The sequence below is a fragment of the Erithacus rubecula genome (genome assembly GCF_903797595.1).
Source record: "Erithacus rubecula genome assembly, chromosome: 11".
NCBI lineage: Eukaryota > Metazoa > Chordata > Aves > Passeriformes > Muscicapidae > Erithacus > Erithacus rubecula.
Window position 1 is genome coordinate 618,717 of NC_136663.1, and position 141,402 is coordinate 760,118.

The window sequence follows — 141,402 nt, forward strand, 5'->3', positions numbered from 1 at the left end:
TTCCTGTGTCTGTGCTTTGATGTCTTTGTGTGTCCATCTCTCTCAGGGGTGACAGGGTTATCCACACAGGGCTTTGCATTCAGGACACAGCCTAAATTCCAGTGTTGGAATTTGCAGAGTCCTCAGAGGTTTCCCCCCTGTCCCTGCAGTGCCTGGTGCCTCTGAGAGCTCTCAGCCCCAGCTGAGCTGTGGGATCCACTGGATGCTTTCCTGCAGGATAAAACTCCCTTCTCCTCTGTAAAAACAGAGTGTTCACATCTCATCTGCCCTCAAATGGAAAGGAAGGATTTCTGTCCCTCTCCCAAATCCACCTTTGCTGATGTGTTTGGGTCAAGGAGCTGCTCACAGACCCAGAGCCTAAATTCCTTCTACACCTTGACCTCTCTCATCACTCTCAGGAGACCATCAGAAATGATGTGACAGTAAATGGCTTCAGCCATCAAAAATGATGTGACAGTAAATGGCTTCAGCCAACAAACTCTCATGCAAAATGTGTTTCAATGCATTTTGCTGCAATGCTTTTCTCCCCAGCTGTACACTTAGCTGGAAGTGTTTTATTTAATCTTATTTCCCTCTATTTACTTGATCCAGAAGTGCAAAAGCAAAGCACTTTATGGAGGAAATAGATTTTGTTTGTTTGTTTTTTCAATGAGTAGGGGTTTTTGCCTCTTCAGTCCTGTTTACTCTGAGTTAGTGGATTAATCTTTGCCTGTAAGTGCCTGAGCTGTCCCTTTCAGATTCCTGGGTTTGGAGTCAGACAATTCCTCCCTTCCTTTGTGTTTGGGGGGTGGCTGCTCACAAACTTCTGAGCATTTCAGTGTTTGCACATTGAGCAGGGCCAGCACCAGAGCTGTGCAGCCACTGCTGACTCTGACAGATGTGCCTGGCTTTGCTGTGCTGAATTTTGAATTTAGATGTTAGGAGAGGCACTGGAACAGATCCCTGACTCATGGAGGTAATTTTCTCCTGTTTCCTCCCAAACCTTTGTTTGCTGACTCCTTGAGGGTGGGCTTCTGCTTTGATGTTTTATTGTCTCTCAAATCACTGGTTTTACTTTTAGCACCAGGAATTTTTGGAGTGCTTTGGAGGGAGGGGGGGAAGGGAGAAAAAAAAGTAGATGTAGTAATTATTAACGTATTTGGTTGGATTATGAAGTCTCAAAGCTCATTAAAAATGAGAAACCATGGCAACCTCCACAATCCCTCCTACACATATTATATCTACCTAACAATGTGCAAAGTACATTTAGTGAAGAGAAATAAAGCACAAAGAGAGGGGAAGAAAAAGCATTCACTCTGTATATTGCTATTTTTAATTCTCAGCTCCTGCATACCAGCACACTTGTGTGGCAGCACTTCCAACTCTTCCACGTGAAAAATAAGTAACTGATTATTGGATCTCTGCTCAGTATCGTTCTTTATTCTCCTGGGATTTATTATGGTGCATTTTTAGTAAAGGACTGATTTTATGGGAGGTTGGCAGCTGAAGAAAGAAAATGTTTCTCTGGTCTTGAGACATTGGGAGTTTGGGGCAGTCCTGCCTCTCCTTGGCTCACAAGTATAAATCTAACATCAGTATTGTCATCTATCCAAAGAAAGGTGAAATTGCAGCTCTCTTAAGATCAATTAAAGGATTTTAGGGAATACTGGGTCTTGCATCTTATTATGCATATTTTCTGTTTTAAAATACAGAACATTTGTAGCTGAAAGTTAATTAAAGCTGTTACAGTGGTTTGTGTGGACCTGAAGATAATTGGTAGATAACACAAAAGCCAAGAGGTTGTGACCTCCATCAGGCTTTCATGATAAAGATTTTTCCTTTTCTGTGTCTGCATTGATGCAGGATGTTTTGGTAAAAACTCAGAATAATGACCCTGACATCACATTTGAGCTGCCCTGGCCTCCTCAGGAAGTTCTTCCTGTATTTCAGCTCTTCAAAAGTCACACTTTCCATAAGGCTCATTCATCCCAAGCTCACCCACCTCTCCTACACAAAGTGCCTGAATTCAGATTTTCCTGTTGAGTAACACATTAGGATGAAATCTCTGTAGACAGGCTTACATTTGTGTATGGGAGAATTCATTTATATGCACAGCAAGGGCAAAACCTTTATTTAAGGTGGTTAGCTGCCTGCTGGAATTTCCTGGAGGGAAAGGAAAGAGCTGCTGGAGAGCTCTCCAAGGAGAGAGTATCAGACTCTGAGTGGGAGTGCTGAGTGTGCTCACAGTACATGCAGTACCCAGCTGAAATAGCATGTTTGGCACCCCAGAGACTGCCTGGGGACACTGATGCTTTCTGGGCTTTCTTTGCAGTGAAAAATAATATTATTTGTTTCAGCAGAAGGCTATTTTTATATTGAGGTGGTGCAGCAACCTGGGGCTAAAGGAACCTGTGGGTTTGCATAGCCACAGGGTCTGAGGGGAGGCAAAAATGGGTTAGAGAGATTCTGAGGAATTGTTTTCCCAAATGCTATGCATAGGCAGTTCAGAATCCCGAGCCCAAGGTTAATTAATTTTATTTATCTAATGTGCTGTATGCATGCTGTGCTCATGGCAGCAGTGTATGGAATTTAGGGGAACACTGAGAGGCAGTTTAGCACCAGGGAGCTGAGCACTAATGACCTGCTCCCCCCTGTGCAGGCCATTACAGCACCTGGGATCTGCTGGCATAAAACCCACAAAGGGATAGAAACTGAAGAGATTTTCACCTCTGTGTGAATTCATAAAATCTGATCATTATTGCCTCCTTAATGGTTTATTTTTAGCAAAAGTCACTATTGCTTTAGCAAAAGTCACTATGGTTTCTCAGGAAAGGATGAATTCTGCTGGTTTTCCTGCCAGCTTTTAGGAATGGCACGTTCTGTTCCTTTGCTGAGGGAATAATACCAAAATTATAAGTGTTGGTTGTAACTGGAACAATGAGGAATAAGAGATGGCATATTTGGGATAATAATATTAGAGAATAAGAATGCTGCTGTTCCAGTGCATTGTCACCAGTATTTGGAGTGGTCTGGAGACAGACCCTCCCCAGGGGGAAGGATGGAGCTGCTGATGGTTGATGCAGAAGCTGGGCACTGGTAGTTACACCCTCTGCAGTGTGGTTTTTACTGACTGGCCCAACTCTTTGATTGTGTGAGCCATTATAATTCTCATTATCATTGAACTACATGACCCATCTCGATTTTTACATTAGAAAAATTCTTCATCTGCGTGGTGTGTGCAGTGAGAAGCAGCCCAGGCTGACTGTCCCTCATTTGGAGGCATTTTCCAGTCCTCAGCTTTCAGCAGCTGAGCTCCAGTGCTGGGCAGGAGCTGCTTGCTTCCCTTTTCCCTTTTCTCTGCTTTCTCAGCTGCAATTTTTCTGTGGCCTTAAATATACTCTGTATTCTGAACTGAGATTTAAGCTGAAGCAATTACTTCACTGGTAGTTTGCATGGTGAATGAGTGATGTATATATTGGAATGGTAAGATTTCTTGTCTTATTTTCAATCCTTATTACTCCTGCATTTCTCCTGGTTTTATAATCATAATTCTTACTTCCTACAGCAACACTGAGCTCCTTGGTGGAAGAGTCAATTCATGCTGAGTCCTGGATGGATTCCCTGGCTGGTGAAGCCAGGTAGGCTCCAAAGATTTAATTCACCATCACAATTGAGCCTCAGAATTTCTGAGGGGCCTTGGAGAGCATTTGGCTCAAATCATACACTTAAAATGAGACAGTTTGAGTTTCTCAGCCTGCAAGTGGCTTCTGTTCAGTTCTCATGGGGATTCAACCAGATCAGGTTGATCTCTCTGCAGCACACACTGCTGGGTTACACAGTGGTTAGCAGGACAGAAACAGGTTAAATAATTATATAATTGTGTGGGGGTAATTACAGGAGTTCAGGTTTTATTAGTAACCTGTGTTCAGGATTTTCCTATGTGCATAATTGCAGCAGAACACTCCAGGTCTTTGCTCTCTGTTGACTGCACTGAGTCTGGCAGCCCCCTCTCACCTTTCAGCAAAAAAAAACAGAATATGGAAAGATTTAGCATGTTTGAGCCACTTAACTCCTTTAACTCAGGAAAGATGCTGCAGCTCAGTGATGCACTGTAGCTGTTGGAACAGCTAGTTAAGGTGTGGTTGTCAAAATTAGTGAACACATTCATTTTTGATGTGCAACTTGCTGCTTTCAGCTATTCTAGTTTAAATGGTCAGGTTTGGAGGACAGGGGATATGAAGGGATTTCTGGTTTGCAGTGGCCTACAAACTGGGGAATAATTTAATTGATGTGTAGTTGTGAATGGATTCCTGGTGTCCACACTTCTCCCTACTCTTGGTGTAAATGTTCCCTGGGGTGGGAACTGCCCAGCTGCTGCAGGGACAGCACAGGGTGACATTTCCACCCCAGGCACACTCTGACTTTGAAGGGGAGCCAGAATGCAGATCTGCAGAATGCAGGATGGGCTCTGCTCGAAGCATGGCTTTTTTTATTTCCTCCAGATCATGGAACTCTCTGACACAGAATTATTATTGTGGCACATAATTATGATTGGATGTCTTCATCATATAATTGCATGATATATAATGAGCAGCAAAAGCTTATTTCCTCTGCTCTTTCAATACTGAACTTCTGAGATTAATTAAGCTGATACTGAAAATGCTTTTAATTATATATGCTGCATAAACAGCACTATTAAGATCAGATGAGAATATTATTGCCTGAACAGTTTCAAATTTTTTTCAAATACTCACTGTGTGTTTTATATTACTGTTTAAAGAAATGTGGGGATTTTTGAGGGGATAAAAACCCCAGATAGTGGGTGGGATACTGAACAAATACCTGAATATTTGCTGAAGCAATCAGCTACTTTGCTCTAATTGCAGTGTATCAAATCAGGAGACTGCAAAATTTAGAGCATTTTATTTAAGTAAATAAATGCTACCACATGTCTAATCCCTAATCTTTGTAGGTAGAAAATTCATGAAGTGTGTTTAGTGACCCCAAATCAGACTGACAGTGATGCCAGAAACAACACAATCAGTAGGACATAATTAACAGTGGCATAATTAATCCCCTGTGCCAGGTCCCTTGTCAGCAGTGCCCTCCCCAAGGGCTGGGCTGGCCCTGACAGTCCCAGCAGCAGCAGCAGCCTGGGCTGGATGTGCTTTACCCAGAGCCAGGTGAGTGCCCTGCACCTGCTGGGAACCCCAGGGGAGCAGCAGGGCTGGGGGATGCTGACTGAGTTTGTCAGAGAAACTTCAGTGCACTGACACCTCTGCTGAAACCACTCAGGTGCAAAAGAAATCTGAATTTCATAACCCCAGATTAAGGGATGACTACCAGAATGGAGCAGAGATCATGCCAGCTTTGGTTTCAAGGGATATATTGTTAGTATATTTGAGACTATTCCATATGCAGCAGTGATGTAAATGAGGCCAAAAAATACAGATTTGTGTATTCCACATATTTTTTGGTGTTCATGGACTAAGCATTAGTATCTGTCTAGTCACATCTCTGATGCCCTTTGCAGGGAGGATTTTTAGCATGCCAGCAGAGCACAGGCAGAACAAACTTGGACTTTTTGGAAGATCATTTGTTCTCCTGTGTTTCTGAAGATTTCAAAGGCTGACTAGGAATTACATCTCTGTAGGCTATGCTGCTTTGTGCTGTCTTTATCCATCTGTAGAGCTCCCCATCTCTTCTACAATGGGCATTTTGGTGTCTGTCAAGTGCTCAGGAAAATGGACTCATTTATGTTTTCCTGCCCCTCTCACTAGTCATTTGCAACCATTTGTGTATTTGCAGCAAAGAAAACTCAAATTCACTAATTGATGCACAAATATGCTCATTTACATGCAATTTGGTGGTTTTTTTTGTTTTTTTTTTTTTTTAAGAAATGCATCTATTTGCATAAATAAAACCCCTTTCCCAAATATTAGTGTGAACAAAAACCGTTTTCATGGATGCCAAAAAATGGCTGAATAGAAAAGCCAATTCTGAATTTGCATAATAGTTACTAATTGTTTTCCTTGCTATTACCCTGTCTGTGCTTAATAGGCAATATTGGCTTCTGTTTCCTTTCTGTTTGATGCAAGAATATTGCAGGAGGTCTTAATTTAACTTTTCTGGTTCCAGGGTTTGATTCCACCCAGGAGCAGAGCAGTGGCACTGCCAGGACCCAGCGTGTGTCCCCCTGCCAGGACGTCCCCCTGTGGGGGACAGCTAGGAGATTATTTATTCTCACAAAACATGGTGAGGTTTGGGGAAAATCTCTGTTTTTCTTTAGGGCAAGGAAGATGTATCTTTGTTGCAGCCAACATCTTTGGTTAAATGTTTGGTTCTTTCCAAACAGTATTGCTAAAGCCTTGAGAGAGATTAGGGGAAACACACGCAGTTTAAATTGGCAGTAAATAAATAAACAAATCTCTGCTTTGCTCCAGTATGTTTTGTCAATTTCCTTCATTTAGAGATACAGAGAAAGATCTCACATGTTTTTACTGCTCTTGGTATTTATTGCAGTGTTCCTGTGTTAAAATGTGGAAGTCAATATGGCTCAAGACCATTAAGTCAGACTGAGCTATCAGCTTTCTGCAGGAAACACAATTTGCTTTGCTGGGCAGGGATTTATTCAGTAGAGAACTATTGATTCTCCTTATAAAGAAGGAGAAGAAGAGCAAACCAGATATGTTTTATGCTAGAGCAGAAAGGATGATTGCTTTATTTCACGGGTGTTTTGCTGCACCTTAATAACTTCTCTGTTAAAAAACTAATTGCTGGATGTCAGTGGATTCCAGTGTGGCTGGAGCAGCACAGGGAGCAGGGAAGGTGGAACAAGCTGCACCTGCAGCATGGCCATGGCAAAGGGGCTGCCTGCACTGGGAAACACTGGGATTAGTAAACATGCACAGTGGAAGGATTCACAGAAGCTGCAGATTTAGGACTTGGAGAAGTTCTGTAAAGCACAGCAGAGAGAAGAATCAAATGGCCTGTGTGGAGGATTTATTGGGACTGAGATCCCTTTTAAACTCAGATTTCTGTGTCAGCATACAGGGATATAGCCTGGTTTGTGCCACAACAGTTATTAATAGAAGAATTGTATTTCCTTAGAAAAAGGAGAAGCAAGAGGGTAATTTCAGCCAAGTTGGTTTTCCAAATCAAATTGCAAAGATTTGCAATTAATTTTGAGGGGAATGCATTGGATTATTATTTTGAAGACTAAATTATGGAGGGGATCTGCTAAGTTTGTATCATATTTATTCCAGCACAAATACAGAGAGGAGAAAACAGTGTATCTGCATCTGTACACACTCTTGTCACTTAATAGTCTGAAATTCATATTTAAGGCTGAAGCACTGTACTCAACAGACCCTCATCCTTTGAGGTCCAGCAGAGTTTTGCAAGCTGGCATTCCCTGACACTGTTTATTTTCAGAGTGCCAGTGTGGGTTCAGGGAGCTGAGTGTCTCAGCAAAGGTTTGTCCATCCCCTGCAGCAGCCCAGCTTTGTCTGTGCTATCAGGATATTGAGATCCCACTGGGGACACCTCCAGTCTCATCTCCAGCACCGTTCAGCAATCCAGCCAGCTCTGGGGGTGAGAAACATTTCTTCCTTTATTTGCAACTTTCTTTTCTTCTCTTGCCCACACTTCCTGCTTTTCACAGCAGTAGCTGTGAAAGAATTTCAGGAAGTGAATCCATTATCAGTCCTTACAGATGTTCCTTTGACTCCTTGCCCCTTTCTGAAGCCAATCTGTTTCCTCTGAAGATGCAGTGCCCCTCTGCAGGCCCCAGTGGAAGTTCAGCATCCCCTGAGCAGGGCTGTCAGCAGCCCCAGCAACACCCTGGTGAATTCTGCCTGCATCCCCTCCTTGGTGAAACAATGACTCCTGCTACAAACGGGTCAAAGTCCTTGTTAAAGGTTAAAGTACAACACACCATGGTAATACAAACACTCCTATAGGCTGTATGTAAATGCTACAGAATTTATATTTTGTACTAGATTGGTTAGCGGAAATTTAAATATACATAGTAGAAAGAAATTTAAAGTGAACGGAAAATCGCTCTCTTTTCTCTTCCCTCTCTTACCTCTGTTACTTCTCTTTCTCTTCCTCTCTTGCTCTCACTCCCTTCTCTTTCCTCCCTCTCTCTCTGGTAACCCCTCACCCTCCTGTCTCTCCTCCTCACCCTTACCCTCTGCTTCTCATTTCTTTCTTCCTCCCTCCCTTCATTATATTATCTTTTCTATCCCAGTATCCCATTCCCAATTCCTGTCCTACTTTGGGCTGCAGCAGGCAGCCCTCGATAGGATTTCTCAATACCCACGCCCTCTCTGTGCCTAATAAATTGTTACTGAAACCATCAGCTCACACTGTAACCATCAGCTCAGACTGCAACCATCAGCTCATACTGCAACCATCAGCTCACACTGTAACCATCAGCTCACACTGAAACCATCAGCTCACACTGTAACCATCAGCTCATACTGCAACCATCAGCTCACACTGAAACCATCAGCTCACACTGTAACCATCAGCTCATACTGCAACCATCAGCTCACACTGAAACCATCAGCTCATACTGTAACCATCAGCTCATACTGCAACCATCAGCTCACACTGTAACCATCAGCTCAGACTATAACCATCAGCTCACACTGCAACCATCAGCTCACACTGTAACCACCAGCTCATACTGTAACCATCAGCTCATACTGCAACCATCAGCTCACACTGAAACCATCAGCTCACACTGCAACCATCAGCTCAGACTGTAACCACCAGCTCATACTGTAACCACCAGCTCATACTGTAACCATCAGCTCACACTGAAACCATCAGCTCAGACTGTAACCATCAGCTCATACTGTAACCATCAGCTCAGACTGTAACCACCAGCTCACACTGTAACCACCAGCTCATACTGTAACCATCAGCTCACACTGCAGTCATCAGCTCAGACTGTAACCATCAGCTCATACTGTAACCATCAGCTCAGACTGTAACCACCAGCTCACACTGTAACCACCAGCTCATACTGTAACCATCAGCTCACACTGTAACCATCAGCTCACACTGCAACCATCAGCTCATACTGTAACCATCAGCTCACACTGCAACCATCAGCTCACACTGAAACCATCAGCTCAGACTGTAACCATCAGCTCACACTGTAACCACCAGCTCACACTGTAACCACCAGCTCATACTGTAACCATCAGCTCACACTGTAACCATCAGCTCACACTGCAGCCATCAGCTCAGACTGTAACCATCAGCTCACACTGCAACCATCAGCTCAGACTGTAACCATCAGCTCAGACTGTAACCATCAGCTCACACTGCAACCATCAGCTCAGACTGTAACCATCAGCTCAGACTGCAACCATCAGCTCACACTGCAACCATCAGCTCATACTGTAACCATCAGCTCATACTGGGCTCTGGAGTTTGTCCCTAAGAACCGTCCGAGAACACGAGGAGATCCCGCAGCTGTGTTCCTGTCAGCTCAGGAAAAGTGTGACCGCGGTTTCCTTCCTCAGAAACGTAACTCTGTCAGAAAGGAAACACAATTCCTGTGTCAAGGGAAGCAGAGACCATTGGGGCAGTGAGCTGGGAGTGCTGAGTGTGCCAGGGCTGTGCCAGGCTGTGCCAGGGCTGTGCCAGGGCTGTGCTAGACTGTGCTAGACTGTGCCAGGGCTGTGCCCCTCTGTGCCCCTCTGTGCCCCTCTGTGTCACCACCACCGTGTCACCAGCACACCCAGCACTGCCCTCTGGGGATGCTCCTCCCTCCCAGCAGAATTCAGGGTGTTTGGCAGAAGAAAATGGATTAGTGCCACCATTTCCACCGTGCAGAGGAAGAAGTAAAGCAAGGAGGAGTTCAATTTGTAGGAGAGAAATGGCACAGTGCAATGTAGGATTCAGGTCTCCTGAGACTGGTTTTTCTGCTGCTCTGTTACATCCTATTTTCATTTATGATGACCCTTTTTTAGAGATAGATGGTGAGTTGGGGCAATGGAGATGAGGTTTAATTTGTTTACTGCTAGTGATGTTTATCCCTTTTGGGTTGGTTGCATTGTCCAAGGTGCTAAAAATCTTTTGTGTAATCTTCTTTTCCTAGAAGATGTTTCTAAACTGTTTAAAAACACCAGAGATGATCAAGTCAGTTGGGACATTTAATTTCTGTGTAGTCACTCAGCAAGGATCAGTGTTTCATTTCATGCAGGTGAGTGAAAGCTCCTTTAATCCTTCCCTGTGCCAGGCTTGGCAGGGCTCAGATCCACATGAACCTTTTGCCCTCGTGTCTCAGCTTGTTTGGTTTGGGGGTGTGCAGGGGGAGCTCTTGGAGCAAACACCTCCTGGACCCAGATTCTCCAGAGAACAGAAGGAATTGCTTTACTTGAATCTCCTCATTCAGCGTGAAAAAACCATTATGATCTAAAAAAATCAAAATCTAAAAATGCAGTCTTGAGTCAAGATTGGTCTTCCTGTGTTTAAGTTATGGTGATTTCAATTATGAGATATTATTATTATTATTATTATTATTATTATTATTATTATTATTATTATTATTACAAGTATTGAGGAATTTTCTTCTCCAAAAAGCATCTCTTAATTCAGCATTCAGCAATCACCAGCTCTCTCTAAATCTGTGGTATCTTGCCTACATTTTTAACCAATACAATGTAAACCTATGATATAAAGAGGCAGGAATGCAGGATCAGTAAAGAACTAAATTCAGATTAAAGTCTCTTGGTATTTTTCACTTTTGTCTGTATGCCATTGGTATAAATTATCATTATCATAATTAAACAAAAAGGCACTGTGTGAATTTTGTATTCCCTTGGTGGTGCCACAGAAACAATATGCATGAAATAAATGTGATGGTTGCTATAAAATCAACTTCCACAGTAGCTTTTAAAGTTTGCTGTAAAAGTCTTTGGCAGTTGTGATGTTCATAGCGAATTCATCTTCTGCTTTTAAGTTCATTGTATATTTTGAAGCTATAAAATTAATATTTACAGCTATATTATTGTATTGCTGTGTTACTTGTTACTGTATTAATGGACAGTTCATCATAAATAGAAATAACATTATCTTCTCCTACAGCTTACTTAGTCAATGTTATTTATTTCTATAATATTATTTCAGAAATCCTCACCTTAACAGCATTTGGAAATTTGTAAATATTCTGCTGCTTTTGGGCATGACCTGAAATGTTCAGTAACTTCAGAATTGCAGACCAGTTTCCCTTTGCTGTTAGAATTTGTGAGCTACACATACTTTTCAATAAAATTGTTATACCAGGTGCCATGTGCAGAGCAGAGAATCTTAACACATTGTATGAAATGTGGTATTTTAGACAATATTTCACTCCAATGAGATATTTCTTTTAAACCCCTGATAACTTTGGTTTTGTCTCTTATTTTCTCTCAAAAACTGTAAGTCTGTTTTGACAAGAATTTTAAACAGAGCTCTAACAGCCTGGTAACTCTGCTCAGAATCTGACAGGGCACAACTGGCACTGGGATAACCCTTCCCTAGCTGGAATTACAACCAGCCTCCAAAACTAATGTTGTCCAGGAGACACTTAATGTGCCTCGTGTTCACTCACTTGGGCAATGAGATCAGTTCAGGATTCCCTCAGACAGGGTGTGGGAATGATTTGTCACTTGCAGCAAAGGACATTTCCATTTATTAGTTTTTGCTTTGTGACAGGCACTTGGGCTTTGTAGGTTTTGGACACATTGTGTTTCCTCTGGTGGAATTTTTCCCAATGTGTTTGTGTTCCACGAGTTTTGCAGAATTGTCCAGACTCTAGAGCTACATCAAAGAACTTTTCTGGGTGGCAAAAAAAGAGTCTGTTACCCCAGGAGGGGAGGAGATGGGAAACCATCACAGCTTGAGACATTTTAAAGGCTGTAGAGGAAATGTGGGAGCTCAGTGTAAAACACCTCGTGTGGCACAAGAGAAACAGGGACAGCCTTGGGGAAACTCTCCTTAACCCCAGGGGGGGAAAGTGGATCTGCAATTCTCCCTGACAAGGGTCAGATCCCAAATTTGTCTTTGTGCTTTCATTCTTTATGTCAGCAAACAGTCTGGACTGAGAGCAGGGCTTGGCTGGATGTTTGCAGCTCCTTCTGCCCTTCCATCTGCTCAGAGGTCATTTAAAGTGATGTCACTTTACAGCAGTGGTTTCTGGGCTGTGGTAACTTCATTATTAGCAGTGTTGAGCAGAATATCAAAGCAAAATTGGAGGAAAAAAAGAATTTGAAGGCAGGGCCTGACTGTGTGTTATTTTTAGCACTTTTTGGAGTGACTGTTCTTAACTGCCAGGAGCTGACAAGCAGGAGAAACACAGTGTGAATCAAGATGTTCACTTGTCATCTGTTCACATGTTTCATTTGTGAATTTGACATGCAAATGGTTCCTGTGCACTGGTGTTGATGTGGCTGAGTGATGTACCAGCCCTGCTAGTGCTCACAGAAGCTCTTTGGGGGCTGGGGTCTCACAGAAAGGGGGTTCTGGCCATGGCCTGGGGGCCCTGAGGGGCTGGCATGCAGCATCCTCATTTACCAAGGCAGGACATCCTAATGGGTGCTAGTTCTCTGTTGTGAGCATGCTTGTTTACAATTTTTATAATAAAAATAGAGGAAGAAATCCCAAGAAGAGTTTTCAAAAACAGGCATTATTTTTATCTATGCTGAAAGGGGGAAAATAGTCAAAAACCTCCCAAAGAGAACGAATACTTCTCACTCTCCAGAAGGCTCCAAGATGTTCAGCAGGAGACAAAACGTTCACTTGAGTGAGATTTTTATTTCCAGGTACCCCCACAATGGGGTGTGGTGCCCACCTAGCCTGGGCACAGACAGCTCCAGTGTCCCATGGCAGGGTGACCCTCACAGGAGAGAGGGGACTTGTCACAGAGCAGAGGGACAGGCACTAAAAATCAACAACTGCACCAGGAAAGGAAACTGAGTACACTTGTCAAATAGTAGAGATAGAAAAGGAGGAGAGTAACTAGGAGAAAGAATGCATGGAGATGGATTATTGCAAGAGAATGAAGGAAGCCACAAGCGAAAAGTGAGGTGAAGTCAGAGATAAAGGGGGGTGAATTTAGTGAGGAAAACAACCTGAGTCTGGAAATCAGAATGCCAAGCTGTTGTGTTGAGGTTTAATAGTTCTGTGATGTGCTTTGCTACAAGCTGCAGCAATTCCATACAGTCAAAAAGACAATAGAAATGTTTCCACTTGCCAGTTCTTCCCAAGGCTTTCTGGTTTTTAACACTTTCTTGTCAATGGTATTTTTCCATACAGCCACAAGATTTCCCAGGATAATGTGTGTGAGGGCTGAACAATGGGAACAAGTGGGGTCTAACAGGATTTACTCTCCCACCTACATGCACACTGCTCCTGGTGCAATTCTGTGTGTGATTTTTTTTGGCTGTGCCTGGGTTTGGGGCCTGGCTGGTGCTGCAGGGGGGGCCCAGCACAAACCCCTGGGGCTCCTGCTGCCTCTGCTGGGCACAGAAAGCACCACTGAGCAGATTCCTGTGCTTGGTTTTGGCTTTTTATCTGAGAAACAGCTCCCACATTTGTGTGGAGTAGTGGGGAAAATTCCATTGCCTCACTCTGATAGGGATGTTATTCCAAAAGCCTCAGCAGCTGATCTGGCCAAGGAAAACGTGCAGTATTCCATAGCACAGCTGGGCTCCAATCCTACCAGACTTTTTAAAGCACTTTTAACATTTTCTTCTGTGGTTCAAGTCAGCTTTAGAATTCTGACAACAGCTGTTGCTTAATGTAGAAGTGGCAAATAGATTTTAAAATCCGAGACATTTTCCTTCCCAAATCACTTCCATTCTTCCTACAGTACCTAAAATGATCATAAGGGTTGCTGCTGGCTCACAGAGCTAATGAATTGGATTTTTAACTGTATTTGCTACAGCTTATGACCCCTAATTTAGAAGATATATGAAATGTGGAAAATGGGTATAGAAACAATTCTCCACTATTTGCATTCCCTTGTCTGATGATATGTAAGGGGCTGATTTTAAAAAAATCTTTTTTAAGTTTAATATATGAAGGCATGGGCATATACTGCTTTTTTATTGTTGTTATAAACAGACAGTAAAAAAAATTCCACTTCCCTTTGGAAGTATTATGTTAGTAAAAGTAACTGTTGCAAAGTGAGCAAAGTATTTCTTTAAAAATATCAGATGGTCTTGATTTTGTGAAGGACTAAACCTTCAGTGCTGTATTGGCCTTGCACTGCTTTATTATTTTTGTATCCCAGTAATTCCAGAAGCTCCAGATGGAATCAAGACCCCTGTATGCTGTTCCCTGCATAAGCCTGAGAATGCAGATCATCAGGATGATACCTTAATAAAATATTGTAATTAAAATTGTACTTAAGGTGATCAGTAAACTCAGGCTATGGCAGTCCTGATCAGCGTTCATCTCCCTGGAGCTGTTGTTCTAATTAGTGCACATGGGCCACTTCTCTTTGTATTTAGTTCCACGGAACAGAGCAGGGGCTTTCCAGGGGAGCTGCGTGCTCAGGATCCCTCACTGGGAAAACCCAGTGTGGGTCTGTGGCTTCTTGTGGGGTGGCAGCTCTGCAGACATGTGGCTTTGGGGCTGGGCTCTGCAGCAGGCACCAGGTTGGTGCTGCAGGGAGAATCCATCTGAGTGCAGAGAGAATCCATCTGAGTGCAGGGCAGAATCCATCAGAGTGCAGGGCAGAATCCATCTGAGTACAGAGAGAATCCATCTGAGTACAGAGACAATCCATCTGAGTGCAGAGAGAATCCATCTGAGTACAGGGCAGAATCCATCTGAGTGCAGGGCAGAATCCATCAGAGTGCAGGGCAGAATCCATCTGAGTACAGAGAGAATCCATCTGAGTACAGGGCAGAATCCATCTGAGTGCAGGGCAGAATCCATCTGAGTGCAGAGAGAATCCATCTGAGTGCAGAGAGAATCCATCTGAGTGCAGGGCAGAATCCATCTGAGTGCAGAGAGAATCCATCTGAGTACAGGCAGAATCCATCTGAGTACAGAGACAATCCATCTGAGTGCAGGGCAGAATCCATCTGAGTACAGAGACAATCCATCTGAGTGCAGGGCAGAATCCATCTGAGTACAGAGACAATCCATCTGAGTGCAGAGAGAATCCATCTGAGTACAGAGAGAATCCATCTGAGTACAGAGCAGAATCCATCTGAGTGCAGAGAGAATCCATCTGAGTGCAGAGAGAATCCATCTGAGTGCAGAGAGAATCTATCAGAGTGCAGAGAGAATCCATCTGAGTGCAGGGCAGAATCCATCTGAGTGCAGAGAGAATCCATCTGAGTGCAGAGAGAATCCATCTGAGTGCAGGGAGAATCCATCTGAGTGCAGGGCAGAATCCATCAGAGTGCAGGGCAGAATCCATCTGAGTACAGAGAGAATCCATCTGAGTACAGAGACAATCCATCTGAGTGCAGAGAGAATCCATCTGAGTACAGGGCAGAATCCATCAGAGTGCAGGGCAGAATCCATCTGAGTGCAGAGAGAATCCATCTGAGTACAGGGCAGAATCCATCTGAGTGCAGGGCAGAATCCATCTGAGTGCAGAGAGAATCCATCTGAGTACAGGCAGAATCCATCTGAGTACAGAGAGAATCCATCTGAGTGCAGAGAGAATCCATCTGAGTGCAGGGCAGAATCCATCTGAGTACAGGCAGAATCCATCTGAGTACAGAGACAATCCATCTGAGTGCAGAGAGAATCCATCTGAGTGCAGAGAGAATCCACCTGAGTGCAGAGAGAATCCATCTGAGTGCAGGGCAGAATCCATCTGAGTGCAGAGAGAATCCATCTGAGTACAGGCAGAATCCATCTGAGTACAGAGACAATCCATCTGAGTGCAGAGAGAATCCATCTGAGTGCAGAGAGAATCCATCTGAGTGCAGGGCAGAATCCATCTGAGTGCAGAGAGAATCCATCTGAGTGCAGAGAGAATCCATCTGAGTACAGAGAGAATCCATCTGAGTGCAGAGAGAATCCATCTGAGTGCAGAGAGAATCCATCTGAGTGCAGAGAGAATCCATCTGAGTGCAGGGCAGAATCCATCTGAGTGCAGGGAGAATCCATCTGAGTGCAGGGCAGAATCCATCTGAGTGCAGAGAGAATCCATCTGAGTGCAGGGCAGAATCCATCTGAGTGCAGAGAGAATCCATCTGAGTGCAGGGCAGAATCCATCTGAGTGCAGGGCAGAATCCATCTGAGTGCAGGGAGAATCCATCTGAGTGCAGGGAGAATCCATCTGAGTGCAGAGAGAATCCATCTGAGTACAGACAGAATCCATCTGAGTGCAGGGAGAATCCATCAGAGTGCAGGGCAGAATCCATCTGAGTACAGAGAGAATCCATCTGAGTGCAGGGCAGAATCCATTTGAGTGCAGGGCAGAATCCATCTGAGTGCAGGGCAGAATCCTTTCATCCTCAATGAAGTGTTGCTGTGGGGTTCTGTAGCCTGTACCCTCAGGTGGGAATGAGGATTTCATTTCAACCCCAGACATGAATTATATATTTATCACTAGCTAAGTGGCTAAATAGCCAACAAAACTCTTCTTTTTTTTTTTTTTTTAATACTTTATTTCCTTTTTATCAAAGTGTATGACTACTGCTGCTCCCTCATGTGAAAAGCAGAGATCTGACTGTGCTGTCTGGGGATGGGAGGATTAATGACTCATGCTAATTGTATGCTTGGAATATGCTCTTTGGAAGTCTGTAAATATCTACGATCAACTGGAATGATCTGAAGTTAATTCTGAAGTTAATGCCCTGGCTGGGCATTTCAATTCTCTGCAGAACTGAAAGTACCAAAGTTTTTGTGGGACCTGTCTGAAGACACAGTTCCCTCCTCTTCTTGTCCCAGACACAGAGCACCAGGAGATGATCAGCACACTGCCCAAACTTCAAACTTGTCTTTGTGGCTCCCCAGCCCTGCCCTGCCCTCTGCCCTGGCTTTGCTCTGCACTGCAGCCCTGGTGCTGCCAGCATTCCATGGAGTAAGGCATACAAAGCTGACAACCTGGCATTTTTTCCTGCTACTCTGTAATTTAAAGCTAAATATGGATCTGGGTCTGCCTTGGCTTGTTTTGGAATTGCCTCTTAGTTATTTTGGCACTGCTTCCCACCAGTGTAGTAGGCTGCCATGTGTATAGACTGTTATCTGTCATGGATGTGACTCACTGTTCACTTCAAACAGGACCTAGATTACAATCAGTCCCTGAAACATGACCTGAGTTTCTGCATGGCCCTGCTGGCAGAGCCTCCCTCTCAGCCAGCACTCCCCAGTCCCTTGCAATTAACACAACGTGGCACTCCCAGGTATTATCACTTCACTTGGCTCTTAGAATTCCTAATTAACCCAACACTCTTTGTTTCCCAAATTATTCCAGAGCTTGTCTGCTTCAGTAAGAGCCTTTTAGGTACAATGAGTAAGAAAATGTGACCAAAATGTTATGAGTCAAGCCAAACCTCAGGACCAGGAGTGAGTGGAATTCAGGTCCTGCTCAGAGAATCAATTCCTCCTTTTCCAGAGACAGAGTCCAACACCCCCCTGCTTCTGCTGGCTTTGCTAGCACAGTGTATGTGTTAGTAACTTGTTGCTTAGATGTTTGTTGAGTTTGAGTCAGATGTCAGCTCTAAATGTGTGGATAGGGCTGGAACACCAGTGGAAGGATTCACCCTCTGCACATGCCTTGGGTAAGCTGAGCATTTTGAAGATGCATCACTGGTTATACAGAATGGAAACTTTTCACCAAGTTAGTGATTTCTGGGGGTTTGGATGGATCATTTTCTCTTATTTCTCAGCTCAGATGAAGGTGGCCAGATTCCAGGAGATGATAACATTTTCAGTGAAAAGTTACTGACAGTTTAATAGAGAGAACAAATTTGTAGTTGCAACACTCACAATAGCAAAAATGGGAGTGTTTTTTATTCTGATAATAGAAGCAGCATTGTCAAAAATATCGACGTGGGAAAGCTCTTGTGAGTGCTATCAATAGGGAATTTTCTGAGGAAAAATTACAGGCTTTGGCTGGTGCCTAGAGGGGATAAATCCCCTTTTCATTGGACACCATAGCTCAATGCAGCTTCAGTATTTGCAGTTCAACACCTACAAGAAACTCGGGATTTTTCTTAGGGACAAAATGGTCCCAGTCCAGCATTCACAGAGCAGTGCTCACAGCTGTCATACTGAGTTTCCAAGTGCATTTAATTTTGGTTTTTGCTTGGAATGTGGAGAGGACTGGCCTTGGTAAGTCCTGTAGCTGCTCATGGAATTAACCTGGACAGCCCCTGCTATTCCCAGAGCTCACTGCTGGTGGATTGAACAGAAAACTAACACTGGGCACAGGGAAGGGCCCGTTTGTGGTTGCACTTTGCTACATCCCAGCTCACACTGCAGACAGAGTCACAGCAGGTGACTTTGCAATGGGTGCAGGCCAGCAGATGCATGTCTCATTGTAATTTCAGCTTTTCCAGCTTTCTGTGTTTCAGAGCATATCAACCCTGCTCTTTGGACACGTGCAGCACTTCAGTGTTTCCCAGGCAGCTTTCCTGAGGCTCAGCATCCCTCAGTTCCACGAGATGCTCCAGCATTTCCACAGTGCATTTCCTTCCTGTCGCAACATCCCCGAGCTGTTTCTTCAGAGACAGATTGTTTGAGTTTCTGCAAGTCAAAGAATGTTCAGTGCTGCAGAAGAATCACTGAAGCTGCCATCACAGGGTACTGCTGGCTGCACACACCACATTCTGTTCATTTCTTTCACCTCCCAAAACCTATTTGGAAAGCGCCCTTGGAGTGCTTTAAAAATGTTAACACGTTGTCAGTCACAATGCTGTCAGAGCTGTTCATTTGTCCTTTCTTGCTTACTTGGAACTTGGAAATGATTAAAGAATGGAGCTGTTCCAGAAGCTGGTAAATACTGACAGCTTTTTCACTGCTCCCAGCACCCAGCAGGTTTGGCCAAACTCAACAGCAGTGAGCAAATACACAGGTAGTTGATGTGCCCAACTTTCTCCCTGGTTTTACATCTGATTCCCTGCTAGAACAGATGCTTGGAGTGCAGCTCTGTGTGCCAGGTACAGAAGTTCTGAGGAGAAAATGAGTGCTCCCTCTGAGCCCTCAGCTGCTCCCAGAGGTGCCACATCTGCCCTGGGCTGCCTGCAGAGCTCTGGCTCTTTCCTTGTTCCTCCTCCAGGTGCTGTGAAATCACCACCCATAACAACTGATGAAATACACTGTAGAAATAACCTCTTTCTTTAAACAATCCTTTTGCTATTGGCAGTCACATGTTTCCTGGGAGAATCCAAGCAATGTTTTTGTCACAGTCAAAAAGTGACGAGGAAGAAGCTCTGGAAGAGTGAATAGAATGGATCTCTGTCACACTAAGAGCATTCCCCCACTCTCATGATCTCAGTCTGGACTTTGATGCTGTCCAAGAACAAAGGTGGCCTTCAGCAGGGCACAGGCAGGGCAGAGCTGTGGTGCATCAGCCACGCTCCCCGTGGCTCTGGCAGGGAGGGCAGGGCTGGGGAAGGAGCTGGGCACATGGTGAGGACAGGGAGAGCTTTATCTGCTGTCTGTGTCCCTGGCAGCCACGGGACAAGGAGCAGCTCAGCTGCCCTGCCGAGGGTGATTCCAGAGCTCCCTCCTGTGCGCAGCAGTGCCCATTGCTGCCCACTTCCAAAAGGCCAGGTTTAACAGGAAAAAGGCTTTTGTCCTCTAAACACCTACTGTGTATGAATGTGATGATAGAATATTGGATAATGCATGTTCTGACACTAGGCCTTCTCTGTGATTCTGTGAGATCTCAGCAGTTGGAGATAAAGTTGGTGGTGGTGGTGCTGGAGCTCACTGTTATGAATAGAAAAACATCAAGTTCATAACTGAATAAAACAAAGCTAAAAGCAAAGTTTATGCAACACTGACCAGAATGAAAAATGAAATCCCAGTGTCTGTCAATTTGCAGTGTTTACAAACTGTTAATCATCTCCAACAGGCAGAAATTAGTTTTATTTTAAAATCTTTTGTGTGTTTTTATTTAAAATATAAATATGGATGCAATATGTAATATTCAACTTACCCTAAAACATCTGGAGGTCACAAAAGGAAAAAAAAAAAACAACTCATCCTTTGTAAAGATGAGCCCAGTTTTGCAAATTGGCCATTGGAAGGAGTGGCTGGGCTTCCTGGGCCACCCTCAGCAGGTGACCCAATTTAACTGCTCAAATCTCCTGTGCCTTCACAGCATCAGCCCTGAGCAACAGAACCAGCAGATCATTCACACACAGGGTAATTTGGACACCTTTGGGAAGGTCTGGACATTTTCATAATGTGCAGATAAAATATTTTTGCTTGGCAAAGAACTTGGGGCAGCCCCAGAAACCCAGATCTGCTCAGTGCTGAGTAACCCAGCTGTAATTAATGGCAGAGAATCCCCAGGGTGTGAATTCCCTGCATCACCAAGGGATTCCAGCCCAGCCCTTGGGGATGGAATGGCTGAGTCAGAGTCACCTTCCAGCCAGAGTGCTGCCTAGCAGCAGGTCTGGATACAGATAACAGTTCTCCATTTTTTGTTTTGTCTCTGTAAAACTTTTAACAGGAGCATCCCCATTCTCAGCCTCTCTTCAGTATTGAACTGCTCAGTGTTAAATAAAATCGGTGAATATGAGTATTCTATACATACAAAGTAAGACATTCAGGATTTTAAAATCAGGAAGTAGCTGGGAGTTTATAAGATGCCTGAGAATTCAGCTCAATGCTGAATATGAATAGTAATACTCACAGAAAGTGAATGAGTACAACTGGCAGCATATCAGGTGAAGGTGAAAATGATAATCCACAGAGCTGTGTGTTACTTTTGCAGCCCAAGCTCTGCCTCGGCAGGGCTCTGTTCCCCTGCTGTCCCTGCTGCTTTGGCTGTGAGCACAAGCAATATTTACCCAAATGTCACACCTAATTGCACGTGCTAATGCTCTGTGCATGAGAGATGAGCAGCACAAAGAGCTTCCTGTCACCTCTTCCGACAGCACACAACAGCTCAGGGTGCAACCTGCATTTCACGGGGTGGAACTGAGATTAAAGGACAATTTTTCATGTAGATAAATACACTTATCCAGCTTTATTCTGCTGGCAGCAGCGTTTTCAGACTGGGGCATACCTGATTGTACTGGAGGGTGGTTTTGAACAATATTCACTCCAGAAAAAAGCTTTTAGAAATCAAAATGCTGGAGAGTGTTCTTCGTGGGAAGGTAGGAACCTGGAGCTGTGTTTGTAATGCTGTGCTCATCCTTATGCTTGGACTCAGTTGTTTAAAGCAACAGGGTCAAGTGCTGGGTCTGATAAGCTCAAAAGGCATATTGAGCCAAAAATACAACAATTCAAACCCAAGAATGTCACTGTGGTCTATTTTTGAAACTGTCTGATCACCAATTGCTCATGAAAGTGAGAGGAATGTCTTTACCAACAAGCTGGTAGAAAAGGCTAGCAGTGAGAGATAAAAGAAACAATGGGATGGATTCACTGATTGATGGATGGAAAAAGAGATTTGCCTTTACAAACAAACTGTAGGTTTGCTGATAAACGAAATTGGGTATTGGAAGATGAAAGAAGCAATGGGGAAAAACTATAAATTTTGTAAGAATTAAAAATCAAAGGGAGGGTTGTACATTAGAGGGGAATCTCAGGTATCAGGTGTTTGGGCAGTCTGTGCCTCTCAAGTACCTCAGCCCATGGGGAAAGAAAGAGGGAAAAGCAGCCAGGAAATTAGAATAAAAATAAGACCGCAGCCTCCAAAAATTCGAGAGATCCCAGGAGAATGCCCCATGGCCTCTCCCTTTATTGGAATAAAGCAAATAAATTATTCCTTTATTGGAATAAAGCAAAAAGGACTCCTCTGTCTCCTTTTTGGACATAAACTTCTGGTGTTTGTGGATCAATTTTCCTGACAAGAGCATGACATTTTCTCTCCAGCCTTGTTGGAATGAAAGCAGGTCTGGAAGGGCTGGGAGCCCCCAGGGTGTTTGGGGGGCTGGGAACACCCAGGGTGTTTGGGTGAGGGGCTGGGAGCCCTCAGGGTGTTTGGGTGAGGGGCTGGGAGCCCCCAGGGTGTTTGTCTGGAAGGGCTGGGAGCCCCCAGGGTGTTTGGGTGAGGGGCTGGGAGCCCCCAGGGTGTTTGTCTGGAAGGTCTGGGAGCCCCCAGGGTGTTTGTCTGGAAGGGCTGGGAGCCCCCAGGGTGTTTGGGTGAGGGGCTGGGAGCCCCCAGGGTGTTTGTCTGGAAGGTCTGGGAGCCCCCAGGGTGTTTGTCTGGAGGGGCTGGGAGCCCCCAGGGTGTTTATTTGGAGGGCTGGAGCCCCCAGGGTGTTTGTCTGACAGGTCTGGGAGCCCCCAGGGTGTTTGTATGGGGGGCTGGGAGCCCCCAGGGTGTTTATTTGGAGGGCTGGAGCCCCCAGGGTGTTTGTCTGACAGGTCTGGGAGCCCCCAGGGTGTTTGTCTGGAAGGGCTGGGAGCCCCCAGGGTGTTTGTCTGGGGGACTGGGAGCCCCCAGGGTGTTTGTCTGGAAGGTCTGGGAGCCCCCAGGGTGTTTGTCTGGGGGACTGGGAGCCCCCAGGGTGTTTGTCTGGAAGGGCTGGGAGCCCCCAGGATGTTTGTCTGACAGGTCTGGGAGCCCCCAGGGTGTTTGTTTGGGGGGCTGGGAGCCCCCAGGGTGTTTGTCTGGAAGGGCTGGGAGCCCCCAGGATGTTTATCTGGGGGACTGGGAGCCCCCAGGGTGTTTTCCCGCAGGTCTGGGAGCCCCCAGGTGTTTTCCAGCCAGGATAACCAGCCGAGCCCTGTGCCGGGCGCTGTCCCGGGGTCCCCCCGCTCTCTCCCTGGGACTGACCCCTCCTCTCCTCCGCAGCCCCTCTGCGGGTCCATCCCTCGGAACTCCGGCAGACCCTGCTGGATCCTCCCTGAGCATCCCCCTCCGGCTGTGCCCGACGGGGCAGCGCCGATCCGGGAGGAGGATCCGCCTCAAGAATCCCTCTGGAGGAAATGCTGGATCCAAAATTAGAGCGAGGAGCGGCAGCTGCGGCTCCATCCCGGGCAGGACGGGGGGAGAGACGGCGAGTCTGGGGTGGGGAGTGCCTGAAACGAAAGGCAAAGATAAAAATCAGCTTCTTCCAAAAGCAGTGTGGGTTTGATTGCCCCGAGAGGGGAGCTGGCTGCAAAGGGAGCAGGATGGAGCCAGCAGCTGAAACCCCGGGCACCATGACAGCGTGCTTTGGAAAGTTCTGGATCAAGTCTTTTGTTTCTTTATTATTCTGTGGTGGAGCCTATGCCTCTGCTGGAAACCCAGTTTTACTTCATCAACCGCGCTTGTTTATTTATAGATTTATTTTTTTAAATCAAAATTATAGACTAGCTTTGCCAGTGCTTATTACACCAAAATAAAGTCAGGACAAAGCACTTTGAAGCTGGAAACATTTTCAGACCTTTCATTAGTATATCGAGGGTTTAATTCTTAGAAAGAAAAAACATTGGAAGCATAAAGGTAAAGTTTTCTGAATTGTTTTGTTTTGTTTTGTTTTTAATATAAATAAAGGCATTTTTGAGATTCTTAATTTCCCTTTTCCCTTGTCCTGCTTCCCCCAGGGGTCCCCAGGGCTTTGGCCAGGCCTGGCTTGCCAAAGGAATGGAACTGCCCCAGCTCAGAGCTGCTTCTTCACTGGCTTCAGGTTTGGGAGATTGTTTTTAAGGGGCTCTGATATTTCAAAAACACCCTGATATGGTTCCTACTTGTTTTGGTGGTAGATTGGCTGACAGCTTCCTGCTTGTGGTGTTCTCATCAAAAATACAGAATTTTCACTGAGTCAGATGAATGTGTAATCTCTTGGTGACACTGATCTCCTTATATTACCACTGAAACACTGCCAGTCCATTTTATAGACAGTGCCTGGAGATGCCTTCAGATTTTCCTTTAAATTATGTTGCAAACTCAAGAGCTGCACACCCAGAACAGAACGATCCCATCCTGCATCCAGAGAGGAATGGCTGCGAGGCAGGGAGCAGGTACAGCCTGCAGCAGAGCATCTCTGCCCCCATTCCTGCTCATCCCCAGCTCTGGAAATTCCCTCAAGCACAGGACTCACCACAGAGCTCATGTATTTACTTTGTCCTCTCCAAGGGCTGCAAAGTGTTTGGTGATGGTGGCATCCAAAGGAAATGCACAAAAGCTGATACAAATTTCTGATCACTGATAACCATTACTGGTGTCATTCCCCCAATTCCTGGTTTTAATATGGGACTGCCAGGAGGCAGCCCAGCTGTTCATCCCCCACCTCGGTGACACAGCCAGATATCTCAGGGTATCTCTTCAAAATAATTTTATTAGCCTAAGTATCTCCCAATAATTAGTTGTAAAAGCTATTACAGCAATTCTATATGCACGGCTGCAGCCTCAGTGTGGAAAACATATGGACATCCCAAACTCTAATGAGCAGGCACTGGCTTTAGAGGAGAAAGAAAAGCTGCTTTCCTTTATTCTGCAATCATGAAGTGAATGTTAATCAGAATAGTTCCCATTTCAGCTAGTATCCATTGGGATTCAGGGGAACACAGAATAGCAGCATGTCAGTCTGGTCCTGGCTGGGAATCCTGTCCAGGGCACCCCTGCAGCTGCTCCTCTGGGAAGGAAATAGGAAAATAGGAAATATTAGTTGTCAGATTTCCTCTCAGAAGGAAGGAAGGAAGGAAGGAAGGAAGGAAGGAAGGAAGGAAGGAAGGAAGGAAGGAAGGAAGGAAGGAAGGAAGGAAGGAAGGAAGGAAGGAAGGAAGGAAGGAAGGAAGGAAGGAAGGAAGGAAGGAAGGAAGGAAGGAAGGAAGGAAGGAAGGAAGGAAGGAAGGAAGGAAGGAAGGAAGGAAGGAAGGAAGGAAGGAAGGAAGGAAGGAAGGAAGGAAGGAAGGAAGGAAGGAAGGAAGGAAGGAAGGAAGGAAGGAAGGAAGGAAGGAAGGAAGGAAGGAAGGAAGGAAGGAAGGAAGGAAGGAAGGAAGGAAGGAAGGAAGGAAGGAAGGAAGGAAGGAAGGAAGGAAAGAAGGAAATGCCTCTGAGAGCCCCCAGCCTCAGTTGAGGTCCCACCTCATATTCTTTTTCTGTTGTTCTTTCTTCTATTTTGAGCCATCAGGCTGGCCAAGCTTCCTTCTCTGGGAGGCACAGGAACCAGGGTTTCCTCTGTGCATTTGCTGCCTGGTTTTTAATTCCAGAAAAACTGAGTTTGCTGGGGAAATCCAGGGTTAGATTTCTCATTCACTGACACTTGATGCATTTGTCTGTACATTTAAATTCTGTCAGGAGCTGCCCAACCACTGATTTAATTGGGGATTCCAGCCATGGAACAGCAGAATCCAGGGCATGGGAGGAGGGAAAGAGAATTTACAGGCACTGCCTGGTTGCCTTTGGAGAGAATATCTTGCAAACCTGTCAAATGTGGCCATTCCTTCAACATCTGCAGATGCAAGTAAATGTCTGAAGACAAGTTTAGGTTCTGAATGGAACAGCTGCACTGTTATTAGAAGATTCATAAAACCTACAAAAGACCTCATGAATTTCTAAAGCCTCTGAAATGAAGAGTGTGCAGAATAACATCTGCTCATCTTTCCTGAGGTCTATTGTTGCATCTGCCCTGACAAAGAATCCCAGAGAATGCACATTGTTTATGTTTTCTAAACACTTCAGGAGACATCATTTCCAACAGCTCATTTGAATCTCCAGGAATATCCTTTGACACGAATTCCCTCTGCAATCAAATAGGAATTAAGAGGAAAATCTGTTCTTGTTTAACTCTTTGAAAATGAAATCTGCTAAAAATCAAACAAGTGCAGTTGCCAGAGGCACTGATGGGAATGGCCAGGCACCAAACCATTGCTCCCTCTCTCTGAATTTGCTTTGGTCACAAAGCTTTTGCTCCCACTAGTGACTGGGGGGAGGGAGATACAGGGAATTTTCAAAGCCTGTGAAAACCTTCCAGGGCTTCAACAGCATTGAAATAATTGAATGCTGGTAACAGCACCTCTTTTTCCCCCCTCTTCAAAATATTTCAAACAATAACAGATAAAAGAGTGGTAAAGCAGGAAGTAAAATTAGTCCTCTGTTATTGATTTGGCTTCTGAACAAGCTTTGGTTCTTCATCCTTCTGGGTGTTTCCAGGTCAGAGGGTTATTTGGTCAGAGGGAAGGTTTTCTGTGGAGCAGCTTGGAAAAGCTGGTGCAGAATATGACCTGCAGAATCACTGAGTTATTTGGGGATTGTGCAGGGAAAACAGAAACACCACTGCTGCTAGAACAGCAACTGCCTGTCTTCACTCCATCCCCAAGCTCAGTGAACAAACAAGGATTCATTTAGTGCTGGACAAATGTGATCCTGAGATTTAACATGTGTAAAAGAGGCAATGTGAGGAAAACTTGGAACATTTGAATTTTTCTGACTGGATAATTCTGTTTTCCTTCTCTATGACCCTGTGAGTGCCTTGGGTAATCTCAACAAGGTACAGGGAGTTCCTTCTTGATTGGCATTTTCTAATTGTTTTGTGACCTTTTCTCCCCTCTCTCTCTCTCTTCTTCACACTCAAGTCAGTGCTTATTAAAAGAAATTCAAAAATTTTATGTAATTAATATTGATTACTGTAGTTAGTGGTGCTGAAAATGCAGTTTATTGGCTGTGCTGCCTCTCAGATCCTCCTGCAGAAGTTGAAATTGTAGATCAGAGTTGTGAGATGCTTTTAGAATCTTCACCTCCAGTCTGCTCCAGACAGGTCCAGCTGACAGGTCCAGTCTCTTGGATTGGACTGGAGCAGGATAACATTTCAAATATGAAAAAATAGAGTGATAATTTTAATCCAGATTGATAATATTATTTTAATGTTATTTTTAATGTACATAAATATTATTTCAATATCATCTCTAAATTAGGCAACAGGCCTCTCTTTGTTACTGTGAATAATTGGTAATTGAAAAATCTTTCCCATCTGTTTATAATAAAAAGCATCTGCTCAACATCTGCCAGAGAAGAAAATCTGTGGTGGGAGAGAATCTGTGGCTTGGAAAAAATGGTCTCTGTTCTTTCTCTGTGGTCTCTGTTCCCAGGGCAGAAACCATTGGGTGCACCTGCATTATCTGCCTGTTCTGATTTTAAATTCACTCCAGAGATGGATTCCTGGGAGGAGGAAGGGCTGCCAGCTCTGCCTCAGCCTCATCTCCACATGCCCCTCTCCAGCCATTGGATTTAATTTATTATTATTGCATCATTAATGAGAATCACACATTCATCTGAGAATCACACCACATTTTATTTTTTTATCCAGGAAAGTCAAGTTGCATTTTATTTAGGCTGTTCATACTATGGAATCTTCAATTCCATCTTACATTGGCTCACATACATGAAGAACTTGAGGGATTAAATAAATCCTTATATATTCTACGGAACATTATTCCTGTGAAGGAGCAGAATTGGGAAGTTTGTGTGTTAATCACCTGCAATCCATGATGGCCATAAGGACTGAAAAGGACCCAGACAGATCTGCTCTTGGAAGTGTGTAACTCATCATGCTCACATGGAATTTCACTTTCATCTAGAAAGATCTCTTCAAAATTAATGCAAGCAAAACTTTCATTTTAGCAGGTCAGAAACAGCCAAACCCTTGAGATGTGGACAGTTTCTCAGTCCCCATCACGTGGAACTGCTCTGAGTGTGGGTGCAGAGCCCACAGGACCAGGAGCAGCACAAAGGGAGCCCCCAGCCTCCTCAGCATCCCTGCTGCCTTTGTTCTGCCTCAGCTGCAGCCAGTCTGACCTGGCATCTGCCATCAGGCATGAATTGCCCCTGGGGACAGCAACCTGATCAATTATTCTGTAGTTGTCTTTGATAAATTCTCCTTTGGCATTGGTACTGAGTGACAGCCAAAGGAGAGTCTCTGCTGTGTGCAGCTCAGGCCGTGGGTCTGTCATGGCCAGTGTCTCTCATCTCTTGGATTTGGAGGAGTTTGATGGGTGTGGGACCAGGGCTGTGGCACAAAGCTCTCTGCAGCCATCCCCCCTCAGTACAGGGAGAGCCATGTGCTGGTTTGTGCCCTCAAAGCTTGTTAAATCCTGACTGCATTTAGGTTTTTCTCCACCCCTCTCCTCCAGTCACAACTGCTTTTGTTACAAATCAAAGCAGTGAGGAGACACCTTGAGAGGACACACGTGTCTGAACCTCTGCCACCCAGTCACCTCCTCAAAGGTGGAAAATGCCTTCAGCTCTGAGGATCAGGAGCCCCTCAGCTGCTGTGCCTTTAGTCAGTGTCAGAGTCAAACTCACAAGGGCTGTGTCAGTAAAAGCTTTGGGAGCTCAGAGCTCATCAGAAGCTGCCCTGGGGCATCTCAGACAGGGTCTGGCAGGTGACTCAAACCCAGGCCAAGTTCACAGTGGGGACACTCAGAGCCAGCTCCAGGTTATCCTGGGCAAGCAGTGGAACAGTGATGTATGGGATGGAAGAATGTCCTGTGAATGGTGTTTATTGAGGCAAATTCAGATCTTCATTTCATTGCAGATATCGAACAGCTCAAGTAGCACTGGCAAGGAATTATCAAACAATTACAGGATTAATTTGCCCTTTCAAAATTTGATTACATGTTTTGTGTCATCTTATCCTGTCACTCAGGGAAATCATAATTATGTTCCCCTGCAGCATAAATGTTAGTGAAATGTGCTGTCCAAGTCAATCAGTGTTACGAAGAAATTAATCTAACCCAGTTCCTGCTGCTAATGAACTTTTCCATTAGCTGCAAGCTCTTGTCTGTGGTCTGTGCTGGCCAGGCAGAGCAGCTTCACAGCAGTTTTTCTGCCTCTCTCTCATGTCATTGTGTGAAGAGGGCTTGGAGTGCAGTTTTTGTGGAGAGCTGTGTGCCCTGGCAGTGGATCAGGACATGGGATTTTGGGGTGATGGATCTGCAGGTGTGTTTGGGCTGAGTTACCTTGTGAACAGCCCAGAATGAGACAGGCTGAGCCTGGCACGGTGACAGCAGTGCAGGAGCAGCAGCACTTCAGTGGCAGCAAACACCCCCAAGCAGTCCTGGATGAGAGGGAGATGATAACTGCTGGTGGGGCAGGACTCCAGAGCCAGCTCTACCTCCAGCCCCTCACAGTAGGGAGGGCAGCAGGGGAGTGTTGAGCCAAGCCTAGAAGATAATCCTGGCTGTGGCAGCACAGCATGTCTGCACGCAGGAGGAGCTGGCCTCTGAGAGCTGGAGGGGATAAATCCCCCAGGGATGCACTGTGGGCTCCAAACTGCCACCAGCCCAGCACTGCTGGCCAGCACACAGCTGGGTTAGAGCCTGGGAACTGGGCAGGAATGGGGACAGAGGTGTCATCATAGAAATAAAATACATGTCATTATATACAGCTTTATCTAACCCTAACATTAATGGAGTTCTTTCCAAGAGTTTCAGTGGGCCCAAACCGTTCAGTTTTCAGAGGAAGAAAGTGCTTGAGATTTTGAAAGACTCTCTCTGTTGTTGGTTTTCTCCCTGAGCTGTGTTTCCCCTCAACCAGCATCTCTGATAGTTTCTGTCTCTGCTAAAGCAAAGAGATCCTTTTGCCTTTTGTTTGTTCCTATGCAGAAGTTGGTAGAAGGACCAGGCAGAAGCTGTTCAAGAGCTTCCTGCCCTGGAAATGAGGCAGGAAAACTCTCATTGAAACGGCTCATGCAAGTGTCACCAGTTCTTCCTCGGGAGGGATGGCAATTGCTGCAGTGCCACTTTGTGGTGGGACTGAGAAACATCCAGGGAAGATTGACCTTCCCAGGAGCTGTGGAACCCAGGAGTGACACTGAGTGGGTTTGACTCGGCTCTGCAGAGAGAAGGGTCATGGCCTGACCAAGGCTGAGTGACCCCAGAGCTCTGGCCAAAGCGAGCAGGTGAGAGCACTGACCTGGCCAGGTGCTGCCCTCCAACCTCCCCAACCTCTCCAACCTCTCCAACCCCTCCAACCTCCCCAGCCTCCAAAGCAGAGCATGAACACAGCTGCTCAACTTCTGGGCTGTGTATCCTTGTCTGAATCCTCCTTGCAGTGTTTCCTACACACCTGCTGAGGCTTCTTTCTGCCTTGCACATCTTCAAAACCCGACTAGTCCTTTGCCAATGTCCAGAGATCATCAGAGGAACAGACAAAGGGATCACAGTTTTCTTTTTCTAATCTCCACAGGGATATGACCAACCCCTTAATTCTTTCAAAATTCAGCAAGAAGGGAGGAGGCCATAGGTACAAGAAATGCCACTGAGCTCAGAAGCTTTACAAGGATAATTAGTACTGGAAATTGCAGCTACAAATGACCCTGGTTTAATGAGCTCCTGGCTGGGCCGTGCCCCTGCACTTTGCCCAGGGCAGGGGTGAGCTCAGCCTGTTCCGTGGGCAGAGAGCAGCAGCTGTGTTAGCTGAGAGTGACAAAAAGAGCCACAGGCATGTTCTTGAGCAATAACGACATTAATGAGGGCCTGAGGTGTGAAGTGTGGGCAGTTGCAGCCCTGCTGAGCCCTTTGCCATTCCCGGAGGGTCCCTGCCCGGCCCTGATGCCCCAGCCGGGGCAGGGACAGAGAGACAGCGAGACAGAGAGACAGAGAGACAGAGAGACAGACAGACAGACAGAGAGACAGAGAGACAGAGAGACAGAGAGACAGCGAGACAGAGAGACAACGAGACAGAGAGACAGCGAGACAGCGAGACAGAGAGACAGACAGAGAGACAGACAGAGAGACAGCGAGACAGAGAGACAGACAGACAGAGACAGACAGAGAGACAGAGAGACAGAGAGACAGACAGAGAGACAGACAGAGAGACAGCGAGACAGAGAGACAGACAGACAGAGACAGACAGAGAGACAGAGAGACAGAGAGACAGAGAGACAGCGAGACAGAGAGACAGAGAGACAGAGAGACAGACAGACAGCGAGACAGAGAGACAGACAGACAGAGAGACAGACAGACAGAGAGACAGACAGACAGACAGAGAGACAGCGAGACAGAGAGACAGAGAGACAGAGAGACAGAGAGACAGCGAGACAGAGAGACAGAGAGACAGAGAGACAGCGAGAGCCGCCCCCGGCAGCGCCCCAGCCCCGCTCCGGGATGCCGGGGGATGTCGTGCCTGCAGCTGCTGTACCTGCAGATGTTGTACCTGCAGATGCTGTACCTGCAGCTGCTGTACCTGCAGATGCTGTACCTGCAGATGCTGTACCTGCAGATGCTGTACCTGCAGAAGCTGTACCTGCAGATGCTGTGTCTGCAGAAGCTGTACCTGCAGATGCTGTACCTGCTGATGCTGTACCTGCTGATGATGTGCCTGTAGCTCCCAGCCCCAATCGCCACGGGAAATCCAGGCTGCGGCTACTGCTGCAGAAATTCCAGAAATTCCTGCTTCGGGTGGCTGTGATGCAAATCAGGGTGTGAACCCGGGAGAACCAGTGCTAATGCTGATCTTCTTCCCAGAAGGACGGCTTGCTTTGCTTTAACGAAAGTATGCTTTACCCTAAATTTATCAGAAAAGAACAGATAATTAGGTTCCGGGACCGGCACAGCTCCAAGCATTGAAGTTCTGGGTGATTTCTGCATTACTGGTGGGAGGGACTGGGCGATCCTGCACCAGGCACAGTCAGACATTACCTGGGGATTAACTGCAATTCTGGGTTTGAACCACCTGCATTGCTCCAATCCCCCAGTCCAGACCCCTGAACTCCCTAAAGGACTGAATGCATGTTCCCTACCTGGAATAAAAACCTCTCTGCTTTCCAAAGGTACAGCTGTTTGAGCCTTTCCCAAATTCTGCTAAAATGTCTCTGACAGTTGCTCCACAGCCAGGGACTTGTCACAGCACTTGTAGATCTCCAGGTGTGTCTTCATTTTCAAGATCAACACATACGCTGCAGTTTAACCAAGAAAAACAGATTTTTTTTTTTTTTTTTTATTTCTCATCTGTCATCTCTTTATCACTCACTCTTGGTGAGTGACCAGAGAATTCATAAGAGGCAGCTGCAGCTCTCAGCTCCAGGGAGGAGATTATTTATAGTGTGTGCCAAAGCTCCACCCTGGCTGCACACGCCAGGCAGTTGTTCCAGGCGTGTGCCACTTTTCTGAAGGAGTCTGCAATCCAAACTCCTCTTGGATTTCCAGCACAGCACTGCACTCATAAATATTTCTGGGTTAGAAATCAGATGAACAGCTCTGTCTAGTGGCACTTGCAATAACTGCATGGGGAGGTTGTTATTTCTAACAGAATTCAGTCCATGTGTTGAATCAAGTGAGTCTAAAAATAGCTGATTTTCTTGCTTTTCCACATGGCAAATGCTCTGAGTACTTCTGCAGACATGGGATAAACATGTGAGGCCACACTCTGCCACGAGCTTTCTGTTCTTTTAAGAGCTTTACTGCCTTTATGCAGTTTTCATTGAAAGCAATAAAAATCCCAGAGGCTTTGCCTTTCCTCCAGCTGTGACTGGGATTTGGAGGGCCCTGCCCTTCCCTGGCCCTGAGGTGCTGGGTGCTGATGTCCCAAAAAGATGTATGGCATGGTCACTTTGGGGTTTGGGCAGGTTCCATGGCACTGCTCTGTGGAGCTCTTAACAAAACTATCAACTGGGGAAATGATTCTGGGCCCTGCCAGAATTGGGGCTGGGGGATCCCTCACCTGACCAGTTTTAAGCCTGGACAGGTCCTGGTTCAGGACTTGAACATGAAGGTGAAAAATCCCCAGTTACAAGCAGGACATCAATGTACCTCTGTGTATTTTAGATGTGTTCAGATGCTGAGTTACCTTTGGGCTGGTTATTTTGGACAGTGAATATAAGATGGATGATATTGATTATTTCTTACACTCCTTGCTGCAGTCTGAAGTGTTCTAAAACACTGTAAAAATTCAAGATCACTTCAGATTTTCTAAAAAAAGAAAAAAAAAAGTAAAATAAATAAAATGTGGGGGGTTTTATTTTTTTTTTTCGGAGGTATCAAAACTAGTTATAAAAATGTTCTTTAAAAATCTCCTTTATTCTTCTGATTTTGGTACAGCAAATTCCTTATGGGATGTATGGGATGGAGCAGCAGCACACAGAGCAGCAGTTCTGGTGGCAGTTCTGTAGCTGCTCTGGGGCTCCTGTCTCTGGGGATGAGGGATGTGCAGCTCTGGCTGTGCTCAGGTGCTCCAGGGCTGGGGTTCCACCTGGACCAAGGCACAGCAAGTGTTTGAGTGTTTGCAGATGCCCTGGTACCCCCAGGTTTGGGATGGCTGAGTGTGCTGAGGTTCAGGTGAACGTGCCATGGAAACCCAGGTGCTGCCCTGTGTGCTCCTCATCCTCACAGCTCCCAGGGGCTGAGGCCTCACCTCTGGCAGCACCCACTGCTCTGGCTCCTCTTCCCTTCACAGGGAGCTGGGAGCTCAGCAGCTTTGGGAGCCAGAGCTGCCCACACTCCCACCCACACCCAGCTGTGCTCAGGGTGATCCCAGTGCTTGAGATGGAGATGGTGGAACCACCTCTGCATCAGAAGGACATGGGGTGAAAGGAGAAGGCAGAGCTCTGGGAGTAGAACTGCCTGTTTGTGTTGGATGTGTGTGTGCAGTGCCGCTGGGTCTGGCTGCAGCCACCTGTGCTACTGTGCCACCAGAACCAATAATAAACAGATTGCACTAATTATTTCAGGATAGGATTCAGCATGTGTCCTTGTCTGGTGACTCCAGGTTAGGGGGCACCAGAGGCCAGAGCCCAAAGAGGGAATGCTGGAACCGGCTCAGGATTTTGGGTGAGCCACAGCACAGAGCACCCACGTGCTACCTGTGTGCCCAGCTAGGAGCTGGAGAGCAGATGCTGCAGACATTGCAAAGTGACACATTCGTGTATATTTAAATCTCTCTCGAGACAAGGACTCTACCTTTTCTTAGCAGGCGAGGTTCCTGAACCGTGGCAGCAGATAGAGACAGAAATAAAGTGAATGGCTGAGATTCACGTCCAGAACAACTCTCACATGGAGCCTAAACTTGCAGGATTTTCTGAAATCTCCAATGAAGCCAACAGGATTTCCACAGGAAGGCGTTCCTGCTCGATCTGCTCCTCCCTCCCTCCCGGGCAGCATCTCTGTCCTGCCTCCCTTTGCCCAGCCGAGCCCGGACAGCGGGGCAGGGGGCAGAGCTGCCCCTCCCCTGCCGGGGGTCCCGGCTCGTTCCATTCCCTGCTCCTGTTTCACCCCATCCTGCAGCTCCTTCCCCCGTTCCCCATCACCCGGGCTGCCTTCCTCTGCCAGCCCAGACTGCATCTGGTCACCCAGGGCTTTCAGTTATTTCTGTCCAACATCTTGATCCAAGTCCTGGATCGTGTCTCCTTTCCCTCCTTCTCCCTTGAGCTGAGTTTCTTTCTCACATCTCCTCGCTGGGTTCTGACTCATTTCACTCTTTGTGAGCTCTCATTTGGCATCTCCCGTGCTGTCTGCCTGCCAATTCCTTGCAATCCCCACTGTCTCTCCACTATGTTGCTTGGATGGCTGCCAATTCTCAGCCTTTACACTTCAGTATTTCTAGGATCTGCTCTCCTGAGAATTTTTTTTCCTTTTTTTTTTTTTTTTTTTTATTTCCTCTCCCTCTTTAATATTTCTAACCATTTCTCCTTTGGCCCTGTGCTGAACTCTCTCAAGGCACAAGGAAAATAAGAAGGTTCTTTAGTGACCTGACTTGGAACAGATTGAATTCTGAAGGGTGGTGTAGAGATTTGTTTCAGTATGTTCCTGGAGGCTTTATTCAAAGTGCAGGGACCCTCAGCTGCCTCTTTAGAGGGATAGTCTGTAGATAAACCAAAATTCACAGTTTTAATATGCTCCAGTGATCTATATATGCTAAACACTTTCATTTTTGACAGCCTTGAGAAAGGCAAGAGTTGACAGACAGCGTTATCCTGATAATTTTATTCAGTGTTCTTCCTATTTGCTGTGAAGGGCATTTCCCACAAACAATCAAGTACAACTGAATGAGGGAAACGTGCTGATTTACAGGGGAGAATAAATTCTGGGATGTTTTTCCACGCCGGCCCTTTGATCAGTGCTGCAAATTGGGAGCAGGAATGTCAGTTCCAATGTGCACATCCAGCCTCTCCTCTGTTCTCACAGCTCCGAGCCTCCCTCCACTCTCACACCTGCTCTGAAATTGCTGCTGTGGGTCCAGTCCCATCAAAGCTGCTTGGTGCTTTTTGGAGGATCAGAGGATGAGTGCTGTGTTACTGTGTGAGTGTCCTGACAGGAGTCAGGTCTGTGCTGGCCCCAGCAGCTCCCCAGGACACAGGGACAGTGCAGGCACATCCACAGCCAGCCCTCAGACAGAGTTTATTTATCTTTGCCTGAGGGTTCCTATAAACTCCAAGTCCAGTAATAAACTGTGCAGCTTTCCCTGTCACAGCCTCTTGAATACTCTCCTTATGATTTAGTGTTTCTACAAATAACTGTTTTCTATTTACTCTCCTGAGCTGCATTGACAGCAGTGGGACTCTTGTTGCAGTCTGTTGTGTTTCTTATCAATGCCACATGTGTTCATCACAGCTGAATACCAGAGGAATTATTCCTGGAGTCTGAAATGCAAATCTCAGGGTGCTGCTCTCCAGTGGTCCATGCAAACTGCCCCTTGAGCTGTTTTACAGACAGCCTGCTGAGTAAGAGCTGTCACTGACTGTCACTTGTGCTGAAAGCCTTGGAGAATGAGGGGCCAGGAGGGTCCCAGAGCAGAGCAGGGTTTGCTGGAGGCAGGATCTGGGGCAGGGGGTCCTGCAGGGGTTGCCTGTGGATGGATTTCCAGGAGGGAACACACCCCAGCTGCCCTGGATGGTGGCTGAAAAGGGGACACCAGGAAAACCCTGTCCCTCCCTGGCTGGGCAGCAGGTATCAGCCTGGGGAGGGGAGCAGGGATGGGGGGTGGAAGGCTGGAGAGAAAAAAACTGGGGGCATCCAAACAGAGCCCTTATTTACTAAAGTGATTAAGTCATCTGTTCATTTTCACTGGCTGGGGCTTGGCCTGGGAATACAGAAGTTGGAACTGCCTGTTCTTCACTTGTTTTTCCATGTCTTGGACATTCTCTCTGCAGTCATGTTTTGTTCCATCTCATCCACTTCCCTGTAAGACACAGTGTCTGTTTAGCAGTGACTTATGAAATAAATGAATCTCCAAGGCAGGACACTACTGCTCTCTCTCTTACCCTTAATAGGTAATGAAATGTATGAAATAATTTCTAAGTTGTTTAAAAATCATAGTAATTATCCCTACTTTATATGTGATTATTTTTTAAAAGGACTCTTTATCGTTTACTCTTTATTAAGTGAACAGCCTTTAACAGTGTTTATCACAAAGGCACATTTAAATCTATTCTGTTCCATTTTGGTTTCTCAGAACAGTCTTTTCACTTCTCCATAGCAAACGGGAATGGACAAAATGTGAAATATGTGTGAGTGAAATGATGGTGCATGGCCTGGTGGAGAAATGGATCTTTTAAAAATAGTATCTTGCAATCTTTCTCCTAATGGATTTGGAATGAGCCTGTTCTGAACTCCTTCATGTGGGGCTGCTGTAGCTGCCAGCTCAGCTGCCTCTGTTTAGCTTTGTGAAGAGCTTTCCCTGCTGTATTTTTTAAATACAGAACTAAAACCATGCTGAGCTTTTCTTTTGCCCTGACAGGAGCTTTTATGTGTGAGCAGTGGCTGCTTTCCATTTGCTGTCCTTGCTGCAGCCTGTGCAAAGCTCAGTGTGTTTTGGGAACAGCCAGCCCAGCACCACCTCTGGTTACTGGAGCTTCTGAAGGGACAAACTAATTTGGGGTTCATTATTTGCCTTTGCATAAATGAGGGAAACATCTGTCTGCTTTGGGAGGGAGCAGGACAATGGAGAGTCCCCAGGGCAAAGGAACCCCCAGCTCTGTCAATTCCTTAATCAAATAAGCAGAATAAAAGCAGAGTTTCCATATTGATCCCAAATAATGCATCAGCTCCTGTTTCTGAGCTGAATGCCAGGCTGCAGCCCTGTGTGAGTGTGGCCACATTTCCCTTGCACACTGACAGGGTGAGGATGGGGAATTTCCCCCATCCCTGGCTCTGCTGACAGCCCCAGGTGGGACAGTGGGGACATTGTCCTGTCCTTGGCTGCACTGCCTGTCCTGAGCAGGGTGAGAGCTGCCCCAGGGTCTGGCAGCACAGCAGAGATTCCCTGGCAGGGACTGAGCCAAGGCTCACCTGCAGGTGGGAGTTAATGCTTTTAATGGATTAAGGCCAGACTTGTACTGAGCTCTCCACCAGGGAAGGAAAGAGCCACAATTGTGCTTTAGGAAACAAGAATGAGCAGATTTGGGACAGTCCAGGCTGATCTGGGGAAACAGGCACGACCTGTGCAGGAGCCAAGGGGCTGCCAGCTGCTCCTCCAATTTATTCAAAACTGTGCCATCAATTGAAGCATGGTGGGAAGAAATTATTTAAATGAGGTTTATAAAGGGAAGGTCCTGCAGGACTGAGGTGTATGAGACTGAAAAAAAAGGATTTCTTTATCATTCCATTCTCCCTTTCCATATCAGTTTCCTGTGAGAATAGAACTCCACATAAAAACTGCAGATATTTAACTGAAGACTTATTTCCTTGCTGTGTTTGACCTGTGTATGTGGTGACCTAAAAGACAGGAGAACTGAGAAACACTGATTTTTATTAGTTTTCCTTTTCTCCACAAACCTGTTTGGTTGAGAATAGAAGCAGTGTAAATAATGCCAAATCTATTGGTACCTAATTCCCTCCAGGTACAATAATGCAAGGGATTTATGAAACCAGGTGCTGTTAAAACACACTTTTCTTTCTGAAAACATAACCATGGGTTAAATCAGTTTGGTAGTTAAGAACTGGAATTTGACTGTGAAAAGGACAAAGAAATGTTTCTAACTATATTATATTATATTAAATTAATATTATGCATTTGCTCAGAGCAGGACTCTGTGAGAAACAAATTTTTGGACTGAAATTTTAGAGCTTTGCTGTAATACATCATACTTTTAGTAAACCTCCTGTGTTTCAAAGACCAGCTTTCCAAACTTTGTGTCCCAGAGCTTGTTCTTTATGTGCTTTTTACCCCTATTGGAAGCATCTCAGTTTTTGCAGCTTTAGTTTTGGATGGATAGTTACAGTGAGGGAGTTTAGTCCAAGAATATCAGTGTGGTTTTTATCATTGTGATTGGGCTGCTCTGTTAATGGTTTACTTAAAACAAAGACATCTTTGCTGTGGTGTTTGCTGCCCAGTCATAACTATCTGGAATATTTCAAATATTCCTAGCTTTTCACTCACAAGGATAAGAGCATCTGCAGCTGGCTGTCCTTTTGAATGTATCTTGCTTCTGCCTTAAGCATTTCCCTTGGAATTCTCAGGAGCTTTGGGAATGGTTTTTTGAACTCTCAATCCCTGGCTGGCTGTAGCTGAACACCCAGCAGGCTGTTGTATCCTGTGCTCCAGGCAAAACCTGTTAAAATGATTGAGAAGCCTCCCTCAAACAGCTGGATTCTGCCCTAGAACATCTGGATTCTGCCCTTGGACAGGCTGGATTCTGCCTCTAGAACATCTGGATTCTGCCCTTAGAACAGCTGGATTCTGCCCTAGGACAGGCTGGATTCTGCCCTTGGAACAGCTGGATTCTGCCCTAGGAACAGCTGGATTCTGCCCTAGGACAGCTGGATTCTGCCCTAGGAACAGCTGGATTCTGCCCTGGGGGCAGCTTTGCTGTGCTGGCCCTGCAGCACTGGGGGCTCTGGGCTCTGGTTAAAATGCACACAGGGACTGTCACTGCTGTCACTGCTGTCACTGTCACTGTCACTGCTGTCACTGTCACTGTCACTACTGTCACTGCTGTCACTGCCCAGTGTTCCTGCCTTGCTGACAGATGGATCCTGAGCATTTCCAGCTGCTGGGCTGTTTGGGGCTGAGGGTTTCCAGCAATGCAGAAATTGCTGCTCCAGACTGGTTTTCCTCCTGCCCTGAGGTGCTGCAGGGAATGTCAGTGTGGATAGAAATCAAGTTAAACATCAGCAGCACAGAGGATCAGGGTACAGGCTGAACAGCTGTGTGCCTGTTTCACTAAGGCATGTGCATGGCTTTATGGTCTGAAAACACCCCATTCTGTTAGTGTTTAGTGTTTTGTTCATCAGATTGTTAGCTCCTCTAAGAAAATTTCTTTTTATCCCCTATAAAGAAAGCTGTTTCACTGTTTCTAGAGGGTGGCAGTTTGCACTTTGACACAAGGTCAGTGCTGAAGCTGCTGAAGGACTCCCCTCACATCCCAGCAGGACAAGGAACTTCATTTCTATTGTGTACTGATTTAAACTTGTATTTGGCATTAGCTTAAAAACGAATCCTAATCAGCAAACTTCTTTAGGAGCATTTGCAAAGGAGCTGGGACATTAAGAATCCTTCATGGAGAGGTGTGGGCTGTGCCAGGCTTGGCTGCACTGCCAGACCAAATTCCTTTCTGGGAACTTTATTGTGCAGTTGTTGCCACGTCACAGGAGTCCACAAGGTACACACAGAGCTCAGGGAAACCCACAGCAATACAGATGGAAAAAAATGATAAAAATGAATGTTCTCTCCCCTCAGTACACCACAGTTCACCTCATGAAAGCATTTCTATTTGATTTTTAACATCTCTGAGCATAAAAACATGGTCTGTTCAAAGAGCCTGTGTAACTTACATTGAGATGACTTAATCCTGTACTTTGGTTATTTTGCTACTTGACAAATTGATTAATTGTGATACAGAGCAAGCAGGTATTGAGCAAGCTGGTTGGTAACTCTTCTATCTTAGAAGGAAAAACATGTTCTCTATTTCCTTCTGGTGCCTGGCTTTTATCACTGATCATAAAGTGCATCCCAGCATTTCCAGGGAATGTTCTGCACGGTGCACTGACCCACATGGGAAGGGCTGGGCTGGGCAGTGCCAGCTGAATTCAGCTCCCTGGGGCAGAGCACAAGACAAATAAGATTTGTCTGAATTCTTGAGAGAGAAAGAACATGCACAAACAAGAGCAGGAAGCACCGAGTCTCACAGCAAACTGCTCCTTGCAGTTCTTTTGGGGTTTCCAAGCAATGAAACAAAAGGCTTCTCTTGCTTTCAGGCTGCATTTGAAAACAGTGTCAGTCACTTTATTTCCCTTTCATCTCCTGAGAAACTGAGTAAAACTGTAAATGAAACAAAAGCACTTTGACACCACAGATGAATCCAGAGGTATTTAACAGCACAGAACTTGCTAGGAAGAAGCCAGGCAACACTTTCTGAGAAAGAAATGCTCTTGCTGCATGCCTGGTATCTTAATCCACTCCTACCTTTTGTCTTCTATACCTCAGAGGAGCATAATTCAACATTAAAAACACTTCTTACAAAATACACAACAGCAGCCTGGAAAAACAAGCTGCAAAGCACAGTGAGAGCATGTACAGCTAAGAGCTATGTCACTTCTTTTTCTCTGAATTTTTCAGAGAGAAATCAGAGTGCAAAGATTGAATTAAAGCCTTTAGATGGATTGAAGTACATTAAGCCACTCACACATAAAGTAGATGTTTAAGTAGAAGTAAGTTAGTAGGTTTTAAAGTGGGTTCTAATGCATTTGGTAAGTAAAAAGTCTAAATTCCATTGTAGTAGTTTGAGTTCCAGTGAAAGTTGAAAACATACTGATATCTTCAGCAAGAGGCTCCAAGCCCACAGTTGTAGACAGGACTTAGTCATAATAGAGCTCTAGTAAAAATATTGCTTACATTTTTAAAATAAAACAAAATGAATTGTATGTGCAGTTCTATATGTAACCGAGTGTGCTAAGAAACTAGAATTCCACTAGGTTAAAAAGCAGTAGTTCAAGTTTGCATCTTAGCTTGTTAAACAAATCCTATATAAAAGTTTGTGTTCAATAAGTTGTTGCTTTTAGCCACAGGCTTTTAGCCATTCTGGCTTCTAGCCATTCCCTTATTGCCATTGCTTTGTTATTGCTTTGCCATGGCTTTTTGCTATAAGACTTGTAATAAAATGTGCTTTGTAATAAATAACATTTTCAACTATTAGCTACTTTGGTAGAGCTGTTGCCTGCAGCACTGGAAGCCAGAGAGCCTCTCACAGGCAGTGCTGGCCGTGGCTCAGGCAGCTCCTCTGTGTTCCCCAGGTACTTTAAGGTCCCTGCACTGCCCTGCAGCCTGTCCCACCCTCTGAGAGTGCAGAGCCTCCTGCCTGCTCCAGCTCTTCCCAACTAGGTAAAGTATGTGCAAGGACCCTGCCCAGCCCAGCTGACCTGCTGGAACAAATCCTTTTGCATGGCTCTCCTGCCAAGGTCTGTCAGAGCAGCTTGAAAAGCATTTAAACTCTTTATTAACATTTACAAACCAGTTTATTCTCCATGGCAGTGATGCTGGGCAAGGCTTCTGCTTATTTTGGGCTCGACCCTGCCCCTCTGGAAAAAAGCCTTTGCAAGGTCTTGGTCACCTTCAGTTTGATTTAAGGAATGAAATCAGTCCATGGCTAAGTTTGAAACCCCCTGAAAAGCAGTGAGGTTGTTTTGTCTGTGGGGACTTATTTCACTGATAAAATGGGTGTTCTTAGCCAGATTTGCTGCCATGCTGCTGCACCAGGGGCCTTGGCAGAGCAGCACTTGCTCTGTCCATTCCTTTTTTCCCTTCCTTTTGAAATCAGAGCTCCTTTCTTTTGGGAATCTGGTTTTGGCTAAGTGTCTCTACCCCCTCATCTCTCTCTTTTCAGCCTTGTTAAAAGTGCTGTGTGAATTCTCAGCTCTCACTGTCCCTGACCTGCTGCTATCCCAGCTGAAGGGCTTTTCTCTCCTGCAATATCCTCATTTACACACCCCCTCTCCTTTTGTCCTCCTCAGGACTGCACTTACCAGCTCTAGAATTTCAACTCTGTTCTGTGTGGTAGGTCAGGAAATAAATCACAGAAAGGTGAAGGATGAAAAAAGGATTTAGATGATATCACAGAAATTATTTCCAAATGAGAAGAACACTGAAGTGAGTGCTAGAAAATCAGAGCTTGGATCTGATTGGAAAGGAGACAACTCAAGAAACTGAGCTTAGAGAAACCATAGAGTTGAATTTTGGCACGTCCAACAGCAGAATAAATCCCACTAATTAAAATGTATTTGAGCTAATTAGTAGGATCAGAGTTGAATTAGGAACACTTTTAATAGCTTGGAAAGGAAAGATAATAAGAGAAGTGCCAATTTTTTAGAATGCCTCTCACTAAGCAGATGAGGGAATTTGGTGAAGCTCGTGGTTCTTTGGGTGCAGTCAGGGCAATGCAGCCCAAAGCTGGGCTGGGGAAGGGAGTGATGAGGGTGCCCTGCCCTGGCAGCCCAGGCTGTGCACAAATCCATCCTGCAGGGTTCCACTGCAGCCCAGCCTGCCTGGGGGGCTCAGATGGGAAACTGGAGCTGCAGGGGCAGAGCAAACTGCAGGGGGAGAACACACTGCAGAGCTGAGAGCTGAGAGCTGAGAGCTGAGAGCTGAGAGCTGAGAGCACACACTGCAGGGCAGAGCACACACTGCAGGGCTGAGAGCACACACTGCAGAGCAGAGCACACACTGCAGGGCAGAGCACACACTGCAGGGACAGAGCACACACTGCAGGGCAGAGCACACACTGCAGGGCTGAGAGCACACACTGCAGGGCAGAGCACACACTGCAGGGCAGAGCACACACTGCAGAGCAGAGCACACACTGCAGGGGCTGAGCACACACTGCAGGGACAGAGCACACACTGCAGGGCAGAGCACACACTGCAGGGCTGAGAGCACACACTGCAGGGCTGAGAGCACACACTGCAGGGACAGAGCACACACTGCAGGGCTGAGAGCACACACTGCAGGGCTGAGAGCACACACTGCAGGGCTGAGCACACACTGCAGGGGCAGAGCACACACTGCAGGGCAGAGCACACACTGCAGGGGCAGAGCACACACTGCAGGGCAGAGCACACACTGCAGGGCTGAGAGCACACACTGCAGAGCAGAGCACACACTGCAGAGCAGTGCACACACTGCAGAGCAGAGCACACACTGCAGGGCAGAGCACACACTGCAGAGCAGAGCACACACTGCAGGGCAGAGCACACACTGCAGGGACAGAGCACACACTGCAGGGGCAGAGCACACACTGCAGGGGCAGAGCACACACTGCAGGGCAGAGCACACACTGCAGGGCTGAGAGCACACACTGCAGGGCTGAGCACACACTGCAGAGCAGAGCACACACTGCAGGGCAGAGCACACACTGCAGGGGCAGAGCACACACTGCAGGGCAGAGCACACACTGCAGGGGCAGAGCACACACTGCAGGGGCAGAGCACACACTGCAGGGCTGAGAGCACACACTGCAGGGCAGAGCACACACTGCAGGGCAGAGCACACACTGCAGGGGCAGAGCACACACTGCAGGGCAGAGCACACACTGCAGGGCAGAGCACACACTGCAGAGCAGAGCACACACTGCAGGGCTGAGAGCACACACTGCAGAGCTGAGAGCACACACTGCAGGGCTGAGAGCACACACTGCAGGGGCAGAGCACACACTGCAGGGCAGAGCACACACTGCAGGGCAGAGCACACACTGCAGGGCTGAGAGCACACACTGCAGGGCAGAGCACACACTGCAGAGCAGAGCACACACTGCAGGGCAGAGCACACACTGCAGGGCTGAGAGCACACACTGCAGGGCAGAGCACACACTGCAGAGCAGAGCACACACTGCAGGGCAGAGCACACACTGCAGGGCTGAGAGCACACACTGCAGAGCAGAGCACACACTGCAGAGCAGAGCACACACTGCAGGGGCTGAGCACACACTGCAGGGACAGAGCACACACTGCAGAGCAGAGCACACACTGCAGGGCAGAGCACACACTGCAGGGCTGAGAGCACACACTGCAGGTGCAGAGCACACACTGCAGGGCAGTGCACACACTGCAGAGCAGAGCACACACTGCAGGGCTGAGAGCACACACTGCAGAGCAGAGCACACACTGCAGAGCAGAGCACACACTGCAGAGCAGTGCACACACTGCAGGGCAGAGCACACACTGCAGGGCAGAGCACACACTGCAGGGGCAGAGCACACACTGCAGAGCAGAGCACACACTGCAGGGCAGAGCACACACTGCAGGGCTGAGAGCACACACTGCAGGGCAGAGCACACACTGCAGGGCTGAGAGCACACACTGCAGGGCAGAGCACACACTGCAGGGCTGAGAGCACACACTGCAGGGGCAGAGCACACACTGCAGGGCTGAGAGCACACACTGCAGGGCAGAGCACACACTGCAGGGCAGAGCACACACTGCAGGGCTGAGAGCACACACTGCAGGGCAGAGCACACACTGCAGAGCAGAGCACACACTGCAGGGCAGAGCACACACTGCAGGGGCAGAGCACACACTGCAGGGCTGAGAGCACACACTGCAGGGCAGAGCACACACTGCAGAGCAGAGCACACACTGCAGGGGCAGAGCACACACTGCAGGGCAGAGCACACACTGCAGAGCAGAGCACACACTGCAGGGCTGAGAGCACACACTGCAGGGCTGAGAGCACACACTGCAGGGGCAGAGCACACACTGCAAGGCTGCAGGAGGAGAACACACTGCAGGGCTGCAGCTCCTTGGGGAAACACACACCACCTTCCCTGCCTCACCCTCCTGGCTCCCTCCCTTCCTGCTTCTGTTGCCATGGCATTCACAAAATTCCAGCATTTCAGTGCAGCAGAGGGGAAATCTGGCACATAACTGCAGGTTAATCAGCTCTTTGGAACTAAATCAGGTTCAGCATTTGTAAAATCAGCCCAATTACAGAATCACAAGACCAGTTAGGTTGGAAAAGTCTTCTAAGATCATGGAGTGCAACCTTGAACCAAGCTCTGCCTTGTCACCTAGAATTGAGGTGACTTTTTTTTTGAGGTGACTTTTTTTATAATTTCTATAGGGGCAGAATGTTCACTCCTTAAAAAAACCAAACCAAACCAAACCAAACCAAAAAAACAAAAAAACACACACCAAAAAACCCAGCAGCAACCAAACTTAGGGAATGAGCAGTAGCTCTTTGGAGCCCTGCCCCTGTCCCCTGTCCCTGCCCCTGTCCCTGTCCCCTGTCCCCTGTGCCCTGCCCCTGTCCCCTGTCCCTGCCCCTGCCCCTGTCCCCTGTCCCTGTGCCCTGTCCCTGTCCCCTGTCCCCTGTCCCCTGTCCCTGTCCCTGTCCCTGCCCCTGTCTCTGTCCCCTGTCCCTGTCCCCTGTCCCTGCCCCTGTCCCTGTCCCCTGTCCCCTGTCCCCTGCCCCTGCCCCTGTCCCCTGTCCCTGTCCCTGTCCCTGCTCAGGCATCCCTGTGCCCAGCTGCCAAGGGCAGAGCAAAGCAGAGGCAGCAGTGCACCCTGAGCTGCACACACTGTCCCTGCAGCCTCCAGCTGGCTCCAGTTTCTAATGGCAACCACAAAAACTCCCCAGCCATGGCAAGCAGTGCCTCCATCCTTTTGGGAGATGTTTGAAATCCTGCAAACTCTTTAAATAGCAACATCTTATGAACTGCAGTCATCAGATTAAAGAGCTTTTATCTATGTTTTCTAGGCCTTTCACTTAACTGTTCTCCTGTGGAAAGAATGGTCTTTGAGTTACTGAGAGGAAATTCACTTGCAGAATTTTAAAATGGAATGGTAAAACTGGAAAAAAGAATGTATATAACTAAAGTGGAGGTGAAGGGACACACTTCCCAGTTTCACAATTCTCCTTTAATTTTCAGATTCATTTCCGATTCACTGAACAAAAATTAGGAATAGCTGTAACTTTTGGAAGGTTTATAGCCTTTGACAGAAATTAGCTACTTTAATATTAGACTGACCTAATCCTACTGGGCCTGGTTATCTACCTTGAAGCCTGTGGGGGTTTTACTAAAGTATTGGGAGATATAAACTGTGTTGGAAAATTAAAAACAAAACCAAAGAAGGACATATAATTCAAGCAAGGCAGGAAATGTTTTTCACAACAAAATATGAAATACACACACAAAATACAGTTAAAATATTGAAATCTCAACAGAAGTGTTGGAAAACTCCCAATCAACTCTATAAATGATGGAGCTGCCTCCTTGTCTCACAGAGGAGACAATCTCTGCACCCACCTCTGAGGCAGTAAAGGAACAGACATGATCAGGGAATAGTGCTGGTAGATCAGCTGGGAAACAAGTAATATCAGACTAAATAACAGCAAATACAAAGTTGATTTTACAATCATAGAGAAGAATTTGTATCCTCCACAACAAGAGTGACAGAGGCAGCAGTACCTCAGGGCTCAGTTGTGTTTCTTGGGTACATTATTTCTCACTCTTTTTCTTTTCATCCCTGTTCAGCAGTGAAACAGCATCTTGTTTGAACGTGGATGCTCCCTGGACACTACCAGGTCCTTTATTCCTGCAGTACAATGAGTTGTGGTTTTCCCCTAAAAGCTTTTAGTTAACCCTGCAAAGCTTTCTATTATTGCTGGGTATTTTAGCAACAGCAAAAAGCAATTTGGATGAATTTTGGGAATAATTAAATGTCTTCTGCCATCTTGGATTGATTTACAGTTAAAATCTGGCTGGGCAGTGTGAGAGTGAAGTGTCTCCCAGCCTTTGCAGAGAAGGGAGGGGCAGGAGGTGGGGGGCTGGACCCTCCCTTGGGCTGTGCCTGCTGGAGTAACCCTGCCCTCCTTGGGAAATCCTGCTGCTCACATGGCACAGAGGCTCCTGTCCCTTGGTTCCTGTCCCTGGAAAAGCAGAGCAGCAGTGGCACAGGGTGTCACCAGCACCTGCTCTGCCACACTGACACCTCCTCTTCTCTTTGCTGTGGTGACCCCTGTCACTCCTGTGCTTGGGAAGGGTTTCTGTGGGACAGAGGGAGCCTTGTCCCCCTGCATGCTGATCCTGGGACAGAGACTTGCTCTGAGCAGAGCCAGGGAAACAGAGGAGCTGCAGAAGAATGCTATTTACACTGCTGCTCCCCAGCTGGCACTTAACACATGGGACATGCAGTCAGATGCTTTGGGCACTTCTGGGGGCACTGCAGCCCTGCCCTCCCGGGGACACAGAGGGGACAGATGTGCTGGCAGTGCCCTGGAGAGGCTGGGGCAGCAGGATTGGCCCCAGCCAGCAGCCAGGGTGACCTGCAGAGCTCTGGAGCTGCAGGGCAGGACCATCCCACAGGACTCAGCAGGGAGCTCTGTGTCTGCCACATGAAGCACTTGGCTCATACAGAAGGCCAGGTCTCACTGCTGGCTCTGCTCTTTGCTAGAGAGGCAACGTGTGCTTTTGATGTGGATGGAGGGAGATGAATAATAATGAATAACCCTCCATTTTCCTTGGCAGATGTTCAGGCAATAACCATGTTCCCCACCGACCACACCTGGGCACACCCTTGAACCCCCACCTGCCTCATGCTGGGTGTGATAAACGAGGCCTTGTGATATCACTGAGGCTCTGGCTGCAGGCAGGTACCCAAATGCTCCTGGCTGGGTGCCAATTCTGACACCAGCTTTTAGATCTTGTGGCTGGGCAATGGGAGGTTCACTCAAAACCCTCCCTCAGAAATGCTCAGGGTCCCTCTCTGGGTTGACTGGAGTGCTGTGAGGATGGGTGGAAAGTTTCCCTGCAGGTCCCAAGGGTGCAGCATCCCAGGCTCTGTGCTGGGCAGGGATGAGGCCCCAGGGAAGGACACCCTGCCCTGCTTGGGCTCTGAGCTCAGCTTTGGGCACTGAGCTCAGCTTGGGCCACTGCCCACAACAGCCTCAGCCACTTCACTGTGACCTGCCTAAGGAAGGCTTAATAACCACCTTTACATTTCTTTCTTCTCCTAAATTACAGAGTTGACTTTACTTTTCATATGATGGCAATTTTATTGTAAGGTTTTATTTCTCTTTTACTGTGCATGAAATGGAACACTGAGGTGGCTGTTCAGGAATCAAAACGATTCCTGTAATTGCAGCACAGTGAATAAGTATGTGCAAGAGAATAATCTTGTAAAAGCTGATTACCTCGGTCATTAATAATTAGGATTTATGAGTTAAGTAATATGCTGCAACTACATCTAATTCCTTGGCAATTTCATGTGGAAAGTTGAGAGATAATTTTAGAAATAATCCATTGGGAAATCCCAAGTGACAACTAAACCAGCATCTTAGGCTCTGCCTGTGGCTTCTCCCTCCAGCTCTGGCTGTTTGAAGCTGGAGTGGCAATTTGCAGCCTTGTCTCATTTGTGGACACACACATTTGTTCATTTTAATTTCTTTGTGCGTTGCTTAATTTGATTCTTAGCAAGGTTTTTTGTTTTACTGGGTTCTCCTGGGAGAAGAATTAATAATACATCTGAAGTTTAACTGCATGTACACAGGGTTGTCTGGTCCTTACATTTTCCTCTATATTTTTTTGTTTGTTAAACAGATTTTAACTGTAGAAGAGCAGATAGCAAAATATGGGTGTGTTGTAATTATTACTGAATGTAACAGAGCAGAAAAACTTCTTTATTTCAGGACCCTGTGCTGAAACTCTCCCCTCCTGGGAGTGCAGGGACCCTTGGCTGGGCTGCTGGAGTGGGCAGAGCTCGTGTCCTGGCACAGAAACGAGCAGAGATTTTGTTTAGCTTTTTAGAATCTCGTTTGATGTATGTTTAAGCTATATGTTGTCCCAAAGCCACAGCCAAGTTTCACCATTTTTACAGACACAGGTCTTTCAGGGTGATGTAGTTTGTCAGAACTCCCAGCAGACACATTGTCTACGTCCCATTTTTTCACACGAAGCCTTCCCCATCTTTCTGCCCGCTCGCTGGCAGGCAGGAGGGCAGCCCCGCCAGGTGCCTCTGATGAACGGGCACCTGCAGGGGCACAGCCCGGCGGTGGCACCGTGTGCCAAGGGAACACTCAAAGCCTTTCCTGCAGGACACCTGCACTCCCTGCCCTGCTGGAACCGCGGGGCCGGGAAGCGCTGCCCGTCCTGGTGGGGCTCTGCTCATCCATCCATCCATCCATCCATCCATCCATCCATCCATCCATCCATCCATCCATCCATCCATCCATCCATCCATCCATCCATCCATCCATCCATCCATCCATCCATCCATCCATCCATCCATCCATCCACTGCCTGCCGGGCCCGCGGCCCCGCTGCCGGAACGGGGCAGGCAAGGAGTGGGGCAGGAGTGGGGTAGGACACGGAGCGGGGCAGGAGCGAGGAACGGGGCAGGACATGGAGCGGGGCAGGGCACGGAACGGAGCGGGGCAGGGCAGGAGCAGGGCAGGCAAAGAGCGGGGCAGGACACGGAGCGGGGCAAGAGCGGGGCAAGGAGCAGGGCAGGAGCGGGGCAGGGCACGGAGCGGGGCAGGAGCGAGGCAGGGCAGGGCACGGAGCGGGGCACGGGGCAGGAGCGGGGCAGGGCACGGAGCGGGGCACGGAGCGGGGCACGGGGCAGGAGCGGGGCAGGGCACGGAGCGGGGCAGGAGCGGGGCAGGAGCGGGGCAGGACACGGAGCGGGGCAGGGCACGGAACGGGCACGGAGCGGGGCACGGGGCAGGAGCGGGGCAGGGCACGGAGCGGGGCACGGGGCAGGGCAGGAGCGGGGCAGGGCACGGAGCGGGGCACGGGGCAGGGCAGGAGCGGGGCACGGGGCAGGAGCGGGGCAGGGCACGGAGCGGGGCACGGGGCAGGGCAGGAACAGTCCCAGCCCAGCATAGGGGCTGTGCCGGCTGCGGAAGCGCCGCTCCGCCCGCCCCCAGCCGAGCGCAGGTGGGGCCGGAGCGGCACCGGGAGCGGGCGGTGCAGCTTTGCCCGGCCCTCCCCCGCCCGGCCCGGCCCGGCCCGGCCCGGCCCCGCTGGCCCCGCGCCCGGCGGGGCTGTGGCGGCGGACGAGCCGCGCTCCGCGCCCGCCTCCCTGGCGAGCGGCGCCGGGCGGGCCGCGATGGACGGGCAGCCCCCGCTGGGCCCCGCCGCACCGCGCTGGAGGCGGCGAGCGACCCCCTGGCCGCAGCCCCTCGCCTGGAGCAAGCCGCGGCCGCAGTCCTACCAGAGCCCCAGCGGAGTGCTCGTCACCGACTTCCCCGTGGAGGACAGGTGCGCCGTGCCCGTGACCCGGACCACCGGCAGCCCCGCCGCTATGGCATCGGTGACCGGCGGCACCGGCAGCCCCTCCGCTATGGCATCGGTGACCGGCGGCACCGGCAGCCCCGCCGCTATGGCATCGGTGACCGGCGGCACCGGCAGCCCCGCCGCTATGGCATCGGTGTCCAACGGCACCGTGCGGCCGCCGCGCTCCCCCGCGCCGTCCCCGCAGCTCGCCCCGGCTCCGGACGGCCCCGTCGGCTCCACCGCCAACGGCACCGTGTCCCCGGCGGGCAGCGGGCAGAGCCGCCGGCCGCGGCCGCCCGGCAGCGTGGGGCCGGCCCCGCAGCAGGAGCGGATCGTGTTCGGGGCCGGCTCCCCGCCCGCGCCGCGCCCCCGCGCCGCCGAGCCCCCCGAGGAGCCGGGCGGACCCGCGGGCTCGCAGCAGCCGATCCCCCGCAGCCCGGCCGAGAGCCGGCCCCAGGGCCCCCAGCGCGGCCCCAGGGCCCGCAGCCTGGTGGAGACCCCCCGGCCGGCGCCGGGCAGCGACCCCGAGGAGGAGCCCGAGGCCGGGGCGGGCGCGCTGCGGCGCGGGCTGCGCTCCACGTCCTACCGCCGGGCCGTGGTCAGCGGCGTGGAGCTGGACGGCTCCGCCAACTGCAAGAAGAAAAACAGAATGTCCCAGCCCATCCTGAAGGCGGTGGTTGAAGATAAAGAGAAGTTCTCGAGCCTGGGGAGGATAAAGGTGAGGTGTGCCGATGGGTGAAGGTGTTGGCTCCGTGGGAGCTGGCCTGCTGATTCTGCGTTTTCCATAAATGCTGGGAGTTTTCAGTTTGCTTTTTAGCTCACGCGAAACTTTTCATAGTTGCTGTGAGTTTTAAAAGTGTTGTTTTCCAAGTGAGGTGTTGGAGATGACAGGCTCTGTTAAAATCCAGCAGGTTCAGAGCCTTTCCTGACAGATTCTCCAGCTTTCACAGCCCAACCACGGGCTTAAAACCTGTGACCCAGAAAGGAGTAAACAGGAAAAAAAGGAACATTGCCTTAATAAAGTCTGCATGCTTCAATAGAGACAGTAAAATGAACTTCCTCCCTCGCTTCTTTATCTGAGATAAAGTATTTTTAAAATTCATGGAGTGATTTTTAAATTGTTAGAAATCACTTCAGGTATCTGAATTTTAATGCCTGAAAGTAAAAGGAGCATGCCTTTTTTAAAATCCTGGTTGTAATCCCTTAGGTGCCATAGTAGACTACATTGAATGTTGATGTCTTGAATTATCAAGACATACTGATAGTGTTCTTCTACTTAGCACAGTGTAATATTGTATTTCCTTATTTTAGATATAACTTGTTACTGTATGAAATGTTACTGTGTAATAAACCGCGCCAGGCCAAGAGCTGTAACTTTTAAAATAAGTATCAGCTTTCTGTCAGTTTTCATCCAGTTTGAAGTCGTGGATGCTCCTTTGAAAACACTGCAAGCGGTGAAATGGAAATGGGTGAGATTGTGAAGAGCTGCAGGGTGGGGTGGGGTGGGTTGGTAGTAGACCTTAGTTCTGTTTAAGAGAGGAGGACACGACACTGTCCTGTCCTTAGAGAGCTCTCTGTAAGCAGTGTTTTATTAAGCAGACTCTGGGACTCACGCAGCAGAGCAGCTGTTTTATTTCAGAGGGTTGTTGTGCTGTCGGGAGGCTCCTCGCAGAGTGTCAGAGGGGGTTTGTTTGCAGAGTGGAAGGGCAGCCTCAGTCTGCACTCTGCAGAAAGCCCTGGCACAGAGGGCTGGCTTCTGATTCACTGAGCCCCTCTCCAGCCAGCACAGCATGCCTTTCAAACAGGGCAAAATACATCTAAACAAGGCATGAGAGAAATGAAACTGGAGTAGCTTTTCACTTTCTCTGGTGACACAGTTGTTTTTACTGAACTCTTGTCCAACATTTGAAGTTGCAGATTAGGCCCTGTTGGTTTGGTGCCCAGGTCTTGAATAAAACACACCTTGTTACTGTGATTATTTTACATTCTCCTCCTCTCTTATCTCTGCAGAAGATGCTGAAAGGACAAGGGACATTCGATGGGGAAGGTGAGCCCTGTTCTGTCCAGCCTTGCTAATAACTCCCAGGGGAATTGAACTTCAGCATCATTTTGCACATTTCCTTTGTATGGAGTCACAGACTCAGTACCTTGTTTTTCAGTAACGTGGTTGGGATGTGGGACTGTAATTTTGGCACTGGACATACCTTAGGGATATTTTAAAGACTGTGAAGTAAGTGGCTGACTAAAAAGGTGTTGAGGGCTTTTTTTTCCACTTAAACTCCTGTCCCTCCCAAAAAGTGAGGCTATGTTTGCCTGAGCCCTGACAGTTCTGTGCAGTTCCACAGAGGTTCCTCCATGTGGGACTGCCCAGATGCAGGCATTTGATTGTTTGGGGCCATCCCTGCATCTCACACCTGGGTCCTTGCTCTGCCTGGGGTTCCATAGCTGTTACTGCCTCCTCACCACCTGAGGCTGCTGGGCTGAACCCTTGGGCTCTGCAAATATTTTCTTTTCTTGCTACCTAGGCTTCAAATTTAAGTGTCAGAAAAACACTGTCTGTGGAGCTGTATTTTTGTGCTGCTCATTAATTCTGGGTTTTGCCAAGTTCACTGCTTTTCCCAATATTTCAACAAGAAAATATCTGTGATGAGTCTACAGAAGTTCTAATAACTGCTACTCTCTTGGCTCTTCTCTGCTTAATTCCTCTTTGAGGTCATCTCAGCTGCTGTGTCACCTTCCTCTTGTTTCTGTTTTCAAAGCTTCCCACTGTGTTCTCTTTCTGTCATCCCCTTTCCTACTCTTTGTTTTTATCTCTTCTCAGACTGTCTCCTGATGTTTTTTAGATTCTCTCCCAGTGGCTCCCTTCTCTCTTGGATTGACCTCAGCTAATGATTTTCTCTGTAATGCCTCTCACAATTAAGTTGCTGTAAGAGTTTCCTCTGTTTGTGTAAACCCTACAGCCCCTTCCCAAAGAGTTGTTCCAAACACCACAGCTGGCCTGGCCCTGGGGCTGTGGCTCTGAGCAGGTGGGACAGACCCACCCAGCCAGGTGTGGGCTGCAGGAGTTGGATCCTCCCTGCAGCAGCCAAACTTCCACTTTAGGTCCAATTTGTCTTGTAGGGGAGGATTGGATGTTCTCCAAAGCCTGGCCCAGCAGAAAGCACCTTTCAGAGCCTGCCTGCTTAATGCTTCACTTGTCTGTGGGTTTTTGTGGTGTTGAGTTTCTGCCCTTGCTCCCTGCTGCTGCCAGGGCTGTGTGGCCAGGGAGGGTGGGAGCAGCAGGACTGCTCCTTCCCACTGATAGTGGAATTAATGGTGGCACAGCTCAAATATGATGAGTTAATTTGGTCTGAAGGTTCATAGGTCTCGTGATTATTCAGACAGGCTTCTGACTTTGTATCAGGAATAGTTCTGGCCTCAGCTCTCTGAGGCTGGGAAGCAGGGAAATGTGAGGACAGCACTTAGAGCTGATGGAAGAAGGGTTGGTGTGGGCTCTGTGCTTTTCCTGGAGATGGAAACAGTGGGACCTGCAGATCAGTGACTGCTCCACTGACACACAACCCCACTTTCTAATTGCTGCTTAATTACAGAGCTGAGTACAGCAAACCAAGGAAGAAAAAATTGTTTGCTATTTTTTTTTCTTGACAAAGGCCACATCTGTTCTTTAATTCGGTCTGGGAGGATCTTTGGGTACAGTGATCCATTGTCACTGTACTGCACCATTGTCCAGCCCAAATCAGTTGCTATCTTTGTCTCGTGGAGTGTGAGCAGCACAGTGACACTTTGGCTTCTTTCATTGTTTAAATGTTACTTTAAATTTTTACAAGAGCAACTAAACTAACTCTCTAGCAATGACTGACATACTGTTGTCCTTTGACAGAAAATGCTGTATTATATCAGAACTATAAGGAAAAAGCTCTGGACATAGATTCAGATGAGGAGTCTGAGCCCCAAGAGCAGAAGTTGGATGACAAGGTTGTTTTTCACTATAAGCCCCTGAGGTCGACGTGGAGCCAGCTCTCTGTGGTGAGTTGTGACCCTTGTGTGGCCACAGACAGGAGCTCAGGCTGGGCTGAAGCAAAGTCTTCTCTTACTCACTGCTGGAGTTTTTGGCTGAAATCTGTCACCATCTTTTTCATCTCCTAAGAACAAGGTGGAAGTCCCAATCAGTTCCTGGTCTTTGTTTCACATAAAAAACAATGAAACCAAAGTTCATTTTAGAGTCCTGTGTTTGGCAAAGACACAACTTTACCGATTCATTATAAAAAAAGGGTTGTGTGAGTTCACTAAAAGGGTGAATTATACTAAAGAAAGGTTTCAGTTAGTTACAAGCTGAATTGTTCTAGATCACTGCAGGCCAGCTCTTAAGCTCCTGGAGTGCAGATGTTTAATGGAAGCATTTTGGGGAGTGCAGATGTTTAATGGAAGCATTTTGGGGAGTGCAGAGCTGCATCATTGAACAGAGTAAATTCAGCTGTTCTCATCAGGGCTCACTGCCCTCCCTGCTAAGAACCTGACACATTACCAATAGCAGCTGATGCTGCCACAGCTCCTCCTCAAATGTGATTTTGGGATTGAAGGAACCATAAAATCCTGTGTTTGTGTGGTTATTCTTTGTTCATTTCTGTGGCTTCTGGAGGGATATCCCTAGAATGAAGGGTTTGGGGTTGTATTTTGTGAGCATACCTTGTAGAAGCTGATCTCTGGCACTAAGAGATGATGCCATGACAAGATCACCTGGAGTATTTGACCATCAGCTCTGTATATCCCAATAAATGATGGATTAAGCCTCAGGGGGATCCCCAAATGCTGATTAGATGGCCTGATTAGCAGAGCTGCCTTACATAGGCTGATGACCTTTTGCAGTTTGAAGTACTGAAAGATGAATCTCTCTGATTCACTAATTATAAAGAAGACAAGACAATGTGGTTTTGAAAATACGTGCTTTAATTTTCTTTTTCCAGCAATCAAATACTTAAAATAAGGTTCATTTGCTTCATGTTGCAAAAAAAGTGTTTATAATGAAGTCAAATTGTTTTTTCTGCCTTCTGGGCAAAGTAGCAGTTAAAAGTTCAACAGCTGAAATATTTTGGAAGGAATGCCATTTAGTAATAATAATGATAATTTCAGAACACTAATTTGCTTTGAGACAAAAATAACATGAGGACCATCTCAGGAGCAGAACTGTTCTGTGCTTCACTTACAGAAACCAACTTGTTCTTTACTCCTCACACAGAAACTTGTGCACTGTCTGTATTTGATTTACAAGATTGGCAGTGGGGAGTAAAATAGAAAAGAGATGCATGGAGAAAACAAAATCTGGGAATCTGAGACTCACAGTGACTGTGTTTATAAGTCTGGAAAAATTACATGTGTCAATGTGTATTAAAAAGTTAAAAAGTGAGTCTGGAGTTGTCGCAGGAAGTCAGCTGGAAAATGTCAGCCCTGGGTTTCAGCACATGCTGGGGAAGGAGGAGGAGAATGTCCCTGGTGTTTATTACAGTGCTGGGAGAGCAGAGGGATCCCCTGTCCCTGCAGCTTTCCCTGCCTCTGGCTGAGGGCAGTGCCCTCAGGTATGGAGTTGTCAAATTCCTTTTGTTAACAGCAGTGGGTGTTTCTGTCTTCCTGGAGTGTATTCACACGAGTTATCTTGGTTGTGACTGGTTCCTCATTCATGTAAAGATCAGCTGCTGTGAGTGGCTTTTGCTTTTTTTAAAAGTACCCATTGGTTTGGTTTTTTAGGTGAAGAAGAATGGACTGTCAGAAGCCATCAGCCAGGAGGAGAGGAAAAGACAGGAGGTACTCAGTGCTTTGGGGTGGCTGCTCAGGGCTCTGCCTGGTGATGAGAGCTCACTCTTGGCCTCCTCCCCTCTGCCAGGGAGAAGAAATGAGCCCAGTGTGTGCTGAGGTGCCTGTGGCTGTGCCAGGGGCTGCTCCCTGCACTGCTGCCCTGGCAGCAGCCCCAGGGAAGGGGTGACATTGCCCTGCAGCTCACACCTGGCTTTTTATAGCAGTGAGGGGCAAAGAGCAGCTTCTGCAGAGCTGTGCCCACCCTGTCAGCCCTGCTGGGCACTCTGTCCCTGCTGGGACCCAGCTGGTCCCTGTGCCCTGCCTGGGCCAGGGGCTCCCTGCTGCCAGCAGCAGTCCTGGGGTGCTTCTCTGTTCTCTCTGTCTTTCCCCTTTGCTCCTTGACTCCTCTTGACCCCCTTTCCTTTCCTCTTGATCCCCTTCCCTTTCCCCTTTGCTCCTGTGTCCTGTTGATCCCTTTCCTTTTCCTGTTGATCCCTTTCCCTTTTCCTCTTGCTCCTGTGTCCTGTTGATCCCTTTCCCTTTTCCCCTTGCTCCCTGTGTCCTGTTGATCCCTTTCCCTTTGCTCCCTGTGTCCTGTTGATCCCTTTCCCTTTCCTGTTGATCCCTTTCCCCTTGCTCCTGTGTCCTGTTGATCCCTTTCCCCTTGCTCCTGTCTGTTCATGTGCTGTCCCCTTTCCTCACTGCAGGTTTTTGGCTCAGGGGATCAGGTGTTGCAGACCTGGCCTGGCAGGTGTCCCTGCAGCTCCTGCCAGGTGTGTCCCTCCCCAGGGACACAAGGCTCTGCCCTTGTCCTGCCCATTCTCTCAGGGCACAGCTCAGCCTCCTCCTCTGGGAAGCTTTTCAGACAAGGCAGATATTCCCCTCATATCCTTTAGGAACCTTTAATCTGTGTTTCCTGGAGCCATACTTGCATCCTTTCAAAAAGAACAAGTTCTTTGGATGCCTTTTAAATGTAAAGTCTTTAATGTTACCAAAAATGTTTTCATGCCTGAGGACTTTTTATTTGAATTTTAGAGACCAATTCTTTCAGTGGGAGTCTAAATAAATATTTTTAAGCTGTAGTTATATTACCAATTCATGCTTTTGCTGTATTTCTTTTAAACTACCTTTTATAATTTATTTTTTTCTGTTAATTAGATTGCTTTATAGAGCCTATTAGATTATTTTATAGTTATATACCTTGTCACTGCAGAAAAATATACCTTGTCACTGCAGAAAAATATATTTGTCTTCTGCCTTGATTAATGTTTGTGTCCTGTCTTCATACACATCCCATCTTTCAGAATCTGTTACTGAGATGGATCTCTGCTTTATCTTGGCTAAAGAAAATGTATCACAGACTGATTTGAGCTAAAATTATTTTCAGTAGGCCATTCCTTGCAAGCCCCAAAAATGCCTGTGTGTTGTACCTGTATGTACCTGCTTACATGCAGAACTCTGCTTTGCACCCCTGCTCAACATTTCCTTTTTGTTTTTGAGGAAAAAAGCCCAGTCACTAATAAATCTCTTCTTCTCCCCCTTCTCTTTTCAGGCAATATTTGAGGTGATATCTTCTGAGCACTCCTATTTGCTGAGCCTGGAGATTCTGATCCGGATGTTTAAAAATTCCCGGGAGCTGAGCCTGACAATGACCAAAACAGAGAGCCACCACCTCTTCTCCAACATCACAGATGTCTATGAAGCCAGCAAGAAGTAAGAGTGGCAATTCTGTATGTGACAGAGCTGTGCATCCTCCAGCACCAGCAGGGTCCTGGGGGAGCCGAGTTACCCATGGCAGGGGACCAAAAGTGCTGCTGGTTTGGGGATGGGAGGTGCAAGTGGCAGAGACATGGACAGAGTGAGCTGTGACATGGGGCTGTCCCTCTGTGTGACACCAGGGCTGTCACTGTCCCTGTGACACATGGCTGTGCCCTGGGACTGTCACTGTCACTCTGTGTGACACCAGGGCTGTCACTGTCCCTGTGACACATGGCTGTGCCCTGGGACTGTCACTGTCACTCTGTGTGACACCAGGGACTGTTACTGTGTGACACCAGGGCTGTCACTGTCCCTGTGTGACACATGGCTGTGCCCTGGGACTGTCACTGTCCCTGTGTGACACCAGGCCTGTCACTGTCCCTGTGTGACACATGGCTGTGCTCTGGGGCTGTCACTGTCCCTGTGTGACACATGGCTGTGCCCTGTCACTGTCACTCTGTGTGACACATGGCTGTGCCATGGGGCTGTCACTGTCCCTGTGTGACACATGGCTGTGCCCTGTCACTGTCACTCTGTGTGACACATGGCTGTGCCATGGGGCTGTCACTGTCCCTGTGTGACACATGGCTGTGCCCTGTCACTGTCCCTGTGTGACACATGGCTGTGCCCTGTCACTGTCACTCTGTGTGACACATGGCTGTGCCATGGGGCTGTCACTGTCCCTGTGTGACACATGGCTGTGCCCTGTCACTGTCCCTGTGTGACACATGGCTGTGCCATGGGGCTGTCACTGTCCCTGTGTGACACTAGGGACTGTCACTCTGTGTGACACATGGCTGTGCCCTGGGGTTCAGCTGCTCTGCTGCTGCTTTGGGGCACATTCCTTCAGTCTGGAGGCTGGGCAGGGGCAGCAGACACTGAGCAGTGCCTGAAGAGGAGCAAATGGCAGATCCTACATGATACAGATGCAGAAGTGTCTTGTTCATGGCTGGTAATTACTGCCAGTGTTATTTAATCTGGGACATGAATATGGATGTGCTCTCTGAGTGCTTCACACTCTTTCAGAAAGTTGCTGAATGCTGCTTTGCTTCCCTGCAGTTAGTTCTGTGCTCAGAGCAGCAGGTGGATTCTGTGTTCCACTTCACTGAAGCATCAGCATGTCTGTGCTGCTTTTCTTCTCCCAGCTCTCCATTCTGAAGTGAGCACAGGGCTGAAGGGAGCTCGTGGCCCAGTGGAGGTGCAGAGGGGTCTGTCTGCAGCTCTGTACAGCTTTGGGGTCTCTTTACCTGTGGAACACAAACACTGCTCTCCTTTCAGAAGGGGCTGCATGTTGAGCAAGGATGCTGAATGGATTTTTATTTTGTTCCCCCTTCTTTTGTCCCCATTGTAGAAATCCAAAAGTTGTGAATTCTTTGGCAGTAAACCCTCCTTTACCTTGGTGAAATGTTCATTTCCATGTTCCAGCCACAGTAAAGTCATTCCTTGACTTTTTTCTCTGAGACACCACAAAGTCTGTGGAATTTGACATCTGCTGTGCAGCAGTTTGACTTTTGTCATCTGAGGTTTGTGCAGCAGCAGGATCCTGTTTTTTGGAGGCTGATGTGCAAACCCAGTTTAGGGGCTGCAGAGCAGGAGAACATCTGGGTTTGGTTTGGACCTTTCTTGTCCCTTCAGTTGTGTGCCCCAGAGCCAGCCCAGTGTGACACCACTGGTGGCAGCTTAGCAAAGGCTTTGCTGAAGGAAAAGTTCCTTTTACAGTGATCCTTACATGAATATGAGGTGTAAAAGCAAAGGACAGTGGGGGTGGGGAGAGCAGTTCTCTTAGGGGAACTCTTACATCCCTTTTGATTAATAGTCTTTGAAGGAAGTGGGAGGGAAAGGGAAAAAAAGAATGGAAAAATACCAAATTAGCCTAGAATTGCAATCTTATTCTTTCTTGTCTGTGTTTAAGAACTTGGTTTTTTGTGACTTGGAGTAAAATCAGAAGTCATAACTCCTTTATGAAGTTAAACAAAAACATAATTTATTTCTCAAGTTTTGCAATACTGTTAAACTAAAACAAAACTTTGTGCTGGCTTTGAGCCACTTCATTTGTGTAAATAATGGAAGTGATTTTAAACCAGATACCAGCTTGGTAACTCCAGACTGCTGCTTTTCATTTTTAAGGTGTTCCAGAGTAGCAAAATCCCCCCTTTTGCTATAGAATGGAGCATCTGTCCCATTCTGCTGTGTTTTAAGCAGCCTTTGCCTAGTACAAAACCTGAGTATGGGTGTAGGTACCAGTGGTTTTGGTTGCTTGGACAAAAGTTTGGTGACCTGATAAAAATACTTTATAAAAACCTTTTGTCAAAACTGCTCAAAGCCTCTGTCTAGGAACTTTGACTTGGAACATGTTGAATGGAAACTCAGCACAGCAGCAGGACAGGGCCATTCCTGGGGAACAGAGCTGCCTTTGTTGGCAGCAGAATGCAGGAGCAGACACTGGCCCTGCTTTGGGGGCTCCCTGAGTGTCTCTGGCAGGGCACTGGGGTCAGTGCTGTCTGCAGCACATCTGGCTGTGTTTCTGGAGCCTGGCAGGCTGCAGAGAGCTGCAGATCCCTGGCCCTTGGAGCTGAGCAGGGCAGAAGGGCTGAACCCAAACTCTGGGGCTGGGCTGGGGGATGGATGGGGGTTAGGATTAGGGTTAGGGTTGGGGGATGGATGGGGGTTAGGATTAGGGTTAGGGATGGGGGTTAGGATTAGGGTTAGGGATGGGGGTTAGGATTAGGGTTAGGGGATGGATGGGGGTTAGGGTTAGGGTTAGGGGATGGATGGGGGTTAGGATTAGGGTTAGGGGATGGATGGGGGTTAGGATTAGGGTTAGGGTTGGGGGATGGATGCCAGGGAGCAGCTCAGCCAGGAGTGAGTCAGGATCAGGGTCAGGATCAGGGTCAGACAGGCAGGTGAGGGCACAGCTCTCTGGGAAAGGGGAATCCAGACCCTACAATGTCTGCAGGGTCTCATCTCCAGTGCCAGGAGACAGGGGAGCTTCAGCATTTGTGCCTTCTCTGCCACTAGGCCAGCAAAGGGAAAATGCTTTGTGATACCAGAGCAGCAGTAGCAGAAAATGATCCTAACAGACCCATTTGGACAGATTCTGTCTGGTTTTCACCTCTGAGCCCCAGACCATGAAAGTGCAGCTGTGCTGGTTCATGCCTCACCATTTGGCTGTCCAGGGTCTCTGGTGCATTTTTGGCTGGATGGACATTTGTTGTGTTGCTGGTCCCAGGTGCTGTGGGGCCTCCCTGCTGCCTGGGCAGTCTCTGGACCAGGATATCCTGGCAGGGCTGCCCTGGCCTCCCCAAGCCCTGGGTTTGTGCCAGAGCTCTATAAATAGCTGGGGAGGCAGTGGCTGGCCGTGGCCTGGGGCATGGGCTGGCCCAGAGCTGGGTGCAGAGGGAGCAGAGCTGCAGGCTCAGCTGCTCCTTGTGGGCTCTGGAGCTGCTCCCTGGTGTTGCCAGTGAAAGGTGTTTTTTGGGCTGTGAGTCTGCAGGGTTAGGTGTTACTCTGTGTAGCTGTGTGTTGGTTTCCATTATTGAGGCCATGGGAACTCACCAAACAAACTGATTGCAGTTCTGCACTTGAATCACCTTCTCTCAGACATCAGGGAAGTTCAGCTCAGGATTTTGGGTTCTGTGCCCATGTTCAGTGCTCCCAGGCTGTGTTTGGTTCCCGTGGAGGATGGAGTGCCCTGCCCCATCAGCACATGGCTCTTGTCCTTGGCTCAGCAGCCACACAGGCCTGTGTCCCATCCAGCACTAATGTTGTGCTGCCTTTAATTGCAAGAGGAAATGTGTTCATGTGTGTTTGAAGTAGTTCCATTTCATTTCCAAGCCCGTTTCTGGAAATTCTGGTCTGACCAGCTCGGTGGTGCTGTTTGGTTGTGGCAGTGGGAGTGGGAAGTGGCTGTGCCAGGGCTGCTGCTGGGCTGGCAGGGCACAGCAGTGCCAGGGGACAGTGTCCTGCCAGGGAGGGGTGGCCTCACCTGGCACTCACCAGCAGCCCTAACTGTGCCTGCTGAATGTTGGGAGAGGAAATGCTGTTTGCACGTGGAGGTGAGCAGTCCCTCTGAACCTTGCAGGTTCTTTGGGGAGCTGGAGGAGAGGCACCAGAACAACATTCTCATCGATGACATCAGTGACATCGTGGCACAGCACGCGGGCTCCTCCTTTGACCCCTACGTCAAGTACTGCAGCAACGAGGTGTACCAGCAACGCACCCTGCAGAGGCTGCTGTGAGTGTGAGAGGGGCTGCTGGGGTGTGCCAGGGGCTGCTGGGGTGTGCCAGGGGCTGCTGTGAGTGTGCCAGGGGCTGCTGGGGTGTGCCAGGGGCTGCTGAGTGTGCCAGGGGCTGCTGGGGTGTGCCAGGGGCTGCTGTGAGTGTGCCAGGGGCTGCTGTGAGTGTGCCAGGGGCTGCTGGGGTGTGCCAGGGGCTGCTGGGGTGTGCCAGGGGCTGCTGGGGTGTGCCAGGGGCTGCTTGGGGTGTGCCAGGGGCTGCTGTGAGTGTGCCAGGGGCTGCTGGGGTGTGCCAGGGGCTGCTGAGTGTGCCAGGGGCTGCTTGGGGTGTGCCAGGGGCTGCTGAGTGTGCCAGAGTGTGGGAATGGGAGTGCAGGTACTGCAGCAACGAGGTGTACCAGCAACGCACCCTGCAGAGGCTGCTGTGAGTGCCAGGGTAGGACAGACCCTGCTATGAGTGTGAGTGTGACAGACCCTGCTGTGAGTGTGACAGACCCTGCTGTGAGTGTGAGTGTGACAGACCCTGCTGTGAGTGTGGGCACAGCAGCCCCTGAGGTTTAATGCCAGTGCTGGGGCTGGTGAGTCTGAGGCAATAAAGCTGAAGGCTGGGGTGGTCTGACTCCTGCAAATCCCAGCTCCTCTTTTATAAAAGAATGGTCCATTTAAAATGGAGCAAGTTGCACCAGTGTTTGGTCAGACACAGCACTGAACTCTCTCCCCAGAGCCACCAATCCCACGTTTAAGGAGGTGCTGTCCCGGATCGAGTCCCACCAGGACTGCAGGAACCTGCCCATGATCTCCTTCCTCATCCTCCCCATGCAGAGAGTCACTCGTCTCCCCTTGCTGATGGATGTGAGAGCACCTTCCTCTCTCCTTACTGTTGTTCTTGCAGTGTTAGCATCCTCCATACTCAGTTCTGGTTCTCTCCATGCCTTCTCCCTCTCACCAGCCCTGGGCTCTGGATTAGATTTGTTTGCTGCCTGGGACTGGGCCCTCCTGCTGCCCCACTCACAAGTTAAATACATGAATGTTCTAGTAGGAAAATTGTGCAGTAAAGGGTCAAAATGGTTCTGAAACTCAGGAGGAAGCAGCACAGGAATTACATGTAGTGCAGGGGTTGAAATGAGCCCTTGCTGGAAAGCAGGACCTGCTGCCTGTGGGTTGGGTGAGGGCTCTTGGAGGCTGAGCTCCATTCCCTGGGGCTCTGTCAGTGGCACTGAGCTGTCCCTCCCTGAGCACTGAGGGAAGTGCCAGGGACTGTTTGCAGGCACAGTTCACAGCAGGAGCTGGGGCTGCCCAGTTCAGTGCAGGACTAAGGGAGGAGCTGGGCCAGCAGAGCAGGGCACGTTGTCACCAGGTGCCAGCACTGGCAGGAGCCAGAAACAGAACTGATCATTTTGTTATGTGTATTTTTAAATTGAGCACTGGTGAATTTGATCACCTGGACAGTTCATTCACAGGCATTGAATCGTCTCTTCTCTGCTCAGCATTTCTAGGTAAAAAATGAAATAATAATCCAGTATTCTGCACTGTCTCACTGGGATACCTTCCCCTTATTGGATTTTTCTTTCCTATAGCTCCTTCCCCTCTTTGGCTGAAATAATCTAAACAGTCAAACCAAACATTTTATTTCCCTCTCTTTCAGTTTTGTTTTTTGTTTGGAGATGGTTGTATAAACTTTGTCTTGAGAGGTGCAAAGTCTCACTTAGTTCCCAAACCTCTCCAGGCAGGCATTCCTCACTGTGCCCAAGTGTCTGGTGTTCCCTCTTTATCTCAGTCCACAGCCCTGATGCAGCTCCTGGTTTTCAGTTAAGATGTGAAATCCCTGGGGTTGCAGTTTCTGCTGCTTGGTCCTCTGCAGTAACTGATGTTTTCTTTCAGACTATTTGCCAGAAAACCCCCAAGGATTCAGCAAAATACGAGAACTGCAAGCAGGCTCTGAAAGAAGTCAGCAAGGTACATTCTCAGGTTATTCTGTGTGCTTCCAGGGAAAAATGAATGTTTTCCATGCATAAATTAAAAAATGCAGGCAGGAAAAGCACTGAAGCATAAAGCTCTACAGTGTATTTAAGGAGGGGCACTGGGGGCTGGGTTTGTGCAGAATTGCTGATCCCTGCTTGGGAAAAGATCCCAAAGTGGGATGGATGATGCTGTGGTGGCTCTGGGTTGGTGTGGGAAGCTGACCCAGCTGGGGGGGAGGGTGTGTTTGGAGCTGATCATCAGCCAGGAGAGAGCTCTGACCCTGCTCAGCCCCAGCTCGGGCTGCAGCTCCATCCCCCGGGGCAGCTCAAACCCCAGGGGGGTCTCTGGGTGTGGGGGTCTCTGTGCCTGCTGGGCTGTGCCCAGAGGTGCCTCCAGGGCAGGGCAGGGCTGGGGCTCTGCCTGCTCAGCCTCTCTGTGTTTGCAGCTCGTGCGTCTGTGCAACGAGGGCGCCCGCAGGATGGAGAGGACAGAGATGATGTACACCATCAACTCCCAGCTGGACTTCAAAATCAAGGTGGGACCAGGGCTGCATTCCCGACCACGGGGACAGGCACCTCTGGCAGTGATTCCTGCAAAGAAGTGATCTGTTCTGACATGAGAAACTAAAACTTTTGGTCAAGTGTTTTAATTTTAATTTTAATAGAAGGTGATGCTACGGCACAAGGGAGTTTGAATAAATACTGAGTGAAGGGTATTTGCTGTGAAGGTAAAGCTGCTCTGGAGATTTTTGGCATTAGGAGAGAGGCCAAAGGTTGCTGCTCAGTGCTGAGATTCTCTTATGGCAAAGGTGTGCCTGGGAAACACCTCCAGGCCAGGGAGGGTCCCAGGGGGTGTTTGTCCTTCCCCTTCAGGGTGGGATATCACAGGTTTCTATCAAAAACTCCCTGTACCATCATCTTCTGTAGGAAACAACAGCAGACCCTGTCATAGGTAGGGGAGGATTATTGGACTTTCTTCAAGTGCATTTATTGTTCCTATTCAATGGTTGCTACAATCCCTTTTCCATATTTGATGTCTGATACATTATACAGTGAGGGTTCTTTTGGGAGAGGATTGTTTCATTATCAGGCATGTAGTGAGTGGAGGCTGGTTCATGGTTTTAAAAGCACAGCTCTTGAAGAGCTCTGGGTCAGGCTTGGGGCAAATGTTGCCTCCAAAAAGACATTTTCAACTTGCCTAAACTGTTTTTATTCTCAAACTTTGTCTGAAAAATTGACAGTAATAACATTTGCTTATAGCAACAGCAGCAACAAATACAACACTTGTGGGCAAGTGACACCAGAGCATTTCCTGATGGGTGGGAACAGACTCAGGACTTCAGTGAGTCCAGCCCAGGGTCAGGGCTGAGCTGCTCTTGGTGCCTCTCAGAGCCCAGGAGTCCCTCGGGGTCTGGAGTCCCTCAGCTTCCCCTGGGACAGTGCTGGCTGTCCCTCCCTCCCTGTCCATCCCTGTCCATCCCTGTCCCTCCTTCCCTGTCCATCCCTGTCCCTCCCTGTCCCTGTGTGTCCCTGTCCCTCCCTCCCTGTCCATCCCTGTCCCTCCCTGTCCCTGTGTGTCCCTGTCCCTCCTTCCCTGTCCGTCCCTGTGTCCCTGTCCCTGTGTCCCTGTCCCTGTGTCCCTGTCCCTGTGTCCCTGTCCATCCCTCCCTGTCCATCCCTTCCTGTCCCTGTGTGTCCGTGTCCATCCTTCCCTGTCCCTCCCTGTCCATCCCTGTCCCTGTCCATCCCTCCCTGTCCCTGTGTGTCCTGTCCATCCCTCCCTGTCCCCATCCCTGCCCATCCCTCCCCATCTCTGTCCATCCCTCCCTGTCCCTCCTGGCTCTGTCCCTCCTGGGTGTCCCCACCCTGGTCCCTGGCAGCAGCAGCAGCTTTTGGGGCTTTTGCCTTTTGGTGTTTTTGTGTGAGGTTTCCCTCTGTGTGTCCAAGCCCCTCAGGCCCCAGGGTGGGGAAGCCCTGCTCTGGTTAAATGCATTTTTCTCTTCTGAGAGCCTCTTTTCTGCTGCAGGGACATGCTGCATGTGATGTGCTCCTTTGGCAATTATGGAAAAATGAAAACCAAGCTGCCTCTGGAAGAGAGTCAATTAGGAAAATGGGATAAACTCATTTGGAGTACAGATTAGAGGAACTTTTTGTTCATCCTCAAATAGAAACTTTTAAAAGTATTTTTTGCTTGTAAACCAATCATCATGGGACTGTAATTCTGTTTTATAGCCATTGTAAATTAGTTAAAGTATTTCTGTTTTTGCCCAGCCTCACAGAGTTTTGGAGATTTGTTTATTATTTTGTTAGATGTAACTGTGGAGAACTTCATGGGAGCCCAAGGGAAGTGACTCAAATCTCTTGTTGCTTGTGTACACAGCTCAACTGTAAAATTCAATTTTTAATTAAGTTTCAGCAGTTTTTGTTCTTAAATTCTGCATCTTTTGCACGAGAGGAGTTTGGGGGTTTGTTTTGGGGAGTCAGTGTTTGTTCTTGCAGGTCTCAGTCCCAGGCTGGGTTTGGGTTTGGGTTTGGGTTTGGCTCAGCAGGTACAGGCTGCAGCTGGCTCAGCCAGGGGATTAAGGGATACAAAAATCCAACTGAGGCAGAGTGGGGAAGGCAGCTGACAAACTGCACCGAGGGAGGTTGTTTAAAAGCACGTGGAGTGCTTAAATGAGGGGGAACAGGCACTTGTGTTCATTGGAGTGGCCTGGCTGTGTGTCTGGGGGCAGCCTCAGGGTCTGAGTGTCAGGACAGCCCCACCTGTCCCTCCATCCTCCTGCCCAGAGGAGCAGAAGGTCCTGAGGGCTGTGTCCCTGCAGCTGGACAATGGCAGTGACAAGGCAGGGCTCACCTCAGGGCTCTGGGGCAGGAGAGCAGCTGGGGATCCCAAATCAGCCATTTGGGAAAAGCCTGAGCCTGCAGGAGCCCCAGTGGGAGCAGCCAGGGGGCTGGGAGGAGAGCAGGGCAGAGGTGTGCAAGGAAGCTAGCTAGTTACTTATTTAGTTAGCTAGTCAGTTATTTAGCTAGTTAGCTAGTCAGTTATTTAGTTAGCTAGCTAGTTCATTAGTTATTTAGCTAGTTAGCTAGTCAGTTATTTAGTTAGCTAGCTAGTTCATTAGTTATTTAGTTAGGTAGGTAGTTAGTTAGCTGTACCCACACTGCCCAGGGCAGGAAGGTTTGCCCAGCCCTGCCCACCTTTCCCAGTGACACCAGCCCAGGGAGTGTCACCTCTGCTGCCAGGTGGGGACACTCCCCTGTCCCAGGTGCTGTGGGAGCTGCTGTCACCCTGCAGACACACTGCTGGCTCTGAGCCCCAGCAGGTCCCAGAGGGTTCCATCCCCATGAGATCAGCCAGGTCTGGTCGTTCCTGTTTCCATCAGCACAGGTGACAGTGCCCCAGTGATTCCCAGGTGTTTGCCTGTGTTGTAGCAGTGTTGGAGTCCCTTGAACTTTGGTAACCTCTTTGTGTTTGTCATCTCTGAGCTTTGTGTTTATTCAAGCATTTTTCCCAAATGGATCACACTTTGTTGCCGTTTTTAAAAGCTCTCTGGTTTGGAAGGGTTACAGTGTGAGTTTCTTGCCTTGCAGCCGTTTCCATTGGTTTCCTCCTCACGGTGGTTGGTGAAAAGAGGTGAATTAACAGCTTATGTAGAGGACTCTGGACTGTTTTCCAAAAGAACCTCTAAGCAGCAGGTGTACTTGTTCCTCTTCAACGATGTTCTCATCATCACCAAGAAGAAGAGGTAAGAGCATAAAACTGCTTTTGTGTTCAGTCCCTGAATCACAGTGACTTTCAGTATGATCCTGGCTGTGGAATGAGCTGAGGAGTTACTTGAGCCTCTACCATGGGTTACAAATGACAAATTAAACAGGATTTACTTTTGAGAGGAGCAGTCAGTGCCAGCAGTTTAGGGGTGCTGGGTCCTGGGGAGATCAGCCCAGCTGTGGCTGGTGCTGGGGCAGGGTCAGCCCTGTGCTGCTCACACAGACCTGTGGGCTGCCTCAGGGCCTGGGGGGATCAGAGCAGCTTTAACTCCTGACTGCTTTACTGGGTTTGGGTTCCCTTCCCTGATCCAGCAGGTTTGTGGGATGGAAGTGAGGAGTAGGAAGGATTTGTAGAGATTTATCTCTTGATTACTTAGGAATAAATGCTGTTATGATTAGCTGTACACTTGTACAGACTAGTTCAATTAATTAATAAGAAATGCATTTATTATTCATTGCACAAATGCATAGACACATTTCATTTTCAGGCAGAAAATTCCCAGGTAGTGATGGCAGCACTCCCAGCTGGGATTGCCAGTTCTTCCCTTGGCTAAGGAGTTTTTCAGACTAAAATACTCAACTGATTTCTTTAAAAAAAAAAACAAACCCCACAAAATCCCCAAAAGCTTACCCAAAAAAACCAAAACCCACCTCTCCCAAAAATCCAAGCCCCAACCAATGCTTTGGCTGGTTCAGAGCGCCTGGGCAGGATTGGCTCCAGTGGAAGCTGTTCTGTGTCCTTGGTTTGGGGGTGCACAAGGCTGTTCTCGCAGCAGGAGCACCCAGAGCCGTGCCCGTGTTATCTCTGAGCGGGTTTGTGGCACACAAAGCAGCGCCGCTCACCCCGCGGAGCTGGCAGGGCTGGCAGGGCAGCCGAGCTCAGCTGCTGTTTGCTGTGTGCCCTGCAGCGAGGAGAGCTACACGGTGAGCGGGTACTCGCTGCGGGAGCGGCTGCAGGTGCTGCCCGGCGCCGGGGAGCAGCCGGGACCCGCCCCGGGGATGCTGCCCCCCGCCCGCGCCGCCCCCCGACCCTTCAGGCTGCTGCTGCTCTGCAACCACGCCGGGGACAGGGAGGAGATGCTGCTGGCGGCCGAGACGCAGTGAGTACAGACACTGCAGGGAGTGCAGACACTGCACTGTGAGTACAGACACTGCAGGGAGTGCAGACACTGCAGGGAGTGCAGACACTGCAGGGAGTGCAGACACTGCAGGGAGTGCAGACACTGCACTGTGAGTACAGACACTGCAGGGAGTGCAGACACTGCACTGTGAGTACAGACACTGCAGGGAGTGCAGACACTGCACTGTGAGTGCAGACACTGCACTGTGAGAACAGATACTGCAGGGAGTGCAGACACTGCACTGTGAGTACAGACACTACAGGGAGTGCAGACACTGCAGGGAGTGCAGACACTGCACTGTGAGTACAGACACTGCAGGGAGTGCAGACACTGCAGGGAGTGCAGACACTGCACTGTGAGTGCAGACACTGCAGGGAGTGCAGACACTGCAGGGAGTGCAGACACTGCAGGGAGTGCAGACACTGCGGGGAGTGCAGACACTGCACTGTGAGTACAGACACTGCAGGGAGTGCAGACACTGCACTGTGAGTACAGACACTGCAGGGAGTGCAGACACTGCACTGTGAGTACAGACACTGCAGGGAGTGCAGACACTGCAGGGAGTGCAGACACTGCAGGGAGTGCAGACACTGCAGGGAGTGCAGACACTGCACTGTGAGTACAGACACTGCAGGGAGTGCAGAAACTGCACTGTGAGTACAGACACTGCACTGTGAGTGCAGACACTGCACTGTGAGTGCAGACACTACAGGGAGTGCAGAAACTGCACTGTGAGTACAGACACTGCAGGGAGTGCAGACACTGCAGGGAGTGCAGACACTGCACTGTGAGTACAGACACTGCAGGGAGTGCAGACACTGCAGGGAGTGCAGACACTGCGGGGAGTGCAGACACTGCACTGTGAGTACAGACACTGCAGGGAGTGCAGACACTGCACTGTGAGTACAGACACTGCAGGGAGTGCAGACACTGCACTGTGAGTGCAGACACTGCAGGGAGTGCAGACACTGCAGGGAGTGCAGACACTGCGGGGAGTGCAGACACTGCACTGTGAGTACAGACACTGCAGGGAGTGCAGACACTGCACTGTGAGTACAGACACTGCAGGGAGTGCAGACACTGCACTGTGAGTACAGACACTGCAGGGAGTGCAGACACTGCAGGGAGTGCAGACACTGCAGGGAGTGCAGACACTGCACTGTGAGTACAGACACTGCAGGGAGTGCAGAAACTGCACTGTGAGTACAGACACTGCACTGTGAGTGCAGACACTGCAGGGAGTGCAGACACTGCACTGTGAGTACAGACACTGCAGGGAGTGCAGACACTGCACTGTGAGTACAGACACTGCAGGGAGTGCAGACACTGCAGGGAGTGCAGACACTGCAGGGAGAACAGTTATACTGCAGGGAGTACAGACACTGCAGGGAGTGCAGACACTGCACTGTGAGTACAGACACTGCAGGGAGTGCAGACACTGCAGGGAGTGCAGACACTGCGGGGAGTGCAGACACTGCAGGGAGAACAGTTATACTGCAGGGAGTACAGACACTGCACTGTGAGTACAGACACTGCAGGGAGTGCAGAAACTGCACTGTGAGTACAGACACTGCACTGTGAGTGCAGACACTGCACTGTGAGTACAGACACTGCAGGGAGTGCAGACACTGCAGGGAGTGCAGACACTGCACTGTGAGTACAGACACTGCAGGGAGTGCAGACACTGCACTGTGAGTACAGACACTACAGGGAGTGCAGACACTGCACTGTGAGTACAGACACTGCAGGGAGTGCAGACACTGCGGGGAGTGCAGTTATACTGCAGGGAGAACAGTTATACTGCAGGGAGTACAGACACTGCAGGGAGTGCAGACACTGCACTGTGAGTACAGACACTGCAGGGAGTGCAGATACTGCAGGGAGTGCAGTTATACTGCAGGGAGAACAGTTATACTGCAGGGAGTGCAGACACTGCACTGTGAGTACAGACACTGCAGGGAGTGCAGACACTGCACTGTGAGTACAGACACTGCAGGGAGTGCAGACACTGCAGGGAGTGCAGACACTGCACTGTGAGTGCAGACACTGCAGGGAGTGCAGACACTGCAGGGAGTGCAGACACTGCAGGGAGTGCAGTTATACTGCAGGGAGTACAGTTATACTGCACTGTGAGTACAGTTATACTGCAGTGAGTACAGTTATACTGCAGGGAGTACAGTTATACTGCACTGGGAGTACAGTTATACTGCAGTGAGTACAGTTATACTGCACTGTGAGTACAGTTATACTGCAGGGAGTACAGTTATACTGCAGGGAGTACAGTTATACTGCACTGGGAGTACAGTTATACTGCAGTGAGTACAGTTATACTGCACTGTGAGTACAGTTATACTGCAGGGAGTACAGTTATACTGCACTGGGAGTACAGTTATACTGCACTGTGAGTACAGTTATACTGCACTGTGAGTACAGTTATACTGCAGAGAGTACAGTTATACTGCACTGTGAGTACAGTTGTACTGCAGGGAGTACAGTTATACTGCAGGGAGTACAGTTATACTGCAGGGAGTACAGATACTGCTCTGTGAGTACAGTCACTACAGTGAGTACAGTCACTACAGTGAGTACAGTTACTCAGTGCAGTTACTTAGTGAGAACAGTTATTACTCAGTGAGTACAGTGAGTACAGTTACTTAGTGAGAAATTACTTAAGGGATTTCTTCACCTGTCTCTCGGGGCTGCTCCCCCCACCCTGTCCAAAGCAGTAAATGTTTAATTATTTACTAATTTTTATTATTTATTGTGGGTCATTAATTTTCCTGCTGGGTAAGGCCGATTGCCCTGCCTGCAGAGATGAGTGCACGTGCCGGGGCAGGTTCCTGGGGGCAGCTGTGCTGGGGAGGGCAGTGCTGGCAGTGGCTGTCACTGTGGGGATGTGGCTCAGGAGTGGCAGCTGGGATGGTGGCCCTGGCTCTGCAGGACGCTGCAGCAGTGGCACAGAGCAGGCTCCATGCAGAGGATCCTGCTCTCCTGGCACCCTCAGCAGTGCCCAGGCCCGCAGAGCTGCTCTGGGATGAGCCTGTGCCATCAGCTTGCACTGGAGCTCCCAGCACTGACAGAGCTGGTTTGTTCTGGGGGAGGCTGGGGGCAGGACAGAGGCAGGAGAGGCAGTGCTCCAGACATGTCCCTGCTGGAAAAATCCATACTTTTAGGTTGGCTTTCAAAGTTTAGAATAACTATGAAAGGAACTGAAGATCATCAGTGCTGTCTATTAAAGATGTCCTTATGAAGGCAGGAGATGATTCAGACTTGTTTGGAAATGCAATTTTATGGGGGAAAAATGCAGGACATTTTTAGTTGTCTGGGCTTTGTATGAAAAGACATTTTGTTCTGCAGACTTATTATTGATTTGTTCTATGCTGTTTGCAGTATAAATAGCAGCCCAGCTGATTGTCACTCAGAGGAAGAGTCTGAAAAGAATTCCTGTATTTTAAGTTACCTATTTTTATAATCTTGTCCTTTGAGAGGGTGGGAAGGGAATTTCCTGGCCAAACAGTTCAGCGAGTTGAGCATGCCTTCGGAATAGTTTTGTGCAGGTAAAACTGAGATGTTTTGTCTGCCACAAAGATTTCCAGCACAGTTTTGCCCCTTCCTGTAGCATGTGGGTGCCAAGGACAAAAGTAGCAGTGTTAGGTGAGAACTTTGTGTTGGGGAATACACAGGTGATGGTACACAGGAGTCAGTGCAGGTGCAAGGACAGAGATGCTGGCACTGGGAGGGGGAAGGCAGCTGAGGCTGAGTGAGGACTCTGGGTTTGCCTTGCAGGAGTGACAGAGCCCGCTGGATCACGGCGCTGCGCCAGGACAGCGACGGGCAGCACACGGACAGGACCAGTGAGTGACAGCTGGGCACGGGGACTGCTGGGCACATTTTTAATTAAATGAGCTCTCTCCTTCCCCAGCCCTGTGCCTGCTTTAATGGGCTCTGTCCTTCCCCAGCCCTGGCTCAGGTGGAGACCATCAGGACGTACACAGCCAAGCAGGCTGACGAGCTCTCGCTCCAAGTCGCCGATGTCGTTCTGGTTTATCAGAAAGTGAATGATGGTGAGTTTTGCTGTCAGTAACTATTTGTCACCTCTGCAGGGGGATCCAGCTACAAGAACTTGTTTCCTGTTAGCACAGGGCTGCAGTGAGTAAAGGTTCAGCTTCCAAGGAAAACACGAATGTTTGGGTTCAGGTTTCTAAAGGAAGCACAGATACAACCAGCTGTGGAATGTGGCTGTGGGCCAGCTTTGGTCCACAAGTAGGAAATTGAATTTGTCTAAAACCACAGAGCTCAGCCATTCTAGTGAGTGCCAGGGTTGTCCAAGAGAAACATCCCCAGTCTGTTGTGACATGGTCTGGCCTTTCCTGCTACAGCTCTGGCACAGGGTGGGTGCTGAGGTTTTCCACAGGATCAAGGATCCCAAGATCAGTGATTCTTGCCCAGACCTGCCCTCAACTGCACTGATAGCACCAAGTGCTGGCTCAGGGATCCAGGACACTGTCAGTACTTGAGAGACTAAATTCTAACTTGCTGTTGCTCAATTACCTGTGAAATCAGAGGTCCTGTCATTTGTGCTGCATTGCTCTCTTCATCAGCATTACTTAAACTATACTTGAATAACAAAAAAGATAGATAGTGAAATTGTGCAACACTTTGCACATCCTATTTTTCCCTACTCTGGCTGCATTTAAAACACCTGCCAAAGCTCTCCTGAGCAGGTACTGGATTCCCAGTGGGGCAGGTGCAGGCTGTGTGGGTGGGCAGGGGCTGGGCTGGGCTGGGCTGGGCTGGGTTGGGTTGGGCTGGCCTGGACTGGGCTGGGCTGGGGCTGGGGCTGGGTTGGGCTGGGCTGGGCTGGACTAAGCTGGGCAGGGGCTGAGTTGGGCTGGGAGGTGTCACCGCTGTCCCTCCCAGGCTGGTGCGAGGGGGAGCGGCTGCGGGACGGCCAGAGGGGCTGGTTCCCCTGGGAGTGCACCAGGGAAATCACCTGCAGAGCCACCCTGGACAGGAACATGGAGCGCAGGGGCCGCCTGCTGGGGCTGGAAACCAACGTCTAGGAGCATGGCTGCCTCAGCCTGGGGCTGCTGGGCTGGGACAGGGGACAGCAGAGCCACAGCCAGCAGCACTGGGGACAGCAGAGCCACAGCCAGCAGCAGCACCCTGGAGACTCGTGCTCCCTTCTCCTCTGGCTCCACAGCTCCCAGCAGTGTCTTGGGCACCTTTTGCAGCTCCTTTCAGGCTCCTGCTCCACCTGGCTGTGGGTGTGTGGAGCTGCTCTCAGCAGAGCTCTGTGTGCTGGGTGCTGACAGCAGTGCTGGGCTCTGTGTGTGCTCTGGGCCAGCCCTGACCTGCTCTCACAGCTCTGCACTCTGCAGAGGCTGCAGGCACAGCCAGGCTGGCTCCACGTCCTGCTGAGGGTTTCTGAGAGCCAGGCAAGTCCCCCCTGCAGCAGGGCTGCTGCTGCTGCAGCTCAGCACAGTTTTAGTGCAGTGCCTGCTGCAGGTGGGGCAGCTGTGCCTCTTCCCTCAGGTGTCTCTGAGCTCCTGCACCTCTCCTGTGCTTCAGCGTGTGCTGAGCACATGAACTGCCCTCCAGGGTGAGCAGAGTTCAGGGCAGCTGGGATAAAAACCTTTCCTTTCAAGGCCCAGCTGCTGCCTCAGCAGGTGCAAATCACTCACCAGAAACAACAGACACCTTGGCTTGGCTCCTCTGCCTTCTGCTGCTTCTTATCCTGCAAGGTGCTGATGTCAGTGCTGAGGGAATTGTGTGTTTGGAAAGAGGTGAAGCTCTAATAATTTAAACTTCATTAGGAAGGCAGTGATTTTGTACAAAAATACTTACCTGGATAGTGTGACAGTGGTTTTACAGCCTTGCAAATTAATTTATACATGGACTGGTAAAATAGTAATGAGTGAAACTGTAAATTGAACAAAGAGTTATTTAACATAGTAAAAATACTGCTGTATTAACAAGTTTTGTTGTACACATGCAGATGTTTAACATGTAACTGAATGTATAAATCCAGGCATTAATTTTATTCAGATTTTTTTAATACACTGTATATATTTTTCATACCTAGTTTTTCCAAAAATGCTGTAATGTTTTGTAAAAACATTTTTCACTTTTCCTATTGTTGGACACAGTTCTTCAGGAATTAAAAGACTTCTATGATTTTATAGGACAACAATCAATAAAATGCTTTTAAATCCTTACTAAAAAAAGTTTTGATTTTTTTTTTAATGCCATAAAGCTGCCAGTTGATGTCATTTTTGTCAGAGAAATTCCATTTCTTCAGTAAACAGTGGCTGGTTTAGGTTTTGCTGTTGTGTGAAGATAAACAGCACCATCCTCATTTCACAGCCTGAGGGTTTAAACCACATCCAGCCCTGTCTGGCCACTAACTGCAACTTGAAAGTTCCACCTGTGCTGCTCTGCACATAAATCCTCCATTAAGATCATTTTTGCAAAGAAAAATAACCCCATCAAAACACCAAAGAAGGGAGAAAAGTTGTATTTCCAGACTTTTTTCTCAAGGATAAACCTCAAAATCCGTAATAAACTTCTTTATTCAAATAATCTTCCATGGCTGGAGATCATTTAAAACAGAACAACATTCAAAACATTGAGAACAGTTGAAATAAGACTTGCAAAAGAATACTATAACCCATACATGAACTTTTTTATAAAAAACAAACAAAAAAAACCTTGAATGCAATGAAACCTTAACATACAACCCAACGTGACTTTTATCTAACCATGCTTTCTGCAATCTGCACTTTCAGTCAGTAGTGATGATGGATGGGGACAGAAAACAAAGGAAGATTAATTGAATGGGATGAAATGGAGAATTTCTGAAGATTGTTTCCTCCCACTGTACAAATTCAACGAGTGTTTTCAAGTTTAGTTTAATTAAGCTGTAATTATCTCCTGTGGAAGTGTTGGTGAGCAGACTGCTGCACAGCTGGAGTAACACAGCAAGTCTAATTACTCACCACACCTCATTAAAAAAACAAAAACCAGTTTAGGTATTACTAAGCAGTACTGTAGCAGGTTTTTAAAATATCTGTTACCTGATGGGTAAAAAACCCAAAGAAAAACAGCTCCAGCAGGACAAGAACCTTCCAGCAGCCAACAGGTGCTTTTGTGTCCCTCCCAGAGCACAGAGCAGATGCAAACACACCCTGCCAGGGCCTGAGCAGCCCCAGCTCACCCCATGGGCTGTTCTCAGGGGGCACAGAGCTGGAAAAGGCTCTGCCAGGCTGTTCTCTGGGGGCACAGAGCTGGAAGAGGCTCTGCCAGGCTGCTCCTGAGGCACAGAGCTCTGGCAGCTGTGGCTCTGCCTCTGCTCTCAGCTGCAGCAGCTCAGGCAGTGCTCTGGCAGGGGTCTGGCTCTCTCAGCGCTGCCCCTGGAAGCGCGGGGCGAAGCTGCAGCGGCTGTGGCTCTGAGCTCTGGCAAGGCTGTGGCTCTGGCAGGGCTCAGGGCTGTGGCAGGGCTGTGGCAGGGCTCAGGGCTCTGAGCTGTGGCTCTGGCAGGGCTGTGGCTCTGGCAGGGGTCTGGCTCTGGCTCTGGCAGGGCTCTCAGCTGCAGCGCTGCCCCTGGAAGCGCGGGGCGAAGCTGCAGCGGCTGTGGCTCTGAGCTCTGGCAGGGCTCTGGCAGGGCTGTGGCAGGGCTCAGGGCTGTGGCTCTGAGCTCTGGCAGGGCTCTGGCAGGGCTGTGGCAGGGCTCAGGGCTGTGGCTCTGCTCTGTCTCTGCTCTCTCAGCTGCAGCGCTGCCCCTGGAAGCGCGGGGCGAAGCTGCAGCGGCTGTGGCTCTGAGCTCTGGCAGGGCTCTGGCAGGGCTCTGGGCTCTGAGCTGTGGCTCTGGCAGGGCTGTGGCAGGGCTGTGGCAGGGCTCAGGGCTCTGAGCTGTGGCTCTGGCAGGGCTGTGGCAGGGCTCAGGGCTGTGGCAGGGCTGTGGCAGGGCTCAGGGCTCTGGCAGGGCTGTGGCAGGGCTCAGGGCTCTGAGCTGTGGCTCTGGCAGGGCTCAGGGCTCTGGCAGGGCTCTGGCAGGGGTCTGGCTCTGGCTCTGGCAGGGCTCTCAGCTGCAGCGCTGCCCCTGGAAGCGCGGGGCGAAGCTGCAGCGGCTGTGGCTCTGAGCTCTGGCAGGGCTCTGGCAGGGCTCAGGGCTCTGAGCTGTGGCTCTGGCAGGGCTCAGGGCTCTGGCAGGGCTCTGGCAGGGCTCTGGCTCTGGCTCTGGCAGGGCTCAGGGCTCTCAGCTGCAGCGCTGCCCCTGGAAGCGCGGGGCGAAGCTGCAGCGGCTGTGGCTATGAGCTCTGGCAGGGCTGTGGCAGGGCTCAGGGCTGTGGCAGGGCTCTGGCAGGGCTCAGGGCTCTGAGCTGTGGCTCTGGCAGGGCTCAGGGCTCTGAGCTGTGGCTCTGGCAGGGCTCAGGGCTCTGAGCTGTGGCTCTGGCAGGGCTCAGGGCTCTGGCAGGGCTGTGGCTCTGGCAGGGGTCTGGCTCTGGCTCTGGCAGGGCTCTCAGCTGCAGCGCTGCCCCTGGAAGCGCGGGGCGAAGCTGCAGCGGCTGTGGCTCTGAGCTCTGGCAGGGCTCTGGCAGGGCTCAAGGCTCTGAGCTGTGGCTCTGGCAGGGCTCAGGGCTCTGAGCTGTGGCTCTGGCAGGGCTGTGGCAGAGCTCAGGGCTCTGAGCTGTGGCTCTGGCAGGGCTGTGGCAGAGCTCAGGGCTCTGAGCTGTGGCTCTGGCAGGGCTGTAGCTCTGGCAGGGCTCAGGGCTCTGAGCTGTGGCTCTGGCAGGGCTGTGGCAGGGCTCAGGGCTCTCAGCTGCAGCGCTGCCCCTGGAAGCGCGGGGCGAAGCTGCAGCGGCTGTGGCTCTGAGCTCTGGCAGGGCTCTGGCAGGGCTCAAGGCTCTGAGCTGTGGCTCTGGCAGGGCTCAGGGCTCTGAGCTGTGGCTCTGGCAGGGCTGTGGCAGAGCTCAGGGCTCTGAGCTGTGGCTCTGGCAGGGCTGTGGCAGAGCTCAGGGCTCTGAGCTGTGGCTCTGGCAGGGCTGTAGCTCTGGCAGGGCTCAGGGCTCTGAGCTGTGGCTCTGGCAGGGCTGTGGCAGGGCTCAGGGCTCTCAGCTGCAGCGCTGCCCCTGGAAGCGCGGGGCGAAGCTGCAGTGGCTGTGGCTCTGAGCTGTGGCAGGGCTGTGGCAGGGCTCAGGGCTCTGAGCTGTGGCTCTGGCAGGGCTCAGGGCTCTGGCAGGGCTCTGGCAGGGCTGTGGCAGGGCTCAGGGCTCTCAGCTGCAGCGCTGCCCCTGGAAGCGCGGGGCGAAGCTGCGCGCGGCCGCGCTCTCCTGCGTGGTGATGAGGTCGATGATGGCGCTCAGCAGCGCCGTGTCCCTGCTGCGCACCGCGCGCCAATCCACCGGCTGCGGCCGCTCGATCTTCTCCTGCAGCAGCTCGTCCAGCTCCTGCCTCAGTTTCTGGCAGGGGCGCAGTGAACAAAGGCAAAAGGAGGGGGGGGTTAGAGCTGAGCAGCATCAAGAGGCTCCAGGGCCCTGTGCCCTCCTGAGCCCCACTCCTGCTCTTCTCCCACCAGCTCATTTCCCCATTGCTGCTTTCAGGATCTAAAGCAATTTTTTGGATCTCCCTCCAAACCCAGTCCCTTTGATCAGACTCACATCTCTGGCTGGGAGGCCTCTAACAGCCCACCCAGCACTTAGCTGGCAATTCCAGGATTAAACTGGTTTAAAATAGAAATAAAATTTAGAAAGAGTCAGGTATGATTTCTGGGATCTAATATTAAACAGTTCTATAAAACCCACAAACTAAGAAGCCCCACTCATGTTTCTATACCCATGGGGATATTTCCAAGTCATCCCACAGCTTCTGTGCAAAATTACAACTCTTCTGTTTACTGGGAGTGCATTTCAAGCATTATCTCCCTGAGTGATGAATCAATAGGCACACAGGAATATCAAATCCACAAACCCCTAAGCAAACCCGGTGTTAACTGAGCCTCCCAGGTACATTATTTTGAAATAGTCACCTTGACCAAGTTTGCTATTTTTTCTGGAGACTGGAACACAATCCACTCATCCACAGCGATGGTGTCCTGGTCCTTATCCTTCTGAATGGATATATCCCCTCCAAAGAACAAGAGGCAGTATGGAGACACCTCTGTACAATCATACAGGTAAATCTGCACAACAACAGAATTGCCTGATCACCCTCCAAGTATCTCAAGAGCCATCAGTAATCCTTAACACTCCTACAGAATTCCAGAAGAGCTTTACTCAGTTAATCACAAATTCTCAAGATGCATGAAGCAACTCAGTTCAAAAAAAGTTGCATGAAATCAGATTGAACAAGGGCAAAAATGGTCCCAAGTCTTTCAGACTTTCACACAGTGGTCGAATCAAACCAGATGCTCCATAACAATGAGAGGAAAAAATGTCAGCATATTGAGAAGTGGTAAGACTGAATTGAAATAGGAAAAAAAAAAAAAAAAACCCTAAATAAAATAATTTACACCCATTACTGTGAGACCTTAAAAACCCCCAAAAACCCCAAGAACTAAACCCCAGAAGTTCATTATTTGTGGTGCCATACCCCAATGTCACAAAGGACATCATCTGATGGTGTGTCCAAGGAAGGCCCCAGAACAAAGGCTGTTCACACCCCCTCTGAGCCCTGGTCCAGCCCCATTCAAAAAGGGATAATAAAACAAATAAACCCCACAGGCCCAGCCCCCACTCACACTGCTGGTCCTCATCTTCAAGTGGTACACGAGCCAGTTGTAATGGAACTCTGTTTCCTCCACATTCACTGATTTGGGATGGATATTAACTGACCCATCTGTCTTGGTGCAAACCTTCACCCTTCAAAGAAAAAACAACAAAAAAGAGAGTCTGATGATACAGGGAGTGATAAACCAACAGAGCAGGATCCCTGGTGTGAGCAATTCACTGCTCAAACAAGCAGAAGTGCTGCTGTAGAACCCTCCAGAGCAGTGCTACTGAGATGTGACATTATCCATGGCATGCTAAGGGCACACAAATAACATCAGCAACCCCTCCCTTCTCAGAGCCAATACCACACAACCATCAAACTTCAAAGTCATTCATGCCCTCAAGCCACTGCTTCACCTTGCCAAATTATGCCATGCAGAAAACAACTTGAATACAAACCAACATTAAACCAAACCCTCACATTTTCCTCTTTTTGCTGAAGCTGGGCCGGATCTTTGCCACTTTGGGATAGAGGCCAGCACAGATGACTGCTTTGAGCAGCTTCTCATTCCCTGCAGGAGACAGCAAAAGAAGTGAGGCAGTTCTGCAAGCTGAGATTTCAGCTGGGATAAACCCTCCCTCTCCCTCCACAGTTACCTGAGTTGGTGTTAGATTTGGGATCCTTGGGGTTTCTGCTGTTCACAAACCCAGCTGCAAGGAGATGCTCAGCAAACTGCCCTTTCATGTTATGCAGCATCTAGGAAACATGAAAATGGCTCCAGAATGATGCTGAGCCAAGGGCTCCTCCTCCTCCCCCCACACAGGACCCTGTCAGAAGCTGGCAGGATGCTCTCACCTGCATGGTATTAGAGGAGAGGAAATATTCCCAGCAATAGTCCTTCTCATTCCTGAAGCCACAGCTGCGAGCCTCCTCCCAGCCCTAGCAATGCAAACCACAGGGGCTGTAAGTGACACACTCCAAACTGAGGGGCAGCAAACACTCACCTGCTCCCTGCCAGGGAGAGAGCAAACCCTCTCATCTCTGTGTCTGTGCACACACACAGTGCAAACACAGCTTCACACTGCTGAATCACAACCTTCCTTTTTCCCTGCGGGCAGTGATGCCTGGCTGTGTCTGCCAGGTGTAATTAACACTTCTGGGCACTAATTGCCTTTTCCAGGCCATTCATTTCCTGCTCTCCTCACCCCAACACAATACAGCACAATGTCCAATACTTCTGAAGTTGGCTTCAGCCTCTTTTAGAGGCCAGAAGGACAAGAACAACTTCAGCAAGGTAATTATAATAGTATTGTCCTTTGTCTTTTTCAGAAATCAGGTTACTGAGCCTGGAGACAAGATTATGCAACACTAGAATGGTGAAAATCAGTTTGGATTTGTGTTTCTGTAGAAGCCAAACAAGAAAGCCCACAGAGCATAAACTGAACAGCTTTTTCTTAGCATCATCTATATTATCCAAATTAAAATTCTAGAAGAAAGAAACCACATGAAAGCATGCTTACAGTGAAAGCATTCACCACAGTCAGATGGTCACTTTTTGAGTTCTTTGACAGCTCCTTTCTTCTTGCATCTGCGATTTTCTCTTTGCCCTAAAATTAGAACCCATGTAATATCCAGACTGATAGGACAGTTCTCTTTTCCAAATTCAGGTACATCTGTACAGCAGTGCTTTGTAAATTATAGTTATTTCCAATATTCCAAAGGAAAAATGATAATTCATAGCATGCAAAGACAATCTCACTAGTAAAAATGTAATTACCAGAACATTAATAAACTATAACACCTCACTAAGTCCCAGCATCCTCCTGAGATTCTCCAACTCCCACATGGAATTGCTGCCTGTGAGACTTTACCAGAGGGATGACAAAAGGGTCCTTGAAGCTGAGGCTGGCTGCAATGGTCAGCACAGGGTCCAGGCAGCAGAACAAGGCTCCAAACAGGATCATCTTCCCAATGTGAGGCTCCACAGGCAGCCGTGCCAGGTGCACCCCCAGGGGAGTCAGCTCCTCCTGCCTGTCCAGAGCATTCTGCAGGGCAGAGCAGAGAGGAGAGGGCAAACACAGTGTGAAATGGGTCAGCTTCCCTGGACAGCCACTGCTACATGGGTATCACCCACAACATCCAAACCAGATCTTTTATTCATGGCTACAAGCCCTTGGGACAAAGATCACCAGAGCAGGAGTCAGCAGAACAAACGTGCCCTGAATCTCCTTCCCAGCACCCAAGGGAACAGGGACACACAAGGTGCCTCTTTTATCTCCAACTCCTCATGACCCACCTGAACAGGAGGCTGGGAGGCAGCAGGGGGCACAGAGGAGGGAGTTAAACCAACACCTGCAGGGAACTTAAGTGCAGGAGGCATTTGAAAAATCCCTGAGAAGCACCTGCAGAGCCCATGAGCACCTGGATTGTGTGAAGTGCCCTGGGCAGGGAGGCTCCTGCACAGAGGGGAAGGGCTGCAAGCCCCAGCTGTGCACTCAGACCTGCCTGGGAGCACACACAGCAGCACAGCTCTGCACACATCCCTCCTGCACACAAAGCAGCTCTTTACCAGCTCCATGAGGTGATTTATGGCCAATGTCACAGCATCACGAGATGGGGGGTCCATCAGCTTGCTCAGAAAATAGGCAATGCCACCAAGCTTCAGGATCTGAAAGAAAAATCACAGCAAAAGCCTCCAGCAACTGAAGGAAGACAGTTGCCTAAAACTGGTTAGCAATAGTGTGAGTAATTCACTGCTCAAGTTAGAATTGCTTCAGTTAAGAACTAAGGACAAAAAAATGCATTAGTGATGAAATCTGTAGCAGAAGGATCTATTCCTCAGTCTGTTCCCATGCACTTGGCATTCCTTCTGCTTGCATAAGGAATTCAATTCCAACTGCCAAAAAGGGAAATTCACACCAGTTCTAAAAGTACTTTGTAGTAAAATACTTTTATGCAAGCATGTAAATTGACTCACTGGCACTCTCACAGAAGATTCTCTGACTGAATAATATGTGCTATTTGGGGAACAGCACAGCCCAAATTTTTGTTAATGGACTTCACCTTTTATTGATACCAGACAATCTGTTTCCCTGGTTTGATGCACCCAGACACAAGTGTGCATTTACAAAAGCTGCTGCAATTATTGGCTAAATACTCTGCATTTCTGGTGTATCAGAATTTTGGTTTAACAACCTTAGGCTCATAGTTGCATTAAGTTATTCTCACAACTATTTATCCCAGTGGAGAAGTAGATGATAAATGCATTTGAAGATTGCTCCATTCACCTTGATTTGTAGGCAGAGCTCTTCCAAGGGTGTCCTCAGGATCTCTGGGAGCTGATAATCATCCAGAAGGCTGGCACGGAGCCCGTTGTACAGATGGTAACAGTGGCCTGGCTGAACTCTGCAATCATTTAAAAAAACAATTCTCTTGGCTTTGGTCCTTCCTTGTGGGGTTTTTTTCCCTATGAAATTGTGACATTATGGTTCTGTTTGTTTACAAAGAGTTCCCAAAACTCCTCAAGGAGTTAGAACTGAAGTATGTTCAATTGTAAAAGCCACTTCTGAAACACAGACCCATCAGCAGGAAAAAGGGATAGAGAACACAGAAATTAATTTTTACACCATTTCCACTTTACTGTATCAGCCTCATAAATCAGGTGTGAGGGTAGTGACAAAAAAACAAAAATAAAATGCAGGACATCCTTCTGAAGGAAGGAAGAGTTAAACACAGCACAAGTCAATTCAGCCTCTGAGGAAGACAAGGAAATCATTCCCTGCCCAGGAACAGGAGCCAGCAGTGCCAGCAAACAACAAAGAACCTTCAGCACTGCTGCAAACTCAAGGTGCCCAAAGTTCCTGAGCAGCCCATTGCTCCCACCTTCCTGCTCGACCCTTCCTCTGCTTGGCATTGGCTTTGCTGACCCACTCTGCTGCCATGGTGCTGATGTTGTTCTGGGTGTCAAAGTGAGTCTCCTTTATCTTGCCCCCATCTATCACAAACACCACGTCGTCGATCGTGATGCTGTCGAAAAAAAAGAGGGAAAAAAGCAACTTTTCATCTTTGCAAGTGGGACCTATCATGTGGTTTGGCCTCTCTTTATTGCCTCCCAAAACACTGTCAATAATTACAAAAATCTGGAATTTCATTAAGAACTGTGTCACTGAATAGTTTAAGGAAGAGCTGATAAGGTCTGGCAGAAGTCCCCACTTGGGTTCTGCAGAGAGGACAGGCAGCTCAGATTATCCTGTACAAATTATCCCAGCAATTGTTCAGTATTCCTGTAGTTTAATTGTAGTTTAATTTAATTCAAAACAATGCAGTTGGTTGAATTGTTTAAAACAATTATAGGAAAACTCTGTTTAGTCTATAAATATTTCCAAAGACAAAGTGTTACACAAGAATGGCACAAACACAGAAATGTCTTTTCAGGAACATCAAGCAGGTTTATACTTCAAATGATGAATTCCATTCCTTCTGTTGAACACACAGCTTTCCTGGCTCTGGGCAGGCACTCACCTGGTCTCTGCAATGTTGGTTGCAATCACAATTTTCCTCACTCCTGGTGGGGTCTTCTTGAACACCTGTAATTATCCAGGGCCCATTTATGTCTTTGCCAAAACCAAACACGTGCTTCATTCTTTTTTGGTTTTTTGGTAGTTGTGAAATATTGCAATAAAAGAGAAGCATACCTGAGTCTGGTTAACAGTAGGCATCAGTGAATGCAAAGGTATGATAATAAACCTATCTGAAAGTTAAAAATCAGTAAAAGATATGGTGTAAGCACAGAAACTTCCAATTGTACAGGAAAATCTATAAAATCAATGCATCTATGCAGAACAGAGAAAACAGGCTGCAAGTCAGGCTACTGCCTCTTGCCATTTGTACCACAACAGCAAATTCTAAAGTAAAAAGGTATAAAAGCCTTTTTTATGATGCTATAAAGGGTGCAAGAAAATATATGAAGTTATGTATAGTAACTTAGACATCCTTTTTAAATTCTGAAGTTTAATAATTGGTCATATTTAATACACAAACTGACACTCAATCTTCCAATAAACTGTAATTCTGCATCTATGGAATGTCCACAACCACACTGCAAGGCACCACCTGAAGAGTCAAGAGCCCAGCTAAGACAGGTGAGATGGAAATATGGGAAATGCAAAGGGACAAGCTGAAGTGTGCCAGACAGACACAGAGAACTTGAGAGTCTGTAAGAAAGCTTCTCAAATCAACAGGATTAAAGGAACTATCAGCAAAGCAGGGGAAGCTGCTCAAGGATGAATCAGAGGAAGTGCACACAGAATGGAGTTCAGATTTGGATGGGAGCTGTGCCAGATACAGCAAAGGACAAGAGGAAGAAGATGCAGGTCAGGTTTTTTAGATTTCCATTCCCACACTGAGAAAAATGAGTTGATGTTAGCAGAGGAAAGATACCATAGACACACAAAAACTGGAGAGGAGATGAAGGAGAAAATGAATCCAACAATCACAGCAACCCCATGCAAAAGGAGTCTGCCCCCAGTGCCACTGCCAGAACTCCCACAGAGAGTTTGGGTTTTACCTGACTTAAACATGACTTGAGACATCAAGATCTCATGCAAAGTGCTGATGTTATCCCAGCCTGGCAGAAACACCAGAATGGCACCATCCTACAGGGAAAAGAGGCAGCAAAGGGAAGGGAGGTCAGAACACATCACACACTGCACAGAGCCAGCTCCTGCACTGACACATGAGGGGCATGTGAGACCCCAGGGACCCAGTCTGCAACAGGCCATCAAGGGGCTTTTCTATAAAAGAGCTACCTGCAAGTGTTTATCTGAATGTAAGAGTAATTCAATGTTGCTCATTACTTAGAAGAGCAAACAGAAGTTTCTCTTCTTCCTGTGTGACCAGCCAAAGCCAGTGCCAGCTCTGGCACTGCCCCAGCTCAGTGCCACTGTACCTCCTCTTCCAGCACAATGTGTCTGATCAGTGCTGCCACAAGGTCCAGGTCCACCTTGTCATCATCCATCATTTCCAGAGCATCAATGGTACTTGCTGAGTACCTGCAGCAGGGAAAGCACAGACACTGCTGCCTTGGACATGCACAGCCAGGGCTGTGAGTGAGCCACCCAGCCAGGAACCCACCTCCCAGCAGCCCAGCTCTTGGTGCAATTCCTGCACCTCCAAAGTACTCTCCACATTTAATTCACTGGGATTGTTGCCAGTTCAGAGCAGCTGAAGAGTGACCATGTCATGACTGAACAGTCTTAGAAGCACTTCCATGAGCTCTCTCCTTCTCACCCACGAGCCAGGGACTGACAATCTGTATTTAGGTAATGAACTGAAATTTAACTTGAACAGCTCAGGGGAAAGGGAGCTAATCCTGCTGTCTCTAAAGCACTTCACTGGTTCCCAGCCAATTGTACAGGCACTTCCATCATCATTCCCCACTACCACACTTTATTAAAGCCCAGCAACACAATACAGCATTGATTTATGGTTCCCACTCCCGAGCTGCCTGAAAACTGAAAGCAGAAGAGAAACCTGAGCCCAACCTGCCCTGCAGCTGCCTTAGGTAGGCTGGCCACTGCTCCCTGTAGATCTCCTCCTTCTCCTCCTTCTCTGGCCTGCTGACATGGCCCTGCATGAAGCCCTTCCTCCAGTGCAGCCGCCGGTCTGTCCTCTCGGGGCTGTACCTTCACACAGGGGAGCAAACTCAGTGCCATGGCAAACTCAGGCAACTCACAGCAGCTGCACTTCTCCAAACCATGGGCAATATGCTGTGCTTTAGTCAGACCAGGTGTAAGAACCCTCAGTTTGTCTCTGACAGAAACCTTACAAAGGCAGGGACCAACCCCAGTAAGCATGAGAACGTGCAGGGAAAAAAAGTGAACAGCAAGAAAGACTAGTTTGATTTAGAGATGAAAATTCACTACAGCAACAGAGAAACTGTTCTCCCTCTCAAGCCAATATTCCCAGGTAGCTGTGTGCCATCTGTAATTACTGTACAAGGTGAGCTTTAGAAAGTTTTCTGTTGAAAAATACAGGCAATTCTTCTTTATGCCAAGTTTGAGCAGACATATACATTAAGCTAAATATCCCCCCAAACACTCTCTGAAATGATGTTCAGAAAAAACACTTGCCTCAACTTCTCAATGACATCTTCAAGGAGATATTCCACCACTGGGAAAGTGAACCCAGGGATGTGAATCATTGGGCAATGGTCTGTGGAGAGAGGCACAGCTCTGTTTTAAAACTACTGATGAAATATTTCACTGAAAGAACAGTAGCAATAAACATTCCTCACTATTTCTGCAATATAGCTGCCATGTCTACAGGACATTTCCAACTGTCAGGGAATATGTCAAATTCAGCCCCAAATAAGGCTGCTGAATAGAAAAAGCACAGGCAGTATTCTGCACACCAGGATGTTCCACTGGCTCCAGCTGCTGGAAAAAACTGGGAGACTGAACAACTCAAAGTTCAATCTGCTTGCCCACCCACAGCAAGAATGCTAAAACATAGTAAATATTTACTAGGAAAGCACTCTGGATTCTGTTTCCATAACATGTCTGAAAAGCAAAACCAGAAGCAATATTGGGTCATAAAGAGATAAAACTGAGACAAACTGCATTTACAGCAGCTGGCAGGTATTTGTAACACTGAAGGAATTTCTTCTTTTGATACAAAGCAATTCTATAATTTGAGAACTGCACTACTATACTGTAGAAGCCTAAATTACTTAAGAGGAACATTTCTAGGAAGCATTTCACCTACCAAAGTACTCAGAAAACTTCTCTGCATTTAAGGTAGCACTCATCAGTATGACTTTCAGATCCAGTCGAACATTCAGAAGGTCTTTAACAATGCTCATTAAAACATCTGATTGAAGATTTCTTTCATGGATTTCATCAAGAACTATATGACTGATGCTGGACAAGTGCCTAAAATAGACAGGAAAGAAGTTAAACTTTTGTTTGTAGAAAAAATAAAAAGCAGAGCCTTGACTGCTTGGAACAGCTCAGAACTGATTTCACAATTGCATTCAGGGTGTGGTTAAACAGGAGCTCTTACTTATCTGACTGGAGCCACTGCAGGACAATTCCCGTGGTACAATACAGAATTGAACCTTGTTTCCTTGGCAACCGACTGGAAGAGACACAGCAACAACTCCTCAGTTCTCTTCTGCATTTAACAAAACACTCTAAAACCTCAACACCCCGCTGCAGGTGCCACTGCTGCACCCCCTGTGTGATGGGGAATGGAGCAGCACCTCCTGCACTCCCCAGGCTCCCACTCATGCACAGCACTGGGAGCAAAGAGGAACAGCACAGGGATTCTAGGAACTCCAAATAAAGTGCTGGGAGGGCTGAGCTCTCCTCTCTCACCAGCAGCTCTGCTTCAACAATAGGGTTCCATTATGTGCTGGTACCACTTCAGGTTTTTAAATTATAGCCCACTACAAATGTAAAAGCTTTGGCATTGCCAGCTCCTGTCACTGCACTAGTACATGGGCCCAGGAAATTAGTCCATAAATATGTGTAGCAAATAAACAGCTTTCCACAGAAATATGGTTTGGAGCATTCTCCCCTTCAGCATTTTCAATTTTCCTTGAAATTCATTGATTAGGGACACAGTTTTATTTCTGCCCAAGGCAGAACCTTTTACAAGAGCTGAAAACAGGACTTATAACACAAAGGCTAACTTAGGCTAACCACTGTCACATGGGGCATAAAACACAGTAACTGCACTCAAACCTTCTCCTAAAATTCAAAAACCTGATTCCTTCCTTGCAGGAATTCCTTCAGGGTAAAATAGCAGCAGGAAAGCAGTCATTTCATTTTTTAACCACTTCCCCCATGGTGTCCCTTGGACAGCAGCAGGCCTGGGCAGCAGTGCTCACCTCTGCAGGCGGATCTGGTAGCCCGTGCTCCTGCCATTGCCACAGCACTCTGCCCTCTCAGCAGCCACTCTCTCAGCCACCTGGGGGAGAAGAAAAGGGGCTGCTCAGCAGCAGGAACACGGGAACTGAGATGGTTTGGAAATGACAAAGGAATGCCCAGGGAAGCACCTTTCTCCTCCCCTGAGAGCAGCAACAGGGCAAGACTCGAGAGGAACACGCCCACCCGGGCATTAGCAGCACATCCCTTTCTGCAGGGTGGGCTCTGAAAGGGAGATTCTTTCCTGCTCACTAACGCCCGGAGAGGCTGGGACACAACATTAGTCCTGATATTAACTGGCATTTGCACTGCCCAAATGCATTAAAATCACAGCTACCACCCCTGACTAAAGGCAGGGAAGGAGGAGGCTGCAGTGCCAGTGCTGCACTGATGGACTGATCTCCAAATCTTGTGAGCATCCAATGGGTGCCCACGAGCAGAGTGTCACTGAGGGGCAGCAGTGCCCATGAGCAGTGTCACTGAGGGGTCACCAAGGGGCAGCAGAGCCCATGGGCAGTGTCACTGAGGGGCAGCAGTGCCCATGGGCAGTGTCACTGAGGGGCAGCAGAGCCCACGGGCAGTGTCACTGAGGGGCAGCAGTGCCCATGGGCAGTGTCACTGAGGGGCAGCAGTGCCCATGGGCAGTGTCACTGAGGGGTCACCAAGGGGCAGCAGAGCCCATGGGCAGTGTCACTGAGGGGCAGCAGTGCCCACGGGCAGTGTCACTGAGGGGTCACTGAGGGGCAGCAGTGCCCATGGGCAGTGTCACTGAGGGGTCACTGAGGGGCAGCAGTGTATATGAGCAGTGTCACTGAGGCACAGGCAGTGTCACCAAGGTGTGACCGAGGTGTGACTGAGGTGTGACCATGTGCAGCAGTGCCCATGAGCAGTGTCACCAAGGTGTGACCGAGGTGTCCCCGTGCTGTCCCCCACTGTCCCCTCGCTGTCCCCGCAGTGTCCCCCTCGCTGTCCCCGCGGTATCCCCGCGGTGTCCCCGCGCTGTCCCCTCACTGTCCCCGCAGTGTCCCCCTCGCTGTCCCCGCAGTGTCCCCCTCGCTGTCCCCGCGGTATCCCCGCGGTGTCCCCACGCTGTCCCCCTCTGTCCCCCCTCTGTCCCCTCTCTGTCCCCCTCTGTCCCCCTCACCGAGATGGCGCTGATGCGGCGCGGCTGCGTGCACACGATGCGGCAGGCGGAGCCCCGCCCGCGCTCGATGTGATCGTCCAGGATGAACTGTGTCACCTGCGTGGTCTTGCCGCAGCCCGTCTCGCCGCTGATCACCGTCACACGGTGGCTGTTGATCAGCTGCACCAGCTCCTGGCGGCCACACGCAACAATTACTGTGCTTGTAGCAAGCAGGTTGTAGAGGATTCTGAGAAACCTCTGCCCCTGTGACAGCAATGCTCAGCAAAGAAAAATGCTCAGCTGCTCCTTGTACTGCTACCAAAAAAGTTTAGTTTAAACCTCGCAGAATTAATTTCTGGACATTTGCACTTCCCATGTGTAGGGTTTAAAGCACACCCCACCTCAGCCTTTAGCACCCTTTAGATCCTGTATGAAAGCAAGAGCAAAGAACTAAAATGAAAGCCTGAAATACATTTTTAACCCTTCTGCTTCCTGCTTGGCTCCTGCAGATCTTTGGAGACTGAACAAGAGTTGGCCCCATTGGATTCCAAGCCTGCACAAACTAAAGTTTTTCAGCACTATATTTTAACATTTCTTGTACCAACAGGAACAGCTTCCCAGCCTCCTCCTCTCCACCCCAAGGACTCTTAAGGGGAGTATGACTATTTTAAGAAACAAATGCTAACAGAAAGGACATCATGGCAAATAGAGGAACTGTAGGAAGGAGCTCACTAATCACCCACTGAGCCTGCAAAAGCAAACATACCAGAATACTCCATTTCTACTGCATACAGAGGATACCAGCCTAAGAATTAACATCAATTAATAACAGCACTACTGTCACTGACCTTATCCTGTGACTGGGAAACTAATGGCACTGAGGGCCAGCAGCGCAGCCATTAAGTTTGTGGCTAAAGCTAAAAAGGCTTAATTGCCATTATAGTAAATTCTAAACTGGCTAATTGTTCAACAAAGGGCACAATTTTATACACAGAAGAAAGCACAAGAATTTGAGTCACCAGGAACCTTCTAGAAGTTTAAGTGGCAGAAAAAGAAGACCTATACATTATTAAATGTATGTAGCAGCCATGTATTCCCATGATGTTCCCAGAGGCTGTGCTGAGCCCCCTAACACAACCAGTGAGGCCCTGGGACTGCCTGGAATGAAACCAGGGTCAGAACCTGGGAGGATTCTGCCCCTCCTGAAGCCACCAAGGATTGCTGGAGGCACAGGGCACAGCTGCTGTCCCTGCTTTGGAGCACAGAGTCTCTTTGAACACACACTCACCTCTCTCATCTTGTACGAGGGCAGCTGCTCTCGGAATCTCTGGGGAAAAGAAAATGGTTTCTCTTTAAACACCTTTTCAGCACTGAAGCAATGGAATAGATTTCACCTCTAATCTGGGCTAAACTGCAAAATAATGACAAACTGCCCAGCAACACTTGTGTAAACACAGGCCCATGGGAAATCACTTTAATGCCATGTGTGGTTTCAGTTTAGGTCAATCTATAAAAATGATTTCAGCCCCACAGTTCAGTAGGTACAGGTGTATCCAGGTGCAAGAGCAGAGCTGGTATGGCAGAGAGAACTGCTGCTCAGGGTAAGACAGTTTTCTATATGTGGCTGTTCTCTGTTTCCAAGAGGTCATTCCTTCAGAGCCCAGTGTCGTGCTTTCAGTTTCAGAATAACTGCAGGGATGCAATCCATGAAAAAGAGAAACCCACCCAAATTTCAAATTTCAGATGCTAACTGTTCCTGAAATTTGCAATTTCATTTTAATCACTTTCTATCAATAGGTATGAATTTTATGAATTCTAAAGATAATTTTTAGCAAAAGTAGCATCATTACAACTTTGTAGTAAATTCTAGATATTATATTTTCAGGTTAGCTTAATTTTAAAAAAAATCCAATGAAAAGTTTTCAACTTAACACAGGGAAAAGTACCTGCATTTCAATATATCTGGGATCAGATCTCTTCTTCATTAGGTCTTCTTTAAGTTGTTCATCTAAATCAGCATCCTGCTCAGTTTTTTCACAGAGATATTCCACATCCAAATCCAGGGATGTTTTTTCCCTGGTGGGTGTCTGTCTTACAGGAGCTTTTTCAGCATCTGGTTTTGCTTTGGGAGGCTGTTCAGGAGCAGAGCTGGAATCACAGAACAAGAACTTCAGACTCCCCCCATGCAGAGTGCAGGTAATTACATCCAGCAGTTAATGAACCAACAGTCCATGGGAAGAGAGAACCATGGAATGGTTTGGACTGGAAGGACCTTAAATCCCACCCAGTGCCAGCCCTGCCATGGCAGGGACACCTCCCACTGTCCCAGCCTGGCCCTGGACACTGCCAGGGATCCAGGGGCAGCCACAGCTGCTCTGGCTCTGTCACTACAGAAAGTCATTAAAACTTCATCAGAAAATTGCCACCTGATCCACTGGCCCATAACTGGATCCCTCATTTCAGCAGCCCAGCCTATTCCAGCTATTCCTGAAGATCATTAATGAGTCCAGAACAGACCCTGCCTCAGACACTGTGAAAATGTTCCCAAACTGCACAACAACTGAAAACAGAAGCCAAAAGCCACCTCTGGAAGAGCAATTCCAGAGGCCAAGGGAGCTGGAAAATCCCATTTATCTACCATAGTAGGTCTTGCAATGAGTTTTAAGTTTTATGAGTTTAAGTAGAAATTTAACCTCAAACTCAGCAATAATGAAGGAGTTGTTTAGCAGTGACTACAACCACATCAGTGTGACAATACACGTGGAAACACCAGAGGATGTTTGTTGAGCAATACGCTCAATAAAGGTAAATGGTCTCTAACACATCTTCCTGTCAGCTTATGGAAAGTTTGTGCAATTCAAAATAAACAAAAGCACCAGTAATTCTATGTCTTTACCCTTCTTCATCGCCGGACCACCAGGACATGGCTTCTTGCTCTTTGTTGTTTTTGGTCTGGACAGCGTTCAGCAGCTGCACGATCTGCTCTTCCCTGCGCTCGTCCATGCGCACCACAGCTCGCTGGGGCAGCAAGCACGGCTCGGTCAGCGAGGGGGCACGGAGAGGGGGGCATGGAGAGGGGCATGGGGAGAGGGGCATGGAGAGAGGGGCACGGGGAGAGGGGCATGGAGAGGGGCATGGAGAGAGGGGCATGGAGAGGGGGGCATGGAGAGGGGGGCATGGAGAGGGGGGCATGGAGAGGGGGGCATGGAGAGGGGGCACGGGGAGAGGGGCATGGAGAGGGGGGCACGGGGAGAGGGGCACGGGGAGGGGGGCATGGAGAGGGGGGCATGGAGAGAGGGGCATGGAGAGAGGGGCATGGAGAGGGGGGCATGGAGAGGGGGGCACGGGGAGAGGGGCACGGGGAGAGGGGCACGGGGAGAGGGGCACGGGGAGAGGGGGCACGGAGAGAGGGGGCACGGAGAGAGGGGCACGGGGAGAGGGGCACGGAGAGAGGGGCATGGAGAGGGGGGCATGGAGAGGGGGGCATGGAGAGGGGGGCATGGAGAGGGGGGCATGGAGAGGGGCATGGAGAGGGGCATGGAGAGGGGCATGGAGAGGGGGGCATGGGGAGAGGGGCATGGAGAGGGGGGCATGGAGAGGGGGGCATGGAGAGGGGGGCATGGAGAGGGGGGCATGGAGAGGGGGGCATGGGGAGAGGGGCATGGAGAGAGGGGCATGGAGAGAGGGGCATGGAGAGAGGGGCATGGAGAGAGGGGCATGGAGAGAGGGGCATGGAGAGAGGGGCATGGAGAGGGGCACGGGGAGAGGGGCACGGGGAGGGGGGCATGGAGAGAGGGGCACGGGGAGAGGGGCACGGGGAGAGGGGGCACGGAGAGGGGGGCATGGGGAGGGGGGTATGGGGAGAGGGGCATAGAGAGGGGGGCACGGGGAGAGGGGCATGGAGAGGGGCATGGAGAGGGGGGCACGGGGAGAGGGGCACGGGGAGAGGGGCATGGAGAGAGGGGCATGGAGAGAGGGGCACAGGGGCACAGAGAGCGGGGCACAGGGACACAGAGAGAGGGGCACAGGGGCACAGAGAGAGGGGCACAGGGGCACAGAGAGAGGGGCACAGGGGCACAGAGAGAGGGGCACAGGGGCACAGAGAGAGGGGCACAGGGGCACAGAGAGAGGGGCACAGGGACACAGAGAGAGGGGCACAGGGACACAGAGAGAGGGGCACAGGGGCACAGAGAGCGGGGCACAGGGGCACAGGGGCACAGGGGCACAGAGAGCGGGGCACAGGGGCACAGAGAGCGGGGCACAGGGACACAGAGAGAGGGGCACAGGGGCACAGCGCCCGCTCCCTCAGCGCCCCGGCACCGCCGCCGCTATCCCCGCTCGGACCGCAGCCGGCCCCGCTCCCCCACCTGCTGCCGGTCCGCGTCCCGGTTCTTCTGGCTCTGCTTGCGGGCGTACCACAGCCCGATCTCGCGGCCCTTCAGGTGCCCGGGGTGCCGTCCCCGCCCGCCGGGCCCGCCCGCCGAGGAGGCGGCGGCGGAGGCACTGCCGCCATCGCCGCCCCGGCCCCGGCCGCGCCCGCGGCCCCAGCCCCGGCGCTGCTCGTAGCTCATGGCCGCGGCTGCGGCGCGGAGCAGCCGGCACAGCCCGGCCCGGTACAGCTCAATCGGCCCGGCACGGCCCCGCCCCATCCGCCGGCAGCGCCCGCCTCATCCGCCGGCACCGCCCGCCTCATCCGCCGCCGCGCTTCCGCCCGCCTCAGCGCCTCATGGCCCGCCCGCCCCGCGCCCGCGTCCTGTCCCCGCCGTGCCCCGTGAGCGCGGGTTCGAGTCCTGGCACCGACCCATCCCTCAGGGTCCCGGGTTCTGTCCTTGCACGGACCCAACCCACAGAGCCCGCGTCCTGTCCTCACAGTGACCCGCAGGACCCGGGTTCGATCCCCGACCGGCCACTGCCTTGCAGAATGGGGAATTTTCTATCCTTTTCTTAATGTTTGATCTATGTGTGCTTTCAGGCCTAATCAACTGGAAGAGAGATTTAATCCGTAAAACAAAGATCTTTAAGAGATGTCCAGGTGTTAGAAAAATATTTCTGGTCTTATGTCGATTTAGGTGTTGACAAGGACTGCGAGTGAATGAAAACCGCTGTAACTTCCACTTGTGGAGCTGCTCCCTCCTTTTCAAGGTTCCTCCAGGCACAGCGCCCAGTGCCAACAAACACCAAAGTGGGGCTTAACCCTTTATTTAGGATTCCCTTTAGACACACGTGTTCCTCAAATAAACAGGTATATAAATAAATAACTTAAAATCCACTATGGAAAGCGGTAAAGCACTTGGGTATTCGTTATCCCCTTGAGGCAGCATTAACAGTTTGACCGATTGGAAGTGCGCCCAAATGAAGGTGCGCGGCCGGAGCCCGGGTGAGCCGCGCCGCAGCCCGGGTGAGCCGCGCTAGAGCTCGGGTGAGCCGCGCCGGTGCCCGGGTGAGCCGCGCAGGAGCCCGGGTGAGCCGCGCAGGAGCCCGGGTGAGCCGCGCTAGAGCTCAGGTGAGCCGCGCCGCAGCCCGGGTGAGCCGCGCTAGAGCTCAGGTGAGCCGCGCCGGTGCCCGGGTGAGCCGCGCAGGAGCCCGGGTGAGCCGCGCTAGAGCTCAGGTGAGCCGCGCCGGAGCCCGGGTGAGCCGCGCCGGTGCCCGGGTGAGCCGCGCTAGAGCTCAGGTGAGCCGCGCAGGAGCCCGGGTGAGCCGCGCCGCAGCCCGGGTGAGCCGCGCCGGAGCCCGGGTGAGCCGCGCCGCAGCCCAGGTGAGCCGCGCCGCAGCCCGGGTGAGCCGCGCCGCAGCCCGGGTGAGCCGCGCAGGAGCCCGGGTGAGCCGCGCCGGTGCCCGGGTGAGCCGCGCTAGAGCTCAGGTGAGCCGCGCCGGTGCCCGGGTGAGCCGCACCGCAGCCGTGCAGGTGCGGGCCGAGCCCCTCAGCTGCCGCCCTGCTCCCGCTCCCGCTCCCGGTAGGCTGCGTTCAGCCGCTGGATCTCCTCCTGGTGCCCTGCCCTGCCCGGCAGCGGCTCCCGGCTGTTCCGCCGGTGCGCCTCCACCGTGTCGGGGATGGAGATGCTGAGCGCGCTGCCGGGGCAGTGTGAGGGGATGAGCAGCGAGTAGGAGGCGCTTTCGCCCAGCTCGCAGCTCACGAACCTGTTCTCCTTGCGGGAGTAGCGCAGGGACGGTGACCGTGCGTGCGCCGAGGACTGGCTGATGTTGCTGACGATGGACACGGTGTCCAGGTTCTCCTCGTCGTCGCAGATCTCCAGCACCTCCAGGTGAATCTTCACGCTGGTGTCGGCGAAGGCGGCCCGTGGCTCGCCCGCGCTCGGCTCGTGCCCCACGCTCTTGGAGCGGTACACCTCCATCTTCTGCGACACCGGGGCGATCTTCTGCCCCTCGCAGCTCACCTCGTACGTGGACAGGGAGAGGGTTTTGCCGCAGGGGGCCTGAAGGGACACGGTGCCCTGGAAGGCGCACAGGGGAACGGCCAGGGCTCCGGCTGCACGCTGCAGAACAAACCCAAAAATCCATCATCTACCATCCATCCATCATCCATCATCTATCTATCTATCCACCCATCATCCATCATCCATCCATCATCCATCCATCATCCATCCATCATCCATCATCCATCCATCATCCATTCATCCATCATCCATCATCTATCTATCCACCCATCATCCATCATCCATCATCTATCTATCTATCTATCCACCCATCATCCATCATCCATCCATCCATCCACCCATCATCCATCCATCATTCATCCATCCATCCATCCATCCATCCATCATCCATCCATCATCCATCATCCATCCATCATCCATCCATCATCCATCCATCCATCCATCATCCATCCATCCATCATCCATCATCCATCATCCATCCATCTATCATCCATCTATCCACCCATCATCCATCATCCATCCATCCATCATCCATCATTCATCCATCCATCATCCATCATCTATCTATCTATCCACCCATCATCCATCATCCATCCATCCATCATCCATCTATCCATCCATCCATCATCCATCCATCCATCCATCATCCATCCATCATCCATCCATCCATCCATCATCCATCCATCCATCCATCCATCATCCATCCATCATCCATCCATCCATCATCCATCCATCATCCATCCATCATCCATCCATCCATCCCTCCATCCATCATCCATCCATCCCTCCATCCATCATCCATCCATCATCCATCCATCCATCCATCCATCCACCCAGCATCAACCTCTCAGGTGTGCTCAGGCTGTTACCTCCACTTACTGCCTGCTCTTTGCAGAATTTTAGACACCTGGTATTTATGACTTGAAAGAGTTGCAAGAAGTTTTTGTGTTATTACACACCATAGTGTAAGAAGTCCCAAGTGACTGTGACTCACTATGAAATGTACAGAATATGAAAAACAGAGTTTAAATAAAAGCTGATTCCATCAGTGCAAGGTTTTGTCCTGTTGAATCAAACCCTTTGTCTGGAGGGAGAATGAGCAATCTCCACTTGCTGGAATGAATGCTACAGGTCTGGAAAATGAGGTATTTCCCAATTACTTACTGCCTGTTTCTAAAAGTCTTCTCAATTTTCTTTTGAGAAATCAGTATTTACTGTTAAAGTGAAAAAGATCCATCAAGTCTCCTATGTCACTGCCCAGCCACTAACCAGGGAGACAATCTATCATTTCCCACTAGAACAGCTCCAGTGGAAATGTTGTTCAATTCCAGACACCTTTACCAGTTTCTAAACTACAGAATCCATTTGTCCCTGCAAAGCACAATGCTGTGCTCTGGGAGCTCTGTGGGTACAACTGCTTGGACTAAACCCATGGTTATGGGGCCCAAGGGGGGAATAAATGCATTTACCCTGGGTTTAGGTACAGCCAGGTAACACTGATTATTACTGGAATGACTTACAGTATAAACTATTATTAATGAGAATGGAAAGTGGCCTTTGTCTTGTCCTTGATACCATTATTAAATGCCCATTTTTGCTTCTCATGACACATCCATGGCAATAAATAGGAATCCACCAGCAAACCAGACTCTGCTGGTACATCCTGTGCAGAATTTTCCCTGCCACTCCCACGGTTCCCTGCAGTTCAGCTCTTTGCTTTCAGCTCCTTCCCTCACCAAGTTCCACTGCTTGTGGAGAGGATTTCCCACCTCAGGGCATCCCCTGCCCACAATGCCTGGAGAATGTCCTGGCCCTTGGAATCTGGGATTTCACCAGAGAGCTCCATGTACCAGCACAGGCATCTTTTAAAAGCAAAGACCAAAAAAATCCCAGAGAAATAAATCACAAATTTGCTCCTTGCTGAATGCTGATGCATTGTGAGCAGAGATATCTCTGCAGAATCAGTCAAGCAAATCCCCTCATTATTTAATTACACCTTCCAGAGTTCACAGAAGACAGGGAGAGCTGTGGTGGCCATGAGGCAAAACCTGCCCCCATCCCTGTGGGTCAGGAACAGGTTCCTATGGGTCAGGAGACTTTCCTGTGGGTCAGGAGGTTTTCCTGTGGGTCAGGAGGTTTTCCTGTGGGTCAGGAACAGGTCCCTGTGGGTCAGGAGGTTTTCCTGTGGGTCAGGAACAGGTTCCTATGGGTCAGGAACAGGTTCCTATGGGTCAGGAGATTTTCCTGTGGGTCAGGAACAGGTTCCTGTGGGTCAGGAACAGGTTCCTGTGGGTCAGCAGGTTTTCCTGTGGGTCAGCAGGTTTTCCTGTGGGTCAGGAGGTTTTCCTGTGGGTCAGGAGGTTTTCCTGTGGATCAGGAGCAGTTTTCCTGTGGGTCAGGAGATTTTCCTGTGGGTCAGGAGCAGGTTCCTGTGGGTCAGGAGCAGGTTCCTGTGGATCAGGAGCAGTTTTCCTTTGGGTCAGGAGATTTTCCTGTGGGTCAGGAACGGGTTCCTGTGGGTCAGCGGGTTTTCCTGTGGGTCAGCGGGTTTTCCTGTGGGTCAGCAGGTTTTCCTGTGGGTCAGGAACGGGTTCCTGTGGGTCAGCAGGTTTTCCTGTGGGTCAGCAGGTTTTCCTTTGGGTCAGGAGGTTTTCCTGTGGGTCAGGAGCAGGTTCCTGTGGATCAGGAGCAGTTTTCCTGTGGGTCAGGAGCAGGTTCCTGTGGGTCAGGAGGTTTTCCTGTGGGTCAGGAGCAGTTTTCCTGTGGGTCAGGAGGTTTTCCTGTGGGTCAGGAACAGTTTTCCTGTAGGTCAGGAGATTTTCTTGTGGGTCAGGAGCAGGTTCCTGTGGGACAGGGGCAGGTTCCTGTGGGTCAGGAGGTTTTCCTGTGGGTCAGGAGCAGTTTTCCTGTGGGTCAGGAGATTTTCTTGTGGGTCAGGAGGTTTTCCTGTGGGTCAGGAACAGTTTTCCTGTGGGTCAGGAGGTTTTCCTGTGGGTCAGGAGCAGGTTCCTGTGGGTCAGCGGGTTTTCCTGTGGGTCAGGAGGTTTTCCTGTGGGTCAGCAGGTTTTCCTGTGCTGTTCCTGCTCTGGGGCTCACACAGCTCCTGCCTTGCCTTGTGCCACTGGGCCATGCTGCCTTCCCAAACAGAAAACCAGCCATCCAAAACACCTCTGGGGAGTTTGCACTCCTAATTACTTTGGTCAAACACAGCTTGAGAGGAAAAGGTGTATTTTGGGATGTCTCCAGCTTTTTCTTTCCAGAGACAACGAGTTTTCTATTTGTTTTAAAAGAGGCTTAGACTTCTACTTCTTTAAAAATGCAGATGAGCTGCAGTGAAATTAATTACTGCAATGATTTGCCTTTTCTGGGGCTGACTGCAGCAACTGCAGAGCCAAGGGGGTGTGACAGGAGAGACAAGCCCAGCACTTGCCATGGCCTGGCTGGTGCAGACAGAGCTGGATCAGTGTCAGCCAGGGCCAGGAGGTGCAGCACAGCATCCAAGGTGGGGACACCTTGCAGGGAAGGGCTGTGGCAGCTCAACCTTGCCCTCCTGGGCAATATTTCCACTGTCACTGCTCCTCTGCAGCTCCAGAGAGAGCCAAGGGCAGTGGGACTGCAGCAGCAAACACCCACAGAGTGCACATGGCTCTGGGAGCTGAGTGAGGACATGAAGGGAAATGGTACATGTATTTTCCAGCCACAGGAACCTTTTGGAAATCCCAAAGCTGAGCAGGAAGAGCTGGAGCAGCCCTGTGTGCCAGCAGGGCTGCAGTGGCACAAACTCCCTCCAGCAATGAGAACCCCCAAGGCCATTCCTAACTCAGCTTCTGCTCCGTGCTGGTGTTCGAGGGAATGTTCACAACCTTCCTGCACAGAGTGTGGTTATCAGGTTAAAATACTCCTGCCTGTGCTGGCTCCTCCTCACTGAAGTCCCTGGCACAGCCTCCCCTTCTCTTGGCTTGCAGGGCACATAAACAGGTCCTGTGCAGAGTCTCTTCAAAGAGTTTTCTTGAGGCAACCCACTGATGAGGTAGAGAAAAATAATCAGCAAGGCTGGAACAAACTGCCAGCCTGAGGGCACTGAAGCATAGACAAAATAAGGCATGACATATTTACACTCAATCTCTTTAGGAAGGGAGATACAGGGGTATTTTATGAGATGTTAAAGGTATTTTTCACAAATGCAGCCGAGCAGGAGTTAGAAATGACAAGTGCAATTTTCTCTCTGCCTCTCCATTACAGCCATCCTATCATGTATTCAATAAACCCTGCTGCCTCATCCTCTCATGCCACTTTTATTCCACAGAAAACACTTTGATGGAGCAGCTCACAAACAGACAGTGAAGAGACAACCAGCTCCACAGTCACTGCCCAAGGAAGTGCCACTCTCCAAGCCCACACTGCCAGAGGAAACCAAAGGGATCCCCTGCTGAAAGAGCCCAACCAGACCCACTGATCCCACAGCCATGGGCATGGCTGCTCCCCTCCAGCTCTTACAGCTTCTCCTCTCAAAGACAACATCTGCAGTAAGAACCCTGAATTTAGGGACTCTCAGAAAAAAACCTGCATTATGGACTCTCAGAAGAACACCTGAATTCATGGACTCTCAGAAGAACCCTGCACTTATGGACTCTCAGAAGAACTCTGAATTTATGGACTCTCGGAAGTATTTCTTGCAGCAGGATGTGCCCAATGAATGCCAGGGGGAGTCTCCTTCTTTAACACAGTGGGAAATTCAGAGTGATGAGAACAGAGTGACTTTTCTTAGACTTTGGGACTTCCAGACTGGATGGATAAAAGAAATGGCTTTCAACTTTTTCATGTGTGGCCCAAATTGATCTTTCATCCAACACAAACCTGTGCAGTGCATTAAAGTTATTTTTACAAAGCTTGCAGGGGTTTCACACTCTGCCCTTTCCCAGCTGCAAAGCAAATGTCAGCTGTGAAGCTCTGGCAGCTCCTGCTGAATGTCAGAAGCAGGCAGAGCTGTGACTCCAAAGCCTGGAATTTTTACCCCATAGCAGCTTTAGTGCCTGGCACTGGGTTATGCTTGGGAAGGTGTCAGAAGTGGATGAGTTGTGATTCTTTGTAATGCAAAGTGGGAAGAGCATGTCCAAAAGTGCCAGGGACATGGGGAAAGGATTTTCTTCCTTTTTTAAACATCACCTGGAAAGTCCTGCAAGGAGAGCCACAGTTATGAAGCTGATACATGATTTTATTAACCAAGCTGAACGTGGCACGTGAGGCTTTGGCAAGAGCTGGTAGATTAAAACCAGGCTGAGTCATCACTTCCTTTAGCCCCCAAATTCAGGAATTCATCTCTGCACACTTCAACAGAGTGAGCATTGATTTTTTTATGAGAGGGATGATCAGTCACATTTGAAATATCAGCCAAATTCCCACAGATGATGAACTTGTGTTTATCAGATGGGGAGATTCCCATAATTGAATACAAAACCTGATCCATCCTGTGTGTGTGCACAGGCTGAGCAGGGACTGATCTGCCTCTGGAGTCACCCTGCTTGGAGCAGGAGGTTGGATTAGGTAACTTCCAGAGGTCCCTTCCAGCCTGAAGCTTTCTGGAGCTCCTGTCCCACAGACTTCACTGGGCTCTTACCCCACTCCCACCTGCTCTAGTGCCCAACAGCCACTGAATTCCACAGTGAAATCTCTGGAAAGTGTCATCTTTGGAGAGAAACTTCCTATTCATTAAGATAAAGTAACATAATTCATCCTTACTTCTCACCATATACAAATCATGCAGATGCACACAAAATAAGAAAAACCCATGATTAAGAAAATGAGAAATTTTTGCAGGATCATCACCTGCAAATAGGTCTGTGGTTACTAAACATTATCCAACGCTGTATATGAGCTTTACTAAAAAATAGGGCTAATAGAAGTATCAGTGTCAGTGAGAATCATCCCAGCTTGATAAGGAAACTCTTACTATGAGAAAAGAAGAATTGCTGCTTTACCTGCCGCGGGTTCCTCTCGGATTTGCTGCGGCACCAGTCCCAGTCCGAGAGCTCGGGCGTGTGGCTCTCCTCGTGGCACAGCCTCCCCTCTGGGCCTCCAGGGGACACGTCTGGGTGACACCCAGTGCCCCCCTGGCCCTGGCAGGGGCCTGTCCCCGAGCCCCCCGAGCCCAGGGCAGTGCCAGGGCCCCGCTGCTCCCGCTCTGGGCTCAGCAGGCTGGGGCAGGACGGGGAGCTCCCCTCCCTGCTGGGCTGGGGACCCTTCTCCTGGCATGGCCTGTGGAGTCCATAGCCTTGCTGGAAGGACAGCTTGAGCTGAAACCCGCTGCACTTGGCTAAGCAAGGAGGAAAGAAACTCTGTTAGGGGCTGAGAGCAAAAAGGAAAATGGAATTACAAACAAATGACATGCTAAAACATGGAATAAATTATCCAGCTCCTGCTAGGTAATTGGAGGCAATTTTCCCTCCGTAGAAAAAACAAGTTGTTGAGAAGAAAGACTTCTGAGAAGGAACTGCCTTCCAGATGAACTGCAGTCATTCTCTCTGGGAAAGTGGCTAAAAGGGCAGCAGGGGCAGCACAAGCAATTCTGCACCTGGATAATGTGTTTAAAGCAAGTGAAAGCCATGCACTGAGATGGCTTTTCTCTGAGATTCTGGAGTTCTTTTTCCCTGAACCAGCAAGGACTGTCAGGAATTCGTCCACTTATGGTAGAGGACTTTTCACTCCAGAGAATGGGAAATAACTCCCACATCCTCATAAATATTTAGCTCTTAACATTTACAGCTGAGACCAGATGATCCCTGTGACCCACTCTGTTCCTCCAGCAATTTTTACACAGAGCCCAAGGAAAACCAGGGCTCCAAAAGATGCCAAGAAGGTTACCAGGGAAGGTCTGGCAACCTGTGTTACACCTTCCACACTTACTTTTGGCATCTTGTGAAGACACTGCATGGGAGTTGCTGCTGCAGTTGATGATGCAGCCGCAGGGCAGGTGGAGCCAGTGCTGGGACAGGACAAACAGGGGGGTGACTGTGGCAGCCAGCACGGTCAGCAGGAAGCTCAGTGTCTCAAAGGAGAGGCTCTGCAGCCCAGTGGTGTACTGGACAGCCATCTGTATCTGCAAGGCAGAGCATTTTGAAATTTAAATCACTTTGGGCACATGAGAGGCTTCCAGGAACAAAGAGAACATCTCGCTATGAATATGCCACAGCTGTAAGACACAGATTGTCATTAGTGTTTGCTGAGGACAACAGTTCTGGCTCTAACAGAGCAGAGGAAACACGCTGACTGCTCTCCTCTCATGCTGCATTTCTCAGAAAAACCCTCAGTGAGGATAAATATGGGCACTGAGCAGCACTGAGCAGCCCCGTGTGGCACCGAGGAGCCCCAGCCTCACACACCCAGAGCAGGGGTGGCTGCCCCAGAGCTGTGCTGCTGTCCCCTGCTCCCAACAGATCCTTTCCCAGGCTCCTGTCCCCAAACACACACACCTGAACTCCCTCCCACCCCAGCACTACAGAGTTTACAAACCTGCAACCAAACCGCATTTTTCTACCGAGCTGCTGGTTTTGAACCCAAAGGATGTGTGTCAGAGACAGGGCAGAGGGGCTCTTAGCTCAATTCCCAGCCCCAGGATGCTGAGCAAACGCTGTCCCCCAGCTGGGACAGTACTAAAGGGGGACCTTACTGCCCCGGGTATTCACATGACATGGATGAGGTGATGAGAGTGTCAGAGTGATGAACCCGCTCTGCAAACCCACTGGGCAGCAGCTCAACCCATGCAGGGACACAGAGCTGCTGGGGAGGACTTCTGGCACAGCTGCACTACAAGGTACAACTGCCCTACGAGGTACAACTGCAATGGGCACTGCTCATCTGTTTCCATCCACGGCCCGCAGGTGACACCCCGCTGAAACGTGAGCATTGGAAAGTGAAGCCATCTGAGAATTTACCATCATGGGGAGCCAGAGAAGGACTTTGGTCAGTGCCAGGATCAGCGAGAATCGTTTCTGGGCAATGCCCACCGTGAAGCTCCTGCTCTGTGTGCTGCTCTCAGCCTGCCCAAAATCTGCCTGCGAGTTTTGGAACGGCTGCGGGGTTTTGTCCCCTGGCTCCAGCAGTGCGAGGGAAGGGGCAGCAGCCCCGCAGCCCCACGGTGTCCCGGGGCAGGTGAGGGCTCCGGAGCCCTGCAGGTGCTCGGGCTGCAGGTGCTGGGGCTCACCTGAGCACAGCAGCCGCGGGGTGAGGGGAGCGGCCAGCACCGCCAGCAGGGAGAAGCACAGCGAGTACAGCAGGAACACAAAGAGGATGTAGGAGCTGGCACAGTCGGCGAAACAGCCCCAGGACGTGGGGATGTACCTGCCCCAGCCACAGAGAGGCAAAATGCACAGCAGCAAACTGACGGTCCAGATGGTGAGGATGGCCCAGAGCACGCTCACACGGCGCTTGGAGGAGCTGCAGCTCGTGCTGAAGGTGTAGAAGTTGTAAGAAACTATGAGACACCCTTTCAGGTTGCTAGAGATGCCCTGGAATAAATAGATGAACGCTGAGGTGGTGCACAGGGCCTGGGGGAGGACTTCACTTGACCACTGCATGAGCATGAAAATAATCACTGGCACGATGCTGACCAGATCATCTGCTGCCAAAGAGGTCACAATCATCGAAACCGTGGTTTTGTTCTGCAGTTTCAGCAGGGAAACCAGTGAATAAATGCTGCCCAGAAGCGCTGGGAGTGCAATGGCAAAAGTCAAGCAGAACAGCAAGACATTCCAAGGTCTCTGCTCGCTGGGTTTGTCCATAACGCTGTGGTTCTCACTGAAGAAGCTCGTCCCGTTGAGTGACAGATTACCAGGAGTTACCGACATTGTCCTGGACATTTTATTCCTTGCCTTCTCACTGATTCTGCAAGTTTTGACCAGCTGAAACCAGAACTGTCAGCTCCACATCACAAATTTCTTTGTTTTCCTAGACTGTCTTTTGTGGTATCTGATGAAGAAATATTCAGGTGGAAGCAGCCTTAATGGCCAGAACTCACGCTCTCAAAAAGCCAGGCAACAATGAAGTAGTGAAGGTGCTGAAAAAAAAAAAAAAAAAAGAAAGGAATTCTTCCAAATCGCTGCCGTGCTGGCAGGCGGTGAAGGAGGCAGCTCAGGTGCCCACACGGCATTGCCGCTGCCGCTGGGCTGGAGGCAGCAGGGCTCGGGCAGAGCTCGGGCTGAGCAGCTCGGGCACGCACAGCGCAGGCGAGGCGGCGGAGCCCCGCGGGGCGGGGGGCACGGGGAGCCGGGATGATGCGGGATGATGCGGGATGATGCGGGATGATGCGGATGATGCGGGATGATGCGGGATGATGCGGGATGATGCCGGGGTGTTGCCGGGATGATACTCGGATGCTGCCGGGATTTCTCCGGGATGCTGCCGGGATTTCTCCGGGATTTCTCCGGGGTGCTGCCGGGATTTCTCCGGGATTTCTCCGGGGTGCTGCCAGCCCCGGCTCGCCCCGTTGCAGCGGCAGCCCCGAGCAGAGTCCCCGCTAAGCCACACCTCCGGGCCGGCACCGAATCCGATGCAGACACTGCGAGCTGATGTCAGCCCAGGATGTCATTCCCCTAAGTGCCGAGCCGCTCCCGGGCTCCGCAGGGCTGGGACGGATGCTCGTGTTCCCGGGTGAGGGATGCAGGAGGGCTGTGCCCTGCCCCGCCCTGCCCTGCCCTGCCCATCCCATCCCACCCCGCCCTGCCCCGCCCTGCCCCGCCCTGCCCCGCCCTGCCCCGCCCTGCCCCGCCCCGCCCCGCCCCGCCCTGCCCCATTCCCGTCCCACGGATGCTCCGGGCAGGCTCGGGGCATCCCTCGGGAGCAGCAGGGAGCTGTGCGATCCCGCTGCCATCTGCCGGCGCTCGCTCAGCTCAGCCTGGGCTCTCAAAGGTTTCATTCCTCGCACGGTGTACCTGTGATCTGAACTGAGCCTTGCCACTCTCTGTGGCAGCTTTTATCATGACTTACAGTATGGTGAGATCTCCTCCAGTTATCACCACCTCCCGGGTCCCGAATTTTCTAAACAAGCAGGGCTAGAATGGAACAACACAGCTCTGCCAAAAAAGCACAGGTGATGGTGGAGCAGAAGGCTGGAGCCAGGAGGAGCCCCTTGTGTGTGTCCTGGCAGGACTGTGCCAGGCAGGCAGGAAATTGAGAATCCTCAGTGCCTGTTCTTTCCTCCTCTGCCATCAGATGATGGCAGGTCCCAACACCAGAACTGCCCTCCACTGCACATGGATTTATTCCTTATCCTGCTGTGAATTCTCCTCACCCAGGAATGGTCCCAAAGAGAAGATCCATCGAGGTGGGAGCTCCCCTCACACAGATCCCAGCAGGCAGGGAGTGGAGCTCATGGAGCAGCATGAGGGCAGTGATTTGGGGCTTGCTGTGTCTCTGGAGCAGCAGCAGAACACCTGTAACCCAGTGTGCCACCCATCACTGAGCAAACCAGCCATGCCAGCTGCTCAGGAGCCACTCCTGCTCTGGAGGCTCCAAAATATCCATGGCACGTTGGAGAGAAAGCAAATTACTGTTGTGCAGCCTGTAACACCCCACCACTGTGGGAAACTGCACAGGGGGGTTAAATGTAGAATGCAAACTGCTGAAGAAAGAGTTCTCCCTTTCTGAAGGGAGGGAATAAAAAAAGAAGATGGCATATGATTGGAGTGACCAAGCTGTGACCCCGTCTGGAAGCAGCAGAAAATCAGCTGTGTATGTGGAACTTTCTCCAATAATGATGAAATTAATGTTGCTAGAGCCATGTGTAAAAGTGCACATTTCCCTGCTGGGTATTCCCAGAGCTCTGCTGTGGGAAGCTCAGCCCCCCATTGCTCCATCTTCACTTCCCCACCACCTTCTCTCCCACTCAGCTCCAAGGAAGGCAGAGGGAGCAGATCAGGAAATTCAGCCCCAGGATCTGTGATCAAATCGAGTTTTAATGACAGATTGAAAGCTCTGGAACCAAAATCTGCCTCTGGAGGAGCAGGAACTTGTATAAGAACAGCACTGGCCAGCACTGCTCTTGGCTCCATCCTGCATGGGATGGGGACCAGCCCGGGGCTGCCAGCAGCTGCAATCCCTGGAATTTGTGCCTTGGGACCCCTGGCAGGGTCAGGGGCTCCCCTGAACAGCCCAGAGCCCCAGGGAGCAGCACCTGGCAGGACAGAGCTCTGCTGGGGATGCACCTGGAGCTTTCAGGCTGTGCAGTATTGCAAGATCCATCAGGAAGGAAATGCAGAGCTGTGCCACTGCCACTGACATTTATTAATGATTCCAGTTGAGAGAAAGAACTCATGAATATTTTAACGAGATAGTGAGGGGAAACCTCCCAAAGACAATCAAATCACACTTAGCAAAGAGCCTTTCAGCTGCAGTGACAGTCCAGCCTCCCTGAGCTGCACTTTCACTCAGATTGTGGCAGAGCTGCAGGAGCCAGGCTGGTGCCAGAGAGCTGGGCAGTGCCAGCAGGGGCTGTGGAAAGCCTTGCCACAAACATCCTTCTTCAGCCTGGATGGAAACCACGGCTCTGAGATGAAGGTTTCAGAGAAAGATAAAAGAAATAATGCTTGACAAGATGCCAGAGTATTTCCAAACTCTGAATCTTTTCAATTTGTGTGTTTATCCTATTCCCTGGGGCTGATGACAAACGGGACTCTGTGCTCACAGGGAAGTGGAGTCTCCATCTGTGCCACTGTTGGGAAAAGAGCCATCACTGGGGACCCCCACCCCTCACCCTGGGGACCCCCACCCCCTCCAAGGGACTCCCAGCCCCTCATGTGAGCATCATCTGGGGACAAAGAGGGAGCCAAGTGCTTCTGCCCTGCAGATTCCAGAGGTGGGGAGCAGCAGTTCTTCTGGGAGCAGAGTGCTCTGTGCTCCTCACCACAGCATGGCTGCTACTTCATTTTATTTTATTTTATTTTATTTTATTTTATTTTATTTTATTTTATTTTATTTTATTTTATTTTATTTTATTTTATTTTATTTTATTTTATTTTATTTCATTTCATTTCATTTCATTTCATTTTTTCTATTCTATTCTATTCTATTCTATTCTATTCTATTCTATTCTATTCTATTCTATTCTATTCCATTTTATTCTATTCTATCAAATATTTCCCACATCCATTAACAAGCATGAGTGCCATTGTCTGGGTGTCTGCAGAGACTCCTGGACTGTACTGGAGATGAGAAATGAGCCTCAGCAGCCCCTTACACAGGGTTTGCTTTGCAGAACATCAATTTATGAAATATGCATGTGCCGAGAGGTGATTGGGATGCAATTCCTCATTTTGATTAAAATGCTTTTTTTTTTTTATGTGTACTGAGCTTCACAGAACAGCCTGATTTGTGTGCTTACTTTGTAGTTTTTGTGGGGGTTTTTTACAAACTAAATTTCACTTCACTGTTATGTGTGCAAAAATGAATGCAAATATGCAACTTTCTTTAGCTTATAGTTATTAACCTGAGTGATAAACTGCTAAGTCCAAGCCCAAAATGATGATTTTATTTTTGCAGTGAGGTGCTGGCATTGTTTTTAATCACCTGGACCCCCTTTTTCCCAGGATTACATGCCCAGATGCTGCCAGATGCATTGGGCCTGGAAAAGTTAGACTGTTAGTCTGTTAGACCCTGAGCCTAAATTAGATAATCCCATTTTCAGTATCCCATCAAAAGCCTTTACAACTGGAATTCCTGAAGTTGTTAAGATCTGCAAAAAATGTCATAATCTGGAGAAAATTGAAACTCATTTGGAGTAAGCTGCATTAGATGGCAAAATGGGCCTTTCTCTCTCACAAATTGCAGAAAACAAGCCTTAGGGGTCACAAAAGAGATTTATTTCCTAGGAAAAGGTGCAGCAATTTTGTTTTCCTGGCCATTTTACCAGTACTTTTATTACAGATTTTGTATTATTCCCTCCTGTGCCAGCACTCCACCAGGGCCTGGCAGCATCCAGTAGCACAGTGTTCTGAAATTGAGCTGGCTCCTGAAGAGATTCTGTTATTATTTTAATGTCTCTTGTACCACTGCCTCTCAAAGACCTTTTCACACTGAAGATATCCCTGTCCCCTGACAGTGGCCTGGCTGCTGTCCTGCTTTGAGACAGTAAAATTCCTATTTCTTTGACAATGCCCAGCCTCCCTCCAGCCCCATTTTCAATTAAAAACAGAGCAAAGGTTTCCAGCTGGCAGCTGGCTGAGCTTGCACAGCTCCTTGCTCAATGAGAACACCTCTCAAACCCCCCAAATCTGTTCCAACAAAGGTGATGCTGAATTCTTCCCACAGGAAAACCTCAGTGCCAGGATCCTCCACTCCAGAGTGCCTGGTGAGAAGAGAATTCATGGGAGCAACTGTGTGATTTCATTCAGCACTCTTCAGTGAGATATTAATGAGCTTTTTTATTCTCCTCTGCTTCTCAGAACTGTTCCACCCTTTATTTCCTGGCAGATTTGAGTGAGGACCACAGCAAAGGTCACCATGACAATGGGAACTGTGAACTGCTTAAGCACAGGATGGATTTAGCTCTGAGCATTGCCAAGGCCACTCACAGATGTAGTAGGAATCCTAAATGCCTGCTTATCTCCCATTGAACAAAATTCAATCAAACAGCAAATCATGCTCAGAACAGCAGCTCCCTGTGGGGTGCCTTGGGCACTTAATGCAAGTGCAGCCACGGGCAGACAACAAATACTGCTCTGAATAAATGTTAGGAAGGCATTTAAGAGACAAGACATGGAAGCAGAAAAGGAAACAAAACTACTAAGCCAAATTCTGGTGGAAATTACACCATAATAAAAAAAAAAAAAACCTGGACTCAGTGGTTTCCCAAAGGCACAGAAAATGGCAGATTTTCCCAAGGAAAGGAGGTGCAGGGAGAAGGAGAGAAGGAGAATCTGCAGTGAGCAAAGGCTGAGCTCAGGCTCAGGCTCAGGCTCAGGCTGAGCTCAGGCAGAGCTCAGGCTCAGGCTCAGGCTCAGGCAGAGCTCAGGCAGAGCTCAGGCTCAGGCTCAGGCTCAGGCAGGGCTGACCCTCCCGTGGCTATGGCAGCAGTGTCACAGTGCCAGCACAGGGACATGCACTGCTGCCCCAAAGCTGCAGGGGAGGGGGGTCTCCACACTGCCTGATCCCACACCTCCCTCCTGCCAGCAAAACCCACAGCAGGAAAATCCCATTTCCACAATGTGCTGAGGAAAACTGCCAGAGATCCTCCACTCACTCACTGTGCTCCCAGGAGGAAACCAGAAAACCCCTCTGCCTTTATGAACTGCACTCTGCAAGCTCAGGGGCAAAATGATGTCCTTACATCATGGATAAGAAACAATGATGTCATTTCCATGATTATTTCCTCCTGTCCTTACATCATGAGTGGGAAACAATGAAGTCATTTCCATGATTATTTTCTTCTGTCCTTACATCATGGATAAGAAACAATGATGTCATTTCCATGATTATTTCCTCCTGTCCTTACATCATGGATAAGAAACAATGAAGTCATTTCCATGATTATTTCCTCCTGTCCTTACATCATGAGTGGGAAACAATGAAGTCATTTCCATGATTACTTCCTCCTGTCCTTACATCATGAGTGGGAAACAATGAAGTCATTTCCACTGATATTTCCTCCTGTCCTCACTGCTCACATGCTGGGTGGGAGCAGGCAGGGAAATCTCTCCCTCATCACCACAACACCCCAGTGAGGGTTTGGATCAGGGTAGGTACAATATAGGAAGAGATTTTTACTTCTTCTTAATTTCCTCCACACTCATTTTCCCATCATGGACCTTTTTTCTGATCTGTTTCCAGGTAAGAGCCACTCAGGGGAGCACAGCCAGCAGCAGAGCTGCCATGGCACATGAGGACACTGCAGGAGGGGACAGACACTGGGACACCCCAGGGGCTCCTGGAGCCAGTGAATCCCCTGGAACAGGGAGCTGCCATCAGAAAACAGCATTTCCACCTCTGGCTGAGAAGTTTGAAACCCTTCTGTCACCTCTGGCTGTCACAGCCTCCTGCTGGTGCAGAGACACCTGAGCCCTTCCCAGGCAGGAAACCTTTCCCTGCCAGCCACAAACAGCAGAAGAAAGAAACACCTGTGGTTTTCTGAACCATCACCCGTTCAGAAAGGCCCAGAGCCCACCACAGCTCCAACCAGTGCTCAGAACAAGCTGACTGCTCTAAAAGGGACATTGTAGAACATAATGAACTTTCATTATTCATTCTCCCCCTGAAATCTGCCTGAACATCTGTGCTCGCTGGGATGTCAAGTGGGATTGTTCAGACAAAATTGCAAAAGAATTTGCAGTGTGTGAGAGGAGGTTCTGCTGTGATCAAAGGAACAAAATCAAAGCTTTACAGGGTCTCACATGACAGCACTGAAGAATCTGAACTTTCATTCTGCTGATATGCACCTCATTTGTTGCTTTTATGACTGTTGAGGAGTGCCCAGTTCGTTTTCACCCCTGTAAAACCTCCCTGAGTTCAGAAAGTGAGGCTGACACCACATGTCCAGGACAGCCTGGCACTTCCCAGTAAAGGCTAAACCAGAACAATTAAAGGAATATTAATCTCCACCACACACAGTCAGCTCTGCCAAAAGCTGGGCTCAGTGAGGGATGGGGAGACAGGACTGCACTTCTGCCTTGTTCAGTCCTGATGGATCGAGTTCAGGCCTTCCTGACAATCCTGAGCAGCTTTTGTTCTATTTTTACCTCCTCAAACACAGGATAATGTCCCTAAAAGCAGAGTGAGAACATCAAAACAACTTCTGGAGCCAAAGTTCAGCCCCTGGAATCAAGGAACCCACTGTCTGACAAAGCTGAACATGCAGCAATGCCAGAAAAGGCTCCCAGAGCTGTATCTTACCCTGCTAAACCTGGAGCAATCACTCCCAAACCTGCATCCTGTCAGGAGATATCACACTGCTGAAAGATTCCAGGCAAGTGGAGCCAACATTCCTGCAGCCAAGGAAAGGTTTCCTCTCAGGAAAACAGTTGGAGATAGTCTTGAACTAATTATAAAAATTTGGAAGAGGCCATGAGATTTTCCAAAATAGGGAAATCCTTACTACTTAACTGAATTTATTTAGGAAATAATGAATAACCCCCCCAAAATGAAGGGCAAAGCAAGTTGTGATTGGGAACATGGAAGGATTGTCCCTTTTGAACTGCAGCCTTGCACTCCTGTGGAGCTGCTCCTGCTGCTCCCAGGCTCTGGCACTGTGCAGCTCTCTCAAAGGGAGGGAGAGGGACAGGGAATGGACATTCAGAAAGTGCATCAGGTGTGACAAGAGCCACCACAAACCATTTTCCATTTGTCTGGATCCCTGTCCCAGCGTGGTGGCTGATGAGCATCAGGTTATTTCAACATCTGTCCTTGTCTTTATGCATTGCCAGGACTCCTGGCACAGAAAAGGGACCCATTTGCCAACCTGAATTTCTGATTTGTTTTTTCTTATCTCACTTAATTACCTGTAAATTTATACTGGTGATACAACTTATCCCCTCTAAATGTCTCTGTTCTTGCTCAGCTGCTTTGAGCAGAAAGCCTGGCACCAGAAACATGCAAGATAACTGCATGTACAAAGAAAAATAAATATGTATGAGTCACAAAAAACACAGCTCTTTCTCACATGCCTGCACTAAAAGCCAAGTTCTGCCTTCAGTCACCCCTTCAAAGGGGTGAAGAAATGACAGCAAGGGTTGGGACACACCACCACTGGTTCCAATGGAGTTCACATCCATTGCCATGATGAAATATGGGTGTTCCATGAAGAAGCTGCACTCCAAAGGAGGCAGGAATGACTGGAAAATGATGAGTAGGAATTGAGCTGAAAAAGCTGCTGTGACAGCTGGCTGGCCAGGCACACACACACCCAGGGACACAGGTACCTGTGATTGTCACCTGGGGCTGGGCAAGGGCTGTGGGGCAGCACAGCAGCTCATCCCACACTGGGGCAGCACAGCAGCTCATCCATCCCTGAGCACTGGGGCAGCACAGCAGCTCATCCATGAGCACTGGGGCAGCACAGCAGCTCATCCCAGCACTGGAGCAGCACAGCAGCTCATCCCAGCACTGGGGCAGCACAGCAGCTCATCCATGAGCACTGGGGCAGCACAGCAGCTCATCCATCCCAACACTGGGGCAGCACAGCAGCTCATCCCAGCACTGGGGCAGCACAGCAGCTCATCCATCAGCACTGGGGCAGCACAGCAGCTCATCCCAGCACTGGGGTAGCACAGCAGCTCATCCCAGCACTGGGGCAGCACAGCAGCTCATCCATCCCAGCACTGGGGCAGCACAGCAGCTCATCCCTGAGCACTGGGGCAGCACAGCAGCTCATCCCAGCACTGGGGCAGCACAGCAGCTCATCCATCAGCACTGGGGCAGCACAGCAGCTCATCCATCCCTGAGCACTGGGGCAGCACAGCAGCTCATCCCAGCACTGGGGCAGCACAACAGCTCATCCCAGCACTGGGGCAGCACAGCAGCTCATCCCAGCACTGGAGCAGCACAGCAGCTCATCCATCCCAGCACTGGGGCAGCACAGCAGCTCATCCATCCCTGAGCACTGGGGTAGCACAGCAGCTCATCCATCCCAGCACTGGGGCAGCACAGCAGCTCATCCATCAGCACTGGGGCAGCACAGCAGCTCATCCATCAGCACTGGGGCAGCACAGCAGCTCATCCATCCCAGCACTGGGGCAGCACAGCAGCTCATCCATCCCAGCACTGGGGCAGCACAGCAGCTCATCCCTGAGCACTGGGGCAGCACAGCAGCTCATCCATCCCACACTGGGGCAGCACAGAAGCTCATCCATCAGCACTGGGGCAGCACAGCAGCTCATCCCTGAGCACTGGGGCAGCACAGCAGCTCATCCATCAGCACTGGGGCAGCACAGCAGCTCATCCATCCCTGAGCACTGGGGCAGCACAGCAGCTCATCTGAGCAATGGGGCAGCACAGCAGCTCATCCATCAGCACTGGGGCAGCACAGCAGCTCATCCCAGCACTGGGGCAGCACAGCAGCTCATCCCTGAGCACTGGGGCAGCACAGCAGCTCATCCATCCCTGAGCACTGGGGCAGCACAGCAGCTCATCCATCAGCACTGGGGCAGCACAGCAGCTCATCCATCAGCACTGGGGCAGCACAGCAGCTCATCCCAGCACTGGGGCAGCACAGCAGCTCATCCATCAGCACTGGGGCAGCACAGCAGCTCATCCATCAGCACTGGGGCAGCACAGCAGCTCATCCATCCCACACTGGGGCAGCACAGCAGCTCATCCATCAGCACTGGGGCAGCACAGCAGCTCATCCATCCCAGCACTGGGGCAGCACAGCAGCTCATCCATCCCAGCACTGGGGCAGCACAGCAGCTCATCCATCAGCACTGGGGCAGCACAGCAGCTCATCCCTGAGCACTGGGGCAGCACAGGGGATGATGAGGTGCAGAAGGGGCCGTGGGGCAGCAGAGCCCCTGGCTGCCCTCCCCAGCCAATTCACTGCACACATGGCCCAGACTGGCAGAGCAGGGTGATGTTTCCTCTTGTTGCTTACAGATCTCATTACAGGAACAAATCAGGCACACTCCTTCCAGACTTTGCTGCAATCACTGTTGATTACCAGCATTTCTATTAAACTCCATGGAATTACTGAAGTGCTTCCTCTGGAATTAGTGCAGTTATCAGCATGGCTAATGGCAAGTGCTTGCAGTCCTTTTACCACACCCTTCTCATGTTCAGCTTTGTATAATGAAATAAAAATGACATTTTGACACAGTGTGAAGTGGAATACCTTCTTTCTCAGTGTCTGTTCACTTCAAGTATTTCCTCTGTGTATTTTCCAGAGAGGGTGTTTGATCATGATTTTCCTGCACATTTTCCTGCTCTCCAGCAGTGAATCAGCAGCTGGAACACCACAGAAGGGGAGCAGCAATCACAGCAAAGTCTAATGGTGCTTTAAAGGACTACTAATAAATATACACAGTGTGAAAAACCTGCTTTGAACTAAAGAAACTGCACCAAGGACAGACCAGCTCCTGTGGGTTTTAGGCACCCATTTTTTCCAGATATGCCACCAGTCAGGACCCAGAGAAAGGACCTGGAAGCATACCAGTGTTTCTCATAAAATCGTTTTCATCTCTATGTGTAAATTTATAATTTCATGTAGTGAATATCCTTTCTATAACAATCAAATTCATACTATGACTGAGAGCAGAAAAACATAAGCAAATAAACAAAACAAAAAAAAAAGGTATGATAGCACCAAAGCAGAAACCTACATATTCCTTACAAGTGCATTGATGTGAGCTTGAAATATAAAGGGGGAAATTTACTATGCAAATTGGTTCTGAAGCCTCAGAGGGGTTAAATTAGTGTCCCTAAATGTCAACATTAAAGGGGGTTTTAAGAAGAACCAGGTTCTTTCCCTTTGCATAAGTGGGAAATTATTTTGGAGGTAAGAACTCTGCTCTGTTTATTACTATTATTGTTATTATTATTATTATTAATCACATCTCGATTCTTTATAGACTCTAAACTCATAGAATCACACATGGTGTGTGTTGGAAGGACCTTACAGCCCATGCAGTGCCCCCTGCCATGGGGTGTCCCAGTGCCCAGCCTGGCCTGGGCACTGCCAGGGGTCCAGGGGCAGCCACAGCTGCTCTGGGCTCCTCTGCCAGGTCCTGTCACCCTCACAGGAACAATCCCTGCCCAACACTGAACCCAAATTTCCCCCCTTTGAGTTTGCAAGGAGGGGGAAAGGCGAGCACGGGGCAAAGCCAGCGCCTCTGGCTGCTCTGCTGGGAGCGCACGGAATGCTCACCGCTCCAATTTCTGCGGCTTTCTAAGAGTCCGGGCAGCTTGTGTTTCCTGCAGCAGAGGGAGCTGCATGCCCGCGGTTCCAGCCGCATTTCCAGCCCCGTTTCCAGCCCCGTTTCCAGCCCCGTTTCCAGTCCCGTTTCCAGCCCCGTTTCCAGCCGCATTTCCAGCCCCGTTTCCAGCCCCGTTTCCAGCCCCGTTTCCAGTCCCGTTTCCAGCCCCGTTTCCAGCCGCATTTCCAGCCCCGTTTCCAGCCCCGTTTCCAGCCCCGTTTCCAGTCCCGTTTCCAGCCCCGTTTCCAGCCCCGTTTCCAGCCCCGTTTCCAGTCCCGTTTCCAGTCCCGTTTCCAGCCCCGTTTCCAGCCCCGTTTCCAGCCCCGTTTCCAGCCGCAGCTGCCCCGGGTGTTCACCGTGCGAGCCCCGGCTCGGGCAGGGACCCGGGACATCCCTGGGCAGGTAAAAACCGGTTTCACCTCGCTCGGGTCCCCCCTGGGCAGGTAAAGCCGGGTTACACCTGGCTCAGTTCCTCCTGGGCAGGTAAAAGGCGATTTCGCCTCGCTCGGGTCCCTCCTGGGCAGGTAAAGCCGGGTTACACCTGGCTCAGTTCCCCCTGGGCAGGTAAAAGCCGGTTTCACCTCGCTCGGTCCCTCCTGGGCAGCGCAGCCCGGCCGTGAGCCGGGGGTGTCCCCAGGGTCCCCCGGCAGGGCTGTGCCCCGTGCCAGGGGACACCACTCTGGCTAAAGAGTAAAGAAATCAGCCACTTATTTACTTATTTACTGCCAAACGTCAGCAGTGACACCTTCCTGATTCCTCTGGTTTTCCGCAGCTGGTCCTTTCGGGACAGGTTTCTGCTGTCCCCGGTTAAGCTCAGCCTCCTGTCCCGCACGGAGGGGACAGCGGCCACCCCCCGGTGACACCGGGCAGGAGAGGGACACACGGACAGGACAGGGACACGGACAGGGACACGCAATCCTGTGCAGTCCTGTACACTCGGTATCTTCCCTGACACCTTGGTGACATTCGGGCAGTACCTGAACTTTATCCCAAGTCTCCTGTACCCGAATATTCGAAGCAACAAAAATCAAACTTTTACAAGATTGGTACAGGGTGAACAAATGATCTAATTCCTCATTATACAAAGTGAGTAAAGGGGAAATACCTAAGAATGGAATGGGAAGGTTGAGGACACACAGATGCTGAAGAGCCCAATCAAAGTGTTTTTGTTTTCATGTTCTTATAGGAAGGATGAGTAACCAGAAGAGACAGTGCCTGTATCTTCCCTTTACTGTATCAGTAAAAATGTGCCACTCAGCCTGTTTCTGCATGCACAGATAAGCAGATCATTCACTGAGGCTCCAGCTCACCCCTGGGGATGGAGAGGAAAAGCTGAGTTACTGAGCTTTAGGGGTGACACTGTGACACACACCTGTTGTGACACATTCACTGCAGGTTCTGTCCAGCAATGTCTCTCCTGATGCTTTTCCTTGTTCTGCAGCAGAGCCAGGCTGGCTGTGCCCGTGGTGGGATGGGGTGGCACTGCTGGGAACCTGCCCACTCAGGTGTGCTTTGACCTGCCCCACCTGCAGTGGGGCACTGACCTATGCTTCCATCAGTGAACCACTTCTGTGCCCCTAACCCTGCCCACAGATCAACACTTCAGGGACTTCTAGAGTTAAAACATTTTATCTCAGTTCTGCTGCTGCTTGTGAATTGGCCTGAGTGGGTTTGCAGGGCTGGGAGAGCAAAGTTTGGCTGGGGGAGTTTCCTTTTGTTCATCTGTGGCATTCCTACTGATCCCCCACAGCAAGAGCAAAACAAAACCAATTTGTGAAGTTGATTCTTAAAAAATCCTCTCAGCCAAGTCAGAGCTGCAAGGTCTGGAGGCAGCTGGGGGAGTTCAGCCATATAACAAGTGTTTGTTTGAAATGCAGTCCCCTTTGTCTCAGCAGAACAATGTCCTGAAGGATTTCTCCTCCCTGCCCACGGCCAGGGGCTCTGAGCAGGGGAGCACTCCTCAGGGCAGGTCTGAGTGCCCAGGGATGGGGCACATCCAGCCCAGGTGTGCATCCAAACCAGGTGTGCATCCAGCCCAGGTGTGCATCCAATCCAGGTGTTCATCCAGCCCAGGTGTGCATCCAGCCCAGGTGTGCATCCAGCCCAGGTGTGCATCCAATCCAGGTGTGCATCCAGCCCAGGTGTGCATCCAACCCAGGTGTGCATCCAATCCAGGTGTGCATCCAGCCCAGGTGTGCACATCCAGCCCAGGTGTGCATCCAGCCCAGGTGTGCATCCAATCCAGGTGTGCATCCAATCCAGGTGTGCATCCAGCCCAGGTGTGCATCCAATCCAGGTGTGCATCCAACCCAGGTGTGCATCCAATCCAGGTGTGCATCCAATCCAGGTGTTCATCCAAACCAGGTGTGCATCCAGCCCAGGTGTGCATCCAATCCAGGTGTGCATCCAAACCAGGTGTGCATCCAGTCCAGGTGTGCACATCCAGCCCAGGTGTTCATCCAGCCCAGGTGTGCATCCAGCCCAGGTGTGCATCCCGCCCAGGTGTGCATCCAGTCCAGGTGTGCACATCCAGCCCAGGTGTTCATCCAGCCCAGGTGTGCATCCAGCCCAGGTGTGCACATCCAGCCCAGGTGCACATCCAGCCCTGGTGTGCCACAGAGGCCTCTGAGCCCTCTCATACCTTCCTTAGCACCACTGCCAGCAGCTCTTCCCTCCTCTTGGGAACCCAGCACAGAGGGTGTTTCGTGACAAAATCAAGTATGAACAAGAACTGAAAAGACTTCTTTAAAATCCACATTTCCTGTGGACTTTGTGTTTGTTCCACAGCTCATCACAGTTTCATATTGCATGGAAAGGACTCAGCAGAAGCAGCTACACAGACAAAAGCTCTCATAAGTAAGAAAATCCTTCTCTTTAAAATCCCTCTGCCCTCTGGAGAGCCGGAGTGCTTGCTACTGGAATTCAGGCAGCATTTTCCTTGTCTAATCTCCACGTGATGAGCTCACATAGCCCTCACATAAACACACTCAGTGTGTTTATTATTTTTAACAGGGAATATTAGAGTCTCTCACCTACTTTTAGGCCACTGTGTTACCTTTCTTACATTTCATTATGGAAACAAGCAATCATTTATAATAAAACACTGGAAATTTCTGTATGTGTTTCAACCTAGTCCTAAAAGAATGCTGAAGCTCTGATAAGGGCTTGAAGAGATTTAAAAGGATGATAAAAGATTCAAAGACTCTACATCTTTGATCTAAAATGATATTCTGTGTTGTTAAAATAATCATTATCAAATATATGAAATGTTCTAATTGGATCAAGGTTAATATATAGATTGAAAGCATCTCCTAGAACTCCTTTTAAACTGTGCATTCTGTGCTAAGTAATTAAAGTTCCCCACTCTGAGGCATAGATAATGCCCCATTTGCAGGGATCCCCAGCCAGTGAGTTCTCTGAATTCTTTGTAGAGCATCAGTGGTGCCCGGGCACTTCCAGGGGCTCTGTGGAGCTGCTCCTGTCGAGGGTGCCCCAGTTCCCAGCAGTGTTTGCTGTGAAAAGGCAACCCCTGAGAGCTCTCAGGAATTTTTGGGAACACTTAAGACCTCCCTACTTGTCTGCTCCAAGTCCTCCTCTCTTGTGCTTCTCACGTGGGGGTTTATTTACACTGAAATGTGCTGTTTCAGGAGGAGCAGCCCAGCACTGAACTGCATCCCTGTGCAGATGGGAGCAGCTGGAGACTCAGCAATGCTGCTGAGCCCAAATCCTGCAGGCAGGAATAAAGAGCAGAGGCAGAAGGTGGGGGAGAGGAGCTGCACACCCTCCCAAGCAGGAGCCAGCTTAGTTAACTCCTCCTTGCTGAGGGCATGGGCCAGGGCAGCTCAGAACTGCACTGCCCCCAGAAAGGGGAAATGATAAAAACCAGGAAAGTGACACTTCTGGGGAAAATGATGTCTCAAAGCCCTTTCCCACTGTCACAGCAGGAGGGGCTGCAGAGGGTTAGGTCAGCATGATCACACACTGCAGTGAGTTTTCCCAGAAGGGCAGTCTTGGAAAAAAGGAACTCAGGCAAATTTCCATGTGGAAATCAATTCAGACATGAATGCTGCAGCTGGACAGTGTCTCCCAGCTCCCTGCATTCATTCCCACAGCCCTTATGGGTACCTGCAGGAGGCCCTAAAGGCAGGTGACATCATTCTAATCCCTCTCTTTTGGGATTTCCAGACATCTGCTGCAGAAAGTAAGAGGTGGATCTCTTTTTGACCCCTGCAAAGCCAGATCCTACCTGTCTTCCATCTGAGTTTCAAGCCCTGGTGTGTGAAGAATAAAGCAATGGAAGCACCATGGTCAGCATTCCCTGAACCCCCTTCCCACTGCTCCAGAGTTACAGGGACTGTGCAGCCTGGCTCAGACAGAGCAGATCTCCATCTGTGGTGCAGGCACACCACAGGAATTTTTATGGCAGATTATCACTCATTTCTCACACAGGATTCTGTGGGAGTCCAGCTGAGTCAGACATGAACAAGGGCTGAATCAAAACCTCAGGACCTGGTTCACTGGACACTTAAGATGCAGAAGTAGCACCCCAGAGTTAATTTCCAGAGTGAATAACATCAGTTTTCAGTGGAAGTTCACAGGACTGGCTCACTGCAGTAGGTTTTTCACCTTCCTGATGTTTCTAGAGCTCTGTCTTTCAAGCCTGTCTGTAACACAGCTCATCTGGAAAACCATCCCAGGCTCTGGTCATCTCTCATAGAACAGAATTTACTCTGTTTGCCCCTGTAACTGTATGAACACACCAGCAGGATTATTACAAGTTCAAAGAGTTGTGTATTTGAATCACATCTGTGGTTCTGTATCTTTAGCATCCCTGGCTAGCAGAACTTGCAGGCATTAATTCATTCCTGGTTGTAAAAGCTCTGTGATTCTTTTATGATAATTTAATAATCCATCATTTCTTTAGCACTGTCCCACTGCTGTTGCCAGCTGCCTCTTCTAGGTGGGAATATTGCCATTTGGAACAGCTGGATGTGCATTTCTGTACAGGTGACAGGGAAGACAATAGTTGTGAGGGATCTCTTTTCTTCCCTACCTGAGTTTATTCTCCACTGGGAATGAGAGCAGTGCTACTCAGCCTTCCTCATTTTGAGCTGTCCAGTGGCAAATTGCTGATGGCAATTGTGTGTTATTTTCTGTTCTCTCAGATTCTGTCCAGCTTCAAATGGGGCAGACTGAGGCTGGTGGCCTCAGGGGACACTGCAGACAGACCCTGTGTCTGAGCTGCTTTCTGCTGGGAACCCAGCCCAGCACACCGAGCCCACCCTAAACCTGCATTGTGCCCTGCTGGCTCCCCCCTGACAGTCCTTCCAAGGAAACCCTCTTGTCCCCTGGGCTGGAGCTGCCCACACTGTCACAGCTCTGTGGGGCAGAGCCAGGAGAGCTGCAGGGGCTCCCTCAGCACCCACCCACCCACCCCAGCAGCAGCCTGACCCTCCTGTGTGTGTGCATTAAAGGTGCTGAAAAGTCATCCTGCTCCTTCAGGGGGCTGGAGCAGCAGAATGGGCTTGGTTTGAACACAGGATCCTGAGCTTGCTTTGAGCTCTGGCTGGTGACAGATGCCAGGAGTGGCTGTCCCTGCAGTGCCACCACCCTGCAGTGCCAGCCTGGCCCTGGCACGGGCACAGCACCCCTGGGTGCTCACAAACCCCTTGTGGCACAGCACAGGCTGCCCGGGGTTCCACTCACACTTTAAACAGGGCAGTTTCAGCTCTTTGGGATCTGAACCTGTGTGGGGAAGTGTTGGGTACAAGCTGATGAGGATTTAAGGGCTCTAACAGGGATTGCACCTGGACTCAGCTCCAGCTGAGGCATGTGGGCTGAGCTGGTCTTAAGAAGGGAAACACTCACCAAGCTGCTCAGGTGTAAGCACAGTTCAAGTCCCCAGGGCTGGGAAATCAACCCTTCTTTAGCATCAGCTTCTCTCCACTGTTTTCTAGAAGGAGGGAGAAGGAAAAAAAAATTAGAAGTTTAGGAATCATTAATTTGCAGTGAGCTCTGCTTAGGCAAGTGCTTCTCCACCAACTCTTCTGTTAAATATTTCTGATAATGGGATGCAGACACTTACACCTGAGAATTACAGAGGTAATTTGCACCCATTTAGAACTCCATTTGGGGAGGTATAAAAATACCCCAATAACAGGAATCCAGGCCATTCCTTATAACCATTATTAGAAATGTAACTAGAAATTATTTTAGCTTCACTAATAACAAGAAAATCAGGCAGAAATGTGCATTTGAACATCCTGTGACAATCTCATCTGCCATTAAATATATGAACATTGTTCCTGCAGAAGTTTCCTTGCTCTTCCATCCTCCTGCCCCCTTCAGCCACCCCCTTCACAAGAACAGAATCATATGGAAGGAAGCCAAGTGTCCCAAGACTGTTCCAAGACATCTCAATGCTCAAGTTCACTGAACTGTTTCAAGTATGTGCTTGGTGGCAGATCCCTGCAGCCCTGGTCCCCAGGGATGTGAGCCTGGCTGCACACTGGCCATGGAATGCTGGGGGTCCAGGGATAAACCATCAGAGGAAAGGGAATAAAAACAGCCCCCAGCACAAAAGGCATTGCTGTGCATCCCACCTGGGGATGTTCTGTGTGTAAAACAAATGCTGCAAAAACATTTAAACTCTGGAAGTGAGTGAGCTGGAACTTTTCATAAAGAACTGCCTAGAGAACAATAGATTTTTTAAATTTTTTTTTTTCTGGGGATTCTTCCACATATGCTGGAAGAACACTGAGATATTTTGGAAATGCTGCTCCCCCTGTAAAATTGACTCTAGATTCTCCATGACAGGCAATTGTGGCAGGTAAAAGAGGAGATGACCTGGAGTTGTCCAAACAGATTCCAGTGAGCAGGAAGATGAAGGGGTTGGAAGACAAGTCATTTGGATCATCCCTCTCTGCAATTACAGCTGTCATACTCCACATGACAGCTACAACTGCAATTCCTTTCAGCTTGATTTGAGCCTTGTGTGACAGTCCATCAAATTCAGGAGTCAATCCCACAACTGTATCATAACTTCCCCTAAAATTCACAGAAATCACACTGCTCCTAATTATTTTAAAATGAAATTAACGCCCTCCCCAGCCTTTGGTAACCATTTTCAGTGAGAGGGCAGCAGGTCCCTAAGGTGCAGTGAGAGCCAGGCAGGGCAGAGCAAGGTCTGCACAGACCAGGGTGGCTCAGGGAACCTGCACAGGGGCTGCACTCACAAGGAGCACACTCCACCCTCAGTTTGGGGAGCACATCTCTGATTTGGAGTGCACTGCTGTGTGCAGGGCTGGTTTGGTGGTTCCATCCCAATCTCCCCCAGAAAATGGGCAAGCAGTGCAGAGAGCCACACAATTCCAGCCCAGTCCTGTCCCTGCAGCTCTGCCAGCTCAGGGAGTCCTGGAGCCAGCACACCTGGATCAGCACAGATTCACAGGACAAGGCAAACTGAGAAACCTTCTCCCTCAGCCCTGCTCAAGGGGCTCCATGCCCAGAGCCTGGGTTTAGTGTGGGAGAGGAGCTGGGCTGTCTCCTGGCAGCTCCTCGTGCACCTGAGGCTCCCCACCCAGAGGAACCCCCAGTTTCCTTCCTTTTGCCAGGAGAAGCTGCTGGGGTTCAGGGGGTGCTGGCACAGCCCCAGTGCTGCTGCACTGAGCCCCTGAAGGAACCCCTGGCACCTGCATCACTCCTCCCTGGGGCTCAGATTGTGCACAAACCCTCCCACCTGCTGCAGGCTGGGCTGTCGCTCGTGGCACAGCAGCAGAAATTCCATTTAACCACAGCCTTTCCATCAGCTGCTGCTCTGGGGGCTCCACAGTCCCTCCCCTTTCCTGCTGCTCCAGCCTCACCCCTCCCTGGATTTCTGCCTTCACTCGTTTACATCAGACCTTCCAAAATTAATCACGAACCAAGGAAATCCATTCATGTTACTGGACCCTGCCAAGTGTAAAATAAAGGCACTAAAGGAATCAAACTTAATTTTAACCCAACGTGAACAAGTCTAAATTAAGAATTAAGAATTTTGATTATTGAAAAGCAGAAGGAACATGACAGAGGCATTACATGACCACTACTACAATGCCTGATTTATAAAAAGAAAAATACTATTTTATCAAAATCCATTCTTCATAATAATGAATACATGAGATAACTAAGGCCTGTTAAACCAAGTTATTCTCTTAAAATACCCCATTGCAGTGATAGCAACTAGTGTAAATGAAGTCTCTTACTGCAGAATAAAAAACATACTTAATTTAAAATTTTCTTTGTTCCGGGGTACATCAAATGCATCGACTTCATCAGCCACAATTCCATATATATGGGAGTATTATGCCAATCAGGATTAATTATTTTGGCTTAGCAGAGGGCCCCCATTTCAGTGCCAGGGTGCCACTGCCTGGTCAGAGCTGTGCTGGGACAGCCCCTGTCACACAGGGCATTATGCAACAGGGAAATTAAACATTCAGAGCTTCCTTTGCCAGCCTGGCTGTGGCTCCTCACTCACTCAGCAGCAATGATCTCCCAGGATTCTCCCAGAGAAGGAAATGGGTTAAACTGATGAGGTATTTTTAATGTGTGTTGACAAAGGTCCAGAGTGAATGTACATTTACATTAGTTAAATTGGGACTGCTCTGCTCAGCCCCAGTAGGAATGTCTTCCTCTTTCATTATTTAAAGCTTCTGGGTTTTTTAAACATTTCATTATGTAGAAAGAAGAAATACATCAGATGCAAATCCACTGGGAAAATATTCCTGCATTTTCTGCAACATCACATTGGAGAAACCATGGAAATTAGTTTAATTTTCACACTCTCTTTACACTTACTTTGCACACAGTCCTTTTCCTTTTCTTTCCCTAATTCCACTGCAGGGAGCAGAGGAAGAGGACAGGAAAAGCCCATTTTTGTACCCAGTTGAACAGAGTATCCCTGCATGGATAAGGATCAGTGACACCATTTCAGTCCCTCTGTTCAGACCCCACAGCAGAGAACAGCCCAGCAGAAAAACCCAGAGTGACATCTGTGCATGTGAGCAATCTGTGCTCAGCCCCATCAGACCTGCTGGCCATGCTGCCTGAGCTGCACGTGGTGCCCCATTTCCCCCTCAATTCTAAAATAACAGGTGGCATTTCTGGTGAATAACAGAACTGTGGGGACTTTTTAGGGAGACCCCAATCCATACAGCAGCTGGGGTTAAAATTATGTATAGGTGCAAGTTCCCTGGTGAAAGAATGCATCAGTCTTGTATTACAAGCAGCTCAAACATAAACAGATTTTACTGTTATTGCTTTAGATAAAATCTTTCACCCCTTCCAAGGTTTTATATCATTTCACACTTATAGGAAAAAGTCCCAAAAGCTTTGCAAATGGGATTCAGCCACAGCTGCTCTATCATAAATCTGGAGAATTAAAACGTGCAGTGAGACAGTTTGGCTAAACAACATCTTAATTTCCTTCACGTGAAGCAGTTTGTATAAACAGGAACAGCAGCAGGGATGGGAGCTTGCTGAGGACATGGAAATGGAGAGAAAGGGAGAGCAGAGCAGGAGGAAAGCAGCACTGGAGGAGAGCATGGGGGAGCCAAGAGGGTGAACAGAGCCTGGAGTCAGAGAGCAGGGAGGGAGGGGAGCATCCACCTCAGCCATCGTGTGAGATCACCAGCTCCAGCTGTGAAAATCCACTGGAGATCCCACTGCCTGTGGGAAGACAGGGCAGCCTAACCTGGCATCACCTGGGGGACTCCGGGAAGAATTTGGATTTTGCAATCTGAGAACAAATTCAGAAATGACCTTGCAGCCTTCCCAAATCAATCCCTCCACAATTTAAACCATCCTCTCCCTGAACCCTGGTGGAATTCCTCCATTTCTGCCTCCACTCAGGCAGCCCAGGGTGGGTGATGGGTGTAGGTGATGCTCAGTGCACATTTTAGCAGCCACACCAGTGAACTCTCCATGAACAGCAAATTCAGGACTGATACCAACCCCAAATGTGACGTGAAACTGCTCCTCACTCTGCACAACCAGCTAAGCTGGCAACTGGCCATTCTTATACAAATACTGAATACCAGAAGAGAGGAAAAGAATCAAGAATCCTACAGGTCTTACTTCTCACTCAATTAATCAGAACCATATAACAAAGATACTGCGGCTCATTACAGGGGGAAAAAAAAATGTTACTCCTGATGGGAAACAAGTTTTCTCCTGATACCAGCAACCAGATGGCAGCTAAAGGATGAACTGTTGGATGAAACTGGGAAGGGTTTTCCTTCCTCCAGCTAACCTGGACGTGAGGTCTGCAGTGCCAGGAGCAGCTCTGCTCCTGACAGACCAGCTGTGACCAGCAGTGAGGCTGGGCTGCCCCACAGCCACCAGCCTGAGCCCTGGGGCTCTCCAGCTGCACTGACCCTTCCAAGGGACAGCTTCTCTGAGCTTTGGAGGAGTCAGTTTTATTTTAACATCTGCATTAATTGCTCTGTCAGATCAAGCACAGTGATTGTGCAGCCTGTGCAGGTACAATGCCAGGACTGTTGCTGCTCCCAGTTTTGGATCTGGCATTTATATCCCAGCACTGCCACAACTGGTGCACGTGGCTGGAAGCTCAGAACTCAATTGTGTGTTTTCCTTCTCCACAATGTCTCAAAGATTTGGGAACAAAATGTTTCCCTCCTGCTGAAACACACTGAACATATCAGCACCACTTTATGGGCCTCTACCTTCCTCTGTCAGTCCATAAAAGTGCCTGCCAAGTTCTGCTTTTGGGCTGGGGCTGGAGCAGGGGTGGCCCTGCTCTCCCAGCCACACTCACCCACGGCAGGGCACAGCCCTGAGTGCTGCAGGAAACTGGGAATCCACAGGAGCCAGCCCTGCCTGCCAGCACCACAAACACTGGCAACAGCTGTGGGGATGAAAAGGTGCCAGAGCCCACGGGGGTATGGCCACAGCCCCACCTCTGTGTGCACCAGGAACAATGGGATATGTGGGTTTGGGATATGGGGGTTTGGGATATGGGGTTTGGGATATGTGGGTTTGGGATATGGGGTTTGGGATATGGGGTTTGGGATATGGGGTTTGGGATATGGGGGTTTGGGATATGCAGGTTTGGGATATGCAGGTTTGGGATATGGGGGTTTGGGATATGCAGGTTTGGGATATGCAGGTTTGGGATATGGGGGTTTGGGATATGTGGGTTTGGGATAGGCAGGTTTGGGATATGTGGGTTTGGGATATGCAGGTTTGGGATAGGCAGGTTTGGGATAAGTGGGTTTGGGATAAGTGGGTTTGGGATATGTGGGTTTGGGATATGGGGGTTTGGGATATGGGGGTTTGGGATATGCAGGTTTGGGATAGACAGGTTTGGGATATGTGGGTTTGGGATATGGGGGTTTGGGATATGGGGGTTTGGGATATGCAGGTTTGGGATATGGGGTTTGGGATATGGGGGTTTGGGATATGTGGGTTTGGGATATGCAGGTTTGGGATATGTGGGTTTGCACTAACCCTTCCTTCCCCAAACTCCTGCTGTTCCACAGCCAAGCCCCACCAGAGTCATTTCCAAGCTGGTCAAGGGCAGCAGGAAAGGCCAAAGTGTGGAGATGTGACTCAGCTCTGACTCAGCTGCAGAGTGAGCAGAAGGAAGGGAGAGCTGCTGCATGCTGCAGCTGTGGTGTGGCACCATGCACTGGGGCCAGGAGCTGCAATAGCAGCACCAATGACAGAGCTGAGAGCACAGAGGAATTTGGTTAATTTTGACCCAGAACTGTGCAGCACAGCCAGGGCTAACGTCACCCCCAGCCAGGCTGGTCTGTGCCTCTGCCTTTCCTCCCAGGTGCCTGCAGGTCAGGGTCCCTGTTTGTCACAGAGCTGGCTGAGGTGTCACCCTCCCCCTGCCATTGCAGGGCTGCTCCCTGAGTGCTGGGCCAGCCCAGGGCAGGGCTCCAGTGCTGCACTCCCACCCCAGGTGTGCCCAGCACAGCCATGGAGCAGCTCAGGCTGTGGGATGGGCTCTGCTGGCATCTGAAAATAAACCAAGAAACCACAAACACTGTGCTGGTCCTGAGCCCCACTGCCCTCCCTGGAGCCCTCAGTGCCTGGCAATGCCAGGTCCATGCCCTGCTCCACATTGCCCTGCTGCCCTTCCCTCCTGATGCTCTCAGCAGGGCTGCAAGCTCACCTGGGGATGTTTTTGGCAGCCTGAGCTCAGCCTGGCTATCAAGGCACTGTGGATTTGTGGAACCAAGTCTCTATTGCACCTCTGGGCTTTTCCCAGACCATAAATACAGCCCCATTCCTGACTTTTCCCACTGTCTCCACTGCTGCCCCACAGGGCTGCAGAGCCAATACTAAGAAAGGCAGCTTTAAGATAAAAAAAAATAAAAGACTCCCTCCTTTTAAAACAGGAAAACAAGGCCCAAAGCAAAAACATGCACACAATTAAATTGATTTGTGCATGGAAATGTAGTAAGCACATGAAAATGCAGCATATTTCTGTGCTGCCTTAGGCTTCTGACTTTATGGAAATTCACTCCAATATGTTAAGCCCCATTTGTCCTTTGAAAAACAAACCCACATTATTAACTAAAATGCCCAAACTGAATAAATATGATTGTCCCATGCTAGCTGGATTGCCTATTTAAACAATAAAAAACAAAAAAACCCCATACCAAACTAACAGTTCATACCCATTTTATTAACACAACTGTCTTTTCAGTAGAAAAAAATGAAAAAGACAATGGCAGTCTCTTATGTGGACATACACATTAATCAACAAGTCACCAAGCAAAGTTCATAATCCAGACCAAACTGAGCATGAAGTAGTGACCCATATTGAGTGAGAAAATCTCACTCCTGGGCTGGGTTCAATCCAAAATGCCCATTAGTAGGTTGGTTCTTAGAATGAACAAAGTACACTTTTTGGATGGAACAAGATATTTCAAAGTGGAATCTGGGAAATTCTCTTTGCTCAGGTCAGTCCCTGTGGCTCACACAGTTGTGCCTCAGGGCTGTGTTTTGTGGGCATTCTGGTTCTACCAGACCAACCATTGCTGTTTCAAAAAACAGCAATAAAACTCTCAAAACTGAAGGAGCAGGGGGACTAAGACAGACAAAACTCTTCAACCCACAGGATTTTTGAATCTTTGGATCATGGTTCATTCTCCCCCCCCAACTCCAGAGGAGTTTTGTCACTGCCCTTGGCAGGTTGTGCCAACACTCAGGACTATCAACCCTGGAGGGTTCAGTGACAGAACCTCTCAGTTCTGCTTGCTTTGGTTATGAAGGATTTATCAAAACACACACTGCTGTAGAAATGTTCACCTGGGCACCTGGTGCTGATCTATTTTACACCTCTTCCACCTGAGCAGTTTCTTTTCCATTTCCATATTTGATCAGTGTAAGGAACCCCTGTTTTACCAGGGCAGGCAGTGCCATGACAGAATGTGACCCACAGCACAGATTTGCTGAGAGCCTTGCACACTGATGTGAGTTTTTGTCAGGGATCAAACCATTTCCTGCTGTGATGGTGTTCACTGATACCAAAGCACAAAGAACAGATGGATCCCAAGATCATCACAATTAACTCCTGACAAACTACAAAGAGATTCGAATCAAACACTGTTACATAAATTAGAGCAGAGTGAAATAGTAATATTGAATTAGCAGCAAGATTCTTGGGGTTATTTAAACACTTGGTGAAAGTTTTAAGTTATGATATATTTAATTGCAATATATTTCTGTCAGTTGGACACAGTAAAAAGTTGTCAAAGTTTTGTTTGAAAGGGGTAAACTGTGTGTTTGGTGGTAGTTCAAGGAAATGAATACTTGCATGTCAGAGGTGTGAACCCCTCCATCCAAGATGAAACTGTGCCCCCAGCTCCTATCCAGGCCACCAGGACTGGGGTTCAGGGGTTCAGAGCTCTGCAGCCCAGAACAAACATCCAGCACAGATTTCATTCCAGCTGGGAACATTTCCCAGTCTGTCCCAGCTCAGCCCAGCTGTGTGGTCCACAGTGACACCCCTGTGTGTCCATGAGCAGGTGACAAACCCAATCCAGCCCCGTGGGAGCTCCCCCAGAGCTCAGCCCCCTCGCAGGGACAGGGGCTGGCAAAGACTCTGGTTTCAATATTGAAAGCACAAAAGCAGCAGAGTGAGCTGATATTTCAGTTTGGTGGCACTGCTGGCAGTGGGAAGGGCTCCAGGACACCTTCCAGGTGCCAGGGCATGGCAGAGGTTGGGTCCCTGATGTGCCTCTGCTGGGTCCCCCCTGTCCCTGGTCAGCACCAGCTGCAGCTGGTTTCCCTATTGCTCAACAAAAGCTGCTCTCTTGGGATGCTGTGGTTGGGGCTGGTGGTGCTCCTGCTGCCAAACACCTGCATTTAGTCAGACACAAGTGCAAAAGAGTCATAGTTTGTGATTTGTGTTCTGTTGTCAGACACCAACCCCGACCAGTGAAATTCTGCTCCAACATTGTGTTTTGGTGTCTTCACACCCTGTGCACCAGGAGTGAGCAACAACTGCAGCCCCTTGGGCTCAGTGTTGGGCAATTCTGCATCATGAAATCTACTGCAGGTTGTTTGGGGGATAATCAGACCCTTTATTCAGCTCTGCTTTTCCTTTTGTATTTTTTAATGTCAGTTCTGACTTGCTTCCTTTTATCTGTATAGTGAGATTTTCCCATTGGTTCTATTTGAAGTGGTATATTTTATTTATTTATTTTATTATCATTATTACAGATAACATAACCAATATGTGCATTTTAATGACAACTTCCTCTGGCTTGCTGTGTTTGTTTGGGCTGAAGTTGTCCTGTTGGCTGAGGAAGGAGCAGGAGATTTTCAGAGTGCAGAGCTGTGCCCACAGAGCAGCCAGGTGAATACCCAGCTTACTTACAGCAGACACCTGCACACAAGAGCTCAGCAGTGCCTCCTCAAGGTCTCACACACCAAACCATCATCCCAGCCATGGCAATGGAGGCTGAGCTCTCCAGGAGCCTGGACCCTGATGTTTTTTTGGCTGAAAGCTGCAGTGGAGCTGCAGGGAGCCCTGTCCACTCTGGGAATGCCAGACAGTGCCATGGCACTGACACAAACACAGAGCACACAGGGCCAGGGACAAAGCTGATGCCACAACAGCCCTTCAGCAGCCCTGGTGGCCCTGGGCAGTGGCCACTGGCACAGGGATGTGGGGCACTCACAGCAGGAAGCCAGAGCACATAACACAAACCACTGAGAGCTGGCAAGAGCTCCCCACTCACCCGGTGCTCCTGCAGCATGTGGAGTCAGAAGGCAACTCCAACAAGGAGTGCAGCTGTGCTAGATCAGCCCTGAAGGGATTCCCCACACTGGCAGAGCCATTTCCTCTCTGCCATAAACCAAACCTGTGTGAGCAAGCCCAGGGCCCTTGGTCTGGATTTATGGCTCTGCTACCAGCTCCAGAATCCATCCACAAGCACTTCAGTGGCTGGACTGAAGCCAGCTGTGTGGGAAAGGATGGATGTGTCACAAGCATGTCCAGCCTGCACTGACCCTGAATGTGGCTCAGCTGGAGCTGACTGGGGCACACACACACATGGCACAGCTGGAACAGCTCCAGATAGGACTGGAAAACTGGGGGACTCAGCTATTTCTCTTCTTTTTTCCTCTCTTCAGAGTCTCCTTGGTTCTCCTCCGGAGCTGAGTTTGCACATCCTTCCCACAGCACCTGCAGGCTGATCCCACCTTCACTTTACACCAGTATTTTATTTATCTGGTCACAGTTATCCAGCCAGGAGCTCCCAGAGCAGCCTGGCAGCTTCATCCTCTCTGTGTCAGCAGGGCAAGCACAGCCCTGCTCCTTTCCAGAGGGCTCTGGGCTCCAAGGGTGCTGCCAGCACGACTGGAATTGTTCTCTGTGCACATTCACTGCTTAACCTCTGTAGAACATTGTCAGTATTGCTCTCCTTCCCCCACCGTGTCCTAAAATAACACTTTCTATGCCCAATCCCTGTCATTCTGGGGAAAAGTGTGTATGGAAAATTATTATGTTGGGAACATGTATTTAAACAGCTGCCAAAAGTACACAATTTTAAAATAGTAAGAGCAAAGCAGAGCACTGTGGGGTCTGGCCAGAAGAAATCTTCACTCCAAAAAGCTTATTTCACATACACAATAATTTGCCCAAATAAATAATGGCATAATGCTAATAATGTTTATGGGGTGAGACGGATCTCTTCTGAATGCCAGCACAAAAATTTAAATTAACTGACAAGAGGCATAATTTACCTTGAGTTCTCTTCATTAAGCACCACTGGCAGCTTCTCCTGTACTAGGAGGAATAACAATTAACTTCAGATGGAAATATGAAATCTAAATTACAGTTGCTAAGCCTAAGAAGAGTAAGGAGAAGATTCTATTATAATAGGATATATTCAAATTACATACACAGCACCTTTAATTTGGGAGAGTGGGCTCGTTAGGAATGACAGAAATGTGGATGGAGTATGAAGTTCAGCATTTCTTCAACACAAGACTGCTCCTTGTTTTCTGTCAGTGTTTACACACAGAAAACCCTAAACAGCTTCCCCAGTGTCAGATACAGGTACAAATTACCCCCCATTCTGCTGGGCCATTTGCACCCTCAGTCCTGCAGGGATGGGTGCACAGGGCACAGAGCTGTGCTCGCTCCAGCAGAGGAGCAGCTGCCTCAGTTTCCCTCCCTCTGTGAGCAGGCTTTGGGTGAACTCGACCCCACTCCCTGTGTCCTGCAGCTTTCCATCCCAGCTGGAGTGCTCAGAGCTGGGGCACTCCCTGTCCCTTGGGGTGTCCTCACTGCCAGCCCCGTGCCTGGGGCTCCCCTGTCAGCCCAGCCATTGCTCTCTGATATTTCAAACATCTTCCATTTGCACCCAATGACATGTCACTGCTCCCTCAGCTCAGCTCACACTGACTTAGGAGATTTCATTTCTGCAGCTCACTGGAATAAACTAAATCAAAATTCCTGGTAGGAATCTAACTGATACAGAACCAGGCCCTCATAAAACCCTTAATTCTGGTACAGTTAGGGGCAGGAAAGAATTTATAAGACAGACTAGATTTTTTTCCAAAGCATGTAAATAATTTAGGAATTCAAGTTTAATGGAAAGCAGGTGGGAGCTGTACTATAAATGGCTGCAGCTCCAGAAAACTCAGAAATGCTCACTGAACACACCTTGGTAGGTGACCACAGTTCTTTAGAAAAGGCAAAATCCAGAGTTGTTAATCTTTGTTTTGGCAGAGGATGATTCTAGCATGTAAAATTGCATCATCTCAAACACCACCTGGACACAAATGGTGGAAATATGTGCAGTGCTAGAAACTGCTGTAACATTTCAAACATTCTTGTCCTGCTCCTTTCCCCTGTGAACCAGCAAAGAGCCCAAGTGGGAACATCTGGGACACAGGCAGGGACTCACATGAGTTTCAGTCTGTCACATTCTGTGACACCCCTGGCAATGTTTCCACAATTTAAATCTTTTTTCAGTGTTTCTGGGCACTCAGGCTCCAGGCAGTGCCCAGCTCTCCTGCAGGGTCAGGGGCTCAGCCTGTGTCCTGTTTGCTGCCAGGGCCCTTCCAGCCCCACAGGGCTCACTGGGGAAAGGATTTTCTGCAAAGATCCTTTCAAAGCAAAGGATAATTGTGATTCTACCTCCAAAAGCTCCCTCTGCTCCCACCCTTTCTCTTCCTTGGGCTGTCACCAGGAAGGCTGCTCATGTTTAAAAGGGGAGCTCTTTTTAATACCGGATTTTTAACTTGTTCCCAAAGTTTGTCTGGTTCTCCCAGGGCAGCAGTGATTTCTCAGCAGGGTGTTCATCACTTTGCCATGGTCAGAGCTCAGCCCAGGCAGAGGCAGCCACAGCTGCAACCAGAGCAGATGTTGTGACATTTTCTGGGGTTGAGCTGCAATAAACACTCTCTTGAACTTTCTTCTTCTGCCTGCAAAGGCAGTGCTGTCACCTCCTCAGCTTCTTTATTCAAGCCCTTTCACCCAAACCCTTTAAATTTAGCAGTCAGGTAAAACTTAGAACTTAAGAAAAAAACTTCTTCAGAACTTTTGAAATTTCAGAGCTTCTAAATCTTCTGAGTTTGAGCTCAGAGAAAAGGAGAAGCAGCACTGGCTGACCCCTGCTCCTGAGCCACCACCAGTACAGAACTGTCCCATTATCCTGCATCTCTATTCCCTCTTCACTGTGTTCTAAAATTTCTCTGTATCTCAGCTCAAACAAAGGAACTTCAGGTACATCTTATTTTATTAAATCTGATACAGACAAAAACTTAATTATGATTATGTTGGAAAATCTTACTGTGCTTCTCCACCACAAGATGAGAAGAGAATTAAAAATAAAGTATCACTTGTCAGGACCTCTCTAATAACTAAAGCTGGGAACTCTGAGTGCATCTTAACAAAGCTGTGAACATCTTCATAGATTCAAATTTCTAATCCCCTAAAATGCTGCAAGCAAAGTGGTTCATTTTTAAATCCTCAAAAAATTTGGATTATTCCCTCTAATCTTCACTAAATCATATAACAGATAATGAAAAACTGTTTTGTTTTATTCACTCTTAGCAAAATCATCTGCTAAATCTCATTCTTTAATCCTCTCATAAGAGCCATCAAGATGAGAGCATCAGCAAAGATTTTGTTGCTGGCCAGGGGGAAGCTGCAGCCAAGTCACCCTGGTTATGGAATGTGCCAGTGCATTCAGCTAATCAGAAAATTCCCCCAAAAATCACATTTCAGCCTTGCCTCACACACACTTCCAATTTTAATCTCATTCTGCCCAGTCATTTTATGAAAGATACATTTTCATTTATCAGCCCAGCAGTGTTAAAGGCTTCTTAAGAAACCAGTATCTGTGAGATAAAATGTGTAATACCTTTATTGCTATCATTTCAGCCATGGGTATCTGACATTATTCAGCGTGTTCCAGGAGTGGTTCAGAGCACAGGGGACACAAGACGTAGGAATAAATATTTATAAACACTCTTGGGGATTTTGTTTTGGCTCAGCCATCAGAGCAGAACATTATTTACATGGTAAATGCAAGCTCCTGTGTGTAAACAAAACCTAATAATCAGGGTGATAATATTTGCTGAGGGCAGAGGATTTTTGTCTCAGGTAAAACCAATAAAACTCATAAACATGGGAGCACCCAGTCAGTGAAAAAGGAGGAATAGTGTCACACATCACACAGTGTGAACTGTGCCCAAAGCTAAAGAACAGTTTTAAATGATGCATAAGCAGAGACAGTATTTACCTAAAACTGTCAAGAAAAGCTTGAATAAAATATAAGGTAAAAAAAAAAAAAAAACTATCTGTGAAGAAATTGTAAACTGTAGATGGAAAGAGCTGCAATCTCACAGTGTAAGCACTCACTTGGTGCTACATCTGGAATGAAAAGGGAACAGGATGGGGCTCAGTGCAGGTACCCAGGGAAACACAGCTCTGGGAGCTCAGGTGAGTGGGAGGAGCTGGAGGCACAGGTGTGGGAATTCTGCTCAGCACAGATGTGGAAATCTCTCCTCACTCTCACACCTGGAGCTCAGGGGAGCTGGAGGCACAGGTGTGGAAATCCCTCCTCACTCTCACACCTGGAGCTCAGGGGAGCTGGAGGCACAGGTGTGGAAATTCCTGCTCAGCACAGATGTGGAAATCCCTCCTGTCTCTCACACTGGGAGCTCAGGTGAGCTGGAGGCACAGGTGTGGGAATCCTGCTCACACAGATGTGGGAATCCTGCTCACACAGATGTGGAAATTCTGCCCAGCACAGATGTGAAATCCCTCCTGTCTGTCACACCTGGAGCTCAGGTGAGCTGGAGGCACAGGTGTGGAAATCCGTCCTCACTCTCACACCTGGAGCTCAGGTGAGCTGGAGGCACAGGTGTGGGAATCCTGCTCACACAGGTGTGGGAATCCTGCTCACACAGGTGTGGGGATCCTGCTCACACAGGTGTGGGAATCCCTCCTGTCCCTCAGCTCACCCCGGGGCTCGGGGGCACCGCCCTGCCCTGCGGGAAAAGTGGATTTTACCCTGCTGGGGAGCAGCAGAGCCCGGGCAGGCAGCGCCCAGCTGGAGCAGGAGGGTGCCTGCAGCAGTGAGTGCCAGCAGCAGCATTAATAGCAGAAATTATTAATTTTATAGCCATTGTTTTGCCACCTTCCTTCACCCAAATCAAGAACAGTGGTGACAGGAATAATTCTTTAAAGCATTAGGAAAATAAGGAAGATAGTTCTACTAATTCTGAGCATTTCTGAATTTCAGAGGAAGTATTGCTGAACTGAAGGTCAAACTATATTACAGTAGTCTAAGACAAGAAAAACTTAAAAGTCTATGAAAACATGTGGAAATGACATCAATGCATGACTGTATTTCATAAGAATCCTCACAGAATAAATACTATTTCCAGTCCTCAGAAATGAAGAGTGCATGTCACTACTTTCACACAAAGAAATTTAACCAAGTGTATTTCCTAGACTTTCACACATGGTAGGTGCTGTTACCCCCTGGAACAATCACCATCAGGGTCTGCCCTGGGCAGCAGCAGGTGCCCATCAGGGAGGGGCACAGAGTGAGCAGCTGGGCAGTTTCTGCCCTGGGGCTGATTGCAGAGCATCCCTGGGCTGTCCCTGCAGAGAGCCCTCCCAGAGCTGCCCCAGCTGCTGCACAGCTGGACTGCATCCCTGCCAGCTGTGCTCACAGTCGGTGCCACCTGCTCTGAATTCTTCAGCCCCTGATCTCTGCAGCCCCTGGCCTTTGCAAAAGCTCGTTCACTCCACAAAGAGCAAGGGGCACTTTGTGCTTGGTGCTCAAACTGACAATTTGTTTTCCAGAATCTCTTCAGATGGATAGTTGTGATTGCATTTTGAGAGCTCACAGTGTGACACGTTGGGCTGTGGGTTCCTGCTGCTGCTGTCACTCACAGACTGTCACAGGGCAGGGCTGTGAAGCCAGTGTCATGCCAGGGACATTGATGGCATTCCTCTGCCCACAGGTGACAGAGCTACTCTGAGGCTGTGTAAGAGCAGCAATAAAAGTTCACTGGAGCTCTTGATACACACTAAACCCACCCTACTAAGCCCAAGGAAAGCTCCAGTATTTGTCTTTTATCCCACTCCTCCCAAGCTCAGCATTTTTAGAAGCACATGTTTGTGTGCTCAGGATACCATCAGTGGAGTTATGCTGTAATAGCTACAGAAATTTACAGCTGAATTTATACAATTTAAACAAGACTTAAACTCACTGTAACTTCAAAACTTTTCAATTTGACATGAGCAAGTGCCCTTGGATTGCTGCAGTCAGGAGATTTGGGTATGGACCAAACCACTCTGAGAGATCCTGATACATGCTACACTTAGAAAAAAATCTGAATTGGAGTTTAGAGCCCCATTTCACAACCCAAACCCATTGCTGGTACAAAACCAGACTTGGATAGGTCAAATTTCAAGAAAGTTCCACAATCCCTTTGCTGCACAGGTAAGCAGAGTAGTTTTTATCACATGGTCTTTTTTCAAGGTAATTATTGAACAGAGAGAAGAAAGTTAATTATGGTTTGGGTTTCTTTAACCTGGAAGAAAAACCAGCAATTTTGTGTTACTAGGAGAAAACTGCCCAGTTGTTTTGTGCCTTTTCTTACCCTCCACCCTGCCCAAGCACCAAGACATGGGGCAGGGGGGGAGGTATTTTTAGGTTAGATGTAATTTTCCCTTCCTCTCTGGAAAGTAAACAACAACAGAAGTTTGTGCTTGTCTCAGTTACGAGTAAAAAATAAACCAGGACTTCCTAATAAAATCACCTGGCATTTAACAGACACTGAGCTCCCAAAACACAGAAAATGTGATGCCACAGAACCTTATAAATGACAGACAGGTAGGATGAAGGAAAGCAAATAGTTCATAATTTTTTTAAACACAGTTACAAATTCCAAGATCAGAAAGCAGCAGTAGTCACATATACCTACAGTGCAATGCATACACAGACCTGGCTAATGAGTGTTTTAATATTAATGTCTTATTAAATATGTAAATATTAATTTTAGAGAAAACACACATCCTATGCTCTAAGTCAGGCATGTGTTACCAAGACAATGTTGAACACCTGTTTCTGAATTTCAAATTGTAAAATCTTTGAAACTTCTCCTTGCTCTTTACAAGATAAGTAGTTTTCTACTTCTCATCCCTCAGTTCTGTGTGTATTTCGAGACATCCTAGCTCCCTGCCAAAACCAGTGGTGTCTTTAAAACTTCTTAAGGAATGTAATAGGTCTGGAAACTCTTAGCAGGCTACTAAATCCCCCTGTAAATCCTGGCAAGCTCCCAGGCTGCCCATTCTCACAGGGATACATGGCCTAATTACAAACCCATTAAACACCATGAGCTCAAGGCTCTGCTTTAGCCTGTTTGATGCTCCTCACAGTAAAAGCTTCAGTGACAGAGACAGGCAAAAGCAGAGCCAAGGAGAGGCAGAGCAGGACAGAGCAGGCAAGATGAAATGATGAGGTGAGTGAGCAGCAGTGGGAAAAGACTAAACAAGGAGGGAAACAACCCTCTGAAAGGGAAGAGATCAGTGCTGGCAGGGCTGGGCTGGGCTGGCAGTGCCAGGGCACCCTGTGGCACTGGGAATGGGACAGCTCTGCAAGGATCCCTGCACTGCCCCAGGCAGGGCAGCACAGCTCCTCACTGAGACACACATTGGCTCTCCAGTTTTCACATTCACACTTACAGCACATCTGCCCTTTCGTATTCTAAGGGAGAAAATCTAATGTAAATCATTGGGAAAACCTCTGGGTTTTCTCTCCCAGATCTGCTGCTCAGTGTGACCAAGGATGGCTTGGATCAGAACAACTCTCCCAGTGCTCTGACAGTCCAGGCAGCACTCTTCCCTCCCATTTTCCATACTGTACTTGTGCCATTTCAGCCTTGTACTTTGTCACTTGAGATTAAAAAAGACCAGAAAGAGACATTAAATCATGGACTTGATTCAAATGATCTCATGGACAGGGCCATGGAGCCAGCTAATCTGTGACATTGAAACACAACCTATTTTTCTTGCTGACTAGTTGCTTATGTCATTTGGGTGGTGAAAAGAAGCTCATCCAGGGTGCCAGTAGGAAGAAAGAACAGAAAAATGGGACTTACTTGCCACTAGGCCAGGCAAGGTGTCACTACCCACTGCTTTGTCAAGTTGTGGCTGATTGCTTTGCAGTGACCTAGACTTTACTAATGAATATTTTTAATCAGTCATCCTAAATTTAAACATTTATTTCCTCTCTTTTAAATACCTCCCAGCCTTAACAATCTTGCCTGTAACTGCAGCCCCAGCAGGCACAGCCTGTGTGCTGAGTGTGTTCACCAGCCTTGCAGAAACAGCCTGAGACACAGAGAACAGCCCCTGGCTGGGGTAACCTGATCAGGGCTGTGCCAGGCTGGGCATTCTTGCAGCCTGCTGAGAAAACACTGCCCAGGACCTGTCCTTCAAAGAGTTCCTGTGTCCTGCAGTGCTGGGATGAGCTGCAGCCCTGAGCCAGCATGGGCAGCATCCCCAAAGGCTGCAGCCCCCCAGTGCACCCCAGTGTTTGGAGTCCCAGTGCTGGGGCTCTGCTGTGGCTCTCAGGTGCTGCAGAGAGCTGCAAACACAGCAGGGTGTTCACTCCCTGCACTTTGTGTGTCCCCAGCAGTTCCTGCCCCAGTTTTTGCTGGAGTAAAGGCCTCTCTGTGCTTGTGCTCTTTTTTTTTTTTTTTCCCCAAAGCTGTGGTTTTAAAGTGAACCAGAAAAGTGTGACTAAGCCTCAACTGTATTAGCACTGCACAGGAAACCTGTGGTTAATGGATTTCAATTTTCTCCTCTTTTCCTTCTGTGTTTACACCATTATCAGTTTTCACACCATCTGCATATGACACATGCACGTTTACATCCCCTGTTTTCACATGCTTCTTCCACAAAATCACCCACTATTGTCCCAGGAACATTTAACATGTGGCTCCTGGTGCAGCTGCAGAGATTCAGGACCCCAAAGAGCCTGTGAGGCAGAGCTAACTGCAGCAATGTGTGTGGCTCTTAGGCAAGCTCAAAACCAGCCAAAACAAAACAAAAACACACACACACACAAAAAGAAAAGAAAAAAAAAAGAAAGGAAAGGAAAGGAAAAAGAAAAGGCAGCTTTTCAGCCTTTTCAGCCAAGTGTTTTATCAGGCTTGCAAACACCTGCAAATCAGTTGCACTGCAAAGCCTGTCACCTAACAAAGACAAAGCTTTGTAATACAATGCAATTAGACCTGAATAATTTAGGCACTGAAACAAATATTTTGCGACCTAGACTGTTTGCTTTCCTGAAAGAGAAATTACCCAGGCTTGGATTCATTACAAACCTAGTGAGAAACAAAACCAGAACCAAATGAGGAAATAGTCGGTGTGGTAAGACTTTAGGAGCTCATTCTCACAGCCCCTGCACTGAACAGGCAGGGGAAGGAGGGAGGGCAGGAGGTTCCCCATTTTCCTCCTCTGGCAGGGAAGGGATCAGCAGGGTTGAGGCTCAAACTCACACAGGCAGCATCCACACTGTTTGTTCCTTGTGGCTTTGATGATCTGAAAAGTGAGCTTTTCCAAAAGGAAATAAATACAAGTATGTTGTATCTGTAAAATGTTGTTTCACAGTAATGTAAAAGAGTCCCAGTGTCACCTCATTAGGAATGAGGTCTTGCTGAGGACAAACAGGAGAGTATAATATTGAACGGGTCACTAGCTTTTCTTGACTCCATGAGGAATTCCAGCTGAGCTACTGGGATGCAGTTTGTTTTTCTGAAGACTGGACAGTGAATCCATGTTTGTATTTTGTTCTGAACTACTTGTGGGCCCAGATTTTGGAGCAGCTTCCTTCCCTAGCCAGACTTTTAAGAGATACTACTGCTAATCTCAAATTAGCAGTGAGCAGAAATCTTTGTTTTACAAGAGCACATTTAACAACAGTGTGCTCTTCCATATTAACTCCTTTTTTTTTCCATTTTCTGACTCTAAGTGGTATATTGAACGTTATTTGGTTCTATAAACTTGGAGTGTATTTGTTTCAGCTGCTGGCTGCCCTTCAGAAATCCAGAGAAGTCTGTGAGCAGCAGTGCTGGATCCCTCCAAGCTGGTGCCTAAAGGATGGAGCTGCAAACTCCTGCAGGCAGCAAGACCAGAGCTGCACACTGGGCAAGGTGTTAAGGGAAAACTATTTACTCTTATCTCTGAATTCTTTCAACTGTGGAGTGAACTTTCTGTTGTTGGTTTGCCTTTTTGTTTCTTATCTTAGTGAAATCACAGTCCTAGCAGGGAAGGTGAGTAAGAGGGAAGCAAACACAATAGTGTTTAACCGGAATTAACACAGGGTCAGCTGCTCCTCGGCTCGTGGTGGCATTGGGGGTTTGCCCCAGGAATCTCCAGGGCATGTCCATCAGCAGAATGAAGCTAGAGGTCTGGCATCCCTAAAATCAGAGGTTTGGACAATCCCCTCAGACCATCCATCCCCCAGCACT

At 49.1% G+C, this 141,402-nt stretch overlaps 3 protein-coding genes across 4 annotated transcripts; 1 reads left to right on the forward strand and 2 right to left on the reverse strand.

Annotated features, from left to right (window-relative positions):
- Positions 1–50,031: 50,031 nt before the first annotated feature.
- ARHGEF26 (Rho guanine nucleotide exchange factor 26) lies at positions 50,032–73,894 on the forward strand (the record flags this gene model as incomplete). Its single annotated transcript, XM_079315283.1, has 14 exons — positions 50,032–50,916; positions 52,209–52,245; positions 54,079–54,224; positions 55,941–55,997; positions 57,541–57,701; positions 61,828–61,980; positions 62,704–62,833; positions 63,863–63,937; positions 64,389–64,478; positions 67,534–67,688; positions 68,619–68,810; positions 72,618–72,685; positions 72,791–72,895; positions 73,752–73,894. The coding sequence occupies 14 exons, from the start codon at positions 50,032–50,034 to the stop codon at positions 73,892–73,894; spliced, it is 2,397 nt and encodes a 798-aa protein (XP_079171409.1).
- Positions 73,895–75,332: 1,438 nt separating this feature from the next.
- Positions 75,333–94,258, reverse strand: DHX36 (DEAH-box helicase 36). Of its 2 annotated transcripts, XM_079315108.1 has the most exons (26): positions 93,959–94,258; positions 92,488–92,609; positions 91,538–91,739; positions 90,880–90,918; positions 89,613–89,783; positions 88,432–88,511; positions 87,603–87,677; positions 87,306–87,472; positions 86,666–86,753; positions 86,084–86,218; positions 85,489–85,591; positions 85,108–85,195; positions 84,236–84,291; positions 84,063–84,127; positions 83,424–83,567; positions 82,829–82,946; positions 82,111–82,209; positions 81,413–81,586; positions 81,062–81,148; positions 80,397–80,480; positions 80,198–80,297; positions 80,022–80,112; positions 79,570–79,690; positions 78,859–79,011; positions 78,105–78,292; positions 75,333–76,076 (listed from the first exon to the last, which is right to left on the reverse strand). In XM_079315108.1, exons 1-25 carry the CDS (start codon positions 94,238–94,240, stop codon positions 78,107–78,109), a joined length of 3,030 nt encoding a protein of 1,009 aa, XP_079171234.1. In that variant the 5' UTR covers positions 94,241–94,258; the 3' UTR covers positions 75,333–76,076; positions 78,105–78,106. The 2 variants fall into 2 exon arrangements, 1 of the variants encoding a protein (XP_079171234.1); XR_013775464.1 differs by lacking the exons at positions 75,333–76,076; positions 78,105–78,292 and adding an exon at positions 79,118–79,289 and having other exon boundaries at positions 78,883–79,011.
- A 1,254-nt stretch (positions 94,259–95,512) lies between these two features.
- Positions 95,513–104,961, reverse strand: GPR149 (G protein-coupled receptor 149; the record flags this gene model as incomplete). The annotated part of the gene is made up of 4 exons (XM_079315284.1): positions 103,918–104,961; positions 102,890–103,082; positions 101,965–102,074; positions 95,513–96,085 (listed from the first exon to the last, which is right to left on the reverse strand). The coding sequence occupies exons 1-4, from the start codon at positions 104,839–104,841 to the stop codon at positions 95,513–95,515; spliced, it is 1,800 nt and encodes a 599-aa protein (XP_079171410.1). The 5' UTR covers positions 104,842–104,961.
- Between the last annotated feature and the right edge of the window lie 36,441 nt (positions 104,962–141,402).

Coding starts and splice junctions, on each gene's coding strand:
- DHX36 (XM_079315108.1), bottom strand. CDS start 94,240: ATGGGGCGGGGCCGTGCCGGGCCGATTGAGCTGTACCGGGCCGGGCTG. Junction 88,512..89,612: donor GCCGCATCAGCGCCATCTCG/GTGAGGGGGACA, acceptor CTTCTCCCCCAG/GTGGCTGAGAGAGTGGCTGC. Junction 86,219..86,665: donor ATTGAGAAGTTGAGGCAAGT/GTTTTTTCTGAA, acceptor GTGAAGGTACAG/CCCCGAGAGGACAGACCGGC.